This window comes from Schistocerca serialis, chromosome 6 (assembly GCF_023864345.2).
Source record: "Schistocerca serialis cubense isolate TAMUIC-IGC-003099 chromosome 6, iqSchSeri2.2, whole genome shotgun sequence".
NCBI lineage: Eukaryota > Metazoa > Arthropoda > Insecta > Orthoptera > Acrididae > Schistocerca > Schistocerca serialis.
The window spans coordinates 437240224-437384402 of record NC_064643.1 but is presented as its reverse complement, the minus strand read 5'-3'; the positions used below and the strand labels follow the sequence as shown (position 1 = coordinate 437384402).

Here is a 144179-nt window from a genome sequence, read left to right as displayed (position 1 = left end):
GAGCTGTAAACCGCCGTCCTTGCTGTTGCTGTTTCCAGATATTTTTATTTCTACCTCTTCTTTTTATGACACTATTCCAAAATCCCTTCGTCCTCATAATGACACATGTTTCGACGAACAGAATTGGGTGCCAATTTTCTAAAGAGTGTTCGGTCACGGCTGAGTTTAGGATAGCGTAGGCGTAAGCACTCTTGTGTTCCGGCCGGTGTTGCTCCACAGTACGTACTGCAACAACGCTGACGTGGCATTTTGTGCACTCCTAGCTTTCTAAGTCCTAGATCGTCCTTCACAGGGCTCATGAGATGTCGTATTTTTGCTGGAGGCCTGAACACTGATGAGATGTTGTAATCTTTCCCGATACTGTGCCACAGATCGATGGTGTTTTTCCCGCGTGTCTCACCAGAAATAGCTTGTGATACCTGGCGGTAATTGTAGCCATTTTCCCGGAAGACTTTTCGGGGATGACTTAGTTCTAGTGGCAGATTTTCAGTGTCTGAGACGGATTTAGAACGGCGAACGAGGCTGTCCAGGACGCCACGTTTTTGTGCCGGATGGTGGTGGCTGAGAGCGCGCAGATAACGATCTGTGTGTCTAAGTTTCCTTTACACACTGTGGCTGAGGTTTCCATTGGTTTTCCGGCAAAATACTGTTGTATTTCTTTTTGCGGTTGTTTATGAAAATATTCGAACCGGTACTAATGACAAGTAAGAAAGGTAAACAATTAACGGGGGTGATTGAATGCAAGAAGAATAAATAAGAAAGGCAGTAACGGCAGAAGTTGTATAGTACCCATCTTGATACAGATCAGAAATCATGTCTGAGGTGACGGAAGTGATTCATGTGGCTGGCAGTTAGATACACCTGCTTGTCTGAAATGAATCAGTGCTATCTGCAACTGTTGATTTTTAGTTTATGCCTCTCATTACACCTTTTATAAATCTCCCATCTGTAGAGAACTCTAATTTTATTCTCATCAGTTGCGTACTATGTATAATACACAGAGCCTAACACAAATTGAGCTTTCTAAACTTGTCAGTATTTTGTGGAATTTGTATTTATCGATCAATGCTTTCTTCCATCACTTTCTCCAGTACATTATTCAGTACACTAGTTCTGTTTCATGAACTTTTAATCTTTGCTTCCCCCCTTTTTTATTATAACAACTTTGCTGTTTTCCAACAGTAATGGAATCGTTTCTCCCCCAGGCAATTCATGGATCAATCTGCTCTTGTAAGGGACAAATAAAACCTTGTACGGTTTACCCTGGTGTTGCATGTGGACTTTTTCATTTCATTTTTGATATGACTCACCTCCACATCCACACACGGTTGTGAGGCTGCTGTGTTTCCACAAAGCTCGTCAAGTTGTCGGTGATATTATCAACTTTTTCATAATAATTTTGGAGAAGAACTTGCAGGAGAACCTCAACAGACTCCTAGCTCATCATTCGGTTCTGTAACGGCAGTGTGAGGCGATGAGAATATAATGCTGTTAGTAATACACTACTGGCCATTATAATTGATACACCACGAAGATGACGTGCTACAGACGCAAAATTTAACCGACAGGAAGAAGATGCTGTGATATGCAAATGATTAGCTTTTCAGACCATTCACACAAGGTTGGTGCCGGTGGCGACACCTGCAACGTGCTGACATGAGGAAAGTTTCCAGCCGATTGTTCATACACAAACAGCAGTTGACCAGCGTTGCCTGGTGAAACGTTGTTGTGATGTCTCGTGTAAGGAGGAGAAATGCGTACCATCACGTTTCCCACCTTGATAAAGGTCAAATTGTAGTCTATCGGGATTGCGGTTTATCGTGTCGCGACATTGCTGCTCGCGTTGGTCGAGATCCAATGACTGTTAGCAGAATATGGAATCGGTGGGTTCAGGAGGGTATACGGAATGCCGTGCTGGATCCCAACGGCCTCTTATCCCTAGCAGTCGAGATGACAGGCATCTTATCCACATAGCTGTAACGGATCGTGCAGCCACGTCTCGATCCCTGAGTCAACAGATGGGGACGTTTGCAAGACAACAATCATCTGCACGAACAGTTCGACGACGTTTGCAGCAGCATGGACAATCAGCTCGAAGACCATGGCTGCGGTTACCCTTGACGCTACATAACAGACAGGACCGCCTGCGATGGTGTACTCAACAACGAACGTGGGTGCACGAATGGCAAAACGTCATTTTTTAGGATGAATCCAGGTTCTGTTTACAGCATCATGATGGTCGCATCCGTGTTTGGCGACACATTGGAAGCGTGTATTCGTCATCGCCCGGCTTGACGGTATGGGGTGCCATTGGTTACACGTCTCGGTCACCTCTTGTTCGCATTGACGGCACTTTGAACAGTAGACGTTACATTTCAGATGTGTTACAACCCGTGGCTCTACCCTTCATTCGATCCCTGCGAAACCCTACATTTCAGCAAGATAATGCACGACCGCATGTTGCTGGTCCTGTACGGGTCTTTCTGTATACAGAAAATGTTCGACTGCTGCCCTGGCCAGCACATTCTCCAGATCTCTCACCAATTGAAAACGTCTGGTCAATGATGGCCGAGCAACTGGCTCGTCACAATACGCCGGTCACTACTCTTGATGAACTGTGGTATCGTGTTGAAGCTGCATGGGCAACTGTACCTATACACGCCATCCAAGCTCTGTTTGACTCAAATGCCCAGGCGTGTGAAGGCCGTTATTACGGTCAGAGATGGTTGTTCTGGGTACTGATTTCTCAGGATCTATGCAACGAAATTGCGTGAAAATGCCGCGCGGGATTAACCGAGCGATGTAAGGCGCTGCAGTCATGGACTGCGCGGCTGATCCCGGCGAAGGTTCGAGTCCTCCCTCGGATAATTTAGGTTAAGTAGTGTGTAAGCTTAGGGACTGATGACCTTAGCAGTTAAGTCTCATAAGATCTCACACACATCATCATCTGCGTGAAAATGTAATCACATGTCAGTTCTAGTATAATATATTTGTCTATGAATACCCGTTTATCATCTGCATTTCTTCTTGGTGTAGCAATTTTAATGGCCAGTGGTGTAATTTTATATGGTTTGTAACCCTTCCACTTCCTGTGGTACACGTTATACTCGACCGAGATTACATGTACGTAACTTATCGGAAATTCGTCTATTCGGAAATGAATTGACCGAAACGATGTGGAAAAGTGTGCAGCTGATTACCGAAATGGTAATACACAGTCTTAATAATGTCTGAATGCAAGGAAATGTAATTAAAAAATTGGCCGCGTATGTCATTGATATAAAATTACATTTTAGTGAAATTCTAGTCATAAAATGAAAAATCTCGTCGTCAGTCCTAATGGTGACAGTCTATGGGATATCAGCGTCACGTTCACGTAACAATCAATTTGTTTTCTTTATTCGTTGAGCGATTGCACACATTCGATCTTAGACCAATTTTCAAGTATTCTATTAAACGGAAGTGCCATCCATTCAGAGCATTAACAATGACTCTAAAATTATAGAGTATTCAGGTCAGACCATAAAATGAGCTAGGATGAATACAACTTACTAGATAAAAAATTCACGGGGTCTGCGGAAGAAAGTACTAACCCACAAGAGAGTATTTTGAGTTATTGCTTGTTATATGTTTGGTTAAACTGAAAGATAAGAATTAAGATACACTGAGACAAAGAAATTTAGACACCTCTGTCTAGCGGTACATGGAGAAATAATCGTTGTCAGGATGCAGCGCATTAGAAATCACAACAGTTTATGTGATCAGATGAAATATTATTAAACTGAGGGTTAGCATTAACTCCAGTTGCAAGTCTCTGCACCAATGTGTATCGTAGTTGTCATAACATTAATAACACGTGCACCGTTAGTACTTGCGCACGTCATAGTTCTTAGTATTATATAAACAGGGTGAGTTTTTTCCACCGAGTACAAACTCTAGGAATTGATCGATGAGTGGATATGGGACAAAAACGGTCTAATGAACTTATGTCCATGAGTGTATGGTTTCCACGCTAGAGACCATTTATTCAATCAATTACAAAGCCTGCGATCTAATACGCGGCGGCCGCGGTGGGCAATCGGTTCTAGGCGCTTCAGTCCGGAGCCGCGCGACTGCTACGGTCGCAGGTTCGAATCCTGCCTCGGGCATGGATGTGTGTGCTGTCCTTAGGTCAGTTAGGTTTAAGTAGTTTTATGTTCTAGGGGACTGATAACCTCAGATGTTAAGTCCCATAGTGCTCAGAGCCATTTGAACCATTTGATCTAATACACCATAGTTACAGAATGCGTTGAAAATGGATTCCATTTGCCTCAACACATGCGTGTACGTGCCATAGCATGTTCTGTCTCACACATTCACATCGATCAGGCTGCATCCGAACAGTGTCAAAGGCAGCACGAATACGCTGCTCCAGTGTCTCCACATCCGGAATGTCCTCTGCATACACGATACTTCTGAGATGGCCCCATAACCAGGGCATGCAACTGAAGCACGTCATCCGATCCATCGACCAGGGAAGACACGATTGAGATGCGACCGGACGTTAACGACGAAGTGGGCTGGAGCACGTCACCTCAAGAAACGTCGATAGTTCCAGCCTGTTAGGCGACGTGGAAGGGCCCACACATTCCGGCTGCACGATGGTGATGATTTGCCGTCACCATACCTTGGGGGTTATGCATACTATCCCACAGATGACTGTTATGAAAGTTGTAGATACCACTCAGCGTAAAGGTGGCCTCATCTGCGAATGGGATGGATGACACAAATCCCGGAATCGTGGATGCCTGGTGAAGAAACCAGAGACAGAACTGCTCCCACTGTGGAAAGTCTGTCGCTAGTAAGCCCTGCACAAGCTGTAAATGATAAATGATACGGGTAGTAACAATTGTCTTGGAGAGTGTGCCACAGTGTGGTCTGACTTACTCTGTACTGGCGGGCCAACTGCCTGGTACTGACACAGCGGTCGCCTTCCATGGTGTTAATCATATTTTCCTTAAAGTCTGGTGTCCGAACTTTTCGGGTACGTCCTTCATGATTTCCTGCTTCCTGAAACCACCCTGCCTCAGACAAACGGCGAGACATTGTTGCAAACACTGAATTCCATGGTTGTTGTCGACGGGGTAGGTCTCCTGATGCAACTTTGCTGCCTGCTGCGCGTTGCCATTTGCCTTTCCGTAAGCAAACACCATATCAGCAAGCTCTCGATTCGAATACGGAACCATTGCGTGCAACGCTGTATTATATGCACTACAAGGTGAGTCAGCAATAGAAGTGGATCCGACACAATATTACCAATTACTGTGGATGGAGAGCGCGCTAGGGCATGACGTTGGAGGAACAGTATGAACCTGTAGGAGGAAACCAAGCATGCTGCAAATGTGGCAAGCCCAATCGCTGCATGTGCGGCGAGGTACGTCATTTGGCGACGTCACATGTTCAACACTCGTCATTCTCGACATTTGGGGCCGCACATGTCTCATATTAAATTAGTTGGCTTAGTGTCATCTACTTCGCCTAGGGATTTTTTAAATGTTAATAAGAATCACCCCGCGTACAGGCGTTACTCCTAGCCAGCTCGTTCGGTTGTGCTGAAATGCTAACCATTTGTATTCCAAGGGTGCTGAAAAATTTCCGAGCTGAACCCAACCGATATTAAAGTTTGTCAGTTCAGCCACGCTTACGTAGGAAGTGGCACAGGTGACGTACAATATAACTGGCCATGCCTTCTAACCTGAAACGTGCTAGTTAAGTAAACCCTTTCATGGATTATCTTAATGAGTCAGCGTATAGGATTTCTTCCTGTCTATTTCCTGTGAATCTCTTGTACAAGTTGTCCCTTCGAAGCAGCTCTTGTAGTGCATTTGGTTTTCAGAAGGTACAGGCAGTCTACTTGTGATTATAAATGGACGTGCAGATAGCTAATTTTCCTGTCATAAACCCCGGGATGCCATTACGATGCCTTTATTTGCATATATCGTAAAAAAAAAATTTAATATTTTCAAACAATTCCTCTCACAAAGCTAATAAACCTCGGGAGCGTGGTAAGACCGATTGCCACATAAGAACGGGCTCAGAGTACGTGTAAACGCCGGCTGGCGAGATTGGCGTGCGGCTAGAATCTTTACCTTACATCGTAAATCTTCATAGCTCTTGGTGCATCTGTGGCAGTTTAGTAATATTCATTTGTCTACTGAATTACTTGGTTTACTGCAGTGCTGTATTAAAGTATTAAAGCTCTGATGACCCATAGGGTCCTCCTAGTATTTGCTATGTCAAAAGTGGACTTCAGTAACTAATATTTAGTAAAGAAAATTCTGAGTTTTGCGCCAGAACACTTGTGGCTTCCCTAGTGTTGACTGCGAAGCTAGATTCACTCTCAAGGCTCATGAACTTCTCCTCACTTCTACGATTCGCTCGCTCATCACTAAATGCGTGGGAACCAGTTTCCTACTCGCTCTCATCGTATTCTGTAGTGCTGCTTAATGCAGCAAATCATTTGTGCTATCTGCAGAGTTCTAGTAAACGTGAAATTTAGAAAATAAAAAACATTCCAAAAGCAGGTTCAAATGGTTCAAATGGCTCTGAGCACTATGCGACTTAACTTCTGTGGTCATCAGTCGCTTAGAACTTAGAACTAATTAAACCTAACTAACCTAAGGACATCACACACATCCATGCCCGAGGCAGGATTCGAACCTGCGACCGTAGCAGTCGCGCGGTTCCGAACTGAGCGCCTAGAACCGCTAGACCACCGCGGCCGGCTCCAAAAGCAGGAAGAACGTTACATTGCACTACAGTTCATGCTAGTTTGACGTTTTTTGACACTGTATTTCTGGTGTTCAGTTTTAATACGGCAGCTGTTTTGAAAATTGAGTAATAATTTCTACAAATAGGGCATATTCATGACACAACTCTGAGACTTTCGTTATAGATGTAATCTATAATGAAGGAAAATTAGGTTTTCTCGTCTCATAGAGGACGTTGTTGTTAGAGACGGAACACAACCTCGGATAGAATAAAATTGTAGATGGAAATCGCCCGTGTCCCTTTCAAACTAGACATTAACATCTACACTCTTAGTCCGCAAACACTGCATAGTGCGTTGTGGAATATGATTTGAGTGACTTAGAGAAATTACAGAAAACTTTAGTCTGGGCGATCGGGAATGGATCTGAGCCACTCACGTACCTCATACGAATTCAGTGCCTTAATTACTACGTTACCTCACTCGGCTGTAGTCGCTGTAAGACTGACTTCTATTATCGTAACTCCTACTCGCCCCGACACGAATTCGATTTCTTTCCAGATGCGAATACTTCGACTTTTTTCCTATTTGTGCAGAAGTACTTCGCTCGTTGAGCAAAGAAATGCTAGACTGCGAAGTGTCTCAGACTTTTGACAGCTCATATAACAGTCCGACCTTTGTAATCAGTAATCTTGATTGTGAGGCGGTGCTTCTGTCTGGTAGACACTAGATTAAAAAGGTTTAGCATCAGTTAGTATCGGCTCGACAGTCACGAAGTATTTATTTACGATCATCATGTTAGCAAATTTCGGTGGCTAATAAATGGCTAGAAGCCACAGATATTCAATGAGTTCACTCCTGTCAGTTGAATCTATAATGTCCGAGTATTACCCTTTGATTTAAAACGAGGAGTCTCTGACTCCTTGAGAGAGTTAGTTTAAATGGATAACCTGCTAGAAGGATCACATGCATGAAGAGTATTTGAAGTTATTACAAAAGATTTCATAAGTTATTAGATAATCTGGAGCGATGACAAATCTCGATAGGTCAAAATTTTTGGTCTCAAGTGTTTGAAATTTTTGGGGCACATCATTCCATAGTACAAAAGTAAACTACGTGCAGTAGCACATTTTCTCTAGGCACGTACAAAGCAATAATTGAGGCCATTCGTTGGTCTAAGAAGCTTTTTACCAGAGCTTCGTCGCTAATCAAGCGCTTAACATAGAATCCCCACTAAGAAATCACGTGGGCTCCCGAATGACTGCGAACATTTGAAGCTACCAATAAAGGATTAGTTAGTGCAAAACTGCTGATCATCCTGATATAAGCGAGGGTTTTGGGCTAATGCGAAGCACAAAAATGAACTATTTTTATGCTTGTTTGTATCAGACTAGAGCAACGGGCGGTAAACCAGTCGTGCGTACCGTACGGTTTGGTTGGTTGGTTGATTTGGGGGATTAAACAGCGAGATCATCGGTCCCATCGGATTAGGAAAGCATGGGGAAAGAAGTCGGCCGTGCCCTTTCAAAGGAACCATCCTGGCATTTGCCTGAAGCGATTTAGGGAAATCAAGGAAAACCTAAATCAGGATGGGCAGACGCGGGTTTGAACCGTCTCCTCCCAATGCGAGTCCAGTGTACCGTACGGTTTGCCAGTTGGGTTTTAACGATGTACGGAAGATCCCCCTCCACTGCAAAGGTCAAAGCTGTTGTTATGTATCTTCAAAAGGTGCTTTTAGTATTTGGCCGGACATTACGATTAGGCTTATAAAGCCTACAAAGTCTTAAATTTCATTTAGAGTTGTAAGTAACTGCATATTGTACTCTCCACTACCATTACGAAAACACCGTTTTTGAATATACAGGTTGTTTCAAAAAGAATACACGTATTTTGAATGCGTATATTTATTAAACTTGAAGACATACAAATATGAAACTTTACAGACATATTTACGAACCTCTCAAGTTAAGATTACAGATGTTCAACATGTCCTCCATCAGCGACACGAACAATACCACATCGATACTCAAAATCGTCTCATGCTGGGGCAAGCACGTCCTTCGTCACTGATGTTATGGAAATACGGATCCGGTTCTTCAACTCTTCCAGGTTTTGTGGGAGTGGTGGTACATAAACGTTGTCTTTAACGAAACCCCACAGGAAGAAGTCAGAGGATGTCAGATCCGGAGACCGTGGAGCCCAGCTGAGCCATGCTAAGTCGTCAGCTCCTTGACGCCCAATCTAAAGGTTCGGTAGAGTTTCATTCAGATATTCACGCACTTGGCGACTCCAGTGTGTGTGTGTGTGGGGGGGGGGGGGGGGGGGGGGGTGGCCCGCCTGGTTGAAAAATCAAGTTGTCTTCGTGCAGCCTCGGAAACAACCAGTTTTCATAACATAGCGAGATACTGCTGACAGTTAACCGTGTTTCCATCAAAGAAGAATGGACCGTAAACAAATGATCGGGATATTTCCTTTATATAGACATCCTGTATCTAGAAACTTTCTATACAATCTGCGAATGTTCCACCCATTCGAAGGATCAATTTGGTACCTCAACCAGAAACGTCTTTGCACTGTAATCACAGAATTGCACTTCGCAAACTCGAGAACACAAAATGATTTCTGTTGCGGAGTAGCCGTTTTAAACTTATGACCATTACCAAGAAAAATAGAGGACAACTGACATCTAGCGGCTATTAATATAAACTAGACTATGTATTCGTTTCTCCAATAGCCGAGCCGTCTCGCAACGATCGATAGTTTGGACAAAATACTTTGTAATACGTAATTCTTTTTGAAACACCCTGTACATGAATGGCACTCTGAGAGTAATGGTTCATGTGCTGTTAGAACCTCCATCCAAGTTCCATACCTATTAGAATTAGACTGTTTGGTTATGAATTCGAAAATAACTATGTGACAAATGTCTGCGATGTTCCTGGTACGAGTTTTCACGGTGATCCAGTTCAACAAACGGAATCAGCTGAGTCACTTATCGAAAAGCTTCGGTCAGATTATACTGCAAGCCTTTTTCACTAAAGAATCTGTCCTCTTCACTGAAAAAGATCTTGTGAGAACTTAGCCACGGAAGTGTGAGAAAATTTTACATACAATGAGAGCGATGACGCAAATAACTTATTACATTATCCGGTTTTCAGGGGAGAAATTCTACATCTGTCACTACTTTGTTTACCGCTCGTAGCTTGTAACCGAGCGACGTGGCGCAATGGTTAGCATACTGGACTCACTTTCTGGAGGACGACTGTTCAAACCCGCGTCCGGCCATCCTGATTTAGGTTTTCCGTGATTTCCCTAAATCGCTTCAGGCAAGGCCGGGATGCTTCCTTTGAAAGGAGAGGGCTAACTTGCTTCCCCACACTTCCCTAATCCGATGGGACTGATGACCTTGCTGTTTGGTCCCGTCCCCCAAATCAACCAACCAATCAACTAGATCTAGTGGCATTGGTGGCCAAGGAAGATGCAGCAACAATTCATCCTCGAGTTCACAAAACCAGTCCTGGACGATGGGAGCTGAGTGAGCAGGGGCGCTGTCGTCTTTGAAGACAGTATCAACATTGGCGAACAAACATTGTACTAAGGGGTGACCCTGTCCAGCCAAAATGGTCACATCATCCTTGGCATAATGCGACCTTGCAGAGTAACCATGGGGCTTATGGGACACAACGAAATGGCTTCCCACATCACAGCCTAACCCCGCCACGTTTCGCTCTTGTGACGTAAACTCGATCATATGTTAGAAACAATGCGAAACAAGCCACATTCAACCAAATGACCTACTTCCATTGCTGTATAGTGTAGATTTTGCGGCTTCGGACCTTGTTTTCCTGTTACGGGCATTTGTTTCACTGAGGAGTGGTTTTGGAATTTCAGCTCACCTATAATTCTCTGCTTCTGGAGCTCCCTTCGTGTTGTTTTGGTGCTGGCAGGGTTCTTTAGTGCGACATTCAAATCTGCAGCGACTTTTGAAGCAGTCGTTCTTTTATTTTTCGGTTGGCCGTTGTGGCCGAGCGGTTCTAGGCTCTTCTGTCCGGAACGGCGCTGCTGCTACGGTCGCAGATTCGTATCCTGGCTCGGGCATGGATGTGTGTGATGTCCTTAGGTTACTTAGGTGTAAGTAGTTTTAAGTCTAGGGGACTGATGAATGATAGGTGAAAGGTCGATTTCATATATGAGGAATAGGAGTTCATCCAAAATTGGACTCTATGGAATCCTCTTAGTGATTTCTCCCCGGACACTAAAATTTCTGTCCTTCCAAAATTTTTTGAGTTATACAGCACGACGATTTCCATTGCGTTTTTTCAATATGGTCCAGAACAGTTGTGTAACGTACATATTCCATAAAACTAAGAGAGTAACATGATTTACGCAATCCAACGGTTTAGGAAGATCACAAAAAAAAACAACTGGCGACGTTTTATTATGTAATGATTGTAATATTTTCTGAGTAAATATGTAAATAACGTTCACAGTGGAGCAAACTTTGCGGAATCTAAACAGCAATGCGCTAAGTAAACTGTTTCTACTTAAATGTAAATATTTCAGCAATAAAGTATTATGATAGTTATTTAATTATTTCTTGTCACATTTCTTATAAAGATATTTTAATCTCCATGTAAAAATTCCCTGTGCCAATGACGCATTACTATTATCGCTAAGAAGACCACTCATTAAGTTAGAATTCTTTCTGAAATTTCATAAATACCGTAGCAGCCTTTGCTTTTTGGAACTTTTGCCGTTTTTTATTTTCAGTGAAGGATGTTAGTGCTGCGTCTAGTTGCTTAAAGTTCCGTGGAGTGACAATTTTAATATATTCTCTTGCTTCTTCAAAATTTTAATCCTTTTTTTGCTGCTACTCTTAGAAACTTTATTTCAAAACTGCTCTCAATTTGTGATTTATCGGTCACAAAATTGGAATTCAATTTATCTGTGATAGTATCTTGTCCACTGACTGGTTTTCCTGTCTCCCGTTTCTCAATACCGCATACAGTTTTAATCTTATCGTCTGCAGTATTAATTTCTGCCATAATAAGCAGTAAGTCGGATATTGACTTTTACTGGTCTTTATATAAGTCTTGTTTGATTGAGCAGTTTTTTTGAACTTTTTAAAGTATTTTAATGGTTCGCTATTATAATAGCGCTATGAAAAGACGTAAAGTACTCATTTATGAACTGTATCGTCTTATTCTCTATTCATTACTAAGAAGTACAGTCATGTCACTCACTTAAGACGACTCAAATTCTCTCTGTAGTAAAAAGAAGATGACGAGGGAAAAAGCTTCGACCAGCGTTTGTGATGTGATACATTCTGCTTCCATTGTCGTGTCACTACATAAAGTGTGTTGAATGGCAATGCGATCAGAAGTAATAATGACAGCTATATATGAAGGTAGTATCTGTCCCCGAAGGAACAGATACCATTGATGACCGCGCAGCTTCTCTAGAATGAAATGAGAATTAAATCGACACCCTAACTGCAAACAGGCGTTGTTAACATCATTGGGGACATGTTGAAAATGTGTGCCCTGACTGGGACTTGAACCCTGGATCTCCTTCTGACATGGCAAACGCTCTATCCACCTCTTTCTTTCCTTTTTTTTTCGTTGTTGATCGTTGTGCTTGGCCGTTGCAGACACATGACATCCGTTCAAGTTCATTATTGATCCTTTCACTCAGTTTTTTATTACAGAGGCCAACCAGCTCTGTGACCGAACACGCGGAGCTACCGAGGGCACAGAGGACAGTGCGCATGCAGGGACTTATCCCTTGCACGCTCCCCGTGAGACCTACATTCCCAACATGTCCACACAACTACCTTCGTAGTGCGCCTAATAGACGTTTGCGCATCACACTCATTAATCGTGGCAAATTAATCTACAAAGTCCCGTACGAGTTGGGGCATAGTGTGTGCGTTCGTACAAGAAGGTCAATGGCCGGGTTGCCATATTTTAACTATATATGAAGATAGTATTTGTTCCCGAAAGAACAGATAATGAGTGTGATGGGCAAACATATATTAGGCGCAATAGGAATGTAGTGGTGTGGACATGTTGTGAATGTGAGTCTCACGGGGAGCGTGCAAGGGATAAGTACCAGCAGGCGCACGATCCTTTGTGCCCTCGGTGGCTCAGACGGATAGAGCGTCTGCCATATAAGCACGAGATACCGGGTTCGAGTCTCGGTCGGCGCACACATTTTCAACATGTCCCCAATGATGTTAACAACGCCTGTTTGCAGCTAGGGTGTCGATTTAATTATCATTTCAATAATGACAGCGTTAAAGATAGCTGTTTCCACAGGACATACGACGAACAGCCTCTCCGACGTCTACAAATAACTGGCCAAATCACATTAGTACCTAAAAATGTACCCGTTGTTGGTAGGGTATGGACGTCTCTGAATTTCATTCTAGAGATGGACAAATGTGCCTGAAGAGGGGTGGTATTGTGAACACGTTGCCGGTCCCTGTCACTTTGTATTTCCCCACAAAAGTGTGTTCGTATACGCATCGGCTACTTCGCAGATTGATATAAAGTTACTTTCACTTGCCAATCATAATTTAGTTGAGTACAGCAATGGATATTTACTCGGCTGGAGAGCCAGCTCTGTTTAAACCCTTAGTGGAAGTGAAACATCCTTTGAGCACCGAGTCAGGAACGTGGCAGACCACGCTCTATCATTAGCCTAGTTATTCCCCTTTACGCTGACGACCACCGTGGAACATCGCCGCTCTGTAATTATCCCTCCAGGTCTCCGTTCTCGGTGCGCGTCCGTGGTCACCATGAGCTTTTCAGAACTCTGGTGCAACGAAGGCCGTAATTTACCACATTGTCGTTGCAAATTTATATCGTACGTACTTTATGTTTCCGGTGATAAGCTAAAAATATTTTCTTCGCTGTGAGACTTGACTGTTACGCAAGAGAGTTAATATGTATTGCGGAACTGGTCGCTTCTCACACAGAGCTCTCTCACCAATAGCCTGCATCCTTGCTTGCGTCACTTCCCTCATAATTTCTGTAGAAGATGTTCTTCAGCAAAGTTGTGCTAAATGGAAGGCCATAGTTTGATGTGCACAGCGTAGCGTAGCGTTGATATCAATGGTATTTTGGTTTTGTTTTGTTGATACGTGTTGCGCAGTAAGGTAAGCTGTGTGAGTAGTTTCTTAAAACAGAAGCAACACGCGGCAACATCGAGAAAGTGCACGCTATAGTACGGTGACTAATAGTGTGTCAGATGCCCGACTCCCTAAGCATATCATAAAGAAGTGTATACTACATTTAAATCCAAGAATTACCTTTCAGAAAGCATGGGTAAGATATACACCGTCTCAGAAAAAGTACCCACATACGTTTTAGCGGACATTAATGTAGGGTGTCCCCACTCTTCGCCTTTATGACGGCTCGAGTTCTGCTGGCGACACTTTCAATGAGGTGTCTGAATGTCTGTGGAGGAATAACAGCCCATTCTTCCTCAAGAGCCCAAATTAGAGAGATAGTGATGATGGACGCTAGGATCTGGAGAGCAATCGACATTCTAACTCATCTGTGTTCCATTGGGTTCCGCTCGGGACTCTGGGCAGGTCAATTAATTTCAGGAATGTTATTCTCCTGAAACCATTGCTTCACAGATGCTGCTTTGTGGCAGGATGAATTGTGGTGCCGTTAGAATCAATCATCTCTCAGAATTGTTCCTCTACCGTGCAAAGTAAAAAATGCTGTAGAATGTGGTCGAGCAACATGTGCCTAATGAGGTGCTGCTCGGTCATTGTACTCCATTCTTTTTAAATTCCTACGCACAATCATTGTGCTAGCTGGACAACTGGTAGCACTTTTGGAACCCACGGCAGGTTCCTTTCGCTGATTTCGCACGATTTTTACCACCATCCTGTCCGTCATTAACTGAGGCCTGTCTGCCTGGTGGGCAACTTTAGAAGAATTGAAATGTCCCTGACGGTTGAATTAATCAGGTGACATCCAATAACTAGTCCACATCTGAAGTCACTCAGCTTTCATGACCGATCCATTCTGTCACTGCTTCTCTACTGAACATACAATACTGCCTGCCACATTTTATGTTCTCGGGTCCGCCTCAAGTCGCATCTAGTGGTCAGCTTCGAATATCATAGGAGTGGCGGGATACATTCGATCAGATAGAGTAATTCGCGTTTCTTGAACGTCACTCAACACATGCAAAAACGAAGTTCTCATCGACATTTGAATCGTTTTAAAGCTAATACAGCTCTTTTTGTGCATTTGCGCTTCGGTTGATTTCTATGGATGAGCCGTGGTTCCATCATGATGTTGTTGGTGTGGTCTTCAATCCGAAGACTGGTTTGATGCAACTTTCCATGCTACTCTATCCTGTGCAAGCCTCTTCATTTCCAAATAAATATTACTATCTGCTTACTGTATACATTTTTTGGGCTCTCTCTATTATTTTTAGCCCCCACATTCCCTCCAGTACTATTTGGTCATCCTTTGATGTCTCAGAATGTGTCCTATCAACCAATCCTTTCTTCTGGTCAGGTTGTTCCGCAAATTTCTTTTCTCCGCAATTCTATTCAGTACCACCTCATTAGTTACGTGATATACACAACCTATCTTCTACATTTTTCTGTTGCACCACAAGTGTCTATTCCCTTCTTTTCTAAGTTCTTTATCGTCCATATTCCACTTTCATACACGGCTACATTCCATACAAATATTCTCATAAAAGACTTCCGAAACTTAAATATACACTCGACGTTAACGACTTTACTTTCTTCAGAAAGGCTTTTCTTATCATTGCCAGTCAATATTTTATATCCTTTCTACCTTAGCCATCATCAGTTACTTTGTTGATCAAATAGCAAAACTCATCTACTACTTTAAGTGTCTCGTTTCCTAATCTAATTCCCTCAGCATCGCCTGATTTAATTCGACTACATTCAATTATCTTTGTTTTGATTTTCTTGATGTTCATCTTACATCAGCCTTTCGAGACACTGTCAATTCCGATCAACTGCATTTCCAAGTCCTTGTCTCTCTTTGACTCAATTACCTCCTTTCCCTGAACTTTAGTCTCTACTCCAGTGGTTTCCTTTACTCCTTTCTTAGTGTACAGATTGAATAACATCAGGGATAGGCTACACCCCTGTCACACTCCCTTCTCAATAATTGCATCTCTTTCATGCCCTCACCTCTTATAACTGCCGTCTGGTTTCTGTACAAGTCGTTAATAGTCTTCCTGTATTTTAACCCTGATACTTTCAAATTGTCAAATAGAGTGTTCCGGTCAACATTGTCAAAAGCTTTCTGTCACTCTACAAATTCGATGAACATAGGTTTGCCTTTCCTTAGCCTATCTTCTAAGATAAATCGTAGGGACAGTACTGCCCCACGTGTTCTTACATTTCTACGGAATCCAGACTGATCTTCCCCAAGGTCGGCTTTTGCATTCTTGTGCAAAGAATCGGTGTTAGTATTTTGGTACCATGACTTATTAAACTGATAGTTTGGTAATATTCACACCAGTCAGTTCCTGCTTTCTTTGAAATTGTAATTATTATATTCTTCTCGAAGTCTGAGGGTATTTCACCTGTTTCGTACATCTTGCACACGAGATGGAAGAGTTTTGTCCCAATGCCATCTATCAGAAATTCCAACTGAATGTCGTCTACTCCTTGGGGCCTTCTTTCATCTTAGCCCTTTCAGTGCTCTGTCAAATTCTTCTCGCAGTATCATAACTCCCATCTCATCTTAATCTATGTCCTCACCCATTTGCGTAACATTGCCCTCAAGTACCTCTCCGTCTTATAGACCCTCTATATACTCCTTCACCTTTCAGCTTTCCCTTCTTTGCTTAGGACTGGTTTTCCATCTGAGCTGTTGATATTCATACAGGTGGTTCTCTTTTTTCCAAATGCCTAATTTTCCTGTAGGCAGTATCTACCTTTCCCCTAGTCATATATGCTTCTAAATCCTTACATTTATCCTCTAGTCATTCCTGTTTAGCCATTTTGCACTTCCTCTCAGTCTCATTTCTTAGACGCTTGTTCTCCCTTTCGCCTGCTTCATTTATTGCATTTCTATACATTTTTTTCTTTCATCAGTAAAATTCAGTATATCCCATGATTTCTACGAGGCTTGCCTTCACCCTTCCATTTCTCAACGCTACCCATTCGTATTTACCGTATTCCTTTCCCCTCTTCACGTCAATTGTTCTCTAATGCTCTCTCTGAAACTCTCAATAACCTCTGGTTCTTTCAATTTATCCAGGTCCCATTTCCTTAATTTCTTATCTTTTTTACAGTTTCTTCAGTTTTATTGGTTTTTTGAATTTTTTCAGTTTCAATATACAGTTTATAACCAATGTGGTCAGAGTCCGCATCTGTCCCTGGAAATACCTTACAATTTGAAATCTGGTTCCGAAATCTCTGTATTACCATTATATAATCAATCTGAAATCTTCCGGTGTCTCTAGATCTCTTCCACGTAAACAACCTTGTTTTACGATTCTTAAACCAAATGATACAAATGACTAAATTATGCTCTGTGCACACTTCTACCAGGCGGCTTCTTCTTTCATTCCTTTCCCCTATTCAATATTCACCTACTATTTTCCTTCTCTTCCTTTTCCTACTATCCAATTCCAGTCCGCTATCAGTATTAAATTTTCGTCTCCCTTAAGTACCTGAATAATTTCTTTTATCTCATGATACATTTCCTCAATCTCCTCCTCATCTGAGGCTCTAGTTGGCATAAACGTGTCCCTGAGTCGTCAGTACACTCGGCGCCTTCCATGAAGTGACTAACACCTCTAGTTGCCGCTGTCCACTATCAGTGTTGTTTTCCCCACCGAAGATACGCAGTTACAAGAGCCGTTGTGAGCAATGGCTTTCTACGAGATATCCGACTCCAAATGTCCACTGTATGCTGTTCCTTTCACAATATTATTTCGAAAACTGATTAAGATGTACTTGGATTCATTGACATCAGCAATTCCGGGCAGTTTTGAAAGCAGCTGTCACTGACTCTTCTCCAGTAGCTGTAGATTAACATTTGGAACTCCATTCCTTACGCAGGGTGAACGACCTAAAATGTGAACAGCAGATATTTCGAAATGGACAATGCTACTGAAGCGCGGTTTTCGCAGAATGAATTGTTTATCCGGAGTTCGTTCTTAGCCAATAAACAGATTGTAATAAGACTTAGAAAATGTATCTTTTATGCAAACATACACTTTTTTAAATGGAACGACGTTTACGGACATTAATAGACTAAAAGTAGGGTAAATTAGAATGTCAGTGGTGTTTTTTGCAGGATTCTAGTTCGAGTCGTTTATGAGATATCGAATTTTGAAAAATGTACACACCGACACTTGTTTGTGACGTTCATACGGCGTGCGATGTTGTTATGTTTGCTTACAGTGTGCTCGTGTGTTCCTTGAGTGTATTAAGACTTGCTAGTCTACATCTGCATCTACATTTATACTCCGCAAGCCATCCAACGGTATGTGGCGGAGGGCACTTTACGTGCCACTGTCATTACCTTCCTTTCCTGTTCCAGTCACGTATGGTTCGCGGGAAGAACGACTGCAAGAAAGCCACCGTGCGCGCTCGAATCTCTCTAATTTTACATTCGTGATGTCCTCGGGAGGTATAAGTAGGGGGAAGCAATATATTCGATACCTCATCTAGAAACGCACCCTCTCGAAACCTGGACAGCAAGCTACACCGCGATGCAGAGCGCCTCTCTTGCAGAGTCTGCCACTTGAGTTTGCTAAACATCTCCGTAACGCTATCACGCTTACCAAATAACCCTGTGACGACTGCCAGAAAGCCACCGTGCGCGCTCGAATCTCTCTAATTTTACATTCGTCATCTCCTCTGGAGGTATAAGTAGGGGGAAGCAATATATTCGATACCTTATCCAGAAACGCACCCTCTCGAATCCTGGACAGCAAGCTCTTCTTTGGATCTTCTCTATCTCCTCCGTCAAGCCGACCTGGTACGGATGCCACACTGATGAGCAATACTCAACTACAGGTCGAACGAGTGTTTTATAAGCCACCTCCTTTGTTGATGGACTACATTTTCTAAGGACTCTCCCAATGAATCTCAACCTGGTACCCGCCTTACCAACAATTAATTTTATATGATCATTCCACTTCAAATCGTTCCGCACGCATACTCCCAGATATTTTACAGAAGTAACTGCTACCAGTGTTTGTTCCGCTATATAATCATACAGTAAAGGATCCTTCTTTCTATGTATTCATAATACATTACATTTGTCTATGTTAAGGGTCAGTTGCCACTCCCTGCACCAAGTGCCTATCCGCTGCAGATCTTCCTGCATTTCGCTACAATTTTCTAATGCTGCAACTTCTCTGTATACTACAGCATCATCCGCGAAAAGCCGCATGGAACTTCCGACACAATCTGCTAGGTCATTTATATATATTGTGAAAAGCAGTGGTCCCATAACACTCTCCTGTGGCACGCCAGAGGTTACTTTAACGTCTGTAGACATCTCTCCATTGAGAACAACATGCTGTGTTCTGTTTGCTAAAAATTCTTCAGTCCAGCCACACAGCTGGTCTGATATTCCTAGGCTCTTACTTTGTTTATCAGGCGACAGTGCGGAACTGTACCGAACGCCTTCCGGAAGTCAAGGAAAATGACATCTACCTGGGAGCCTGTATCTAATATTTTCTGGGTCTCATGAACAAATAAAGCGAAATGGGTCTCACACGATCGCTGTTTCCGGAATCCATGTTGATTCCTACAGAGTAGATTCTGGGTTTCCAGATACGACATGATACGCGAGCAAAAAACATGTTCTAAAATTCTACAACAGATCGAGTCAGTTAGTGTATGACAGTCCAAGCAGTAAATCAGATGAGCTGACCATGGGATTTACCAATGAAGAAGAATCCGACATGCTCATGTCGTATGGAGAATGGAGGAAGAACACAGTTCATTCTTGTATGGCGTATGCAGCAAGATATCCCAATAGATGCCAACTATCTCAGCAATTATTTATCACATTCAACCAGTCACGTCGAAGTGGTAGCGTAACACCTAGACAACGTAACAGGAAGAAGCAAGTGACGACAGAAGATGGGGGAAATTAATGTTCTTGCTGCTGTTACTGTTGCCCGCAATCGCACGAGGAAGTGGCATGATTCAGACAAGTGTCCTACGCGTTGTCCATGGACTAATTTCCATGCGTTTAACACATCTCTCCACCAAGAGCTGCATGGAGACGATTATGAGAATAGTGTACAACGGCGTTAAGGCAGGATACTCCAGATGTATCGTGTGTCTTGTTTATTGATGAAACCACATTTACCAATGGTGGTCAGGGAAAACGGTGAAACATGGACTATTGGCCTGTTGATAATCCCCGTTGACTTCGTCAAGTGGAACGTCAGCGTTCATGGAGTGTAAAAGTGTGTTGTGGGGTAGTGATCCATGACCTCATAGGCCAGATATTCATAGTCGGAACGTTGAACCTACACATGTATCGCAGCCTCCTAACAGGCCATTTTCCTCGGATGCTAGGAGATGTTCTTCTGCTGACTAGGAGGAACTATGGTACCAAAACGATGGCTGTCCAGCCCGTAATGCACGAAGTTCGACAGCATGTCTTCACGTATTGTTTCCAGATAGTTGTATTGGACGAAGAGGACCTGTACTTTTGCTGGCCCACTCCCCAGATTTGACGCCCGTAGACTTTTGCTTGTGTTTAAAGCGGAAAGACACTGTTTGCGAGGACATACCAAGTACATCCGGTTATATGCAACGACGTAATACTGCAGACTGCTCGGACATCTCTGTTGAAATTCTAGCACGTTTGCAGCAGTCGTTTCATACCAGACTGGAAGCGTATATTGCCGCTGTCGGTGGATCATTTTGAACGTAACCTTTGATGGTCAGTTGTCTCGTTTCTGGTCAGAATCTAAAGAAATGTCGACATTAGAACTTCACTGGAGCTTTTCAAAATACGATAACTCGTAAACTACCCGCGCTAGAATCCTGCAACAAACACCACTGACATTCTAATTTATCCTACTTTTAGTCTATTAATGTCAATAAACACTGTTCCATTTAAAAAAGTGTATGTTTACATAAAAATTACATTTTCTAAGTATTATTACAATCTGTTAACTGGCTAAAATTACGAGCCCTTGACTATCAATCAGTTCTGTGAAAACCACAGGTAAATAGCACTTTCCATTTCCGCAGTATTTGCAGTGCAAGTTTTATGTGATCCAACCTATATACAATTTGGACCGAACGCGTAGATACACCAACAAATCGGCTACTTCATTAACAAAAAAATGGTTCAAATGGCTCTGAGCACTATGAGACTTAACTTCTGAGGTCATCAGCCCCCTAGAACTTAGAACTACTTAAACTTAACTAACCTAAGTACATCACACACATCCATGCCCGTGGCAGGATTCGAACCTGCGACCGTAGCGGTCGCGCGGTTCCAGACTGTAGTGCCTAGAACCGCTCGTCCACCCCGGACGGCACTTTATTAACAGCGTGATCATGGACCCATTGAGATATGAGAGTTCCTTTGCGCCGTTCCGTCACGGATCCACGTCAGGCCATCTTACTATGTTGACTCCATACTTGTTCCATACATCAGATTCACGATAAAGGTTGTGATGTGGAAGGTGTCAACAGAACAGACACAGAACACTTATATGTAACTAAATAAAACACATAGAAATGATATTTATATGACCGCGTGCTGGCCATTTAAAGGCTGCTTTTATCTTTTAACGACTAATTACCTACAGTCAAGAATTTCTCTATGTTACAGAAAGACTTTGTGGTGTAGAAGAAGTTGTTAAGGGTAGAGCTCTTTAAACTACGTTTAAAAATCTTTCTACTGTATGTCGGAAGTTTTTTTCCGTGAGTAAATTGTCACAGAGTTTTACAGCTGCACATTTTATCCCTTTCTGTGCCGAAGTTAGATTCATTAAAGAGTAATACAGAACTTTTTTTCTTCTAGTAAACTTAGGTGCATTGCTGTCAACGAATTTCATCAGCCAATAAATGTCAGTATTCCAAGCTGCTGAAAGAGATACCTGCAAGCTGCACGAGTGTGAAGCCTGCAGATAATTCTGATTACTTTCTTTTGTGCAATGAATACTTTTTGCCCAAGCGAGGAGTTACTTCAGATTATAGTCCCTTAAGACAATGAAGCAACGAATGTTGGCTTACCGATTTCTACATCTCCAAATTTCGCCATTATTCCTATGGCAAAAGTTGCCGAACCTAAACGTGTTAGCATTACTACTATATGTTGTTTTCAGTTTAAGTTTTCGTCAACACCCACACACTGGCAGTTTTCTGCCCTGTTTATTATTTCATGTTGGCATACTGGGTTATTGGAAGGTGAGATATTTTCGACAGGAGAAAATATGATGAATCGCGTTTTTTCTTCAACGTTTGCGCACAATCATTCACTAACTTTCACAGTAATGTCGTTTACTATTTTCTCTGTTGATGTCTTGTCTTCTCGGCTTCTTCGTAATAATGCTTGTATTATCTGCAGACAGGACCAGTTCAGCCCCCTGATTCAAACAGAATGACAGATTATTCAAATAAAGCAGGAATGTTATTGGGCTAATAATCGAGTCTCGTGGGACGCACATTGTAATTTTTCCCGACACAGATGATGTGGTGTCCCTCTTTGTATATTCGAACAGCATAAGGTAATTGTCCGCAATGTCCTTCTTAAATAAGAACTAAACCAGGCATTCGCTGAACAATGTATTCCATAAAAATGTAGCTTCCCCAATGCAATATTATGATTGACACTATCAAATGCCTTCGATAAGCCACCGAAGATCCCAGCTGGAGGTATTTTATCATTGAGAGACTTCATAATGTTCTCAGTAAATGTATAAACAGATGGATTAGTAGAATCTCCCATTTAAAATAACTGTGGGCAACTAAGTATCTCATTACTACACAGTTGATGTACATTATCTTCTCAAACATTTTGTAAAATTGTATAACAAATGACACTGTGCAATAGTTACGGTCATATTTATATCTGTAGACACCCCCAAACTATGGCATATGTATTTCAGTTAACCTGAGAAAACACAAAATTAATGAAGCATTATATAAGTGTCTGTGCACATTATATATGATAGGAGCACAACTTTTTAGCGTCTTATAGGAGATATTGTCCACACCGTATGAACTTTTACTATTTTGAGTCTTGATGATTTTCCTTATTTGAGAAAGCGATGTGATGTGAGATCAGTTTTTAATTCACCGAATGTCCTCTGCATTTCTCTTCTGAACTATTTGCACCAATTTTCTCACCTATTTCTAAAAAGTATTGTAGTTATAAAAAATAAATCTTGTACATGAACTTTATTTTATAATGCTCTCAGTCTCTTTATCAGAAATAATGTCAATTCTTATGGCGTCTTTCCCTGTCTCTCTTTGAAAAAAATTTATATTGATTTTTTTTATCTGATGTCAATTTCTGACAAGAGCAAAATCCAGGATTTTATTTACTTTTCTCAATATATTACAGGACCATTTACATCAAGAAAGTGTTTTTGGGTCATTACTTGTTATGGCTATTTTAGACGAATCCTCCATATGTTGTGAAGAAACTCTGATATCTGTAGTGATCCATGGTTCCTTTCATGACTTGCCATTATTGTATTTAATCGTCTTTTTAGCGAAACTATTTTAAGATGGGTAAAGTTAGCATTATACTCACTTTTAAGCTTTCTTTAAAATCTTTAGTAGTTTAGGCATTATTCAGCCTTACCGTTTTCTTAGTTTTTCCGAACTGTACATGGAGCTAAGTTAGATAACGTGACCAACTGTCCATCGTGATCGGACATTCCGTTTACCACCAGAAAGGCATGTATCTCTTTTTTTCTGCGTGTTGAATGAATACATTACCTGTAAGAGTACTACTATCTTGAGTGACTGGGGTAGGGAAATTTATGACTGATAACAAATTATAAGTGGCTAAAAGCACCTCTGGATCACTTTCACTGTCAAATTGTTTCACTAAATTTACATTAAAATCACCAAAAATTTGAAGTCCCTGCCTTCCAACTGACAGAGAGTACAATAATCTATCAACATTTTTATGAAAATTTCCCAATTATCCATTGGAGACTTGCATACTGTAACAACCACAAATGTTATATTTCCCAGTAATAACTCACAAGTACATGTTCCTGTATCCTGAACTACACAGAATTTTCTTATTTCTACAGTTTTTTATTTATATTGTTCTTTTTATGAACAACACAACTCCTCGTTAATCCGCCTGGATCTACATAAATATGCAGCTAACGTATAATCACTTGCTTTAAACACTTTTAGATGTCTTCATCACAATTTTATTATTCCAGTACGCCTTGTGTGTTTATTATGTCATCATCAAAGGCTGATGCTTGGTTTGCAAATGGATACATAGTTTTCTGTCAACATTTCTTAACAAGCAAGTGCAAACTTACATTTTCTTTTGATAGTAATGACATAATATCAGGAAGCAAAAGACTTTTTGGAATAATAAAATTGTAGTCAAGACATCTCGAAGTGTTTAAGTGCATTCAATGACCGCTTTGTCTCACAGTGCTTTTATGCAAATTATAACTTACATTAAGATTTACTGTCTTCGTGGTGATATGGTGTTCAGACAGACAGATGACATCAATTTCTTTCCAACTACTAAGATCTTGAAAACAAATTAACAACTCATATATTTTATTTGTACCCCTCCCTCTAATATTGTAATGACGCAAGTTGATTTCACTTTTTTCCGTGTCAGTTTAAAGCCATTTAATCCTTTCTGTCTGAATCTAATATAATGTCAGTGTTCCACCTTAGCCCAATAACCGCAGCGATTTGTCTCTGTGTACTGGTGGCCCACCTTATGGTTTCTTCTAATGGATCTGCTTAGTCCTCATTGTCCCTCCGATTCAAATGTTGACCATGAGATATGTATCGCCATCTTCCTATAGCAACTACTGGAACAGTGTCTGTATGAGATTTTGCATCATCTATCTACACAGAAGAGTTAACGCACGACTGACCATGGCACCACAAAAGCTCCACAAAAGCCACAAATGTGTGCACAGTAGCTGCTCCTATTTTGTACAGGGTACGCCTAATAATGAGTTTTTCGTTTTTAGCCAGGCTATTTTTACTTCCCCCAAGTATGAATACCTGGTCTTCTTTGTCGAAATACTTATACATTTGTCCAAAGTTTTCTGTTACCTGACAAATACCATCACTTGATTTGTCAAAACTTTTGGCCTTGTACATTGCACCTAATTTCACTTCAGCTGTTGGCCTACAGCCTTCCACGATAGGTATCTAGCACCAGAACTCTTCTTTTCCTGCTCTGTGTTGCAGCTGACTTAACTCTAAGGTTGTTAGCATTGTCCTGCTGCATCCTACATTTTCCTACACATCTATGAGACTCTTCCTTCTGGTTGTAAGCGACATCTGTTGATCAACTGAATTTCAAATTTGCAAGCAAAACAGTTCGCCCTTTGCTTTCAGTCTTTTCACAGTACCACTTTTCTTTTTTCCCTTCCGCTGTGGTAATTGAAATATTGCTTTTTCTAACTCTTCTTGAAGGAGTCAAATCTTCACCTCCTTTTTCTCGATTTTCCTGTCTTTCTGGCATAATCTACGATTCCATGGCAGAGAGATCTACTTTCTGGGGCCTGACGATGGGCATAGCATGTTGATCTAGAGTGTGGCCATAGCAGCAAAGACATTTGTTTTTGACCTTCAGAACACAGTATTTCGCTGCCAAACAATGAATTGGTATCGTCGACCACGAATGAAAATGTATGCGAGACATTCACAATGCACAGAATGAACTTACCTTGCCTTCAGTGTTGAAGAGGATAAGAAATCAATACACCAACGAATCCAGGGAACAGCCTATTATCTTTACTTATGCCGCTGTATATCGTGTGAATTACTGTGACTGGCACGAATGCTTTGCAGTGCACTGTCGTCTTTATGTTGTTAATAAGAAGGAATACTCGAATATTATTTAACTGTATTAGAGATTTGTATAATATATCTAGAATATCTGTTATTTGAACACATCCAGTAGACGATCGTGAAAAGGATGTCATTTTAATCCCAGCGATTTCTTCCAGTTTCCTGAATACCTCCATAAGCCTGTGTTCAGCTGACAGACAACTTGCAAATTATTAGTGTACTTGACTCGAAATGGAAAGGATGAGAAAAGCACAAATGTCTTCAAACAAGGAACGACATTTTCACCTGAATTGATGGAGGTAAAAAAATGAAAAGCTAAATCAGAATCCATGAACGCGGATTTGAAACGTGTTCCTGACTAATAAAAGCCCATGGCGTTAGCCACTGTGCGAGTTCCTTCGGTATTTTCCTCTGTGATCAACAGGTTCTTGAAGTCCTCCAAATATATCGAAAGTTTTCATTGGCTCTCTCTAATGCGGAAACTATCGAGCAAGTGAGCGCAGAGCATATACAAAATGGACCTGTATTCTAAACCATCTAGGTTTAGATTTCCCGAAATCACCTTACGTAAGTGTGCGACGGTGCCTGAAGTACGACGAAAAATTTATTCTGAAGCCCCTGTCCTCCAGAGTCAGAGTTTTGTGTTGAATGACTGGCACCTAGTAGGGAGGCTGACCTATTTCAATTTCTTGCATTATACGTTGAAAAGTGGCTGTATCTACTGCAAATTTAAGTTATCATAAACTGCGCGATGTTTACGTACGAATAATCGCTGCTGATATAAACACATCTCTGCCTTTCTGCCTAGATATGACGGACTATTGTGCATCTGTATGCATATCTGCACGGCCTAAAAATGTTGAAGCACCGCGAAGACATTATCCCATGTCAATGCAGCTTCGTATACGTACACACCATAAGTGGTTGTGTAAATGGTTTGAGCTGCATTTCTCTGTAACACTTAGAACAGTTACCAGAGTACATTGGTGCTGTCGTGTTTGCGTCGGCGGCAGATGTCGAGTGATTACTGTGAAGAACAAGGAGATATCGCATATTCCTCTGAGACAGCGGTATCAGTACATGACAGAGTTTAAAAGCGATGTTATTGTGAGTCTCCATTTGGCCAGGTGGTCGAATCGTGCAATGTCCAGATTTGTGGGACATTCGGATGTGACAGTGGTCCGATATCGGTCTGCATGGAATCCTGAGGGCAAGCATACTCATTGTTGGTTCCGTTCGACAACGTCTGACCACCACAAGGGAGAATCGCAGTATCGTCCATCAAGCTCATATGCGCCTGCAATACGAGAACCTGCAATGCTGTATGTAATCCTGCATCACTGGTCGGAGATTAGCAGCAGCAAGCATAGATTGCCGCTAATACCGCAACATAAACGGCTGCGTTTGGAGAAGTGCTGCAACTGGTTAACATGGATGAGCCGTGCGCGGCCCGTGTTCATGTCATTTATTGTTTGTCATCTTCTTTTGCGGTAACTGCCGCCTCGTTTTCTTATTCCATTTACTGGCGTCACTAGCTTCAGCCTTACTTGCCCGTGAGTGGCAGCAGCAGCGCTTATCGATAAGTGCACTGTCGTACCATCTCTGGAACGACTGTGAGTATTTCCGGATCGTCGTGTGTTTGAAAGTAAAGTTGGAGACGGACCAGGAGGTCGGGACGCAGCAGCAGCGAAGTCGGGGACGGAGCGCCGGTGAGGTGCGGAAAGCCGGTACTCGCCCGATCGCTGGCGATACACATGCACTGTCCGATGGCCGCTGTGGCCGAGTGGATCTAGGCGCTTCAGTCCGGAACCGCGCTGCTGCTACGGTTGCAGGTTCGAATCCTGCCTCGGGTATGGGTGTGTGTGATGTTCTTAGGTTAGTTAGGTTTAAGTAGTTCCCGTGGCCGTTAATGTTTCGGTTACCTGCCGTGGGCGTTGACTTAGTTTTTGGCAGTGTATTTTCTTCGTCTTGTTGTTGCTGTCCAGCACGGCGTGTAGTTTGACAGCTGAGGTGTGTTGGTAGTTCTGGGCGTTTATTCTGACTTGACTGGATTGGGTACCAGTATCCAGAATGTTGTGCTATTTACATGTTGTAGTCGTTTTGCTAGTCAGGTGGAGCAGAACTGATTTGTTGGTTGGTTTGTCGGCTGGCCTTCGGTTGGATTGCCTTCCGATTAAGAGGTTGTCGGTCTGGCTGCCTGGCTCACCTAAACGTGCGTTAGTGTTACTTTCCAGGCCGATCCTTGGAACCTTCTGAGCGCCGCTCCTTGTATTTTAGGAAGTGATTTCCTTTTAGTCTTAAGTACTCTGTGTGGCCTTCAACCGAGTTTTAGCTTATTAAAATTGTAAGATTTTTTCTTTTTAGGCCTTAAGCAGTGATATTGTTTTCTCCATAGTGTGTGGCCTTCAGCCAAGTTGTAAACTCTCTTAAACTGAAAATTCAAAATCTTGCTCTTGCCGTTAAGTCATTACATTCTTATTGTTTTGGTATGAGGCCTTCAGCCGAATTTGCATGAAATGTTTTAAGCTAAAGCCCTCAGCCTGTTAAATTGAAAGCCCTTCTTCCTAGGCTTTAAGCCATTAAATTGTTAGGTTGATGCAGTTTCAGCCAGGTTTCAGCCTATTTAGAATTAACATTGAAAATATTTGTTTTGGCCTTAAGCCATAACACTGTTATTGCTTAATGTGTGGCCTTCAGCCTATTTTTATTGAAGTAAAAACAATTTTGAAAGAAGTAAAACTTCCAGAACAACTCCTGTACCTCAATTCCTTGCTTAGGCCTTGGGCCTTGGATTTTCGTATGTGGCTTTCAGCCAGTTTAAATCAAATCAAAGGAGCTCTTTCGTTAAAAACTTGAGAGTTTTAAATTCTTGCTTATGTTATTGTGTGTTTCAACTAATAAAATTTATACAGGGTGTTTCAAAAATGACCGGTATATTTGAAACGGCAATAAAAACTAAACGAGCAGCGATAGAAATACACCGTTTGTTGCAATATGCTTGGGACAACAGTACATTTTCAGGCAGACAAACTTTCGAAATTACAGTAGTTACAATTTTCAACAACAGATGGCGCTGCGGTCTGGGAAACTCTATAGTACGATATTTTCCACATATCCATCACGCGTAGCAATAATATGGCGTAGTCTCTGAATGAAATTACCCGAAACCTTTGACAACGTGTCTGGCGGAATGGCTTCATATGCAGATGAGATGTACTGCTTCAGCTGTTCAACTGTTTCTGGATTCTGGCGGTACACCTGGTCTTTCAAGTGTCCCCACAGAAAGAAGTCACAGGGGTTCATATCTGGCGAATAGGGAGACCAATCCACGCCGCCTCCTGTATGTTTCGGATAGCCCAAAGCAATCACACGATCATCGAAATATTCATTCAGGAAATTAAAGTCGTAGGCCGTGCGATGTGGCCGGGCACCATCTTGCATAAACCACGAGGTGTTCGCAGTGTCGTCTAAGGCAGTTTGTACCGCCACAAATTCACGAAGAATGTCCAGATAGCGTGATGCAGTAATCGTTTCGGATCTGAAAAATGGGCCAATGATTCCTTTGGAAGAAATGGCGGCCCAGACCAGAACTTTTTGAGGATGCAGGGACGATGGGACTGCAACATGGGGCTTTTCGGTTCCCCATATGCGCCAGTTCTGTTTATTGACGAAGCCGTCCAGGTAAAAATAAGCTTCGTCAGTAAACCAAATGCTGCCGACATGCATATCGCCGTCATCAATCCTGTGCACTATATCGTTAGCGAATGTCTCTCGTGCAGCAATGGTAGCAGCGCTGAGGGGTTGCCGCGTTTGAATTTTGTATGGATAGAGGTGTAAACTCTGGCGCATGAGACGATATGTGGACGTTGGCGTCATTTGGACTGCAGCTGCAACACGGCGAACGGAAACCCGAGGCTGCTGTTGGATCACCTGCTGCACTAGCTGCGCGTTGCCCTCTGTGGTTGCCGTACGTGGTCGCCCTACCTTTCCAGCACGTTCATCCGTCACGTTCCCAGTCCCTTGAAATTTTTCAAACAGATCCTTTATTGTATCACTTTTCGGTCCTTTGGTTACATTAAACCTCCGTTGAAAACTTCGTCTTGTTGCAACAACACTGTGTTCTAGGCGGTGGAATTCCAACACCAGAAAAATCCTCTGTTCTAGGGAATAAACCATGTTGTCTACAGCACACTTGCACGTTGTGAACAGCACACGCTTACAGCAGAAAGACGACGTACAGAATGGCGCACCCACAGACTGCGTTGTCTTCTATATCTTTCACATCACTTGCAGCGCCATCTGTTGTTGAAAATTGTAACTACTGTACTTTCGAAAGTTTGTCCGCCTGAAAATGTACTGTTGTCCCAAGCATATTGCAACAAACGGTGTATTTCTATCGCCGCTCGTTTAGTTTTTATTGCCGTTTCAAATATACCGGTCATTTTTGAAACACCCTGTATGTTGAGTGTAACTGACAGCAAATTATTTTGGCCCCTTTCCACAAATATAACCTCACCCACTCTGTCCTGCTAGTTCAGGGATTTCAATGGAATGCTGGTGAATGGTGTCGCATTATATCCATCAGTGAATCACGGTTCTGCGCTACCCCCGATGGCTATTGTCGATGTTTTGGAGAGGCTCAGCAGTATTACCCCTGTCGTCATGGCATGGGGAGTCATCGGGCATGACTTCAAGTCGCGACTGGTAGAGCTTGAGGTTACTCTGACATCACCCAGGTACGTCTTGGCCATCCTGTGTCCTCATGTGTTACGTCTCATGTAACAGTATAGTAAAGGCATTTTTCGCCAGAACAATACCCCTCCACACGTGGAACGCGTCACTATGAAGAGTCTGCGAGATGCTGATGTACCCCCATCTCTCCAGCAAGATCCATAGATCTGTTCACTGTGGAACAAGTGTGGCATCAGCCCGGGCACAAGTCCGTCCCAGTGCCAGCATTCGGGATGTTAATGTCCAGTTCATCAGCTGCGCCCCAGCTTGCTTCAGGAGAGGATACAATGACTTTACGACACCATTCCCAACTAAATCAGGTGCACGAGTTCACGCCAAAGAGGGTGGCTCGTACTGCTATGTTATTTGTAAATTTTACCTGTTTTTCCAATCACTGAAATAACATCACATATCCTCTCAACCCGTGAAGTTTAATTTTGTTTCATCCTCCCCTTCTGGTTACTTCACTTTTGGTCAGGCAGTGAGCCTCTATGGATCTCTCGCACTCTCTGACACTGCGAAGGTTGCTGCATCCTTCGACGGAGTCAAGAGGAGGTTGGTAACACCAGTCATTTGGGTAAGCATTTCCTTGCTCCGCTGTGCGTCACATGAAATGATGTCAGAGAAGTTACTCCTCGATTACAGCGTTGAACGCTCTGGCCAGAGACGTTCTGGCGTTTATTTCCGATTCAGCTGGTTGCATGGTGCAGGATGAAGTACCCCCTTAGCGGCCCCTGGAAAGGCTGTCGTGCTTATGCAAACTGAAATACTCAATTTTGCCAGGCCATTTTGCACTTGGGTCGCAGTGAATTCATTTGCAGAAATTTGATTGCCATTTATTTCATTTTAACTCACGCCATTTCATATCATGTGTACTTTCACTGAATTAGTTTCTCTACCGCGCTGCACTGCTTCAAAGTAATCCAGTTTTATTTAAAACCACCACCTATCCTCAAGTGCACGTTTCGTAACCTTTTGATTTCCAGGCACTTGTAATCATGATGTTACGAACCGCGCGTAAGTCTGAGGAGTTTCGTTCGATGTTTGTCTTGAAGTAGTCGTGTGTAAAAACTTATATGATACAGGGAGCTTTACTTGCTGTGGTAACATTTTCATTTTCATTCTTCCATCTGTAACACTTGTTTCATATTACTGTGTGTCTAGCTGTGCGTGCGGTCAGTTTAAATAATTGTTCAAATAGATAATTTTTTGAACGCGTGTGTGTCAGACTGATGTGAGCCATCAGTAACAGACCACACGTATTTGTTTTGTGATTCCCATCTTAGTTGGGTTCCCAGTACAACCATGCTTTTATTGAATACTCATTTATGAAAAGAAGGTGCTACTTCTTGATATAGCTTTCCCCAAAGATCACTGTCTTTTCAAATTTCTGCCACTTCTAGTTCCGTAATCTCGTCATCTTTCTAAAATTTAGTATAGTATTTGCGATACGTACGTATGGATTTCATCTAACGTTACGGTTTTTGAAGCAGAACGATGTAGCTGTCACAGAACAGTGACGCAGTTGAATCCATTGCATAACGCTTTGGTTTAAATTGAGTCGGTCTCATTCACATAACTTTTCTGTTCGGTTTCACCATATAGCGGAAATGTTGAGTCGCAGATAGCTACATTACTGGCCATTAAAATTGCTACACCAAGAAGAAATGCTGATGATAAACGGGTATTAACTGGACAAATATATTATACTAGAACTGACATGTGATTACATTTTCACGCAATTTGGGTGCATAGATCCTGAGAAACCAGTACCCAGAACAACCACCTCTGGCCGTAATAACGGCGTTGATAAGCCTGGGCATTGAGTCAAACAGAGCTTGGATGGCGTGTACAGGTACAACTGCCCATGCAGCTTCAACACGATACCACAGTTCATCAAGAGTAGTTACTGGCGTATTGTGACGAGCCAGTTGCTCGGCCACCATTGACCAGACGTTTTCAGTTGGTGAGAGATCTGGAGAATGTGCTGGCCAGGACAGCAGTCGAACATTTTCTATATCCAGAAACACCCGTATAGGACCTGCAACATGCGGTCGCGCATTATCCTGCTGAAAAGGTAGGGTTTCGCAGGGATCGAATGAAGGGTAGAGTCACGGGTCGTAACACATCTGAAATGTAACGTCCACTGTTCAAAGTGCCGTCAATGCGAACAAGAGGTGACCGAGATGTGTAACCAATGGCACCCCATACCATCACGCCGCGTGATACGCCAGTATGGCGATGACGAATACACGCTTCCAATGTGCGTTCACCGCGATGTCGCCAAACACGGATGCGACCATCATGATGCTGTAAACAGAACCTGGATTCATCAGAAAAAATGACGTTTTGTCATTCGTGCACCCTGGTTCGTCGTTGAGTACACCATCGCAGGTGCTCCTGTCTCTGACGCAGCGTCAAGGGTAACCGCAGCCATGGTCTCCGAGTTGATAGTCCATGCTACTGCAAACGTCGTCGAACTGTTCGTGCAGACTAGCGATACGAGGCCGTTGGGATCCAGCACGGCGTTCCGTATTACCCTCCTGAACCCACCGATTCCATATGCTGCTAACAGTAATTGGATCTCGACCAACGCGAGCACCAATGTCGCAATACGATAAACCGCAATCGCGATAGGCTACAATCCGACCTTTATCAAAGTCGGAAACGTGATGGTACGCATTTCTCCTCGTTACACGAGGCATCACAACAACGTTTAACCAGGCAACGCCGGTCAACTGCTGTTTGTGTATGAGAAATCGGTTGGAAACTTTCCTCATGTCAGCACGTTGTAGGTGTCGCCACCGGCGCCAACCTTGTGTGAATGCTCTGAAAAGCTAATCATTTGCATATCACAGCATCTTCTTCCTGTCGGTTAATTTTCGCGTCTGTAGCACGTCATCTTTGTGGTTTAGCAATTTTAATGGCCAGTAGTGTTCAACAAATGTCTGGAAGTGAGCTTCCGTCCAACAAGACCTTTGTCGAAAATAAAATACAGAAAACACACACACACACACACACACACACACACACACACACACACACACACACATACATACATACATACATACAAAAGTAACACACACACACACACACACACACACACACACACACAGATGACCACAGCCTCTGGCAGCTGGAGCAAGATTGGCAGCTGCCGGAGACTGTGGTCATTTGTGTGTGTGTGCGTGTGTGTGTCAGTGTGACTGTGTGTGTTTGTATGTGTGGAAATTTGGAAATTTGTGGTCAGAGCCTATGAGACCAAACTGCTGAGGTCATCGATCCCTAAGCTTACACACTACTTAATCTAACTTACACTAACTTACGCTAAGGACAACACACACACACCCATGCCCGAGGAAGGACTCGAACCTCCGTCGGGGGGAGCCACGCGTACCGTGACAAGGCAACCTAGACCACGCGGCTACCCCGCGAGGCTATGTGTGTGTGTGTGTTTGTGTGTGTGTGTGTGTTTTGTCTATTTCGGAGAAAGGCCTTCTTGCCCGAAAGCTCACTTCCAGACATTTGTTGTGCCTGTCTGCGACACAGCATCTCCGCTATATTGTGAATATCAACTATCCTTTTCATAATATTGTTAGATTTCATCCTGGATTTTTCATTGTTTGATTTTTTTCCTTTGGAGAGTTAGGCAGAATAGAAATTCCTGTTGGTCAAAAACGTACAGAATCCGCTTTTTGATTCTGTGAATATAGTTCTACAGTCTGTTTTATTGTATCTGTATGTTTTTACGATTTTGTACTGCTGACGTTTTCCTTTTGTTCCATTTCAAGTCACATTTCACAGCACATTCTATTTTATCGATATAATTGAACACAACGTATATTACAAATGAATACTTTTGGCTTTTTTTTTTGTATGTACGAGAACTTCTACATAAAGTGTGGCGTAAATTCAAGGACTTCAGAATTCCCTAACAGTAATTCAACCATGATACCTCTCTACAAGTAACACCGATATAAGTGATCAGTCTGGGAACGATGTCTGGTGTTAGTCATATTCTGCATAAACTGTGAACTTTAGTCTGTTCGCAATACCACTGAAGTACAGTCGCTTGCACGTTTATTTCTGATTTACATAAACTGTGCTGAGCTATGTACCATTACGTAATAAGCAAAGATGGGAATGACATAGTACTTGACTACGTTTATCGTAAGCTAATGCATCGTGAGCGAACAATTTTAAATAAGCTCCTTTGATTGACCCCATTAACAAGGAATCCTTCTAGTTCTGTAGAATTAGCTGCAGTAATTCACTGAGTACAAACATGTTCTCTTATTATCATGATTTTCATTTTCCTTTTCTTCCAAGATTGCTGGTTTGGTTATGGTGGGACAGAAGGAGGGAAGGAGCAACGAGGAAATGGAGAAAAAATCTTCTACTGAAGAACACAGTTATTGTAAATAGGAATTTTATTGATCACAACTTGTATAAGAGATATGCAAACATTATCAGTTGTCGCTGTACTTCATTTTGTAAGGAATGATGAATAAAAATTCTACTGTACACAAAAATTTTCCAAAAACAAGTAAATCCGAATTCCACAACTAAATACAAAGATTCTTTGGTTGCTAGCTGTTATGAAAGTCTTAGCAATGACTTGGTTTTCCTTAAACATAAGAACATGGTAAATTTTTTTGTAGGACGGTACATTAGTCATGAGACAGGTTTTATTTATGAAAAAAGATAACTGAATTACGATTGCCGTATGGCATCTGTGTTGCTGCAACCTGTGTTTAAACGCTGAGCTATGGAAGTGCCCGAAATTCCCATCAAGCTTGTGTAGTATTCTATCAGAACTGCAGGTCTTCAAGCGAGATGGGAACTTCAGCCCGAATCCTACATCAGAGGTATGCTGAAGGTACTCATCCTACAATTAAAGGTGCTTGTGTAGTATTATATACAGTGCATCTGTACATTATTCGAACAAAACGCTGTTTACATAAAATATATTTTGCACTCGCTCAGTAAAGACAAAGAAGAGAGTCAACTTGGGTATGTCATTCCCAGATAGAATAATTGTTTTGCGGGCATCGTATACATGATATATAAACCTGGCAGGCACATAGCAGTCCGGCCAGACAACCATTTGAAACATTTTAAATGTTTTACGTCGGTATGACTAAGCACTTTTGCGTTTATCAACAATTCACAATTTAAAGACTAGAATTAGGAAGAATATTTCACTCTGACAAACTGCCTTCCTAAGAGCACCACGTTTAATTACAAACCCCATCAGTTAGTAACTTTCATCAACCTCTTTCTTTTATAACATTCCTATATAGCAGTCAATTATATAGGACCCAAACTAGCAAACTGTGACGAAGATACATTGTCATTCGTCGAATTAGAAAACCAACATAAAGCAAACAAATAAAATGTATGTAACTAGAACAATAAAGAACAGTTCTTGGAATGAGCAACTGCTTTAGTTTGAAACAGTGTTCTAAAAGACACACAATATTAAAATAATTGTGTGTACATCGAATGACAATTCTGATCTGAGGGGAAATATACGAAATATATTTTAGAATAGCATTTTTATGCTATGTTATTGCTTCAGCTGAATGATATCCGGCTACAACGCTTTAAGAAGCTATGCCTACACTAATCAACGTCGCATATTTTTATTTTTGGTCCCAGTAGAGTGGCCCAGATACTTTGGTATTGTTTACACTTTTTTTTATAGGACGGAAGTCATACAGTGGACGGATGCCATCATCACAAACGATGAATCTAACCTAATTAAGTATAAAACATCAAAAAATCTTTGGGTTGAGTTGCAGTATAGAATAAGGCCACAAAAACAACCGACTCTTTCAGCTAACTAGGAAAGAGACAGCAACAAGAGACATCTTTGGCGATTTTTCCTCTTTCTTCACCGAACTATTTACCAACCATCCCTAAGTAGCATTATTGTTGAGGTCGTACTATCATTTCAGCGAATAACATTGTTTAGTAGTAGTGTTCCATTCCGTACTTACTTCTCGGAGCCCATAAAATATTTTTCGGATACCTGCTGTTAGTTTTATACGTTGGAAGAACATTATTTTATTAACCTACAACCACTTCAGAGAACTTCTTGTCATTTTGACTTAAATTCTATCGTTATGTATATAGTTTTAATTTTATGAGTTGTTCTACGTTTATCGTGGTTTACATGTTAATTTTGTTCTATATGCATCTAATGAAAATCACGGAAGCAGTACAAGAATAAATATCCATTGACCCAATGAAGCAATGTTAGAAAGTGGCCAGGTTGTTGTAGAGATACTGTCTCCACGTAGAAATGACTGTGCCATATAATGTTTTCACCTTACTGTAATGTAATGCTGTTTTGATGAAACATCCTTTCGCGTTGATAATTGATGTATAAATTACGGAAACATATCATCTCAATACAGAATGACGTTGTAGATGGCCAGTATTCTTTTAACGCCTACTGTGTTGTTTTTGGGCTATTTTAGAGGTGGAACTCTGTACCATGTGGGACTACATCGTTGGACGTAATATTGCAATATTATTTACATGGTTCTTGAAAATGTGAAAGGTGGCAAAGTGATAAATTTAATTTTTTCCTTGAATAATTAGAAATTTCTTTTTCATGACAGTTATATGAAAAAAAAAAGAAAAACTAACTGCAGCTCGAATACTACAGAGACATAATACAATGTGTGTGAAGCTGTGCTGCTATCTTTTTTTTAGAAGAATTTGTTTCCAGCCTGGACATTATTTTTAGAGTAGGGTAAATCACGCTGAAGTACGTTGTAGGAGCAGATGATTCGCCCAACATCCCAATGGAGGTGTCTCTGAAGCTTATCTGTGGTTGAGTTTTCAACGTACGCTTTCGGTTTTAGTGAACATATACATCAGCGTATGCACTTTAAATTGATAAGGGTTGTGCACTAAAAAACAGAAAAAGAAGTAGCTGCTGTAAAGAAAGACATTTCCACATTTCAAGACTTTTCAGTTGCAGATCCAGCAGCCCATCCTCAACGGAATCGGGAAAATTAAGAGAGATTTGTTCCCGTGAACGTGTAGTTTAGTGACGTATGTGCTGTAACATTATCGTCACACTCAGAGCACTTTTATAAAGCACTGCACAGATTACGTCACAAGTGAAGAAAAATATTCCGTACTCAGTCGCACACAGAGCTATTAACAGCAGTCTTTTTCTAGTGCTCCTATGTCGTTAAATGATAATGCTTCTCAACACACGATATACGATGGGAATTTTTAAATTTTTTTGTGTTTCAACACTTGATTGTAATGTAGTCTGCCGCTCTTTCCGTTTACAGCAGAAACTTCAAGCGACACGAGACAATAGTTATTGCCACTGCTGGCAACGCATGGTTCACAGGTTTTCACATGTCTGATCGTACTGTACGACGAAACGAGTTTTTTTCCCCTCATCTTCCTAACGTTGGATGATATAGATCAGAACCTCGGTGCGTGATGTGACACATCGTGAGAGAATAATTTGTTCATATCTTGAGGGTGTGGAGAATTTTCTTAAATGGTTAACTTCTTTCTTTGTTATGTAAACAGTAACTCTTAGAGAAACAAAAATAAGATTCTGTGCTTGTTGTTCTTAGCAGCATGCTGTCCATGCAATATTTTTCCTCATTCACGACTCGCTCTGTATAATGTCGTTTCCTTGTGTAATGACATACTCTCGAAACCTCATATTATAAATTTATTAAGTCTTCAACGTATTATGTCGCTGATTTCCGGTGACTAAAAGCCCGACGGGAAGTCTGACTCAATGCCTGACATGTGTGGCTCGAATGACGACCACTTCTTATCTTAACATTTCTGTAGAACATACACTAATAGTGACGAGTGTTCAACAATTCTGACACAGACCAAACACTTCAAGAGCAAAAGCTCATAAACATATGAGATAACACAAAATTAGTTGTCTTTACAGACTAGTTCTGGTAATATGAAATTAAAGGAAAGGAAATGCCCACTGTTGTCACTCATGATGGCTACACCACAAAATTCCTTCTCCTTCTTTGCACCAGCTGCCTATACAGCTCTTGCAACATAGTTATTTGGTATGATAGTCAGCTTGTGCATTATCACAGGATGTCTCTGATGTGACCGAGCCGTCTGTCACGGGTGTGTTCACCTCTGAATTGTTATCGGTGTAGCTGCGGAGTCAAGTGGGAGTACGGGCTCAAATTTTGGAAGGTGAGCTCCATCCTGTTCGATAAGAGTTCTGCACTTGGACGTGTGACCGAGGACAGCACCGGAAGCTCGAGCTGAGGCTGGCAGCCGCCGCGGCTTCAGGTGAGCGGCGCGCTGGGGTGCTGGCTCTCGCGGTGCCGGCGTAGGTCGACCTTGCGCTGGAACGCCTTCTCGCACAGGCCGCACGAGAAGGGCTTGTAGCCGGTGTGCTTGCGCATGTGCGTGATGAGGTTCGACGATTGGCTGAACGCCTTGCCGCACACGACGCACTTGTGCGGCTTCTCCCCTGCAACAGAGGCGGGCGAGCACCATGAGAAACAGCAGTGGCGGGGCTTCTTCAGCCGGCAGCGCAGAGAAAGCAGGAAAGAGCAAGTAACAGAACTCGAGGACATGGCGCCACCTCAAGAGGTTGTGGGCAGCCGGATATCTGATTTGCAAGAAATAGTGAAATTTGAATATACACTGAAGCGCCAAAGAAACTGGTACAGGCATGCGTAATCAAATACAGAGATACGTAAAAAGGCAGAACACGGCGCTGCGGTCGGCAACGCCTATAAAAGACAACAAGCGTCTGGCGCACTTTATTTATCTATTATTTATTTATTTATTTTATTATTTTATAAAAAATGGTGAATGAATGAGTGTGAGAATGTGTTAACTGTAATATGTATGAGTGAGTACAATGTATATATCGTGTGAAAGTGTGAGCGAACGGGAAAAAAATTTAAAAAAATAATAAAATAAAATAAATAAAATAAAAAAAATTAAAAAAATAAAAATTATTGTCATCCAGCCAATGTCTTTCTAAGTCATTTAAAAGAAGAAAAAAACAAGACAACCAAAAAGCTATTGTTTTAATGTCAATTTTTATTATTGAAGGCGTAGCCGCATGGCTTGAACTTCTATCCTCAGACATGCAGTCCTAGATGCCCCAATATATTCTGCAGCGGCGCAGTTGTTAGATTGGTTACTGCTGCTTCAATGGCAGGTTACCAAGGCTTGAGTGAGTTTGGTGTTGTAGTAGGCGCAAGGAGGATTGGACACAGCATCTCCGGGGTAGCGACGAAGAGGGGATTTTCCCGTTCGATCATTTCGCACGTGGACCGTGAATATTAGGTATCCGGTAAAATGTGAAATCTCCGACATCGCTGCGGCCGGAAAGAGATCCTGCAAGAACGAGACCAGCGACGACTAAAGACAATCGTTCAACGTGACAGAAGTGCAACGAAGATTTATGCCTGGCCTGGGCCCGTCAACACTGACATTGGACTGTTGATGACTGGAAACATGTTGCCTGGTCAGACGAGTCTCGTTTCAGATTGTATCGAACGGATGGCGTGTACTGGTATGGAGACAACCTCACGAGTCCGTGTAACCTGCAGGGGACTGTTCAAGATGGTGGAGGCCTATAACGGAGTGGGCAGTGTGTAGTTGGAGTAATTTGGGACCCCTGATACGTCTAGAGACGACTCGGACACGTGATACGTACGTAAGCATCCTGTCTGATAACCTGTATCCAATCATGAAACTTCCTGGCAGATTAAAACTGTGTGCCCGACCGAGACTCGAACTCGGGACCTTTGCGTTTCGCGGGCAAGTGCTCTACCATCTGAGCTACCGAAGCACTTCTCACGCCCGGTACTCACAGCTTTACTTCCGCCAGTACCTCGTCTCCTACCTTCCAAACTTTACAGAAGCTCTCCTGCGAACCTTGCAGAACTAGCACTCCTGAAAGAAAGGATATGGCGGAGACATGGCTTAGCCACAGCCTGGGGGATGTTTCCAGAATGAGATTTTCACTCTGCAGTGGAGTGTGCGCTGATATGAAACTTCCTGGCAGATTAAAACTGTGTGCCCGACCGAGACTCGAACTCGGGACCTTTGCCTTTCGCGGGAAAGTGCTCTACCAACTGAGCTACCGAAGCACGACTCACGCCCGGTACTCACAGCTTTACTTCTGCCAGTACCTCGTCTCCTACCTTCCAAACTTTACAGAAGCTCTCCTGCGAACCTTGCAGAACTAGCACTCCTGAAAGAAAGGAGCACTTGCCCGCGAAAGGCGAAGGTCCCGAGTTCGAGTCTCGGTCGGGCACACAGTTTTAATCTGCCAGGAAGTTTCATATCAGCGCACACTCCGCTGCAGAGTGAAAATCTCATTCTGGAAACATCCCCCAGGCTGTGGCTAAGCCATGTCTCCTCAATATCCTTTCTTTCAGGAGTGCTAGTTCTGCAAGGTTCGCAGGAGAGCTTCTGTAAAGTTTGGAAGGTAGGAGACGAGGTACTGGCAGAAGTAAAGCTGTGAGTACCGGGCGTGAGTCGTGCTTCGGTAGCTCAGTTGACCGCGAAAGGCAAAGGTCCCGAGTTCGAGTCTCGGTCGGGCACACAGTTTTAATCTGCCAGGAAGTTTCAAATCAGCGCACACTCCGCTGCAGAGTGAAAATCTCATTCTGTATCCAATCATGTCCATTGTGCATTCAGACGGAGTCGGACAATTCCAGCAGGACAGTGCGACACCCCATACGTTTACAGCAGGACAATGTGACACCCCACACGTCCATAATTGCTACAGAGTGGTGCCAGGAACATTGTTATGAGTTGGAATACATCCGCTGGTCACCAGACTCCCCAGACATGAACATTATTGAGCGTATCTGGGATGCCTTGTAGCGTGCTGTTCAGAAGAGATCTCCACCCCCTAGCACTTTTACAGATTTATAGACAGCCGTGCAGAACTCATGGTGTCAGTTCCCTCCAACACTACTTCAGACATTAGTCGAGTTCCTGCCACGTCGTATTGCAGCACTTCTGAGTGCTCACGCGGACCCTATACGATATTAGGCAGGTGTAACACTTCCTTTGGCCCTTCACTGTAACAAATTGTCTCCACATGCTATCTAGTTGTCGTAGAACTTGTAACACCGACCCATTGTGCCGTTAATATTACTGTTTTATTATTAACGTCTTATCAAATTTGTATGTATTTTTTTGCATTGTTCACAGTAGTGACAAATACTTTTGTGTGTGTTGTACATACCGACATGTACATATACAGATGGCGGTAGAATCGTGTACACTAAGGCAATGTATTGGCGGAGCTGTCAATTGTACTCAGGTAATTCATGTGAAAAGCTATCCGATGTGATTATGGTGGCACGACGGGAATTACCAGCAGAATGGTAGTTGGAGCTAGACGCATAGGACATTCCAATTCGGAAATCATGAGGGAATCCAATATTTCGTTATCCACAGTGTAAAGAGTGCGCCGAGAATACAAAATTTCGGTCATTACCTCTTACCACCGACAGCGCAGTGGCCAAAGACCGAGAGTAGCGGCTTTTGGTAGCGTTGTCAATGCTAACAGACAGGCAACACTGAGTGCAATAACGACAGAAGTAAATGTGGGACGAAATTTGGCTTTAATGGGCTATGGCAGCAGACGACCGACACGAATGCCCTTGCTAGCAGCATCGCCTGTAGCGCCTCTCGTGTCCTTGTGACCATATCGGTTAGGCCATAGACGACTGAGAAACCGTGGCCTACAGGAATGAGTTCCGATTGCTGTTGGTAAGAGCTGATGGTAGGATTCGAGTGTGACGCAGACCCCAAGAAGCCATAGACCGAAGTTTTCAACAAAGCACAATACAGGCTGACGGTGGCTCCATATGGGCTGTGTCTATTTGGAATGTACTGAGTCCTTTTGTCCGAATTAATCGATCATTGACTGGAAATGGTTATGTTCGGCCACTTGGACACCATTTGCAGCCGTTCAGGAACTTGATGTCCCCAAACAACGATGGAATTTTTATGGATGACAATGCGCGATGTCACCGGGCAAGAATTGTTCGTGATTGGTTTGAAGAACATTCTGGACAGTTCGAACGAATGATTTGTCCAGCCAGATCGCCTAACGTGAACCCCATCGAAATTTTACGGGATATAATCAAGAAGTGAATTCGTGCACAAAATACTGCACCAACCACACTTTCGCAATTATGGGCAGCTGCTATAGAGGCAGCGTGGCTCATTGTTCCTGCAGGTGACTTCTAACGACTTGTTGAGTCCATGCTATGTCCAGTTGCTGCACTACGCAGGGCAAAAAGAGGTCCGACAAGACTTTTGTCGCCTCAGCATATGTATGAGAAAATGTTGGTTCTAATTATTGAGTCATGCATAGGATGATGATGATGATGATGATGATGATGATGACGATGATGAGGATCATGATCATTACAGTCTGATAGCACTAAAAGTGCGGGCTATTAGCGCTCTTAAATGAAATAAGTAGAGACGAGGGTTCTGAAAAATAATAAACTTTAAAACCAAGCTGTGTCAACAAACAACAATTTAAGGTACAACACTGACGTTTTAAGATTCATAAAAAGGCACCTACAAAATTTATGCGTAAGGATTGATAGGAAATAATGTACTGTTAGGAAGTGAAAAACTGGTGGAAAGTCCCTCTCTGTATAGGAGGTGGTTATGGAGGCTGAGTAAAAGTTATAAGAGCGTATAGTGAGGGCGCCACTAAAGAGACGGCCTCCCGTCTGTCGCTAGCCTTTAGACCGTCTGTGTGGAAGGAAGCACGTTTGCTGCGTAGTAACAGCGACGAGCTACAGGGAGGGAGAGGGACTTACCCTACTCTGTCCTCCAAGTCTCAAAAGTCTAACAGAGAGCTCCATAAGCATTTCGCAAACTGCGTAAAATAGAATTTAAATAGTGTTACAATTTTTGTAATTGGTTCATGGAATAGTGGAGAATGATGTAGACGTATGAAATACAGTGTGAGTAAAAATCTATAGGCCTAAGTAGTTCCCACAATTCCTGCTATTATTCATAATTTTGACAGGCCGCAAGAGAAATAGATAAGGAGCTGGAATTTGGAGAATATATGTGTGTTTATGTAAAACTAAGATGTAGAATTTATAGCGGACTTAATTGCAAACACTTTTTGAGATTTTGAAAGAAATGTGAATTCTGAACTAAAAAAACAGAAAACCTTAGTAGACACACTTTATTCTCCATAGAAAGTAATGACGGTGTATCAAATCACACTGCGTTTACTGAATTTTACTAACGTACAGTAGAAGGAAACGAGACAGTTCAGCGCAGACAAGACTCCATTGAAAGCATAATTAATGCTATAAAAGTAAAATCATAGGTAAAACTTCTTCAAGTGTAGAAATTACAAAGGCGATACGACCGCAGCAGAAGAGAATATTAATAATCTAATATGCAGAGAGGGTACTTCTTTAACACTGACGTAGCAGCTCCAGGGTATACAAGGGTATACAAGGAACCCCGAAGCTGCCTTGTATTTCATTCACTCAAAGTCTTCCGCCAATAATGTGTGCCGCCATCAGCAATCGGGAACGTGAGCCGTCGGGTAGCTGTGGACGGATAGCTCTGAGTGATGCTGAGAAACTTTAAGATCTCGGGTTTAGAGAATTGGTGGAAGTAAACTTTCGTATGAACTGCAACATTCGAAAAGCCTTTTTTTCGTTTCCACCTAACGTGGTTTGTGCGCTGTCTGCCGTATCATCAATCAGCTTGGCAAGTGGAGTAAAGATTTACCATCTTTAGACGAGGAGTAAACAGTACTCTGAATAATGTAGTTTCTGAAAATTAACATGAAATGAAATTTTGAGAGAATTTAGGCTAAAACTGTGCCAACTAGTGGTCAGAAAAAATACATATCGATGTGCACTGTAAAACATTTTGTACAACAATAAACAACGCCTTCATGTAATGTGCTGTTTCTTTGACTTGTAAAAGTACATTAACTTGTATCTTATTTACTGTGATCAAACACAAATGAGAAATCTATCCTGCGTGTGCTGCGAGGCAGTTATTGGCGTTAGTCACTTACCTTGTGCTAGGATCCCAGTCACAATTCCTAAAATTAACTCAGTGCCATACTATTTAATCTGTTGATAAAAGGACTGAATGATTTTGTTAATTATAACAATAAATGAAGCGCTAAAAATACGAGTAAAACAACTTGCACAGATTCGAGAAAGACTGCAGTTCTTAGTTGCATAAGCTCAACAGAAAATTTGCTTGTTGAAGAAAATAACTAGCTGCTTCTTCCATTTCGTTTTGTTGCCATCCTTAAATGAGTAATGAATACAAATACTATGGAACCCAATATCGGATTCTTCAGACCTTGATACTATACAACTTGGTGTTATGGTGGAGCACTTCCGTAAGGAAACACACAAAGAAAAGAACAGTAGATGGCGCAGAAAAATTTTATTTGCCAAACACCGGTAAGGTTTTGACACCAATGAACGTGAAAGATGTCCCATAGGTTCGACGGCTGACAAAAACATAGAGAAAGAGTAAAAAATGGTCACGGACGAGCGGCAGTTTAAGGTTTATGAAATAAGCGATATCAAATTCACATCAGAAGAAAGACTACACAATAATATTACACGAAAATTTGACTGCGTAAGTACTTTCCTCAAGATGCGATCCATGCTCTATGGAAAGTGATCAAAAGTAGATATGAATACAAGCCTATAAGCAAAATGCAGACCATTCTGAAAAGAACCCATATGATTTTGTGTGTCCACTCATTACTATGTACGAGGCACTAGCCCACTATTTCACTGCAGGCACAAAACAGCAGGAAAAGCAGTCTCTGGAGGTCTGTGGGCCTGTACCAGAGAAAGCGAGGTCTAATCGTCTGCCAAAAACGCGGTGCACAATCTTTTCTGAGATGTAGATGGGATTAGTCTTGTTAATTACCTTAAAAATGTTAAAACACTACTTGGATGGCGAAACAGATGTAATTCCTCAGGACTGACTAGACGAAAACATAAGAATAAAAGCTTTTAAGGAGATAGTTTTTTTAAGTATAATGCACCTACTATTCCTAGAATATGGAGCTCCTCTATTATCTCACTGTTCTTGCTGCTATCATGTAATCTGTATCCTGCAAAAGCTCTTAACAGTATCATTTCTGCAGCTTTAGTTCTCTGTAAGTGTATCTTCGCTGACGTCCATTCTTCGGATCCATGGAGCAGTAAAGGTACGGTCATTGTATTATAAAATTTAAGCGCTGTCTCTTTCCTGGTTTTATTCAGGTGCGTCCTCTTAATCGTACGTAACATATGTAAGTACCTTTGTAGTTTCTTTTCAGGATTAGTATCGTAAGCCTAAGAAATATATCAACCCAGGCAGTTGAATACGTAAAACTGTTCCAATGTGTTATTCTCCATTAAGATGTTAGCTCTAAGATGTTCTTTTCAACAATTTTCTTACCGGATATGGTTAGATTATATTGTTTTGCCAGTATGTGTAAGGACCAAAATGCTCCTTAACGGTTGTCTTCCGTATCCGCGGATATAGCCTTGTCATCTGTGAAAAGGAGTGAACTGAAAACTGTTCGTCTCGGTTGCGGCACCCTTACAGCATAGCGACGATATTATATGCCACGTTCTCTTGCCCTTCGTGGCAGACCATTCTGGGCTTACATTTCAATAAGATAATGCATGCCCGTCTGCACATGGGGAGAGTTTGTGCTGCTTGTCTTAGAGCTCGCCACACCCTACCTTGCCCAGAAAGGTAGCCGGAACTCTCCCCAATTGAAAACGTTTGGAGCATTATGGACAGGGCCCTCCAACCAGATCAGGATTTGACTGGCTAATGCGCCAGTTGTACAGAATGTGGCACGATATCCCTCAGAGGGACATCCCACAACTCCATCGATCAATGCCAACCCGACCAGAATAATTGGTTTCATAAGGGCCAGAGGAGGGCAAACGCATTATTTTAGAATCAAATTACAATTAAATCATTAAGCTTAGCTACATACAGGAGTCGATATACGTCAACGGGACAGGTGAAAATGTGTGCCCCGACCTGGACTCGAACCCGGGATTTTCTGCTTACATGGCAGACGCTCTATCAATTTTAGCCATTTGACCGTCTTCTTCTGTGTGGAAGCACAAACAGTGGTTGAACTCTAACGGTAATCGGCAAAAAGCCGTGACTAATGAGTATAATCGGCAGGGGCACTATGAATATAGTGAGGGACAGTAAGTTGAGAATTTGGGTCTCACGGGAGGCGTGCCAGAGATAGGTCCCTGCAGCCGCGCTATTCTCCTTGTCCTCGGTGGCTCAGATGGAAGCCGGCACGATAGCTCAGCGTGTTCGGTCAGAGGACTGCGTGCTCTCTGTAATAAAAGAACTGAGTCAAGGAATCAACGATCAGCTTGAACACATGTCTTGCGACGTCCGCCCAGACCAAACGCAACGAATTATATCGAAGAAAATGAAAAAGAAAACATTGATAGAGCGTCTGCCATGTAAGCAGGAGATCCCGGGTTCGAGTCCCGGTCGGGGCACACGTTTTCAACTGTCCCCGTTCACGTATATCGACGCCTGTATGCTGCTAAGCGTAGTCATTTAATTGTGATTTCATTCTAATACAATGCGCTGTCCGAAAGAACAGATACCATCTTCATATCTAAACGCATTATTAACGTGCTCAGTTTTGTCAAGTTCTTTTCTTGAGCAAATCATCCAGTTTTTCTGACATTGGAATGTTTTTTTTTTCTGTCTCCACATGTACACCGCATCTATCGTTTTCGTCCCATTCGGATAATTTACTCGTGGCGCCTCAATTTTATTTATTTACTTTGAGTTCATAAGTTGTGCGGCTATAAAGGACAACCCTTGTTGATTTCTTGTGTCATTCTTCTGGTTGCTGTACCATCGCGTGTCTCGGTGCTGTTATCAGCGTACAGACTATGAATTACCTTCTTAAATGCTGAGGGATGCCGTAGTCTCCTAAAGTATGGAGGGTAAAAATTGTGGAGGGAGACGCAGAGGTGAACGCAGAAAGCAGGTTCAAAAGGATGTGGGTTGTAGTAGTTATTTGTAGATGAAGAGGCGTGCACATGATAGATTAGCGTGGACAGATGCATCGAATCAGCCTTCGGACTGAAGACCACCACGACAACAACAACAGTTAGACAGTAATGCTCGTATAAGAAAAGCAGCTGGCGTGTTGTGACAACCTAAGCGCAGCCACAAGCCATGAGCCGGGAGTGTGCGGCGAGGGAGTGGCAGGGATTGCAGTTGCTGCGGCGGCGGCGGCGGCAGGTGGTAAGGTCGAGGTCCCTGGTGGCGCGGCAGCTGGCCCGTCTGTCCGCGGCCCTCGCCCTGCCATGCGGGCGCCGCGCCGCGCGAGCCTCAAGGTCCGCGCCCAGGCCAGGCCAGCTCTGCCGCCGGCCCCAGGTGTCGGCGCCTACGCTCGCGCCTCATTACCCACCCGCATCGCGCGTTCCAAACCAGATTCGCTGCCTGTCCGAGATTACGCGAGGGCAACGACGCCGGCGGGACTCGAGGGTCACCTACTGCCGCACTCTCGCTTTTCGACAAAGGATCTCATAGTTTCAACAGCACAAGAGTGTGGGTGTTCCAAAAAATCAGTTTATTTAGCTTAGTGACAAGTCTGTTAGCGTAGCCACCCGCGCACCAAGCACGGAAATATTAGTATTGTAAGTAACAACCACATTTTCTGGCTGTAATGTATTTTATTTTTTTCCAGAAGCGTTTCGCCGCGTTACTCGTCTTCAGTTGAATCTAGAATCATACAGATTTGTTTTGGTATGCGGTATTTGTTCATGTCTCTTTTTTTACGTAAACAAGTGCTATTTGAGTTAGGTCGCACTGTAGTTTCACTTACGAAACGTAAGCACATATTCACATTACGAGCTCTCTTCCTCATAACTTTAATGTTCTTTGCGCTAATTGCAGTGGAGTACTATTATTTGTCTGTCGCTAATTATAGAGATCTAACCGAAAATTGATTTGAAGTCCTAGCTAATGTTTTTTACTTTATGATCTTTCCTATGTGCTTATGTTTTGTAGGTGAAATGGTAGCATGTGACCAGATGAGAGGAAGCACAGATGCCAGCCAAAACTCGAATAACAGTAAGTAATCACTTATTTCCGTAGAAACAAGCATGAAATATTTCGCAATCTACAAATATCGCATACCAAAACAAATCTGTATCATTTTAGATTCCGTTGAAGATGCCTCAAAGTAAAAAGGCGAAACGCGTCTGGAAAAAAGAAAACGAAAAAAAAACATTGCAACAAGAAAAACGCGGTTTTTATTTACAAAACGAATATTAGTTTAGTGAGGTGCAAACACCGACTAAATATTGTCCTTGACGCAACATAATTGAAAATATACGAGTATATGCTAAACAGTAAGAAAATGCAACGTAAACATAAAAGAACTGTGTGTGTGTGTGTGTGTGTGTGTGTGTGTGCGTGTGTGCACGTTCGAGGATGAGGCGGACAAGGAGAACGACAACTTGAGCAAAGAATTCTACTCAGTAGAAGTGATGTGAAAGCAACGGTAGTTCTTAATATTCAAAACGTTTGCAACATCAGTGGCTTGCAAGATAACTGTTTCCCTTGTAGGCTACGTAGTAAATTAAAATAAATTTCATGTGGCATTGTTGCTCGAAAATCCCATCCTAAGGGGAGGATTCAGCCGCCTAAAGGAAACTGTGTTCTTCCTCTGCCCCTTTTCTTGCGGATTTGCGAAAGTTATGTTGTATGTTTAATTGTAGAGTGTATGTGAGTGTAATGAATGCGCGAGTAATGTAATGTTATGTTTATGGTATATGATGATGAGATAACGGGGAGGGTCAGACCTTCTGCCTATTTCTCTCGAAAGACACTTGGTTGCTGCCGAGCTCAACATCCCCAGCCGACGGACGTATCACCATTAATAGTGCTACATGCCCACACTTCATGAGACACTCCAGACCGGTTTGGTTTTTAACCCAGGACGCTGGAGTAAAGAATGATCATCAGGAACTTTACACCACCCCCTCTCCTCCCCTTGTCGGCCAAACTCTGGCAGTGAAATTTTCATCCATCATCAGGACTCGAACTGGCGTAACTCCGACATAAGCGACACCGCACAGGCGTGCGCTATAATCTCGGCTATGGTGGCGAGTATGTAATACGAGATCATAATTCTCGCTTAAGTACAAAAGTATAGCGAATTATTGTTCTCAAATGTGAAATAATATTTCCTACATGAATAAAAAAAAGCACTCCGTCTCCAGGCCACAAGTGGCCCATCGGGACCATCCGACCGCCGTGTCATCCTCGGGTGAGGATGCGGATAGGAGGGGCGTGTGGTCACACACCGCTCTCCCGGTCGTTATGGTGGTTTTCTTTGACCGGAGCCGCTACTATTCGGTCTAGTAGCTCCTCAATTGGCATCACGAGGTTGAGTGCACCCCGAAAAATGGCAACAGCGCATGGCGGCTGGATGGTCACCCATCCAAGCGCCGGCCACGCCCGACAGTGCTTAACTTCGGTGATCTCACGGGAACCGGTGTATCCACTGTGGCAAGGCCTTTGCCCCTGCATGAATACAGTATTCCTAATATATAATAAATCTTAAATAAATAATAATTCAAAATGGTATTTTGTTGTTGTTGTATTCTTTAATTTGAAGATTGTTTTGATGCAGCTTTTCACGCTAATCTGTTAGTACAAGTAATATCATCTGTGCATAACTACCGCAGCTTACCTCACTTGTAGCTGCTCACTGTACTCAGCCTGTTCTCACTCTACAATCTCCCTCCCTCCCTCCCTCCCCCCCCCCAAAAAAACCTTCCTTTCATTACTTAAATGATGATTTCTTAATGTCCAGAATGTGCCCCATCAGCTTATTTCTTCTTTTAGTCAAGTTCAACCACAATTTTTTTTCCTCAGTTCGATTCAGTGCCTCCTAATTCGATCGATCTATTTAAACTTCAGCATTATTTTTTAACAGCACATTCATAAGCTTCCATTTCCTTCTTTCCTGATATGCCTATCATCCATATTACACTTCCCGACAAGACTACTGTGACAAATACATCCAAAAAAGATTTTTAACACAAATTTATATTCGATGTTAGCAAATTTATCCTCATTTAGAAATAATTTTTCTGCTATTGCCAACCAGATTTTTATATCCTCTCTATTTCGGCCATCATCATTATCTTATTGCCCAAATACTAAAACTCACCTGGTACTACTTTTGCTGCCTCATTTTATAATGCAACTCCCTCAGCTACTCCTTATTTAATGCAACTGCAATCCTTTTCGCTTATTTTATTATTGTTGTTGTTCAGAGTATAACCTCTTACTTCGACAGTGTCTATTCCAAGCCCTTTGGCATTTCTGACAGATATAAAGTGTCAGTGGGCAACGTCAAAAAATTTAGTTCCTCTCCCTGTTCATTAACTCCTTTCCTTGTTACTGTTTCCTCAATTTACAGATTGACCAACGTGGGCGATAAGCTTCAAACCTGTCTCATTCGCAACTACTGCCTGTGTATTACGTTCTTCGACTTCCATGTCTGCAGTCTGGTTTGGTTCAAATGGCTCTGAGCACTATGGGACTTAACATCTTAGGTCATCAGTCCCCTAGAACTTAGAACTACTTAAACCTAACTAACCTAAGGACATCACACACATCCATGCCCGAGGCAGGATTCGAACCTGCGACCGTAGCAGTCCCGCGGTTCCGGACTCCAGCGCCTAGAACCGCACGGCCACAGCGACCGGCTGCAGTCTGGTTTGTGTACAAGTTGTAAATAAGCTTTCGCTAGTTGTACTATATCCGTAGTACCTTTAGAAATTTGAAGGGTGCCGTCCAGTCAACAGTGTCAAAAGCTTCCTCTCAATGTACAAATACTGTAGTTTGTAGCGTAGGTTTGTCTTTCTTCGACCTGTCGTCCAAGATAAGTAGTAGGGTCAATGTCATATTACATTTCTCCGGAACGCAAACTGATTTCTTCAACCACATAAAATTTTTGGAAAATGTTGCTACAGTTATGCGAAGCATGTGGCTAGTTTCAATGTTCTTTACAGCTCGCGCGAAACCTGTTAAGTAATTCGTAGTTTTCTGGTAGCTGTTATCTGGTTGGAACTATGGTAACCTTTTACTCGTATTTAATAATTTAGGCCGTCCATGGCAGCACCGTATTAAGTACAGTATGGATTCATATAACTTAGTGCAAACCTTGTAGTTGAAAAATGTTCCGTTGTTCCCCCAGGCAAACACCTCGCTTCGCCGAGGTACAGCTTGTTTACTGGGAGACATAAAATATACACGAATTCGGTTCCTCCGAGTCATTTTAGTAGCTGCGACAAATCTCTCGAGGGACACGAGAAACCCTGCAGCCCCGTGCAGGAAACAAGTTGTTAATTCGCCGGCGCGAGCAATTGCGTGAGTACTGATTACTTCGATAAGAGGACGCAATAAACGTAATGGGGCGAGCCAAGCCGTCATTGGCCGCCCGGCGGGGCCCAAATATTTACCCGCCGCCAGCGCGGCGGCTTCGGGGCGCCGTGTTGACGCTGCGCGGGCTGCCTGTTTTGCCGCGCCTCAGCTGTCAGGGCGGCTACCAAGCACGGGGCCCGTGATACCTTTGGCAGAATTACTGCTCTCCCTAGATGGCCCCTTCCGGGCCGTAAAGAAAGCCGGTGTGTATGTGTGTGTGGCGGGTTCTGCGGCACAACGCAGTAGTGCAAGGTTTTGTTGGCGCCGGCACTCTTGAACAACACGGAAAGCTACGTTGTGCGATGTTTGCAGAGAAAACAAATTATCCAAGATTGCTTTGTGACGCAGACTTTGGTTGTGAGGGCAGCACGCGGGCGCAAACGCGAGCGGCGCGCTACTGCCAGACCGTGAAAGTGAGAACCCGTCTACGGCGGGGTGTGCGTCGCTCTTGTCAGGTCCCGTTACTCGGAAACGAGATCGTAATCATCAACAAAATTGAAGTAAAATGGAATCTTCCTTTACTTAAACCCTTTTTCTTCATTACGCAGCACTCACTCGAATCTGTTTCAGGCGGCCTCGAATGAAATTATCGACCGAGACGGCAGAGTCGTTTAAGGTACAAGACGCGCATTTGAAAGCAACACGGTTCGAATCTCCGTGTGAGATTTAGCTTTTCAGCTTTTTCCTTAAACCGATTTAGGTGCAGGCTGCAATGATATCTTTGACAGGAAATTGGAGGTTTTTCTTCATATCGAAGGACCTCGCCGTCTTAGAATGGAATTACGTACAGACTTAATCGAAAAGTTTCATTTAAAATACATTTGCACAAACTAGGACAATGTTTCACAGAGCAGTCAGTGGAGACACGTAACCACATATAGGCAATTTCTTTGCAAACAGCTCTTTTACTAACCAATGTTACCTGAATGTTTTTGCTTCTTTTAATGTATACTTTTACCTGTTTCAGTTTTCAGTATTAATTATGATACACCGAGTGTTTTCAGCAAGGAAAGGAAGGAAAAGGAAAAGCATCTGGCGAAACGAGATTATTTTTTCTCCTCACGCGTAACACGAGGGGCGTTTCATATTGATTTGTGCTTTAAATTTTCCCATCACTTACGGTGCGCCATTTGACCCAACATTAGGAGTTGCAAGTAACGGGTGTTTCAAATGGCTCTGAGCACTATGGGAGTTAACATCTGAGGTCATCAGTCCCCTAGAACTTTGAACTACTTAAACCTAACTAACCTAAGGACATCACACACATCCATGCCTCAGGAGGATTCGAACCTGCGACCGTAGCGGTCGCGTGGTTCCAGACTGTAGCGCCTCAAACCGCTCGGCCACACCGGCCGGCGGTAACGGGTGGTTGTAATTAAAATGCAGCTACTCAGGCAGGGCCAGTATGGGCTACAATTATCATATAGCTGCGAAACTTAGGTGGTGTTCCAATGCGTTAATACGGAACCGATTTGTGCTGGAAGAAAATTACCTCCAATTCTGTAAATCTGGCGCTATACACTGTTTGTATGACGGTACGACATCCACGCTGTTATTTGACAAGCTATAAAGTGAGTGAACAGTATAGCTATCGAGGAGAGAGACCGTGCACCGTGAGAGAAACTATTGTGTGTGAACTGCAGCAATTACGGTGCTATATTCTCGCCGACTGAAAGGTCTGAGGTGGAGACCCGTCATCATTAAATGGTTCAAAGAACATATAATGAAATGAGAAAATATGGGTGAGCGCGCTGCGACCCCTGGAAGAGGAAGGCGTCGTATTCCAGTGGAAGTTATTGGCGAGGTTGCTGTTGCTGCAACTGACAGCGCAGCACGTGCCCCAGGCAGTGCTAATGCTCGTGTAGTGGTACGAGAACTGTCCACCCCATGGTCAACAGTACGGAAAGTTTCGCGTTCTATATTATACTGGTACCCCTACAAGATCCAGACGGTAGAGCAACTGAAACTTCATGACCTGCACTAACGTCCTGAATTTGCTCTTCGATTTCTGGCTCGGATCGAAGTTGATGACAAATGACCAGGCAATATTCTATGGAGTGACGTGGCACATTTTACTCTACAGGGTGCAGTGAATACACAGAACTGGCGAACTGGGGCGCTGTTAAACCGCGTGTATGCGCACGAAGAGCCATTGCGCTCTTTATATGTGACTGTGTAGTGCGGATTCACAAGCACCTTCATTCTCGGTCCGTTCTTCTCTGAAGAGAATATACCCAGAGGGTCTATCAGGTATGCTGTGACGTCTGCACGTTATCGAGACCTTCTAGTAGTAATATGCGTTTCCTGGAAGAGCACAACTGTGTGGAAACCACTGTTTTCATGCAAGATGGGGCAACACTTCATGTCGCTCGCCCAATGAAAGACCTGCTTAACAACCTTCCACGAGCGTCTTATCTCCAGAGGTTTTCCAGATGCATGGCCTGCGCCGGCCGCTGTGGCCGAGCGGTTCTAGGCGCTGCTGCTTCGGTCGCAGGTTCGAACCCTGCCTCGGGCATGGATGTGTGTGATGTGCTTAGGTTAGTTAGGTTTAAGTAGTTCTAAGTCTACGGAACAGCTGACCTCAGATGTTGCTTAGAGCCACTTAAATTTTGCATGGCCTGCAAGATCACTTGATTTGAATCCATGTGATTTTTACTCTGGGGATTTACCAGGGATACGTTCGATGTCTTCTTGGTCTGAAGGCGAATGTACAGGAATCCGTTGCTCAGTTCCACCGGAACAACTGTTGATTGCGTTGTCTTACAGATGTAGCAACTCGTCGACGTCTCCGATGCTCATATTGAACTAATTGTGTAAGCGGTAGTTAATAATAAAATCAAAATTTTGCCTTTCTCATTTTTTACCGCCCACGTCCCGTTCCTAATCCATTACGTATGGAAAAATTCTAACCGTTTTTCTTGCATTTACAGCGCCAGATTTACACCCGGTGTCCAAATTTAAAACTAATTTTTTTCGAGGTTAAGTAAGTTCCGCATTAACGCATTGGAATATCTACCACGTTTCTTTGCCATACTATAATTACAGCCCACACTGGATCTCTGTGAGCAGCTGTACTTTAATTCTAACCACCCAGTAAGTAATGCTTTGGTCTAACCACTGGTGGCTGGGCAGTCACTAGAAGCGTAATCACTGTGTAGTACAGCCCATTTTACCGACTGGTTTCATTACGTGAGTGGACAACATGGAGTGTGATCACCAAGGTCAGCGCTGAACGACGTGATTTCTGTGGAAGAAGGATGTAAACAATGCGGATATCCACAGGTGATTGGTGGGAGCGTGTGGCGAGTGTGTACCGTCACGAAAATGTGCTCTTGTGGCATGAAAACGCTCCTTCCCACAAGAGTCGGAAACCATCACTGAAATGGAGTTCGAGGTACTGCAAAGCCGTCCTATTCTCCTGACTTGGCCCACTTTGGAGTTGTCGCCCCCACCGCAGGGCAGCTGCTCGCAGTTCCTGGAAGTCTGCGAAATGATGTCCACACAGAGGTCTCTTCATACCCTGAATACTCAGAAGGGGCCAAATCAGGAGAATACGGTGGATGTGGCACTACTGGGAAACCCATTTCAGTGATGGCAGCCGTGGTTTTTCGTTTCATATGGAGACGAGCACTGTTGTGTTGCAAGACTACGTTTTCGTAACGGTGCACACTCTCTACAGACTGCCACCAATTGACTGTGAGTATCCGCATTGTTTACACCTTCCCATATTACGATTTATTTGGGATCGTTTTTTAGAGAGAAGGGGAATGGAATGAAGGGCTGTTAAACATCCTATCTACGCCGAGATCCTTACAGGCTGAACGTATGTCGGATTTGAAAATGATTCTGTAATACTGAAGAAATCGCTGTGCTTGCTATCCTATACAGGGATCCTATACAGGGATGGGATGGTTGTGTTTAACGGTCAACAACGCAGGTAAGGCACGTGTCGCGCTGGACTGTGCGTGTTCACTGCGGATTAGGCAACAGTGCAGGTTGTTTACGAGTAGTGCACACTTCGTATTTGCATTCAGAGACCGAGGTCGACGTGCAATGAAACACTTCACAGAGTTCTAAAGGAGGCAGATTGTGGGGGCCCGATCAGCTGGAGCATCAGTAACCAAGACAGACAACTTACTGAATGTTTCAAGAGCAACTGTTTCAATAGTCATGACACCCTATACAAAACATGGAAAGACATCATCTTGTAAGCGTAATAGTGGGCGCAAATCAAAACTAAATGACAGAGATCGTCGTACGCTGACACACAACAACGACGGTTAAAGTGACTGTAGAGCTCAATAGATGTCTTTGAAACCCCGTAGCTATCGACACTGCCCGCCGAGAACTTCATAAAGCGAATATTCGTGAACGAGCTGCTACACCGAACCATTAGTGACGACAACCAAGACAAAGAAGTGTAAAACATGCTGTCAGGAGCATAAATCCCGGACGGCTGATCAGTGGAAACACGTCATATGATCCGACGAGTAAACGTTTTCGTTATTTCCAACATCACACTGGGTTAACGTCTGGAAAACGGCCAATAGAAGCCTACAATCCTGACTACTTAATTCCAACGGTTAAGCATGGAATTCTGCTGGTTTCATTATTACTCTCAAAGGCCGTTTTACAGTCAACGATTATTTGAATATTTTAGGTGATAAGGTGCACTCCATGATTCAAATGTTGTTCCCCAACCATGATGCCATATTTCAGGACGATAACGAACACATTCACACAGCCAGGACAGTTCAATCGTGGTAGGAGGAGCATGCAACTGAAGTGCAGCGTCTTCCCTGGCCAGCACAGTCCCCAGACTTTAACATTATCGAGCCTCTGTGGGCAGTAATGGAGCACAGACTCCGGAGCGGATTTCCGCCTCCCTCGTCACTACAGAAGTTAGAAGAGGATCTTATCGAAGAGTGGCATAACATTCTACTGGAGAATATACAATCGTTATATGCCAGTATTCCAAGAATTATCGCAGCTGTATTACAGGCAAATGTGGGTCCAAACCCTTATTAATAAACCATTCCCAAGTAAGTACAGGTGTTCACATTATTTTGCCTATCACCTGTATATGTGTTAGATGTAGTTTACTTTCGATTACATTTGTTTTACCACGGGTGTCACGCTGGTAAACACGTTGCACTCATACTCGGAAACAGAGCTCATATACCCATCCTCAGTTATGATTTCTGTAATGCTCGCAGATTAATGCAGCCATATACCAAGATCACTCCCACTCCATCAGAGATTACTTCTACACCATTAGAGATTGCTTCCACACTATCAATGATTTCTGATAACCTTCAAGTCAATTGGACATTAAGGAGCAACCATTCTTTATTACTTTATTCTTATCTTTTGAGGATGACGCAAAACTTGTTTCACGTTGGCCTGACAAAGGATTCTTTGGCCTTGTTAGGAAATCCCTTGAAGCGAATTCCTGGCTGCGTTCTACGTCGACGGGACGTTAAACACTAATCTCCTCCTCCTCCTCCTCGTTCTACGTAAATCGTCAGGCTGATATCCTACTCCGTCTTAATCGAGAAGGTGTTAGGCTTTCACGCAAAGCGATTAGGGAAATCACGTAAATCTTAAAACAGAGGCCATACGGAGATGTGAAGACCACTCCGCGAATATGAGTCGGATGTTTTAACCACTCGCTCTTCGAGGCGGTTAGGCGAGGAAGCTCGCATAATGATTAATCTGATATCGGTCAGGTAACATATCTTAAGATGAAAAACTACAACCAGAAGCTTCAGCTGCGTAGTTCATGCGTTTAGGTGTTCGCATCATGCAAATGGCCTTTGAGTACATGCCCGGAGTGGCTTCCAGGTGTCCGCTACTGACTGCGTGTCGTCCTATGCAGTACGCTGATGGTCGCTTCTGGCCCGTGGCGCAGATGTAATTACTGACTCTTAAATAGCCCCTTATAGATTGAGATTATTTCATGAACGCTCGAAATCCTACGTACTCCATAAAGGACAGCTCATTGACTATTAATGGCGCTTAAAACGCCTTTCTTTCCCAACAGGCGTTGAACGCTCTTCACTGTTAAACGTACTGGGAGAATTATCTCGAGGACAGGTGGCGAACAAACGCGTTTTGGTGACGCTGTTGGAGAACATTACCATTACACTTGATAATTACCGGCCCTGTCCGAAGGCCATGGCTGCCCTGCTCACGTAATAGCTGTAGCTGTAGGCAGGCGGCCGACGATGCGCCGTAATCGGGAGCAAGTTTGTAATTACTGCGCCCTTAACGACACCTCCAAATGTACCTCGCTTCTGTTTTTCTTGATCAGACTTTCGCTTAACTATTTTTCTTGGCGCTTTTATTCTGTGATGCAAATGGAACATTCTGTGGAAGAATAAAGCTCGTTATCTCATTACGGATGATTCAAGTGCTCTTATGGCAATATTTGTCGAGCATTGCAAACGCCCGAATGGCCAATTAGAGATTATTTTTAATTCAGATACAACAAGAATTGTGCCTTAAATATCAAAGATGTGTAAGTCTCTCCTAAAACAGAATTTAGTCTGGTTAACTTTCTTCAAACTTCTTCGATAAAAATAGAAGGTTAAGTACTGAATTAAAATGTGTGGCTAGGCCGGGACTTGAACCCGGGTCTCCTGCCCACTACAACACTGTGATATTGTAGCCCAGACATCTGCACAGGCTACCTTAGGCCGTCAGCCGAGTTTCCCCTACTTAAATCGTCAGTATTGCTGAGGTTCTCTGATATTGGAATAGCACCTCAACTTTGTACGTAATGGGGGAATTCTCTGCGTATATCAACCATAGGTGATCTATTCATCTGATAGAATCAGATTTTCCTGAAGACATACTGAGTCTCAACCTTATCTTCGATGAGAATAGAAGCTGAGGTGTGAACTGAAGTTTGTGTTAGGGACGGCATTGGACTAGGGTATTCCGCGCAGGTGCATACGCCACAACACCTCACTGGTGTAGTGATTAGCACATCTGTCTAATAAGTGCAGGCGCGGTAGCTCAGCGTTTTCGGTCAGAGGGTTAACTACCCTCTGTAACAAAAAACTGAGTGAACAGATCAACGGAGAACTTAAATTGAATGAACAATAGAGAACAAAATGAGACGTCGGTTCAAGTCCCAGCTGTGGTGTCACCGCCAGACACCACACTTGCTAGGTGGTAGCTTAAATCGGCCGCGGTCCATTTAGTACATGTCGGACCCGCGTGTCGCCACTGTGTGATCGCAGACCGAGCGCCACCACAAGGCAGGTCTCGAGATACGGAAGAGCACTCGCCCCAGTTGTACGACGACTTTGCTAGCGACTACACTGACGAAGCCTTCTCTCATTTGCCGAGAGACAGTTAGAATAGCCTTCAGCTAAGTCCATGTCTACGACCTAGCAAGGCGCCATTAGCCTTACATAGTTTGATAGTTATCGTATGAAATGTCTCATCAAGAATGCTGTATTCACAACAAGGATAAATAAAAGTTAAGTATTCGAGGAGCTGCATACTTTTCTTATTAGCATTCAATACTTATCCTGTTCCAGAATTCACGCCCGTCTGCGTTAGATAGCGTGCATTTCGGCCTCCTCTATCTACAAGGTGTTGGCACATTTGCCAACACATCACCAGCCTTACCCCAATTTTTAATTCGTTACTTCAGCTTCTATCCTTATCGAGGATTAAGTTAAGATCATCTGTCTCCAGGAAAATGTAATTTATGGGAACAGTTTACTACTGTTGGAATTTTCGCCTAGGGATACGAGCGACTTGCACGAGGCAGACGTCGGAGGAGGTGATGGTGTTGCTCAGAAACCCGGCATACAACATTACTGGTAAAAGCATTAACTGAACAGAACATCGTCTTAGGTCTCCATCAGTGCTGCTCAGTGCGGCTGCTGAGAAAATTTTATATACAGTACTTGAGCTGGCTATTCGGTTTTCAGTACATATGTCCGCTAGTGGCTAAACACGTAGTCCACAAGCTCGTGTTTACTGTATAGTGGAGCTTATTCTGTACCAGTCTTAGCCACTCAGTATCCTACTTCATTCGCGTATAGAGTCTACTTCGAATATCCATTGTCTAGGTTTGTCATAAGGTTTCGTTGTAAAAACGGCTCGAATCTCTGCTGGACTTCTGTATGAGCTGTGCTTACCCTTGTGAACTGTAACATCTCGTCTGCGCTTAGGTCTGCTTCATAAAGACTCTGAACACGGGAGAAGTAAATAGAATTTGTTAGACTAGTGATTCCTTCACGAATGCACTTCTTTTTCCTGGAATTCTCCTCACAACTTTCCCTTAAGATCGCCTCCTTCTTTCAGTGTTTCATTTCCAGTCATTGCAAAGCCACAAGGAACAGAAACCAGAAACACAAAAAATTCTCATTATTTTGAGGAATCGGTGACTCAAAGTACGTAAAACTTGTCGAGAAAGCGTGGTTGCACACCGCTGTATTACTTTTTACCAGTTTGAATATTAAGAGACCATCTTCCAGAGTATTCTGAAATCGTAATCAGATGGGTGACATCTCACAAGCACTGTTAACCATTACTATCAAACGTGGTAAACGGAACGTGAACAAAAGCGCGAACAGCTGTTAATTGATGATTTGTTCACACGACCAGTTTCGCTGCGCTAAAGCATCATCTTCAGACGGTAAGTATTGTTAGATAGATTAGCAGACAAAGACGCCGCCCAACGATCATAGACACATAATCGAACCCCATGAAGACAGGAAGTAACAAATAACCGGACGAGCATTGGGGCGAATTTTACAGGGGATGAAGCACAAAAACAAACTTGTCGGAACCGAGAGTGAACATAGCAAATAGTAAGGCAACAATGTAGCTGGTAAAGCTGACCGCCTCCAGTGTTTTACCCTCACGACAATCAACTATAGGATTCCAGAATGAGATTTTCACTCTGCAGCGGATTGTGCGCTGATATGAGAGTTCCTGACAGATTAAAACTGTGTGCCAGACCGAGACTCGAACTCGGGACCTTTGCCTTTCGCGGGCAAGTGCTCTACCAACTGAGATACCCAAGCACGACTCACGCCCCGTCCTCACAGCCTTACTTCTGCTTGGGTAGCTCAGTTGGTAGAGCACTTGCCCGCGAAAGGCAAAGATCCCGAGTTTGAGTCTCGGTCCGGCACACAGTTTAAATCTGCCAGGAAGTTTCAACTATAGGGTTGTCATTTCAAATGGGGTCTCCAACTACCTGATACGTTCATTTTCGGTTTCCGACTGTTGTTTCTCATCCCCACCATTCACCCCAAATGCTCTTCCGGTCATTGGGCTCTGAGCACTATGCGACTTAACTTCTGAGGTCATCAGTCACCTAGAACTTAGAACTAATTAAACCTAACTAACCTAAGGACATGACACACATCCATGCCCGAGACAGGATTCGAACCTGCGACCGGAGCGGTCGCTCGGCTCCAGACTGTAAGCGCCTAGAACCGCACGGCCACTCCGGCCGGCTTTCCGGTCATTATTTTTTACTATTTCCCCTCTTCATGGGGTTGGATTCTGTGACTACGATCTTTGGGGACGTCTCCGTCTGTTAATCTGATACTGCTTATCACCTGAAATTGCTACTCTAACGTTGCGAAAAGGGCCGTTTTAATACAACTTCAATTAACAGCGTTTGCGGTTAAGTTAAGCTTACCATGAATTTCAGTGGCTGTGGCTGCCCACGTTATAAAGTTGTATGTACCAAACACGAGCACATGTACCGCCCAGTAATGGCACGGAGAAGTGCTTGACTGCGTTTCCAGCCATCCCCTGCCCACTGACGTCGCTCTTTGGACCAGCTCAAGCTTCGGTTAGCACTGTCTACAGAAATGTGTGGCTTGTGAGAAGCTGCTGGAGCTCTGTACCACATTCTTCTTAACATCCTACGCACAGTCACTGAGCTAGCTAGACCACTGGTAGCATTTGGAACTCACGAGTGATTACTTCCGCTGATTTGATGCGGTTTTTTACAACCACCCTCCGCAATGATCAGCGGTCCCCGTCCGTCAGGACAAGATGTCTGCCTTGTCTTGGTGAGTTGTGGTCGTTCTTTCGCTTTGCCACTTTACTATCACACCGCCAGCAGTCGATTTTGGCAGCTTTAGAAGGTTTGAAATGTTCGTGATGGGTTTGTTAATCAGGTGACATCAGCTGACTAGTCCGTGGTCGAAGTCACTGAGCTTTCCTGATCGATCGATTCTGGTGTTACTGCTTCTCTACTGAAAACACAACACTCCCCGCTTCAAATAACATTGGCAGGTGGACCTCTTGTGACATCTAGTGGTCATATCCCCACTGCATACGGGTGTCCGAATACTTATGACCAGATTGCATACAATGTCGAAAAGCAACTGTGTTTTTTGTGTGTCTGGCCAACAATATGTCTCCCTTGCAACACGTTCGAGACTTATATTTTCAGTTATGGGTATTTCTGCGTCATCGTGAATTACGGAAGCCAGTGGAACATTCTGTACAGCAGAAGTCACGTCAACCTAGGCTGCTGTCCGGAAGTTCTACTGAGACGCGACGCGATCAGAGCGGACCCCCGTACACGCAGCCACACACGCGCGTGTCACCGCGCGCTGGCGTAGATTTTTCTCACGCGCGCTGCTCGCTGGCCATTAGGGCTCAATTTAATGGCTCGGCTGCCATAAAGAATTCATCGCGGCTGGCGTCCCCAGCTCATCAGCGCGGCCTGCGCGTTTCCCGAGTGTCCGGCACTGCGGAAGAGGGGGAGGGATGGGGAGGGGGGGGTGGAGGTTGGGGCAGACTTGTAGGCGCCGGCTTACAGCGGGCAATTACCGCCGCTGCTACTCTGCCGCGGCCGATAGCAAGCGGGGCACCTGCCGAACGCACAGATTGAGGGAACCACAACAATGACTTAATTGTACGACCGCAAATTGCACTCTGTCGCTGGACACTGTTGCCGCTCCACGAGGCCTTTCTCGCATTTCATATTTGTTACCGTTGTCATCTGATTATCATAATACTGGTCGATATACATGAAAAGCAGTTGGAACAGGAGAATCATTGTAAGTACCACGCATTGAGGACATTTACTTAAATGTGAGACAAGACACAAGTTAGCATCTCTGCTGTTTAACCGGAATGTTGAACTGTGTACGGACACCGAATGTTTTATGGGGTCAATGCATACGGCGGCTGTGTCAGGGCAAATTGAGAGGCATAAATACAAATAAGTCCGTGTTTGCAGCGGTGGTGTGGCTTAGAGTGGAACTATCCAGGAAAGATGGAATAACACTAGAGTCAGTCTCATAGGCAACTAGGTGGGCGGCAGAAGTCAAAATATGTTCAAAAGCAGCAGTGAAACTACGAATAATGCGGAACAATACACAGAGCAGACGCTCTCGGGGCACTTGTCGCCAAATATAAAATTTCGAAAGGTTAATGTAAAGCAACCTTTGCGAAATCCTAAGAAGGTAAAAATAAAGTGTAAAGAGACCGTTGCCGCTAGTGCAAAGAGCGTTAGACAGGGTTGTTACCTCCCACCTTATTTGATCAACTTATACCTTGAATCGATTATTACGAAAGGCTCAGATGGGAAAAGAGAGGTATGTTTTGGTAGGAAGGGAATAGAACATATAAAATTTGCTGAAGATGTGGTACCCGTAGTAGAAAGTGGAAGAACTGTAAACATAATGCTAAAAAATCTGGATGAATCTCGTGTGGAATTGGTATAGGAATCAATACAGCAAAGACAAAGAACATGATGATCGGCGCAGGAAGGAGAATGGCAAATATTAAGATAGGACAAGTTACTGTTAGCCACATAAAAGCATTTAAATATCTTGGAAGTGCCATCACTGAAGACTTGAGATGTCATCAGGAGCCGCAACGGTCGCAGGTTCGAATCCTGCCTCGGGCATGGATGTGTGTGATGTCCTTAGGTTAGTTAGGCTCACTATTCGAACGGTATCGAAAGTGAGTGATACTTCGACGCGTAAATTAGTCTACTTTGCTTATTTTCATTCACTTATGTCGTATGGTATTATGTTTTGGGGTAACTCTTCCCATTCTAGAAGGAACTTTTTGGCTCAGAAACGGACGGTTCGGGCAATAAGTGGTGTAGTTCACGAACCTCTTGTCGACCTCTGTTCACGAGTCTGGGTATTTTGACATTGGCCTCTCAATATGTATATTCCTTATTGTCGTTTCTTGTTACCAATATTAGTTTATTTCCAACAATAAGCAGCTTTCACTCGGTTAATATTCGACAGAAATCAAACCTCCATTTGGATCGGACTTCCTTAACTCTTGTGCAAAATGGTGTGCAGTATACTGCTGCATCCATTTTCAACAAGCTGCCACTCGAATTCAAAAATCTTAGCAGTACTACACGCGCTTTCAAATCGAAACTGAAGAGTTTCCTCATGGGTCACTCCTTCTATTCCGTCGAGGAGTTCCTTGAAAAATTAATATGATTCTCATTGTATTTCTGATAGCGTTTGCTTAAACTTACGGGCTGATTTTCTTTCAGGTTCATGAACATTTATTTTTATCTGTTATTACTTTCATGTTGTAAGTTCATGTACTGACACGTTCCATGATCTTGGAGATTTGCTCCTCAATTTGGTTCTACGGAACTTGACATGTAAATAAATAAATAGTTCTAAGTTCTAGGGGACTGATGACCTCAGATGTTAAGTCCCATAGTGCTCAGAGCCATTTGAACCATCATCAGGAGCTAAAGACTCGCAATACTGTAACGAAGGAGGCGTTCAACATAAAGAGGAGTTTATGTGACAGACTAGAGACAGATCTGAGGAGAAGGTTTGACAACTCTTTATCCTGAGTATTGCACTCTATGGATCAGGAACAAGAACAATTATAAGAGAGCGTGAAAAAAGGCTAGCATGTGAGATGTGGATGAGGTGGAGAATGGAGAGGATAAGCTAGCTGAAAAGAGTAAATACGATTGGGGTTTCGGAATGTTAGGTGATAGGAGAAGACTGTTGCAGTTTATAAAGAGAAAGGAAGAAGAAACAGATGGGACACTCGTTGAGACGGGAGTGCTCGCTAGCAGATGCTCTGGAAGAACTAGTTTGTGGGAGAAGATTGAGACGAAAGAGGAGATACGAGATGACAGGACACCCTCTGGGTACAACACTGATGATGGTGTTGAACGCCCAATTGACTTTGACGTTGCAAGAGATGTGGAATGATCTCGCTGAAGGAAAGATTACAGGAAATCTAATTCAGGGTGACCCATAGGGGATTTAAATGCCGCTCTTTCCGAATATGAGTCCGGTATAATTCCCACACACCACCGATCAGGAAACACGTGGGTAACCGCAATTGTAATTTAGCTGTCACATATACACTCCTGGAAATTGAAATAAGAACACCGTGAATTCATTGTCCCAGGAAGGGGAAAATTTATTGACACATTCCTGGGGTCAGATACATCACATGATCACACTGACAGAACCACAGGCACATAGACACAGGCAACAGAGCATGCACAATGTCGGCACTAGTACAGAGTATATCCACCTTTCGCAGCAATGCAGGCTGCTACTCTCCCATGGAGACGATCGTAGAGATGCTGGATGTAGTCCTGTGGAACGGCTTGCCATGCCATTTCCATCTGGCGCCTCAGTTGGACCAGCGTTCGTGCTGGACGTGCAGACCGCGTGAGACGACGCTTGATCCAGTCCCAAACATGCTCAATGGGGGACAGATCCAGAGATCTTGCTGGCCAGGGTAGTTGACTTACACCTTCTAGAGCACGTTGGGTGGCACGGGATACATGCGGACGTGCATTGTCCTGTTGGAACAGCAAGTTCCCTTGCCGGTCTAGGAATGGTAGAACGATGGGTTCGATGACGGTTTGGATGTACCGTGCACTATTCAGTGTCCCCTCGACGATCACCAGTGGTGTACGGCCAGTGTAGGAGATCGCTCCCCACACCATGATGCCGGGTGTTGGCCCTGTGTGCCTCAGTCGTATGCAGTCCTGATTGTGGCGCTCACCTGCACGGCGCCAAACACGCATACGACCATCATTGGCACCAAGGCAGAAGCGACTCTCATCGCTGAAGACGACACGTCTCCATTCGTCCCTCCATTCACGCCTGTCGCGACACCACTGGAGGCGGGCTGCACGATGTTGGGGCGTGAGCGGAAGACGGCCTAACGGTGTGCGGGACCGTAGCCCAGCTTCATGGAGACGGTTGCGAATGGTCCTCGCCGATACCTCAGGAGCAACAGTGTCCCTAATTTGCTGGGAAGTGGCGGTGCGGTCCCCTACGGCACTGCGTAGGATCCTACGGTCTTGGCGTGCATCCGTGCGTCGCTGCGGTCCGGTCCCAGGTCGACGGGCACGTGCACCTTCCGCCGACCACTGGCGACAACATCGATGTACTGTGGAGACCTCACGCCCCACGTGTTGAGCAATTCGGCGGTACGTCCACCCGGCCTCCCGCATGCCCACTATACGCCCTCGCTCAAAGTCCGTCAACTGCACATACGGTTCACGTCCACGCTGTCGCGGCATGCTACCAGTGTTAAAGACTGCGATGGAGCTCCGTATGCCACGCCAAACTGGCTGACACTGACGGCGGCGGTGCATAAATGCTGCGCAGCTAGCGCCATTCGACGGCCAACACCGCGGTTCCTGGTGTGTCCGCTGTGCCGTACGTGTGATCATTGCTTGTACAGCCCTCTCGGAGTGTCCGGAGCAAGTATGGTGGGTCTGACACACCGGTGTCAATGTGTTCTTTTTTCCATTTCCAGGAGTGTACATTATTGCACGGCTGTAGATTTCCTCATTAATGAACTGTGTGAGGCAGCACACAATCATCCACCGACAATAACAGATACTAACATATCTTTAAAGCATTTGTGAACTTAAAAGACCTTTTCATTTAATCGTATGGCTAGGGCCTCCAGTCGGGCAGGCCGTTTGCTGGGTGCCGGTCTTTCAATTTGACACCACTTAGGCCACCTGCAGTCGATGAAGATGATAGGATGATGATAAGGAGAGCACAAAACCCAGTCCCTGGGCGAAGGAAATTCCCCGACCCGGCCGGGAATCAAACCCGGGCCCAGAGGATTGACAATCCGTCACGCTGGCCATTCAGCTACCGGTGGCGGACGTTAAAGGACCTGACAATATGCGACAGAGGAAAGTGTTAAACATGCTGCGGAGAATGATAATAAATAACAGAGCTAGGCGGGTAATTTACGATATATTGTTTAGACGAACAAGGGGGAGTAACACAGAAAATCTGGAAAAGCAGGCTCATGTTAAAATATGTGCAGGAAAATTCACATCGACTTTCGCTTAGCATGTATGCTGAAAAATCAATAGGAATATTGAAGCAAACTTTCATAACAAGAGTAAAGAGCAGCTGTCGAAATGCAACAAACTTGTAACTTTCGCTTGTAACTGAACTGACTGAAATTGAGGAAGACTTGATAAAGCTACAAGTGGAGCAGGTAGGCTGCTTTCTCACCAGTTATACTCAATGAAAACATAAAGAACGTATGGCGTAAGTAACAAGCGAAAAAGACAATACGGAACTTTGTACAGTTAATTAGTAGAAGAGAGTGTGGCAGCTTGTGTAGAAGCGAAATTGTGCAAGACGTGATCTTTGTGTATTCAAAACATTTGCCTAGCCGGTCGTTCGAAACTGAAGATTTTCTCCTGATTTCCTGGGTGTTCGTAGGATGTACTGAAGTATTGAGATGAAGCTCTGATTTTTTTAGACAGTTTTGTGCGTGATGTATGTGAAGACGATGTAGGATTGACTATGATGAGCGCTCTTGCTGTGTATTATTGTATTTATATTATTGCTGGTAAGTATGGAAACAAAAAAGAAAGGAAGGGTGACAATCCGTGCCAATAAACTGCCTACTCCTACCAAACAGCATCAAGATGGTATCTGAGCTTAAAACTCATATTCTAACGACAGTTCATTATTAAGAAGCCACATAACCTCACTAGTCGAGACACAGTGTACAGGTTTAAATTTCATCGCATGATATTTGCGGATAATCTGATGATGCGAAATATATATATTATCATCTTTCCTCATTTTCGGCTCTAAACTGGTGATGAAAATCACAGTAATGACCAGTATCTGAATTGAATACGCAATGATCTGAGTTAGCACACTGGCTTGCCTCAGCGTTTTGGCCTCGGAAATGGGTTGTAAATACATTATCTACGCACTATTTACAAGGACGGCCAATCGTGGTGGGGATAGAATTAAGCCATTCATCACAATGTATTTAAGCATAACGAATGAACCCTTTTCAGGATATTACCAGAAGTATTCGAAAAAAGCTGCGCTCAAACTTCGGCAGGCGTTTGCAACTTTGTCAGCCTGATCTTCACGTACGAGAGACACGCGCTGCTCACATTGTCACCGCCTGCCCTCATGCATTATGCCCGTGAGAAGGCAGCCAGCCGGCAATCTGTTGCACAGGGCATCAGATGGCGGGGGTCGCAGTCGATTGTCTGCGGTCGACTCTGAGCACAGTGCTCGCCTTGCGTTTCTCGCTGAACACAGAACTCACATTTGTCTAATTACTCGACCACTGACGTAGTATCGATTGTGACAGTGGCCTGATGATAGTGTTACGCTACTGCTGTGATCGATCTCAGCCCCCGCGTGTAATACCTGTCATCGCCGACATGTCTACAGGAGAAAATAGGAGCGAGAAATGCGCGGTACGGAACTGAAGACTTCCAATCCACCGCGTCCGCCAGTGGCGAAATGCTGAAATCGCTGGCGGAGTTATTACAAATCAGGTATCAAGGTTTTTACTGAATTTTCTGTAACGTTGTGTTCAAATACTGGCGATACCGAGCGAGGTGGCGCAGTGATCAGCACACTGGACTCGCATTAGGGAGGACGACGGTTCGAACCCGCGTCCGGTCATCCTGATTTAGGTTTTCGGGAGTTCCCTAAATCGCTTCAGGAAAATGCAGGGATATTTCCTTTGATAGAGCACTGCCGACTTCCTTCCGCATCCTTCTCCAATCTGATGGGACCGATGAGCTCTGTGTTTGGTCCCCTCCCCCGACTCAACGCAATTTCAGAAAATGCGAATGGTTTATTTAAGAGAAGCTTCACAAATTGCGCAAGTCAATAACACGTTGGTCCATCTCTGCCCCTTATACAAACAGTTCTTCCGCTTGGCATTCATTGACTGAGCTGTTGGATGTTCTCCTGAGGGTATCGTGCCACATTCGCCCAAATGGCGCGTTAGATGGTCAAACTCCCGACGTGGTTGGAGGCCACACGGCTATTTCCATCAAGGAATTTCTGAACCCAAAAGGCATTTCTGATGTTCTACAGCCCGCCCCCCCCCCCCCCCCCCAATTCACCTAATCTGTGCCCCTGTGTCATTTTTTTCCCGAGATTGAAAAATGTCTTAAAAAGACTTCATTCTGGGACTCTAGAGAACATTCAAAAGAACGGGACCGAGATGTTAAGGGACCAACCTGCCTTTCAGCGCTGCTCCCAAGACTGGAAACGACTCCGCCCGTATGTAGCTGCCGAAGAGGATAATATTGCTGTTTAAGAAAAACATAAAAACTTTTATAGATATAAAGCTTTTCTCACATAGCTTAGACATTTTACAGCACTGAGTGCTGCATACAGTACGATGATTGTATCAACATGATAATGCACGATGTCATAAAGCAGCACCTGACAGACAGTGGTCTGTGAATAATAAAATTCCTGAAATGGATTGGCCTGGCCACAGTCCCAACCTGAACCCAATGGAACACTTCTGGAATGAGTTAGAACATAGACTTCACTCCAGACCCCAGCGTCCAACATCACAGTCTTCTGTGATTTCTGTTCTTGAGGAAGAATGGTCTGCCATTCTTCCATGACATTCTGACGCCTCATTGAAAGTGTTACCAGCAGAGTTCAAGCCGTCATAAAGGCGAAGAGTGTAGTTTTGGTCGTATAGCGTATACACTACTGGCCATTAAAATTGCTCCACCACGAAGATGACATGCTACAGACGCGAAATTTAACCGAAAGGAAGAAGATGCTGCGATATGTAAATGGTTAGCTTTTCAGAGCATTTACACAATGTTGGCGCCGGTGGAGACACCTACAATGTGCTGACATGAGGAATGTTTCCAACCGATTTCTCATACACAAACAGCAGTTGATCGGCGTTGCCTGGTCAAACGTTGTTGTGATGCCTCTTGTAAGGAGAAGAAATGCGTACCATCGCGTTTCCGACTTTGATTAAGGTCGGATTGTAGCCTATCGCGATTGCGGTTTATCGTATCGCGACATTGGTGCTCGCGTTGGTCGAGATCCAATGACTGTTAGCAGAATATGGAATGGGTGGGTTAAGGAGGGTAATACGGAACGCCGTGCTGGATCCCAACGGCCTCGTATCACTAGCAGTCGAGATGACAGGCATCTTATCCGCATAGCTGTAACGAATCGTGTAGCCACGTCTCGATTCCCGAGTGAACAGATGGGGACTTTTGCAAGACAACAACCATCTGCACGAACAGTTCGACGACGCTTGCAGCAGCATGGACTATCAGCTCGGAGACCATGGCTGCGGTTACCCTTGACGCTGCATCACAGACAGAAGCGCCTGCGATGGTACACTCAACAACGAACCTGGGTGCACGATTGGCAAAACATTTTTTCAGATGAATCCAGGTTCTGTTTACAGCATCATGATGGTCGCATCCGTGTTTGGCGACATCGCGGTGAATGCACATTGGAAGCGTGCATTCGTCATCGCCATACTGGCGTATCACACAGCGTGATGGTAAGGGGTGCCTTTGGTTATACGTCTCGGTCACCTCTTGTTCACATTGACGGGACTTTGAACAATGGACGCTACATTTCAGGTGTTTTACGACCCGTGGCTCTACCCTTCATTCGATCCCTGCGAAACCCTACATTTCGGCAGGATAATGCACGACCTCATGTTGCAGGTCCTATACGGGTGTTTCTGGATATAGAAAATGTTCGACTGCTGTCCTGGCCAGCACATTCTCCAGATCTCTCACCAACTGAAAACGTCTGGTCAATGGAGGCCGAGCAACTGGCTCGTCACAATACGCCAGTCACTACTGTGGTATCGTGTTGAAGCTGCATGGGCAGCTGTACCTGTACACGCCATCCAAGCTCTGTTTGACTCAATGCCTAGGCGTATCAAGGCCGTCTATGCACCCAAATTGCGTGAAAATGTAATCACATGTCAGTTCTAGTATAATATATTGGTCCAATGAATACCCGTTTATCATCTGCATTTCTTCTTGATGTAGCAATTTTAATGGGCAGTAGTGTATGTAAGAGGAGGAAGTGTCACAGATTTGTGTTTGTTGGGCAGAAGACATTACGAGTGTATAAGGTTGCTGGGTATTTTACTGACATGTGCGAATCATAACATCAAGTAGTGAAACTAAAGGCGGAATTGTATCGAATCACTGGCTACAAGACTCCGAGATATTGCTCGGGTGTCTACTCAAAAAGGGTTTGTTTCCTCAGCTCACAGCGGCACCTTTTCATGTGTTGTACGGTGATTTTGTCTCTGGTATATCTGTCGAGTGTAGGTGACTGTAATGGGCGTAATATCTTGTTAGTTTTATATAGTGATAAACAGGAAAGGGTATTGATGCCGCTACATAGCCTATTCCTCTCGAATAGCACCAAGGCTTAATTACTCTTTCAACAGACGGTTAGTCATCAACAGTATGTCGTGCCCTCACTTGATGACGCACTGTAGAGATGGAACTTAATCCAGGAGGAGATTGGCGCAAAGTACGGTAGGTCTAAAGTTAGAAGGCTTAACACCAAAGTGCAAATAATTGTGATTACGTGATCGAAAATTTAGACTGAGTTCTTCACCAGAAAATAGACCAGTATGGTATATACGTGAAGTATTAATGTTTTGGCATGATACGATAATCATCAATGCGTAGGATATACGAATACTTTTTGGCGACTGTATGGTGATGGCGATCTTGACGCAAAGGAAATACGGCAAAGAAGAGTATAATGGTCCATGAAACGAAGATCAGCGAGACAGAATGCATTAGTTAAACGCTGAAATATCGGCTCGAAGACTAACGGCAGACGGTGAAGTTAGGGTAATGACGGTCGTTTTGCGTATGAGAATCGCCGGGTTCGCGAGCGGCTACGCAGCAGCTGCCGTACTCTATCTGATGGCTGCGCTTGCTCAGTTATTCTAAAGTAATAATCATATGTATATGAAGCGGCGCGTGTGTCGTAGATAATGGCCCATAACATTAAGCGATGGCCGAGATAAGGGAAGAGAAACGCGCGTAGGGAGAAAGTCATGAGAGGCGAGGCGAGCTGCACCTGCCAATCCGCCCAGCCGACACGGCGGACCGGTCTGCTCTGGGCAGACACGTGTCTCCGAGACACACACACACGTGAGTTGCTCCTGCACAGGGGAAAACAGCCGAGAAATGCGACAGAGAGGGGAGGAAACAAATGCGGTAGAAAAAGATTGGAATGTCTCTGCGCGAAGAACGTTCAGACAAACGTCAATGGGCAGTGGCTGAGAGGTGGAGGCTCCTGTGAGAGATACGACTTCGATAACTCATTCCGAAGCTGTCCGCGTGCCTTCCGCTCAGAAACAAGTAGTCGTTGAGTAAGACGCGACAAGTGATCAGTTGCTGAATTACATTCAACTACCTGGCTAAACGAGTTCCGCCTGAATTTTTTTAAATTTTATTTTTTTCCAAGCTGCATTATGACTAGTAGCGCCTGCCATCTCAGAGCTCCATGCACACGGCAGTGCTCCACACAGACCTCTTAGCCAGTACCCATGGCTCCCACGGCGCAGCAGAGCTGTCCTACGCAGTTGACTCTGCGTGCACTGTCGCCCATGCAGCACCATGTGAAGGTGGGGCTGTGCGGAGGTCTTTTGTCTGCTGTTTGATATTGTATTGTATGGTATGGTAGCTGTGGGACTAGAAACGAACGGAGAGGCTCCGTTCCCGCCGCAGCCGCAGTGGTCCACAACACCACGACGACTACCGCAGTCCTCTTCACCCCTCTGCCTTCGCACACCGGACTCAGGGTTATGGTGCGTTTCGGTTTGCGCAGCAATCGCCGGCGTAGTGTAGCTTAGGCGGGATAAGGGGAACCAGCCCGCATTCCCCGAGGCAGATGGAAAACCGACTAAAAACCATCCAAGTACTGGCCGGCTCACCGGACCTCGACACGAGTCCGCCTGGCGGATTCGTGCCGGCCGGCCGCGGTGGCCGAGCGGTTCTAGGCGGTTCAGTCCGGAACCGCGCGTCTGCTACGGTCGCAGGTTCGAATCCTGCCTCGGGCATGGATGTGTGTGATGTCCTTAGGTTAGTTAGGTTTAAGTAGTTCTAAGTTCTAGGGGACTGATGACCTCCGATGTTAAGTCCCATAGGGCTCAGAGCCTTTGAACCATTTTGATTCGTGCCGGGGACCAGGCGCTCCTTCCCGCCCGGAAAGCCGTGCCCTAGACCGCACGGCCAACCGGGCTGGCGATGCTCTTTGATATTGCTTTTTATTTACTTACAGCAATTATACTTGAGCAATGGCCGTGTCCCAGTTGAAATACCGGTTGCCGTCAGTTCACCGAAGTTAATTACTGTCGGTCTTGGCTACTACTTGGATGGGTGACTTCCGGGTAAGCCGAACGCTGCTGGCAAGCGGGCTACACTCAGCGCTGGGGAGGCCATTTGAGGAGGTACTTGACTGAGGAGCAGCGGCTCCGGTCACGGAAACAGCGGCCAGGAGAGTGGTGTGCTGACCCCATTCCCCTCCTCATCCGCATCTAGTGACGCCTATAGGCTGAGGATGCCACGGTGGTCCATTGGATCTTCCGAGGCCTCTTCGGAAGGATTTTTAAGGAAAAACACATTAGTTTGGAAAAAGGAAATGATAAATTTATGGCAGATTTTAAGAAGAGAACAAAAAGAAGATAGAATGGAGTATATATGGATGCCCTTCACCAGCACCACCCGGAAAGAGGTCCTGGTGTTAAATATGAAGTCCAGCGTCCCCTTATGGTGTTACCCATGTAAGTTTACCCGCATGGACGTCACTCCTCCGGAAAACTCGATTTATGCTAATGTAATTAAAATGGTGTCGTTTCTTAGCGTGATATGTGTTAATGTTTGTTAGCTTGCATAACAAAAATTATTACTACTCGGTTAGTATGTAAACAAATTTCGCATAGCTTTGGAGCCATATCCCGCCACAGTCTAATCTAATTAAGTTTTATACAGATGTCGTATGGCTGCAGAAAAAAAACAACAAGCCTGAGTAACCTAATTATTAATCTTGAAAATACGTATTTGTACAACAAAATTCGTTCCTTTGAGTAGTGTTCTTATCGCTTGATGTGCTCATTTACGTTACTACTTTACAATAATGTCTACAGATACACCAGTCCGGATAGATGTGCGCTGTAGCGTGCCGTTTCCGCAATTCGGGAAATAACGAGAGACGCTGGTGTGTGGGCAAAAACGTTTTTAGGCTGTTTCCCGCATCCACCTAGGTGAACACTGGGCTGATTCCCACCACGTCCCGCCTCAGTTAGACAATACGCAAACACACTGCGGCGTCGATAGTTACGATGCCTCGTCGTAGGTGCACGCTCTCGTAAGTTGGCACTACGAGAAGAAGACTAACTACGCCGACCAAAACGCCCTCTGGCCGACGCTGTGGAGCTCAGGGAGTGCCGTCTTGATTTCGGCCATTTCATCAAGAGCAGACGGCCTGGAAATATCGCTTCTACTACCGAGTGGGCTAGCTTGCTATTGAGACTTTGTGTTAGTTACGATCACTTAAAGTTTGGACAGCAACGAGTATTTTTTAGTTTTGAGATTATGCAGAACAGTCATCCTAACGTCACAGGATTAGACATGGACTACGGCTTCACACCTACGTGCTCGTCCTAGCCGAAGTTATGTATGCATTTGACATTTACTTGTGTTTATGACTCTATTAAAAGTGTTAAAGTTACATGCAGTACCGAAGTGCTTCACCTCTCCTGCTCCTACTCGCTTCCTTCACTCTCGTCCTATATTACAGAAGCTGTTCACAGGAGCAACCCACGCACCGCCTATCCAGGCGGGATACAAAACATACAGTAAACAGTCGCACGGGATAACACTAGACGCATACTCTTGAGTTATACAAATTTCATCCCAGGAGAGGGGGCGGGGGGTTCTGCGAAGGCGCCAAATCCGTAAAATTAAAATGCCGAGGCCATTTAGATACTGCATAGAAATCAGGAAAAAGAAGAAAAGGAAAAGAACAGTGCTGAAGAAGATGTAAGCAATTAATGTCTGAATACTGATGCATGTACCAATTGCTCAGATGCAAATGAAGCAAAACAATTACATAAAGAAGTCGTAAGCCTAAGAATAGCTTTGTTGTATAAACTTCTACTCGTCACGCACCAAATAGCGGCAGGTGTCAAACCATTTGTGGTAAATCGCAAAGAATTAATACGTGCCGGCCGGGGTGGCCGAGCGGTTCTAGGCGCTACAGTCTGGAACCGCGCGACCGCTACGGTCGCAGGTTCGAATCCTGCCTCAGGCATGGATGTGTGTGATGTCCTTAGGTTAGTTAGGTTTAAGTAGTTCTAAGTTCTAGGGGACTGATGACCTCAGAAGTTAAGTCCCATAGAGCTAAGAGCCATTTGAACCATTTTTTGAATTTATACGTAAGGTATCTAACAACATAAGATATCTACCAAATGCGACCAGAAATGACAGTTTTTTCTTACATGCCACCTCCAGGTGCATGGCTTTCAGTCAGAGATACCCTCCGCCACACAACGGAAGGTCACTTGCGGAGTAGCAGATGTAAAATTAATAGTATAAAATACATACAAATTAAAATTTTGTTTTCCTGAGACTGAAGACCGTAACTAAAAACTAAACTTTGATCGACTGCTATGTCACCCGTCCCGCATATCGCTCGCTCGACCGTTAATGCAGCTTTTCCGAAGCGGAACAACGGGTTTTTGTTCAAATAGCTCTTACAACTGGTCGCACAAGGTTGAGTTTACCCTTGCGCTGACGTAGTAGTCAGATATAATTACCACTCAACTATAGAGACGGACAAAGAGAGAGGCGAAGTAAAATGTTAATTATTTCTGCAATTAAAAGTTTATGCAATGCAAATAGCAGAAAAACAACACGTACCAACAAAGAGACAAGCGAAGCAAAATATTAATTATTTCTGCAACTAAAAGTTTATGCAATGCAAATGGTTCAAATGGCTCTGAGCACTATGGGACTCAACTGCTGAGGTCATTAGTCCCCTAGAACTTAGAACTAGTTAAACCTAACTAACCTAAGGACATCACAAACATCCATGCCCGAGGCAGGATTCGAACCTGCGACCGTAGCGGTCTTGCGGTTCCAGACTGCAGCGCCTTTAACCGCACGGCCACTTCGGCCGGCTGCAATGCAAATAGCAGAAAAAAAAACGTACCAACAGCTATTAGTATTAGAACACATATCATAATCACACTTGTAGTCTCTATTGTCTACAGCAAGTGTCGGTTGTAAATGGTAGATTTCAAAAGATGCAAGAGAGAAACGTCGAGGTGACTTGGACCGAAAAAAAAGAAGAAAAAAAAGAGCACTATGGGACTTAACTTCTGAGGTCACCAATCCCCTAGAACTCAGAACTACTTAAACCTAACTACCCTAAGGACATCACACACATCCCTTACCGAGGCAGGACTCGAACCTGCGACCGTAGTGGTCACGCGGTTCCAGACTGAAGCGCCTAGAACCGCTCGGCCACAGCACTTAGACAGCATTTTCATGGTATTCTGTTGGTTGTACCGCTGCTCTCCGCGGGTGAATCCTTCTTAAGACCTTTGCGCAAAATTTAAGTGATCTGGCATATTATCTGAAGGTACGTATTACCCTAATGAGGAGGCACTCTTCCAAGATTAAAATGAGTTAATATAAAAAGTTCTGCTTCAGTTTAGGTTCCCACTGAAAAAAAAATTACAATCAGCTGTTAGTTCGTAAAACCGAGTGCACACTTCCATCCTATCATTGCTGACTGTGCTAGATTCTGAACGAAGTAATGTAACTTAAAACAGTCCCCTGGAAGTGTCTCACATGTTGTATATTTACTGCGACACGAATCATAATTTTAAGTAGCTGTAACGTCATTTTATTTCTTTTCGTTCGACTATTTCAATTGTGTGCGAGGGCTGTCCAGAAAGTAAGTTCCTGTCGATCGCAAAATGAAAACCACAGTGAAAATCAGAAATGTTTTATTCGTAACATTTACCGACACCATCCAACTACTTCTCTACATAGTCGCTGCTTCGACTTAGACATCTGTTGTAACGTTGTACAAACTTTCCAAGACCCTCTTCATAGAAGGCACCGCCTGTGCTTTCCGCCAATTCTTTAGCCTGGTCTGCAGCCCTTTGGCTGTGCCACAGTGTTGTCTTCATAGCCAGCGGTTTATGGGAACAGAGAACAAAAATTAGGGGGAACCAAGTTTGGGCTGTATAGTGGGTGATCAAACACTATCGATCGACAACGCTGCAGGAGTATCTTCATTTCACCTGCAGTGTGTGGCCGAGAACTGTCATGAAAAAGGAAATGTATGACAGCTACGTTATACGGCGTTGCATAAAATCAGACGAAATCTCTCGGCAGGCACCCATGCTTGGCGGAAAGCACTATTTTCTAGTCATCTCACTGTGCGCTCAGAACTGCCAATACGCGATCGACGTGCGTACTAGAGGCGCTACCCAACACATCTGTGCAAAGCTTCGTCGGATTTTCACTGTAGTTTCCGTTTCGCGACCGATCGGAACTTACATACTGGACAACTTTCGTATATCGAAGAATAAATATTATGATTAGATGGAGTACAATAATCTGGCCTCTGGATCTTACAGGGAGATCGCTAGATCTGACGTAAGTTCCATTCAAACTTTTGTTATTCGAAATGGGAATCCTTCGAAGAAAGACGCCACGCTTCACATGGTTTCTAACCAAAGACAGAAGCAAATAAGAAAAAGTTGCTCCATTGTATTTTAACAGCGGCACAGCTCTTATCTGTGCCTGCCAAGGAATTTTCCTGTCAGCCGCTTAAGTTGTTTTGCTTAATTATCCTTTGCAGCGCAGAAGCGTCCGGTAGGGCTCCTCGCCGCCGAGGCGACAAAGACAAATTGACCGACGTGGCGTGGACGTACTCGTGCGCCATATCCGGACCTCCGTGTCCGAAACGGCGCGATGCGCAACTCGCACTCGGGCGCCATTAATAAGGCAGCCTCGTACTTCAGAACAAGACGATTCGTCACAGGAACTCAGGCAATGAACGGCAAAAGCGAAGTCAGGGACATGAAAAATTCATCCCAGACAGGCGCGACGTCGGTAATTTCTCTCTCTGACTGCGGAAGCGATTGATTAGATTCCGGTAAGACGCTTGGAGGTAGCGGACGAAGCGGGAGAAGGCTGGCAGGATGAGGAGAAGAGGGCATCGAGCAAAGGGAACGAGCCCGCGGCTATAGAGGCGTCCAAATATACTCCTTTCGCGGGCGGTAGGTCCGAATCAATTTAGTAGGAGAGCAAGAAGGCTACCGCTCAGTCGCATAAATTAATCGTAGCATCGCAGAGAACTGAGACGGCCTATAATAAATGAACTACCACGGCTGCCCAGCGATTGCAAAGGCCGCTATTAGAGAAGCGAGCGCTGCTTTCCACTCCGCCATGTGAGTGCACTTCCTGAGTGTGTATTAGCCTTCGCAAGCTGCGTGCTGTTCTCCAACTTGGGGGGAGAGCATTCTGAACACGATAAAGGTCGCCGACTGCTGAGTTCCACGACTACTCCCACCCATACAAAAGGCTCGTCGAGCCACCTAATCACCAATGACAAGTGCTGGGAGTACGATCCGAAGACGAAGGAGCAAAACAAGCTGTGGAAATACTACGTGAGTTCAATAAGTAATGCAACACATTTTCTTTCTCCGACAATTCCGCGTGAAAATGAGAAATGTTTTGTGGGATATCGTAGAATATTCCCGCTTCAGCCCCTATGTCTTCATGAAGTTCCGATAGGTGGCAGCGCTTCAAAATGGCGTCTGTAACGGAGGTGCGACCCAATTAAAGAGCTGTCATAGAGTTTCTTTTGACCCAAAACCATAGCGTCGCAGACGTCCGTAGGCGCTTGTAGAATGTCTTCGGAGACCTGGCAGTGAACAAACGCACGGTGACTCGCTGGGCGAGGCGTCTGTATCATTGCAATAACGTCACGCAAACCTGTTCGATCTGCTGCATGGCGGCCGGCCGCACGCAACTGAGACTCCTGTAATTTTGGAACGTGCGGACACTCTCATTCGATATGACTGACGGATCCCATTCAAACACCTCGCTGCACAACAACGAGGGTTGCCCAGAATGCGAGGCACCCCATTTTCTTTTCTCAGCGGAAAACAATGCTACGAATTCGAAACGTTACGTATGTATTATTTGAAGTCTCCTGAGGAAGTGCGCCAAGTATCCGTCACTTCCGACAGATAGCGTAGCTGCAGCACAGTTTCAAAATGGCGTCTGTAGGTGATGTAAGTTACAAGAAACGTGCCGTCAATGAAATTCTCACTGCAGAGAAAGAAACTGTGGGGAATATTCAGAAAAGCTTGTGCAAAGTCTATGGACATCTGCTGTTGACAGAGGTAATTTGCAGCGGTCGGAGAGACCATCCACGGCTGTCACACCTGACACATCTGATCTAGCCCCCTCGGACTTCTACTTCTTTAGGCCATTAAAGAATGCCATTCGCGCAAGACATTGTGAGGACGATGAGGAGGTAATTCACACAGTGAAGCACTGGCTTCGCCACCAGGACAAGGTTTGGTACCGACAGAGCTTACGCGCCCTTGTTTCGCGCTGGAGGAAGGCCAAAGAAAGACAATGGTTCAAATGGCTCTGAGCACTATGGGACTTAACATCTGAGGTCATCACTCCACTACACTTAGAACTACTTAAACCTAACTAACCTAAGGACATCATACATATCCATGCCTGAGGCAGGATTCGAACCTGCGACCGTAGCAGTAACGCGGTTCCGGACTGAAGCGCCTAGAACCGCTCGGCCACAACGGCCGGCTCAAAGAAAGGGATGGAGATTACGTGGAAAAATAGGGTGTGTAGGTAAAACACCATTCTTTCGTTTGAGTAATTCTCATTATGTTCAATAAAGAATTGTTGAAGAAAATAATGCACCGTAGATGTCCCTGTTAGTAGTGCTGAGACTGGTTCACGAGTTGAGGTACTCAAATGTGTGTACCCGCTTTCATCCTCACCGCCTAACACAAGACCGTAAAGAGCAACGTAGGACTATCTGTGTGGAACTGCTTGCACTTTACGAGGCTGGTCGTGACAATTTTTTGTCGAACATTGCCACAGGCGATGAAACATTGGTTCATCACTTGGGACTGCGAAGAAAACGGCAATCCATTGAGTGGCGCCACACAGCGGCTCCTCCGAAGAAAAAGTTCAAAGCCGCAACATCAACCTGTTGTCATGGCGACGTTCTTCTAGGACTGCGAGGCGGTTGTTCTTTTTGATTTTCTCCCTCGTGGTGCAACGATCAGTTCTGAGGAATACTGCACTAAACTCACGAAATTGAAGAAACGATTTCAGCGTGTTCGTCGCCAGAAAATTACAAACTAACTTCGCCTTCTCCACGACAAAGCAAGACCTCACACAAGTTTGTGCGCACGAGAGGAGCTCACAAAAGTCCTCATCCACCCTGCAGCAGGGATCTCGCTCCTTCCAGCTTCTGTCTGTTTGGCCGAATGAGAATGCACTGCGTGGGAAGCAGCACGTGGGTGACGGGGATGTAATTGACGCAGTAAGACGTTGCCTCCGACGTCGACCGGTAGAGTCGTACCATACTAGCATACAGGCCCTCTCAGTAAGGTGGGGAAAGGCCGTCGAACTGAACGGAGATTATGTTGAGAAACATGGTTTTGTAGTCAAAAGAGTGGGGAATAATATAGTGTATTTCAATCCTGAATAAAACTTACCTGCTATCATAAAGAAATGTGTTGCATTGAATGTCCCTCGTACACTATATGATCAAAAGTATCCCGACATCTACTAGTTGACATGAATATGGGGTGTATTCATCCTTCGCCTTCATAACTGCTTGAACTCGGCTGCGAATGCTTTCAATGAGATAGCTAAATGCCTGTGGGTGAATGGTAGCCCGTTCTGTCTCAAGAGCAGATGTTGGAAGCTGGGGTCTGGAGCAACTCGACATTCTGATTCATCCTAAAAGTGTTGAGTGAGGTACAGATCGGGATTCTGGGCAGGCCAAAAACCTTTGTTGACAGGTGGTGCTTTACGACAGGATGCATTGTCCTGCTGACAGAATCATCGTCTCTGAACTATTCCTCTACTGTGCGCAGTATAGGACGCTGTAAAATTTGCTCACACCCGTCAGCAATGAAAGACCGTACCACAAACACTTAAGAACAGTCTAATGCCGTCACACCACCTTCTCTGTACTTCACTGTTGGCACTACACATGACGACAGGTATCATCCACTGATAAGTGGCGTCACTCCTACATCACCTGAAGCGTAGATTAGAGTTGACTAGAAAATATGTGGCTTATAAGGAGCTGTTAGACTATTGTAATCCATTCTTTGTAACTCCGTACGCTGGGCTCCTCGTTGCACTGTGGAACTCACCAGGGACCCCTTCCGCTGATTTCATCCGATTTTTTGAGACCAACCTCCGGAATGCTCGACGTTCCCTGTCCGCCAGTACATGAGGAGTGCCTGGTCTTGGTTTAGTTGTTATTGCTTTGCGTTTCTACTTCACATTACGAGCGGTCGATTTGAGAGGGCATACAAAGTTTGAAACGCTCCTGACTCACTCGGGTGACTTCTACTGACTGGTCCATGTTCGTAGTCGCTGGGCTCTCCTGACCTATCTACTCTGGTGTTAACTGCTTCTCTACTGACAACAGCCGACCGCGGTGGTCTAGCGGTTCTAGGCGCGCAGTCCGGAACCGCGCGACTACTACGGTCGCAGGTTAGAATCCTGCCTCGGGCATGGATGTGTGTGATGTCCTTAGGTTAGTTAGGTTTAACTAGTTCTAAGTTCTGGGGGACTGATGACCATAGCTGTTAAGTCCCATAGTGCTCAGAGCCATTTTGAACTGACAACACAGTATTCGCCCAGCCTCCTTTCGTACTGGCCGATCAGACTCTCGTCACATCTAGGAGACAATTCCGTATTACATAAGAGTGTCAAGATATTATTGATGGATTTTGATGTATTATATGGATCCACCAGCGCCGAAAAGAAGCGAAGACCCCACCATCATCGTGCAAGATGACGCTCGGTGTTTTTTGGAACAGACATGGTGTGATGCTGTGCTGCTAAAAGATTATCTACTTAAGGGGAATCCGTCGGAGGAGCATCCCCCCGCAATCTCCTAGAGACATTATCGGAGGCTACCGAGAAGAATTTCGGGGGAAACTTTCGAAGAGGTCGGTTTTGTTCCTGTACAATTCATTCTGCACGAGTCAGTCACTCAGGGTGCTTCATTGGGTTATCAAAATTTGCCTATCCACGTGTTATTCTGACATGGCAGCAGAAACTCCTTCCACTTCCCACGGATGAAGAAACCATTACGCGGCAGGCATTTACAGAATGACAAGGTAAGTTTCGTGGTGGAACGTTTTCTGAATTGTCAAATCGCGGATTTCTACAACCAATGTCTCCCATAAATCATCGATCGTTGCGTATTGAAGGGTGAATACGTAGTATATTACTACCGTGTTGTTCCTAAAACGAGCCGCACTTGTTATCCAGATTTCATCGTGGAAAAGTGTCTTATATCCGCTACCTTTTCTTTTTACAAAGAATAGCTGTACAAAATTTAAGCAAATTTCGAACAATGTAAATAACGTCACTAGCCTAAACTGGCGACAAGCAAACTTTTACCGGTGTTTTATTGATGTTAACATTTTCTAGATCTTCCAGTATTGTTTCGTTAGCATATAATTCATTTCAGTACTGGTAAGAAAGCCTGATTGATGACGATATGAACGACCATTTAGAGCGAAAGAGTCATCAAGCCAAGGAATTTGGCGTAGTTACGATGCAAACTTCAGACTTACAATGGTGCGTTCTACGAAACCACAACGAACAAAGAGGCCGGAAGAAAATGTGGATTGGACGAATCTATCGTGCGACGTTGGGTTGCTTCATAAGAAAAAAATGGATGAAGCGAGTTTCAACGAGAAAATCGTTCAGGCAACTGAAATGTGGCAAGTATCCGGAACTTGAAGCTAGGGTTCCTTCCTGTGTTCAAGATAAGACGACAGCTGGGATGCCTACCTCAGCAGAAATTATTATCCAAATAAAGGGACTGGAAATCGCAAGAGTCTTAAACGAGAGCTGCGTGGCATCGTCGGTTTATACGGAGATATGGCTTTGCTCTCCGAAGTACTACACCAGCACAGAGGATGGCAGCGGATTTCGAGGAGAAGCTGGTCAACTTCCAGCGAAACGTCATGCATATGCGAAAGTGCCACTCATACCAGATAGTCAAAGCTGACGAAACGCCAATGTTTTTAATAAGCCGACCAATACGACAGCAGACATGAAAGGACCACAAAGCATCTCATTAAGAGGAATCAGAAATGAAAAAATTGAGTAACTGTGATGTTAGATGTTACAGCCGATGGGGGAAAGTTATCTCCTTATGTGATTCTGAAGCGAAGAATCATACAAAAAAAAAAAAAAAAAAAACTTTTCTATGCACTTACTGATTCGTTGCCAAGAAGATGGTTGGGAGACAACGCAATTGACGGTTGACTGGTTGTCTTCTGTCTGTCTGGAATCGCAGACCTGGGGCACTTTTTGCTAAGAGAGCCATGTTAGTTTTCGATGCTTTTAAGGGGCATATAACTGCTGAAGTAAAACATAAACTTGCTGCACAGAAGACATATCTTATCATAATACCTGGAGGAATGACTTCGAAACTACAGGTACTAGATATGGCGATAAACAAATAGTTCAAGCACAACCCCCTAAAAATGTATTCAGATTGATTCTGGAAGAAGAACATGTCCTTATACCAGTCTGGTAATACTAGGAAGGCACCAGTAACATTTTTTGTACGAGTCGATTCTTGCTCCATGGACCTCAGCATTATCAGAGACTGTCAATGAGCGGTCTACCCGACGAGAGGCCCTCGTCACACGCCATTATTATTATTAATGAGAGGTTCAAGAAATTCTGCATATCGAATGAGCTGGATGGCAGTGAGGACGACGTGCTGTGGGAAGGGAATGAAGAAAGTGATAGGAGTCATGAACCAAATACGGGTACTGATAGTGTTGAGAGTAAATAACACAAAATATGTTGCCAATGTCTCATATCAAATGTTACAACAAATGTTTACGTACATAACTCCGTCTTACATATTAGTACCATAACATTTTTGGTAATTTTTCTTCTCTGAACCAGTGAGCGGCTTATATTTGTGCTACATCCTATTTGGTTTTCCTCGAAATTTAGGGGTGTTGCTTTTATGGGGTGGCAGTTTATTTTCGGGCCAATACGGTAAAACCATGTTTCGTGGTCGCAGTTAATGTTTTCTAGGTGACAAGTAAAACATTGTAAGTAGCCCACACGCTTAGCTACAGCAACGCTCGTTTCAGTCCGAGCGTATCTGAGAATGCTGTGGCGCTGAACACTAAAGCTATTATCAGTTGTGTCTGCGAAGTCGACGGAGGCATAGCGCACTTCACCTCTACGACGGCAAAGCGCAGCGCATGCGCAGTATTGCGAGCGGGCCCTGAGTGTCCGGTACCCCATCAGGGCAGGGTCGTTATTAAATCGTCATACCCGCGCCGCTCGCTGGAGTCCGCGCACCGGAGCAAAAGTTTTTGTGACGCGAGTAGGGGGCGGGGGTGGCGGCTGAATAATTCCTCGCGGTCGTGGGAGGCGCTGCAGCCGGCGGCCGTAATTCCGGCCACGCCCACCGCGACCATGTATAATATAGAGCGCCGCGGCGGCGAGCCTCGCCCTCTGGGACCGCCTGCTGACGAGCTGATTCCACCTTTCTGGGGTACTTGTTTTACCGCCGCCGGCAGGGTTAAAAAGAATATAGCGTTTGCCGCCAAATCCCGGTATTAATCCGATCGTTTTGTCAGTTTCGAGGGGAAAGTTAATGCCGCCACGCGGCACGCTCCGGCCGCCGGAGTATTGCTTGACTTACAAATCGAAATCGTGGAAAGTAAATAATCGGAGAAGCTGGTCCACGTGTTTTATTCAGGATGTTGTTCCTACTGCGGCCTGTTACGGAGATGCCAAATTACAGGTTCCCTCTAATATTTGAAAACCTTTTTTAATGTTCTGTACTGTAAACTGCTCCCCGTGTTTCGGTAATAGCCAACAAATAACGTGCACAAAACATAGCCCTGAAGGGCGTGTTGCATGTATTGTTATTACAGTCGATAACAAACACCATGCAGCACATTAAACGTAATTTGCTTGAAGGTTTAAAGAGGTGCCGTAGGTCGATTGTGTCTTATCATTGTATCTAAGGAACATGCAAGCATATCGGATGGAAACCCCAAAAAAATAACTTAACGCCTGAACAGTTTAATATCAGGCAAATTTATATGAGAAAAAAGCGTATAAAATTTTAAGAAACATATAAAAATAAACCACTGTCGTTGCTGTTTTTATTTCAAAATTATCGTTAGTATATGACACTGCGCTGACAATTCCATTACGACAGGTTACTCTGTGACTACAACATACAGTCTGAAGATCTGCGACATTGCCCGAAACCGGTAACTTCGAAATAAAAAGCTTCCTCCGTCAGCTAGTTGTCCCTAACCTGTTTGTTTAATTATATTCTTTCAAATGGTTCAAATGGTTCTAGGCACTATGGGACTTAACGTCTGAGGTCATCAGTCCCCTAGAACTTAGAACTACTTAAACCTAACTAACCTAAGGTCATCACACACATCCATTCGGAGACAGGATTCGAACCTACGACCGTAGCAGCAGCACGGTTCCGGACTGAAGCGACTAGAACCGCTCGGCCACAACAGCCAGCAATTATATTCTTTCCCATTGTCTTTTTACTTAAATGTCTTGTTTTAGCGTATTCGTTAACGCAGGCCAATCTTGATTTCGCTCTTCTGTCAAATGAAAATAATGTATCAGTCACGTATTAGGAGTGAATTGTCTTCTGAAGACCGTCTGGTTTTCCTTATTTTCATATTTTCGGAAATAACTTTAGATGAACCAGGGGATTAGTTTTGTAACACGGGTACTGCAATTTATCCCCTAATTTTCTCTGACTTTGCTCTTGCTAGCTTACCACTGCACTCGACAGTGAATGGCTGTCATCTCTATTCTCCATTCCTGGTGCTAATCCTTTAAGTGAAACTGAACACGCTACATTCTGTTAATCGTTGTTGTGCTTTAATCTCCCTTCTTTTTCACTGAAGGGCGTTTGCGTACCGAACTGATAAACGGAAGGAGAAGTTTCATTCAAGGAAATGTTATTGTTAACTAGGTGAATATTCTCCGAATGACATTTTCTCCTTAATGTTTCTGAGCCTAGTAACATGAAGGTGTTCTTCACCAATGTAACAAATAACACGATTCATATGCAGAGTTATAAATTCGGAAGTTGTTTATAGTGTGCCCTTCTTTGCTTCCTTCCCCTTTGCTTTTTCTTGACAAAAATGTCATCAGAAATTCTACGGCTACTAAGTTCCATACAGGAGATTTTTACACCCTTGTCACCACAAATGAAATTCATGAACATTTTCTCAAATTTTTCAGTTAATAATTTGATGCTAAAACTAAATGAAATCTAATACACAAATTAATCTACGTTTTCTCTTTAAGATTAAAACGGAGCTGCAGTACATTCATCTGGTTCTAATAGGCTTACTATCGAAATAGTACATGAAGCCATTCAGTCGAAATAATGAACGCAGCTCACATAAAATGAAGAAAACATTCAAACAAATGACCACAATCCATTACATATACACAACGCATCACAGATAAAACCAGAGGTAAATTTTTAAATTCATGGCTTTCCCGCCAAATGTGGTAAATCTGTCATCATAAATAAAGTATGAAGTCAAAATGATCTTTAGCCTTCCAGAGAAAACAATAGCAGGCCTGCCATGTTCGCCGAGAGTGCTAATGCGCCACCCGGCGGATTAACGACGTGGGTCGGTGTGCTGGCCAGAGTGGATGTAGTTTTTAGGCTGTTTTACACACACTTCTAGGTGAAAACTGGGCTGGTCCCCACGTCCCGCCTCAGTCACACGCCTCGCAGACATCTGAACATGTTCACACTATTCCATGTATTACACTAGACGGAGACAACTGGGATACACTAATTCCGTCCTGGGTGGTACGGGGTGGCGGCAGGAAGGGCATCCTGCCACTCCTCAACATTAACCTTGCCAAATCCGATTGTAACATTGCCAACCCTGCCAAACCGCGGGATAAAGGCAGAAGAATAAGACAATAGAACTTTTATATCCCGTCAAGGGTGACTTGATGCTTTGCACGCGCTAGATTTACAAAATTACTGCGAATTTGGCCTTTCGTACATCTGACACAGAACACTGGAAAATCTTGACATATGCCAAATATACAGAAAACTTTGGCAACATGCGAAGACGAAGAAGATGACAATCAACTCCTGGTACTGACTATGCTTCATCTACAGCCTATAAAAGAAAGAAATGCTAATTATTGTAAAAAAGCCTGAAACTTTTTTATGCGTCGGATAACAAAGACATTTTTGTGCAACATGATATGATTACGTTTGTATTATGGTGATAAATTGTTCAGTTGTAGAGATGCGTGCAAGGCGAAGGCACATTCGATTATTACAGCCCAGTAAATCGGGTGTGACAGTGCTCTGTGATGAAGGAAGCAATGGAAGTTCGTTTATCGAAGGATTTAATTGATAGAGATAGTGGTTTTAGCCTGGACGAAGCATGGAATCCGGCGCTTTCATCAACTCGCAACTATGTCGCTACATTGCAGCTCCTACTCATGTATGTATCGAGAACTCACTTTGCACTGACCGCGTAACCATAGATTCAGCTCATACGTGTACATAGCTATTCGCTGCCGAATAACATTTCTGCCGGTTGAGTATTCTGTGGGCGCAAGCGCAGTAACGCGGTTCTCGTGTTTAAAATAATGGATGCGACTGCTGTAACCTCTGTCTCTCAGCGTACACGGAAGATGACCGAAATATGTTGAAGGGATGAAATTTCTGTGGCTGCATGCCAGAAATGTAATGAAATATTAACTGAAACACCAGAAACCGTGTTTTTTAAGAAGGGAACTGATCGCACGCCGAGAAGCGACACTGATCGATGTGCTTCGCGCATGAAGGTGCCGTTCTCCTTGTAGCGAGACAGCAATTGCTTCCAGCTGTTTTAAAGCCGCAAAGACGGTCGTGAAATTTTAACTTTCTCCACAACGAACGACAGTATTTTGCTGTGTCCCGCTTTCTTGAATTGATTTATTAAAAAAGAATAAATGCCGCATTTAATAATCTTTTTCATTTCGTATTAAAAATTTCTAACGAGTGCCTCGATTTATCACAAACGCGCAGATCAATCGACTTGCATGCATAAAAAGCGCTTCATTTGTTTCACTATTTTCCTCCCTTGTAATTTGTACCGTTTTTGTAGAAGAATTAAATTCTGCATCAGCATTCAGTTCACGTGCTCTCGGGTTTCACATTCTACTTTTTAATATTATAGCTAGAATTTAAATACTGCGCTAAAACTTATGAAAGACTTGTCGCTTTAAGATATTCATTTCAAAGAGACTCGTATATGCAAACCCCCTCGTGCGTACTCGCAATGTTAGGGCGACTGCAGAGCTGCTAAATATTTCCGAGAAAATATAAAATCCCCCTTTGGAAAACAGTTGCAGTCGTTTATCGACATTGTTAATGTAACTTTATGTGCTCCGTGCACCCCAGATTACTCAAGCGTAGAAGTTGTTTAACACAATAGAATGGGAAATGGTACGGTAAGATAATTACGCCGGTGCCGTTCCATTGCTACTAGAAGACACAAAAGAAACTAATTCAAGAAATTTGTATTTCGTAATTGCAAGATAAGGTCTAGAGTATAAATGAATGTAATCGGTATATGATGACAGATCGTAAGAGAGACGTCATCACTAATTCAGCTTCCATACTGAACATCCAGTTCCCCTCTCCGGTGGAGACCTGAGCGAAAGGGCCCAGATATAGCTGTGTACCAACCTTAGTGCTTGATTTAGCGTGCGATACTATTTTTGTATTGCTAATGCTGCATGCAGACGACGAACAGCGAGGGATTTTGTTGGAATGTGGCACACATTTAGTCTGTATGATTGTGTGGTCTGCACATTCTCAGTGGAGTGATAGTGCTGACTGCATGGTATGTAAGTGTAATATACATGTTTTTACGAATACGAATGGAAATGAAAATAGAGATGTGTTACCGCATTTTTGGAAATAACAATAGAAGCTTATTCATCAAATAGACAACAAATATTATGTACGAGTTTCTGAAATACTTCATCTGGATCACAGAAGATTTTTATAGAGTGCGACAACGATTAAAACCATTCTCACACGTAAGCGAGGCTCGAATGAGCTACGGTAGATCTTCAGGGTACAGCCTACCTATACAACGAAGTAGGTGAGAGAACTATTTAGGAAGATTTCACAGTGTGACATCACGTTATTTACATGGAGCATAGAAGGACTACGATTCATACACTGCTACAGTGCAACGAAAACCTAAGATTCTTATCGCTATACCATAGATAAGGCATTAGATTCCATAAAAGATTATAGTGAAACGCATTCCTTCCAGAACACCACTCTATTTCTACGTAACGCAACATCACGTTAGGGATAGTTTTTGGTATTGAAATGGTAGTTGTTTTCACTGCTGGGAGGTGGTAAACAAACTGTTCAAAGCGTGTCTGAGTTAAGTTATGCATCTCGATTTGTCGTCACAGAGAGTCTAGCTATTCCACAAGATTACTGGAAATAAAAAAAAAAAAATGGTTCAAATGGCTCTGAGCACTATGGGACTTAACATCTGTGGTCATCAGTCCCCTAGAACGTAGAACTACTTAAACCTAACTAACCTAAGGACATCACACACATCCATGCCCGAGGCAGGATTCGAACCTGCGACCGTAGCAGTCGCGCGGTTCCGGACCGAGCGCCTAGAACCGTTAGACCACCTCGGCCGGCTACTGGAAATCAGCAGAAATGAAATGAAACGGAAATACGATCACTTCACTAAACTGTCATTACCCATTTTGGTTTCCTTCTCCACCATCGAGAAGCTGAAATGAGAGAAAAAGCTCTTACAATCACACATGTGTAGAACGAGAGTTTCTGGAAGGAAAGATAATTTTCGTTCGACACCTCACCGAGTCTGATCCTTCTTACTTAAGAGACGAATTCTCTCCCGAAAGCACTTATAAATAAAACTGAAATTTCGACCATAGCAGCAACGACGCCGAGTTTACGCCAGAAAAAGCATGGCATGTGATCGCTAAAACTTGACCGACGCGTTTGTTTGGCAGTACACATCTGGTGCCGTAACTTTGACACTATTTATTCTCAGCGTGGTGTGTTCGAATTATCATCTAATCTAAGTGAATGACTTACTTTTTAAATTATGAGGAGTTTTTCGTAAAACATGTAAAGTTGTTCCCCCGTTCATGACAATTATTTATCATTCACAGTCTTGAAACTTTTAAAACTGAATCTGCTAAGCATTCGAATACAGGTGGTTGATGAAAATTGCTTTATCAATATTTGTTCTTGTCCGGCAAGAGGAGAGAGTTAGTTGCGTTCTGTTCTTGGTCACCATACTTGGTGCCCATGCCTTGAATGCAGATCCAAGCCTTTCATCGTTCTCATGAGTGAGATCTACACTCCTGGAAATGGAAAAAAGAACACATTGACACCGGTGTGTCACACCCACCATACTTGCTCCGGACACTGCGAGAGGGCTGTACAAGCAATGATCACACGCACGGCACAGCGGACACACCAGGAACCGCGGTGTTGGCCGTCGAATGGCGCTAGCTGCGCAGCATTTGTGCACCGCCGCCGTCAGTGTCAGCCAGTTTGCCGTGGCATACGGAGCTCCATTGCAGTCTTTAACACTGGTAGCATGCCGCGACAGCGTGGACGTGAACCGTATGTGCAGTTGACGGCGGACTTTGAGCGAGGGCGTATAGTGGGCATGCGGGAGGCCGGGTGGACGTACCGCCGAATTGCTCAACACGTGGGGCGTGAGGTCTCCACAGTACATCGATGTTGTCGCCAGTGGTCGGCGGAAGGTGCACGTGCCCGTCGACCTGGGACCGGACCGCAGCGACGCACGGATGCACGCCAAGACCGTAGGATCCTACGCAGTGCCGTAGGGGACCGCACCGCCACTTCCCAGCAAATTAGGGACACTGTTGCTCCTGGGGTATCGGCGAGGACCATTCGCAACCGTCTCCATGAAGCTGGGCTACGGTCCCGCACACCGTTAGGCCGTCTTCCGCTCACGCCCCAACATCGTGCAGCCCGCCTCCAGTGATGTCGCGACAGGCGTGAATGGAGGGACGAATGGAGACGTGTCGTCTTCAGCGATGAGAGTCGCTTCTGCCTTGGTGCCAATGATGGTCGTATGCGTGATTGGCGCCGTGCAGGTGAGCGCCACAATCAGGACTGCATACGACCGAGGCACACAGGGCCAACACCCGGCATCATGGTGTGGGGAGCGATCTCCTACACTGGCCGTACACCACTGATGATCGTCGAGGGGACACTGAATAGTGCACGGTACATCCAAACCGTCATCGAACCCATCGTTCTACCATTCCTAGACCGGCAAGGGAACTTGCTGTTCCAACAGGACAATGCACATCCGCATGTATCCCGTGCCACCGAACGTGCTCTAGAAGGTGTAAGTCAACTACCCTGGCCATCAAGATCTCCGGATCTGTCCCCCATTGAGCATGTTTGGGACTGGATGAAGCGTCGTCTCACGCGGTCTGCACGTCCAGCACGAACGCTGGTCCAACTGAGGCGCCAGGTGGAAATGGCATGGCAAACCGTTCCACAGGACTACATCCAGTATCTCTACGATCGTCTCCATGGGAGAATAGCAGCCTGCATTGTTGCGAAAGGTGGATATACACTGTACTAGTGCCGACATTGTGCATGCTCTGTTGCCTGTGTCTATGTGCCTGTGGTTCTGTCAGTGTGATCATGTGATGTATCTGACCCCAGGAATGTGTCAATAAAGTTTCCCCTTCCTGGGACAATGAATTCACGGTGTTCTTATTTCAATTTCCAGGAGTGTATAACAGCAGATTATGTGCTGACTCTATCCTTATCCCTCTCCCTTCCTTTCAACCATAACAATATTACAATGTTTAAGCACTCATCGCAATGATGTGCATGACACACATATACACCGTCAGCCAGAACATTACGACCACTGACCTTCTATCGATATAAACTGTCCAACCGATAGCAACATCACTCGGCGAGGAATGACCGCTAGTCACACACACGTACGGTGCGTGTAATATCAGTGATTGTGGGGTCCGTATGAAGAATGAGGAAGGCACGTGATCTATCTGAGTTTGACCGGGGGCAGATTGTGATGGCCCGGAGGCTGGGCGTGAGAATTTCGGAAACTGCACAACATATCGGGTGTTCGAGGAGTCCTGCGGTGAGCGTCCTCGACACGTGGTTAAATCAAGTGAAACCATGTACAGATGTGGGGTTGGGAGGCCACCCCTCATCACAGATGTCGGAAGTTGTAGGCTGGGCAGACTGGTAAAACAGGACTGGCGGCGAAAGATGGCGAAACTAACATCGCACTTTAATGTTGAGCAGAGTACAAGAGTGTCTGAACACGCAGTGAACCAAACATTCCCAACGATGGGCCTTTCCAACAGACGACCGATGCATGTATCAACGTTAACACCATGACGTCGGCTACAACAACTGAAATGGGCACGTGACCATCGGCCTTGGATGTCGGTGCAGTGGCAGAGCGTTGCATTGTCTGATGAATCCCGATACGTTCTTCATCATGCTGATGGGAGGGCGCGAATCCGTGGTCTTCCAGGAGAACAGCTCTTTGACAACTGTACTGCGGGACGGATACAGTCTGGCGGCTGCGGCTCTGGGAAACATCCACGTAAGTATCCATGGATCCACTGCAACTCGTGCAAGGCACCATGACGGTCAAGGAGTGTCGTACACTGGTTGCAAACCACGTACACCCATTCACGATGATCATGCTTCCCGACGGCAGTGACATTTTTCACCAACATAAAGCAGCATGCCGCAAGGCGAGGAGTGTGATGGAATGATTCGAGGAACACAGTCTCGAGTTCCAGTTGGTGTGCTGGCCGCCAACTCGCCAGATCTGAACCCGATCGATCACGTCTGGGATGTGATTGAACGTGGTGTCAGAACTCGTCGCCTCCTCCCGGAATTTACGGGAATTAGGTGACCTCTGCGTGCAGATGTGGTGACACGTCCCTCTAACGACCTACCAAGGCACTGCTTCCAAGCCACGACACCTCGCCGCTGTTATACGTGCCAAAAGTGGACATCCTGGCTGATCAGTTGACTGGGATTCCCTCATCCGCTGTCAACTGTCATTTCCTGAGTAAGGGCCTTACTTTGACTTCATTGTCTAACCTAGACTTATAGTTACGTGCGGCAAAAATTAAGTAATTGTAGGGCTAGTACGTTGCTGTAAGCACATTTACGCATATCGTCTGCGAAATATTGTGAGTATGTCACCACTTCTTATTTGCAGAAGATATTAGTGTCTTACTCACTTCTACACAGTGTCCTAAAATGGTTTCTTTTCACACAAGTGACGTGTTCAGTTTTAATACTTCACAATCACGTTCCATAACTGCTCTGTCACTGTGGCTACTTCGCCCTGTTCATCGATTTACATTTGCTTTTTTTTAGCCACTCCTTAAGATTGTTACGGCAGACACTATGCGGTAAGAATATACATTACTTTGAAGTGAATCGTTACTACATCAAGTAGATTTCTGCTGCGGTCGGCCGTCTCGTAACACTTGACATAGATTGTGTACATATTTCCGCGCAGTCAGCGCGTGAACAACTTTCCCACTAGAGCGCGCCCCGCTAAGCACAACAGCGCAGGCGCAACGCTCGGACTACGAGATGGCGCTGTCTTAGAGATGGACCAAATTCTGCTTCCGCCGATCCGCGTATTAATATGTCTCGCAGCCAATGAGATTGCTGCTAACGTAGAATCTTTTCTCCTCGCGGATCACACTCGCGCAGTGATACCTGAACGCTCGAGGTATTATAACGAGTGTACAGACCTCCGATTACTCAGTCTGCATTCGTCTGCATTTATCTGCACCTGTCTGTACCAGTCTGCATTTGTCTGTACCAGTCTACAGTCAAGTTTCAGTCTGCGCCTAATAAGATTACCATATTCCTGTACATAGCCATGAAGATAAATGAATAGACACTTTGTCAAGTATCAGAGATATGTGAGAATAAGATTAACCTACCAAGACCAAAGGAACTTCTCAGATTGTCAATTGTAAATAGCATCCAGAATCAAGTTAAGTAAGGTTTATGCTTGTTACAATTTTAATAAATGTGTGTGAAAATTAATCAAGTTCTGTTTAAAGTTGGTCACCGTCAATCTGCTACTCTAAGCGTGCAAGTGGCATTTCTATCGTCTGACCTAACGGCAGAAGATAAACACGCCACGATAAGACCACGAGACATATTGCTGACACTCGCCTACTTCGTTAGAGCGACAAGTCAAATAATCTGATGGTGTGTGTACCGAAGGTCTTACAGTACGCACACCACAACATATCTGTATTTGCTAGGAGAAGAGTCTTGCAGAAGTCGCGTGCGCAGCAGCTTGCAGAGGAGACTCACCTGTGTGTATGTAGGTGTGCTTCTTCATGTCGGACTTCTGGTGGAAACGCTTCCCGCAGAACTGGCAGGGGTAGGGCCGCGTGTCCGAGTGGATCAGCAGGTGCGTCGACAGCGTCGACGACCGTTTGAACGACTTCCCGCACTGCTTGCACTGTCGGCAAAAAGACGGACGCACCCAAAGTTAGCGACACACATTGCGTCTAATATAGTGTACAAACATCAAGGCCGATATTTGTTACTGTAATATCTTTGGTCATTGATTGTCACCGAAAGCTTCACTGCGAACGTTCTGAGCAACGTATATGCTCTCTTTTCTCCGAAATACTATTACAACACTTTTGGTTCAAATGGTTCAAATGGCTCTAAGTCCGCCCCAGTAGCTGAGTGGTCAGCGTGACGGATTGCCGTCCTCTGGGCCCGGGTTCGATTCCCGGCTGGGTCGGAGATTTTCTCCGCTCGGGGACTGGGTGTTGTGTTGTGCTCATCATCATTTCATCCCCATCCGGCGTGCAGGTCGCCCAATGTGGCGCCGAATGTAATAAGACCTGCGATATGGCGGCCGGACCTGCCCCGCGAGGGGCCTCCCGGCCAATGACGCCAAACGCTCATCATCATCATCATCAATGGCTCTAAGCACTATGGGACTTAACTTCTGAGGTCATCAGTCCCCTAGAACTTAGACCAACCTGAACCTAACTAACATCAGGACATCACACACATCCATGCCCGAGGCAAGATTCGAACCTGCGACCGTAGCGGTCGCGCGGTTCCAGACTTTAGCGCCTAGAACCGCTCGGCCACTCCGCCCGGCTCACTGCCGAGAGTGTTCTACGCAGTCCTTGAGGGAGAGGATTCTTTGCAAAAGATTTCGGAGACAATGAAACTGACGACTATGAACTGAAGTATCTCGTTAGCTGTTATAATACAATTATACACATGTCTGGCTAGCATTTCAGATTTGTATACATTCGTCGACAATGTCAATATAAGGTTTTTAAGAACACTAAAATTAGTCCTGTGGCACAATTAGTTTTATGGATTCTGTTTCATAATACTGCGTTCATGTTTCAAGCCCCATAAAACTCTTTGTCCCCAATATGTTATCAAGGTAAGGTACAAGTACACATTGCTGTTAATACACACATCAATACAGTGTCCATGCCCAAATGCATGTCATTGTGAACCGGCCGAGGAAAATGGAAGATAGAAATTAGGGGTACCGGAAGGAAGTTACTGTAAATAAAGGCTTTCTTTGGATTATTGAATATATCGGAATCCACAATAATTCTAGCAGACGCATCTCATTTATTTCCCGAAAACGGATGTGAATTCGTTGATGTAGGCACCAAGAAAACTCAGTGTTACCCATGAGTATATTTCCATTGTTCACGAAGAAGTTCTGTGATGAGGCATTGACGTCCAACACCTGGTCGCCTACTTGTGGCTTCACCGTCCTTGAAACACTTTCCGTAGATGCTCAGGACAGTAGCACGCCAACAGGCGACCAACTTCGCCGATTTTGAGATGCTTGTTCCCAGATTCCGGACCATAACAACCTGCCGTTTGTCAGAGTCTCTTAAGTCACTGGATTTCCTCATTTTCAACCCTTATGTTTCCGACTTTCCGACTACATCTACAGGTTGCATGCAGTCTTGCGTTGGGTACTGTTCATAATGTTTTCACTTATAATTTGTATAACAGATGATACTTACAAGTCGCAGAGAGGATGGGGGCACTGAGACGCAACAGGCGCGTATGAGGCGCAGGGGGAGGGCTGGTACGGGGACAGTGGGTCGAATGCAAGGGCACTCGTCACCGAGGCGTCTGGTTGGTCCCATGGTGGATTTTCCATAGATCTTCAAATTACGTAATCTAAGTCCGTGTCGTTCCAGGGGCTTTCTGCTCTTTGTTTACAAGGGATGCCATCAAGTACAAGCAGTCAATAATTTGCCTCTAACGACGATGTAAGTCATTGATTGCTGAAGCTCATAACCGAACTGATAGGAAGATTTTAGCGAAATAATAGGCAAATTTAAACCGATGCATTTGGGAGACTCGAAAGGACTAGCATGGCAGACATTAAGGGATTTAGTCAACCGCTTACGTCCATAGATTATTACCAGTAGGTCTTTTTGTTTTAGAAAATTTCGTTCTCCTCAGAGGGTGCTGTTTGCAGCCAATTTTTTTGTTTTCTTTCGTATCTTCTTTGTTATTTTGTACTGTGAAACTGAGAAAGTGTGGTGACGGAGCAGAATAAGGGAATATCTCCCAGACGGAAGTAAGTTTAGAGAGATTTTGGGAGATAGCTCCTGTATTTGCCTCACTGCCAGGGGAAATTCCAGAAACCCTAGCTGAAACCCGATGCCAGAAGGCTGGACAGAGAGAAAGAGTAGAATCTAACGACCTGTCGATAATAAGATCATTACAGACCGAGCACAAGCTCAGATTGCGGAAGGATGGGGAAGGAAATCGACCGTGCCGTATGCAATGAACGATCCCGGCGATTGCCTTAAATGATTTAGGGAAATCACAGAGGACCTAAATTTGGATGTGCTGGCAGGGACTTGTGCCGTCGTTCTCCTGAATGCGAGTTCAGTGTGCTAATCACTGCGCCACCTCGCTCGACAGGAGACTGCAGCGGTCTCTCATTGAATATGTACCGATTAGCTGACGAATGGCGGTCCATGTTCTCTTTCCTAAGTTCGATACCATGCTTGCTCTTCGCTTGGCTCCTGTCACTCCGTCCAGTATCCCTAGTCTTCGTGCAGTACATCTCGCTGCGTGAGCTTACGTATTGTCAGCGAGAGGTTGGGGGGAAGGAGGTGGGAACTGAGGCCTTCATGAGTTGGTATCTAGAGCCGCGGCTATTGAGGTAATAGGTAACAATGTTTATGAAAGGAAGCGTATATTCTCTTGTGAGTGTGACTCTAGCTGGTGCCACTGTTTTTCGAGATGAAGAGTGGCAGCAGACGCAGGATGACCGGCAGTTCGTTTGTTTGGTGTCGTGCCGGCGCGCAGGTGCGCGGGAGGTTCCGCTCTTGTGTGCTGCGGGTCTGGTTTGCACAACACTGCTTGCACAGCGGCGCAAGTGTTCCCCCTTCAGGTGCGGCGTGATGGAGCACATTTCCTGCCGCCCGGCCCGCCTCTTGTCATCTGCGATACCCTGCCTGCTACTGTACATCAAGCTGCCGTAATCAGCGCACCGCCGATATCCGCCACGTTAGCACTGACATGAGAATACTTCACTCTTACTGAAGGCCTAAATTTTCTTAAATTTACGCTGAGATTTCAATGTTTATAGAATAATAGCGATTTTCCGAGAATGATTTTGCCCCTTTTTGACAGTTAAAAATGTCAGTAATGATATACGTGACGGTGTAACTAAGCAGGACGAGACAGGGAGATGAGACAGACCTGGATCGAATTCGCGTGGTGGTTTGACGACTACTGCTCTGTTAATATGGTACACCGTCCACACTTTGTGTCCTTTCTAGGCGCTTTTCCACTTTCCTTTAGGCAAATACTTGCGCTCCCCAATCTCGACTTCAGAAAACACGATACTCAAAGAGTTAAAAAAAGATAGCACACAGAACAAAGCTTACACAGTTCACATACATATGACTCACAATGCTGCCCATTCCGCCCCCCCCCCCCCCCTTTCCCAAACTCCCAGATTCGCTGACGACTGTGACGACAGGAAGAACATCCGGCCGCAAGATTAAAATAAAATAAATTTTCTAGATCACTCCGTAAGAAGGGACAAACGATACTAAAGAGAGGGGGGGGGGGGGGGGGCGGAGAGACAGAGACGGAGAATGGTCGGTTGATTTGGGGGAGGGGACCAAATAGAAGGTCATCGGTCCCATCAGATTAGGGAAGGATGGGGAAGGAAGTAGGCCGTGCCCTTTCAAAGGAAACATCCCGGAATTTGCCTAAAGCGATTTAGAAAAATCACGGAAAATCTAATTCAGGATGGCCGGAGGCGGGTTTGAACCGTCGTCCTCCGGAATGCGAGTCCAGTATGCCAACCACTGCGTCACCTCGCTCTATAGAGACAAACAGAGAGAGAGAGAGACAGACAAAGAGAGAGAGAGAGAGAGAGAGAGAGAGAGAGAAAGAGGGAGAGGGAGAGAAAGTAGCGAATGACACAGTAATTAAAGTTACAATATCTGAGCGGCCAGTTGTAATCTTTCTGTCATCTCCGTCGCCTACAATGCTATCACACGCTATAGATATTTTGTCTCGGAGGTAGCCGGTTCAGATTCCGAAGGTCGAAGAAATTTACATCACAATGTGGCGTAGAGGGAAAGGGGAGGCAATGCTTTGCTGTTCTTCTTCACCTGACATTACAGCCGTGTTGTGGCCCTAAATCCACATCTTCCCACAGATTATTACGTATTGGCGCCTGGTAACACTGTTAATAAGGACTTTAAGGTTGCTGGAGACCGTTGATAATGGAAGCAAGACTCAAGAAAAATCAAGACACGTACTTAGAATTTGTCGACCTGGAAAAAGTGTTCGGCGGTTTATAACAGTGCAAGATGTTCGAAACAAACAAGAGTGAATTAGAGGGAAAGATGGGTAATATACAATATGTACAGGAACCAAAAGGTATCAATATGACTGGAAGACCAAGAACGAAGTGCACGGATTAAAAATAGTGTAAGACGGGTTCAAAATGGTTCAAATGGCTGTTAGCACTATGGGACTTAACATCTATGGTCATCAGTCCCCTAGAACTTAGAACTACTTAAACCTAACTAACCTAAGAACATCACACACACATCCATGCCCTAGGTAGGATTCGAACCTGCGGCCGTAGCGGTCGTGCGGTTCCAGACTGAAGCGCCTAGAACCGCTCGGCCACTGCGGCCGGCTGTAAGACGGGGGTGCACTCTGTCACACCTACTGTTTAATCAATACATCGAAGAAGCAATGATGGAAACAGAAGAAACATTCCAGAGTGGGATTAAAATTCAAGATGAAAGATTTGCTGATGACACTGCTATCCTCAGTTAAAGTGATAAAGATTTACGGGATGTATTTCATAGAATGAACAGTGTAATGAGTACGGAATATAGATTGAGAGTAAATATAGGAAAGCAGCAGAAACGAGAATACCGATAAACGTAACATCAGAATTGCTGATCACGAAGTAGATGAAGTTAAGGAATACTGCTACTGACGCATCAAAATAATCCATGACGAAGGAACAAGGACATAAAAAGCAGACCAGCACTGGCACAAAGGCTAGCACTGGCAAAAAGGATATTCCTGGCCAAGAGAAGTCTACTAATATCTAATATAGTCTTTAATTTGAGGAAGAAATTTCTGAGAGTGTACGTGAAAAATGGCTCAAATGGCTCTGAGCACTATGCGACTTCACTTCTGAGGTCATCAGTCGCCTAGAACTTAGAACTAATTAAACCTAACTAACCTAAGAACATCACACACATCCACGCTCGAGGCAGGATTCGAACCTGCGGTCGTAGCGATCGCTCGGCTCCAGACTGTAGCGCCTAGAACCGCACGACAACTCCGGCCGGCAGTGTACGTGAAACATGGACTGTGGGAAAAAGGGAACAGAAAAGAACAGCAGCATTTGAGATGTGCTGCTATAGAAGAATGTTGAATATTAGGTGGACTCATAAGGTGAAGAATGAGGAGGTTCTCCGCAGAATCGACGAGGAAAGGAATATGTGGAAAACACTGACAAGAACGGACAGGATAATAGGACATGGGGGAATAACTTGACGCCAAGGGGAGCCTTAGAAGATAAAATCTGTAGAGGAAGACAGAGATTTGAATATATCCAGCAGATAATTGAGGATGTAGGGAGCAAGAAATCTTGGAAATCTACTCTGAGAGGAAAAGATTAGCACAGGAGAGGAATTCGTGGCTAGGTGCGTCAAACCTGTCAGAAGACTGATGATAAAAAAAAGAACTTGCCAGTCGCCTGGAAAGTATTCGGGAGGAGTAGCTTCTGTAATGAAATCAACAGTCGCCTCGACGGGGCTTTTTTCCGTTTTCTTTAAGAAAGAAGCTCCGCTTTCTGTTCCAGACGGAATAATCAGGATAGACCGACCGCCGTGTCATCCTCTGCCAATGACGTAATTATGATGCAGTATGGATGGACATGAGGTGATTCCGCACACCGCTCTTCCGACCGTTGTAGGGTTTCTTGACTCTGGAGCCGCTATTTCTCACTCATGTAATTCCTCAGTTGGCATCGGGTGGATGAGTTCACCTCATTCCAGTCCCTGAATCATGAAAAAATACCTAGTAGTATCGGAAATCCTCGTAGCAGCCAGACAAGCTGACCACTGAGCCACGAAGGTGGACTTCTTGATAAAGAGGTGTAGCCAGCATACCGACTCGTGATTTCACTTTCCACCGTTTGCCGTTGACAACGCAAATATAGCGTCACACAAGACATGAGGATAACTGTATCAGCTACTACAGAGATACATTTAAGGACACGACACATAAATCGCGAAGAAAAATTTCGACGTCTTTAGGCATCCACATTAATTTCACTTTCACATTTAAGATATCTCGCTTTGTGTTAGATTTGATAATCATGTAACGTTAGCAAATGGCATGCTTTAGTCAGTAAGGCAGTTCCGAACTTCATTAGATACAACCAACCTCCATAAGTAGACTTACTTCCAAAATGAACGTAACTAGAGGAAGCAGGAGTATGGACTATGGTAGAAGATGTTGGTCGATAGCATATCGTACCGTACTTGTAATTACTTTGTGATGCCGAAGCCTCAGTTATGTAACAATAGTGTTGGCCGAGTATTTTCAGCTGCAAATAGATACGTGAGAAGACGGTTAGCAAGAAGTAGTAGATCACATCAGCAATATTTTAATGTGTTTTCCCTGTTACTGTGACGACAGAGAAATGGTGTTGACGACATGTGAACCTATGTTATAAAATGTCAGAAGCAGTTTTCTTCATGGAGAAGTAACAAAAGACGAAAGTCTCAAGCATCCATTTCATAAAACCAAACGAAGTGTCACACTGGGGATGATTAATTACAATGGAACTGAATACCACATCTATTGATTCTTATGCAGTGGTTTACTGATTTTCTGAATACTTCCAGACTAGTTCCTCCGAAAATTCCACGACAGAATTATTGCGTTATTCTTTTAGCTACCTTCTTCCCTCATCACTTGTCATTAAGTGTGTGATGCCGAACGTTGTGGCCAATCGTTTCTAGGCGCGTCAGTCCGGAACCGCGTTGCTGCTACGGTCGCAGGTTCGAACCTGCCTCGGGCATTGATGTGTGTGATGTCTTTAGGTTAGTTAGGTTTAAGTAGTTCCAAGTCTAGGGGACTGATGACCTCAGATGCTAAGTCCATAGTGCTTAGAGCCATTTGAACCATTTGAAGTGTGTGATTCCATTTCCGCAGCGGTGGTTAGTGCCTGTGGAACCAAACTGCTGAGGTCATCGGTCCCTAGACTTACACACTACTTAATCTATCTTAAACTAACTTACGCTAAGGAAAACAGTCACACCTATGTTCAAGGGAGAATCGAACCTCCGACGGAGGGAGCCGCGCGAACCGTGGCAAGCCCCCTAGACCTCACGGCTGCCCCGCATTTAGGCGGCAGGTGAGAGTGTGTACCTCGGTAAGCTTCTCAAACCTTCGCATATAGTGGAAGCTTAATATATTTTCTTATTCCATTTGTAGATGATTGCATTCATGTTGTATGTGCTGCATTCTTTTTCCAAGATTACAAAAATTGCTACTGAGAATTTAGGTTTTTCCAAATGTGAAAACATATTACAAGGTACAACATGGTCATGTCTCTAGGTACAAATATTCGACTGGAATTTTACAAAACGTTGTAATCGAGAAAAATCTTGTCAATACCGCATTTGACAGTCTAAGTGTTAAATAATTATTCTAGTAGACATCAATAATCGGTAAGTGAAATCTAATTAAGTAGAAGTATTATCAAACACAAGTTACAATTAAATACAAGGACTTCCTGAAAAGTAATGCTTCCGAAATTTTTATGTGGGAACTCTTAAAAATTTTTAAATAAAACAACACTCAGCGGGAGACCAATTTGATGACACCATCAGAAAGGTACGTTCGAGTTTGTTGGCGGAGCCACACCCTCACCTCTGCTTGCACCGCTTCAGCACTATCAAAGTGAAGTCCTCGTAGGTGTTCTTGAAGTTTTGGAAACAAACTGAAATCGGATGAGAGCAAGTCAGGACTGTAAGGTGGACGATCTATGACAGTGGACGCATGGCGTCGGATTGTTGCACAGGTCACAGCGCTTGTGTGTTGTCTGTCGTTATCATGGTGAAGGAGAGGGTGCTCCGTGTGCGGATGAACTGTTCCAATGTGTACTTTCAAATTTCGGAGGGTCTCTAAGAACCTTGCAGAGTTTATGGTCGTGCCTTTAGGCCTTTCAAGTGCGACACACCTTGGACATCCCAGAATACAGTTTTGAAGTTTCTCGGTGTCGGAGATTCTTTGCGGCGGACCTCCATTCATTGTCTCAGGGGTCAAAATGGTGGAACCCACCCTTCATCAGCTGCACAGTGTTGTTAAGCAACCCATCATCCTCACGCTCAAAACTCAAGAGAAACTGTTGACAGATATCCAAGGTGCTCTGTTTCATGTGTCACGCTGTATCTCAAGCACCGACATTGTTACATCACACACCGCTATCTTACATGCTACAATTCGGAGCCCTCTTGCGGCAGGGTGTTGCAACTTGAGTCAGTGAAGCGAGAAAGCCGACCGAGTATTGTGCATGACATGTAATACCTCGACCAGTACTCAGAACAGAATAAAAAATTCGGAAGCGTTACTTTTCAGCAAGACCTCATATTTTTTGAAATAGAAGCTGTTTATAACTGTTAAGACAAAAAAAAAGGAAATTCAATTCATTTTTTGGTATCATATGTCCCACGGGAAAAGATTTTTTGTTTCAGGACAGAAGATGGTGGACGACCGACGAAATATGGCTTAACTGTCCATGTGATTGATAAATAGTTCCAAAAATATATAGAATTTTTCGCAACACGAAATTCCGGACCTGAAGAATTAGCAATGTTTCTAAATAGCCTTAATAAATTCTACAGCACTTGGATGTGTGGAACGCGAAATATTTATAAATGCCTCGAAAAACGAAGCCTCATGTCTGACAATAACAAAAAGTTTAGATTGCTTATGTCGGCCTTAGCGCGCATTCCTTTCCGTTATTCTAAAATTAAAATCAGTTACTAGACTGAACTACCGGAAAAACAGGTACAACACTCTATCCCGCATATACGACGCTATATGCAGCACTGTGACTTAAAAATCAAATCTAGACCGCAAGTAATACAACACTTTGTAGGTGATAAAGCCTGAAAATGATTTTCTGTGTTGTTGGTTTAGAGAGAAATGTTCTACATGCATTATTATCTCGTATTTTATTCGTGTTTCTATTATGGCCATTAGTACATACAGAATAAATATTGATCTTGTTCAGGCAGCTTGAGTTATAAATTCCCCAATCCGTTCTGGGACTTTTCCATCAAGCAGCAACTGTGTACACTGCCTTCGTGTGCGAACGGGGAGGGGCTAGGGACACAGTCTTCCGGCCGTCGGCGGTGCGTGCGCTAATGAGCGCCTATTGTGGGCTGGCCTCTTTGGTTTACGCACTGTGCACCTGCGTCTCAAGGAATTCACAACACCCTGCGTAAATACCGGCAGCTGGAGTCTGCCGCCGACCTGGTAGACACACACACACATTTCACGCTGCCGGAAGGAAGTGGCGGCGCTATAATCTGGACACCGCCAGTCTCTGGCAGAGTGACGGCTCTGTAGGGGATCAACACGTCTGAGAAAGCCATAACAGTTACTAGTTTGCTACACACTTTTTGTGCGGGTCCAGCTCACATACTTCATTGACAAACTTGTAAAAGCGATTATCGCAATTCGATACAAATGCTAAAACCGTATCTGAAATATCCCGTCCACGTTTCATTCGAGTTGGAGAACATTTTTGGGTATAGACAGAGATGAGGAAAAACATGGCACACGACCTTTGAAGGAAGTCTTCATTTGAAATGAAATAAAGCATGGATTCGGCGTGCCAGGTGTTCGACAAGTACAGGGTGGTCATAATTAAAGTGCAGCTACACAGATGAAGTGTGAGCTGTAATTATCGTATGGCAGCGAAACTTGGTAGATATGGTAATGCGTTAATGCGGAACCGATTTGTGCTGGAAAAAAATTAGTTCCCATTTTAGCCACCAGGTGCCAATCTGGCGCTCTACAGCATCTCGTCGACGTCTACGGTGCTCATGTTCAACACACAAAGCGGTGGTTTATAATAAACTGAACATTATGCCTTTCTCATTTGTTTGACCTTCTCTACCCACGTCCAGCTTCTAATCCGTAACATATGCAAACGTTTCTATACGTCTTTCTCGTATTCAAAGCGCCATATTTACACCTAATGGCCCAAACTGGAATTAATAACTGTTTTCGACCTCTGCGAGTAGCTCCACTTTAATTATATCCACCTGGTACTTGATAGGTTTTTATAGGTGTGCAAAAGCAGATGTCTAGCACAGGTCACACAGTTGCCGTAAGGTGGAGTGTGGGCGTGGTGTTAGCCCCTGTTAGAGTCCCAGACATGCACCATCGGATTCGAATTTGGTGGCGTATGTTAACTACCACGCTCCTCAAATCACTGTAGCACATTCGTGATTCATAATATCTTCATACAGCTGTATTAAATTTTAGTTTCCAATAAAAGGAGAGTACAACGAGCTTCAAGGAGAACAGTCACATCTTCAGGTGCAATGAATATCTATACGAATCACCTAGGATAATATAGTGATTCTTAGGCATAAGGCACATGAACGGAAAATTCATATTCTTGACCACGTTGAGCACTGTAGACGACGTTTAAATGTAATACGTGAGGGCATATTAGTGGCGAGCTTATGTCTCGACCTTTGACCCATTCTGCGAGTGGTTTTTCCAAGCGGCCTTGGAATATATGAGACGAATTTTGAGATGATTAATGAAAACCACATCAACTGTAAAATTACATTTTTTACAGTTCTACGACCGGTTTCCTTCTTAGAAAATCTCCAGGTTGCCGAGTTGTGCTAAAGCAATCCGAAGACATTGTAAGAGCGAAACTGGTCGTATCACAGTAAATGTCTAATTACACAGCTGTAAATGTTTCCATTAATCAGTTAGATTTGTCAGCTGTAATACTCAACATGCTCAAAAATACAAGTTTTCTGCTTACATGCCATGTACTTGGTAATTTCTGTATTACTCCTGCTGACTCACAAGAATATTCTAAGCGCCTGAAGATGTGATTGTTAATCTGAAACCTGGTTTGCCCTCCTTTTATTGGAAAATAAAATGTAATACGGCTGTGTGCAGACGTTGTTAGTCGGGAATGATATATACAACATGTCAACTGAACATATAAAGTCTGAAAATGAGTCCTTGATCATATTTTCTTGGCATTTTATTTTACAGGCCCATCTTGATCACACAAAGTTTTACACTTCACTATTACCGGTTTCGGTTACTGCCATCTCAAGATCATAAACTATTCTGATGCAGTATCAAAGTCAAACTAAACATGTAGGTACATATTAAGTGCGCACTTACTATGTACCTGTATGTTTAGTTTGACGTTGATACTACATCAGAATATTTTATAATCTGAAGATGGCAGTAGCCGAAACCGGTAATAGTGAAGTGTAAAACTTTGTGTGATCAAGACGGACCTGTGAAATAAAGTATACAACAAGTGTTGATGTCCTATCAGGAGAGACTATGTAGCATGATTCTGGTCTGTGACACGAGCAGTAAACTCTCTCGCAGTCGCCGAAGTGGTGTCAATTAAAATTGCACCAAGTGATCGGTCTACAATACATGATCGAAGGCCCTAGCCACTCGCACATTTTATCTTACTGGAAGATTCCATCACCGTCAGGGAAGACATCTAATACGAAAGGACGAAGGTGGTCCGCAATAATGGTCACGTAGTCCACAACTGACATGGAGCCTTCGTTTATAACCACCACAGATTCCATGGAAACCCAGATAAGTGGCCCGCATAGCATAATACTGTCCTCAACCCGTTTTGTGTCATGGCGCGATGAATGTTTCGATCAATTGTTGGCATCGATGATAGCCTGAAACTTAGTGTGAGTCAATTCAAGTTCAGGTGAAAGTTGCAGTTTCCCTTCCAGGGCGCCATTTCCGTTGTTAGTACCAAAAAGTAAAATTATATCTGCTCACAGTAATCACAACGATGTCTACTGTTAGCGAGGGAAATAGCGAAGTGCTTAAAGCTTTGCAAACCACGTACTGGGGGAGCAAGGTTCTAATCTCGGTCTAGCCATCCAGATTCAGATAGCTGCCGCGGTAGTTCTACAGGCAAGGCCACTGCTGACTTTCTGTTCCATTCTTGTCTAATAGGAGCTCTGTCATTAACTTTAATGACCTTGTCGCCCAACGGGCGTTAAACCTTAATCTTCCTTCGTCTGGCTTAACAACAGGCAATTTGCCCGCAGTGAGCCTCATCGAGGATGACATAAGTCAAACCATAACCGCTGTGTTTGTTCAAGTGCGAAATGTGGCCGTCTGGATTATAAGCCTTCATTCATCAGTGTCGGTTGGTTTCCTTTGTTCTCACACCTACAGTAATTTCGTTTCTTCTCTACCATCGTCAACATACCAGCCGTGGAAAAGGCGTTTCGGGCAAGAGCTGCGCCTGCATATTGGATCTTCTTATAAAACATGGTGCCAGAATTCATTTCCCTTTTACTTTTCGATGTCGGCACGACTGCACTGCTAGCTACAGTACGACATACGGTACAAGGGAGTACGTGCACTGTTTCTCCAGTTTCCTCTTCCATTCGGGAATGGCACGCGCAAAGAACGATTTTCGCTAAGTCTTTGTACGAACTTTTACCCCCATGATAGGTTCAGGGCAAGTAGTGTTTAACGTCGAGACTTGTGTGTCGTATTGAACATTAATAAACCGTTAAAACTTGCAGTGTGTCCATTTCAACGTGCTATGCGTTAATTATATTTTTCTAAAGTATTTGTGTCGGCTTTCATTGCCTGGTTACAGAGGCATGATGATAGCATAAAGGGGAGTTACCGAGAGGATCGCTGGTGCCAAAGCCTCAGGTATGTATTTCTGCATCGAGACACAGAAGCTCTTTGGGCACCGTGTGTTTGAACACGTCGACAGTCTTTGGCGAGATGGAGACTGGTTTTAGGTGACAACACGGTATGAAATTTTGATGGCCTTGTCCCACTTGTTTAAATTTTTTATTTTATTTTTACATCATCATGCTTCAATTTTATACGAATTTTTAGAGAAATATTATGGCTCAGTAGCTTGTATATACTTTGATGCCATCTCCATGTCAATACCCGCCTAGGCATAGACCGGCATTGGTGGAGACCCGTCAATCAAGACACGAGGTCAATTCACTTCCGAATAATGTCCTAAGTGATACAGAGTTTCTGCAGGACAATGAACAGCTCGCAACGAACAGTCTGGCATTCATCGCGTGTCATAATTGCAACTTTCAAAGTTATCCTTTTTTTGCATAATCTGAATCGCAAGCATACTGCAAGGATGTTTTGTACGCCAAATGATAGCTTAGTCTTTGATTAGTTGAGTAAAGATACGTTCGCCGAGAAGTTCTTTGGCGAGTGGCGCTGCGATCGAATAGTGAGCCAGCGCTGCTACATGGCGTCGGCGTTCTGCCCCGTTTGAAGTGCACAGAACACTCTATTCCTGTGGGCGTTTTCTACGAACGACTCAGTTACTTCCACGTTTCTGCTATGGACGACTGATGTAGTAGCCTCCCTTGAAGTTGCTTTCTAATTGTCATTCTCGTGTAACGAGTGAGGAAAGTGTGATGAGATTTGGTAGCTTGGCGTAATATTTGTTTAAGCCCGGGCGGCTATCCGTGCGGTCTTACGCAGTACTTCCCGAGCGGGAAGGCGTGCCAGTCCCCTATAGTTGAGGTCCCGTGAGCCGGCCAGTCAGTGGATGGTTTTTAAGGCAGTTTTCCATTTGCCTCGGCAAATGCAAGCTGATTCCCCTTATTCCGCCTCAGTTACATTATGTCGGCGATTGCTGCTCAAACACTGTCTCCACGTACGCGTACACAATAAGTACTGTGTCACGCAAACATTGGGGCTCCACTCGTCTGGAATGAGACGTTCCTGAGAGGGCCCACTAGGGGCCGAAAGGCACAGTAACCCTGGGTTCGGTGTGGGGTGGCGGTGGGATGAGTGGACTGCTGTAGCCTGATGTCGGTTTGTGTAGCACTGAGGAACACGCACGGAAAACTACAATCTTCTCTATATCCATGACTATGATTCGTGATATACATTCAATTGAAGCATATATAGTTTATTTACCTTCCTTTGTCACTGATAAATTCAAGTTTAGGGAATAACTATTTACTTGGCATTGAACGGATTTTTTCTATGCGCAGGAGTTGAGTATGAATTCTCATACACCCTCTGCCTTCAGCAGGAATGTTTATTAATGCAAGGCACAACTGCAATCAATACACAGTTTTTTTCGGAACTACAAACAGCGGAAACCTCTGAGTACTCTTTGCATGTTTTTCAGGTTACAAAGTAAGTGACGGCATTGAGACCCCGAGTCTCAAACTTTCATTTATGCGCATAATTCTTTCCGTTGTGCAAAGTAAGCAATAAGTACTCTTGAATGTCTTTAAAAATGGTCAGATTGCGTTATAAATCCTTTCTTTGTTCAAAGCATCGTGTAAAGGGGAGCATCTATTCAGGGTATATTAGTAAACACATACACTGCTGGCCATTAAAATTGCTACACCACGAAGATGACGTTCTACAGACGCGAAATTTATCTGACAGGAAGAAGATGCTGTCATATGCAAATGATTAGGTTTTCAGAGCATTCACACAAGATTGGCGCCGGTGGCGACACCTACAACGTGCTGACGTGAGGAAAGTTTCCAACCGATTTCTCATACACAGTTGACCGGTGTTGCCTGGTGAAACGTTGTTGTGATGCCTCGTGTAACGAGGAGAAATGCGTACCATCACGTTTCCGACTTTGATAAAGGTCGGATTGTAGCCTATCGCGATTGCGGTTTATCGTATTGCGACATTGGTGCTCGCGTTGGTCGAGATACAACTACTGTTAGCAGCATATGGAATCGGTGGGTTCAGGAGGGTAATACGGAACGCCGTGCTGGATCCCAACGGCCTCCTATCACTAGCAGTCGAGATGACAGGCATCTTATCCGCATGGCTGTAACGGATCGTGCAGCCACGTCTCGATCCGTGAGTCAACAGATGGGGACGTTTGCAAGACAACAACCATCTGCACGAACAGTTCGACAACGTTTGCAGCAGCATGGACTATCAGCTCGGAGACCATGGCTGCGGTTACCCTTGACGCTGCATCACAGACAGGAGCGCCTGCGATGGTGTACTCGACGACGAACATGGGTGCACGAATGGCAAAACGTCATTTTTTCAGATGAATCCAGGTTCTCTTTACAGCATCATGATCGTCGCATGCGTGTTTGGCGACATCGCGGTGAAGGCACATTGGAAGCTTGTATTCGTCATCGCCATACTGGCGCGTCACCCGGCGTGATGGTGTGGGGTGCCATTGGTTACACATCTCGGTCATGTCTTGTTCGCATTGACGGCACATTGAACAGTGGACGTTACATTTCAGATGTGTTACGACCCGTGGCTCTACCCTTCATTCGATCCCTGCGAAACCCTACATTTCAGCAGGATAATGCACGACCGCATGTTGCAGGTCGTGTACGGGCCTTTCTGGATACAGAAAATGTTCGACTGCTGCCCTGGCCAGCACATTCTCCAGATCTCTCGCCAATTGAAAACGTCTGGTCAATGGTGGCCGAGCAACTGGCTCGTCACAATACGCCAGTAACTACTCTTGATGACCTGTGGTATCGTGTTGAAGCTGCATGGGCAGCTGTACCTGTACACGACATCCAAGCTCTGTTTGACTCAACGCCGAAACGTATCAAGGCCGTTATTACGGCCAGAGGTGGTTGTTCTGGGTACTGATTTCTCAGGATCTATGCACCCAAATTGCATGAAAATGTTATCATATGTCACTTCTAGTATAATATATCTGTCCAATGAATACCCGTTTATCATTTGCATTTCTTCTTGGTGTAGCGATTTTAATGGACAGTAGTGTACTTTCATATACTCACACAGAGTAGTTGGCTTACAATCGACACACGTGCAGCAGCTAATTCGCTTTAACAAACTCTTCTTGCTGAGAGCAATAAGATCTGTGATAGTAGCTTTGCAAGAACGAGTGGGTAATTTATTGTGCAAAGTTACAGAAGAGCAGATCCGTCCACTGCAGTGGCGAACTATCTCATGGTTTAAGCGCTCCTACGTACACAGCTACGTGTATTGGGAGTATTTTTGACGACGGCCTCTGTGCACTGTACTGATGCCTCCCCGCCCGCCGCCGCTTTGCTGTCTCTGGAGCCGTGCTGCGGCTGCTGCGCTGGCCGTCCCAGTTACGGCCGGCCGGCTCCCGCCGCCGTGTCGCGTGCCGCCGCCCACGCGGCCGCCGTCGATGACAGGACGGGACGCGGCGCGAATACCCGATGAGGCACGCCGGCGGGATAACAGGCTGCGTTCCTCTTCAATAAGTCAGCGCTTCCTTTTTCTGCATAATTAATTCCGTTGTCGGTTTATCGTGGTGACACCGGTTTTCAAAACAGAGCAAGGTGTTTGCCATAAATTTCTACCGTGAATACTTTGCCTCCAGTGGCTTTCATCCGTTCTAACTCCACACGATATAATGTCTGCTGTTTTCGTCGAATGAAAAATGATTCCTTGACCCACGTTCTGATTTCCTTTCCTCCTTGCCGACCTTCGTAATCGGCTCATTAAGTGTACATCCGACAACTGAAGAAGAAGAAGTAGAGTAAAATCTGGGAAACTTGGATCATAACCACAGACAGAAGAAAACCGTTCCATACACTTTTCCCATTTCCGGCAGCAGTTTACTAAAATAGACTGCCGGTACTCACGGTGTGTTAGTTTCATTGCTTTTCTTTTTCTTTTACTTCCGTTAGCGATACGTATCTAATAATGGGGTACCTCACTGTATATCCGTGCCTGCAGTCCTATGGAAGGACTAAATAAGCAAACAGAAAACGCTATTCCGGCGAACCCCTGTATTACAGCAAATCTGAATAGCACTGGGAGCTGTTCTGAGACAGTCAACTAATTGACACAAGCAGGGAATGTTGAAAAAAAAAAAAACCACTGCTGCTGCTGTAAATTCTTTATTAAAGGCACGACCGGTTTCGTAATTTTAAATTACGAGGGCTATTCGTAAGGTAATGAACGATAGGTCGCGAAATGGAAACCACAGTGAAAATCAAAACTGTTTTATTTGCGGCAGTTAGCTACAACTTTCAGCTACTTATCTCCATAGTCACCGATCCGGCTTAGACGTTTGTCGTATCATTGTACCAACTTTCCAATACCCTCGTTATAGAAGGCAGCCGCCAGTGCTTTCCGCCAGTTCTCAACGCTGGCCTACACCTCGTTGTCTGTGCCAAAATGTTGTCTTCATAGCCAGCGGTCCATGTGAGCAGAGATGAAACTCAGAGGGAGACAATAACGAGCTCTATTGTGGGTAATCAAACATTTCCAATTGAAAACGATGCATTGCTCCTGAAGAATGCGGCTGAAAATTGTCTTGATGAAGAAAACGCACGACACTTATGTAATGTTGGCTGCATAGCTCCAGGCGAAATTTCTCACGAGGTCCACGTACTTGGCGGGAGACACTATTGTTCTAAGTATCTTTATGTGCTCCCTGTGCACTCAGAACCAAAAAGAACGAAGTAACGAGATCGACGGGCATAGTAGACACACTGCCCAACACACCTGTGCAAAATTCATTTTCACTCTGGTTTCCATTTCGCGACCGATCGTTCCTTACTTTCCGAATTACCCTCGTACATCATCAGGTGCAAGAGACCGTAAACACTTTTTTCGCAGACCGTATGACACTGACAAAAAGTGTCTGGAAGAGCGAGTACTTACATTAAGTGGTTAGGCCATGTTTACAGTCCGATCCCAACCCTTCCTTTAAAATACGGGAAATTTTGGAAAGAGTGAGATCATGGATTAAAATACGCGGGATGAAACTGGAACCTATGAACAAATCGGATGAAGGATAAGATTATAAAACGCTCATCAAAGAGGAAAGCGGGGGGGGGGGGGGGGGGGAGGAGGAGAGGGGAGGAACAAAGTACAGAGTAAACAGTGCCTCACATAAAGCCGCGCCGGGGCGGAACGCTGCCACTGCCATACATGGACGGATTGGATTTCAAAACATAGCTGCCCTCAGATTACCACGTGATGATGTAATTTAAAATTCCGAAACGAGTCGGGCCTTTAATAAAGGATTTACAACAGGTGTAGCGGTTTTTATTCAACATGCAAAAGGTTGGCTGTGGTTGCCCATCCAGTAAACTGTTATGTTCAAGACAAGCAGGGAAGCCGAACACACAAGTCACAAACAAATCCCTAAGCGACCATACACAAAGAGAAGCCTTTTTGTAGTCAAACTGAGCCTAGTATGACGACTCGGTACGTTACAGGTAGGCTGACGCTGCAGCAGAACCAGGTGACTCCATCAGAGACCAGTTACAATGGTAATACCTCTCTACCAACGCTCAAGCATCAACTATCGCTACTGGCACAAATCCGCCAGTAGCCCTACTACCCGCCCACATTACCGCAGAAGTTTTTCCCCAGCGGCGCTATCCGTGTCACTTTTCTCCCTCTTTGGCCTTAAAACCACTACCCTTCAATCGCTTTCTGTCAACTATCCCCTCGATGGGACCGTATTATTGGGCGATCGCACCCACACGTACGGACAGGACAATACCACAGGCCCGCATCCTGTGACTCCTAGATTCGAATACTAACCCTTTTGCTGAGTTGGTAATAGAAGAACATTTTGTGATGGTCGCTATACTAGTGCGAGTGAGGAAGGGCTCCAGTGCTATAGATCCGGCAACAGTCTATGACGCCGAACACTCTCTTACTCAAGCACACACACACACATAGACTGCATCAGATATATGTGTGTGTGGGAAGAGATATACTCGACAATCCAATTCCTTCTTCACGTTCAGGGCACCTATTATAAGATATGTTTCGCTAAAGGAAGTAAAAGAAAACGAAAAGCAATGAAACCAACATACCGCGAGTACCGGTGGTCTGTTTGAGTAAACTGCTGCCGGAAATGGGAACAACTTGTGCACATCAGGGACAGGCATCGACTTTTGCGGATTGTTAACAGCATATAAACTGATGCGAGGAAACATTATGATCGTGTGGCTACGAAGCCTTTCGCGACGGAGTCCTTGGATAAAAAGTTCTCGGTAAAAGTGATGCATCACATCTCCATAAAATCCCAAGCTTTCGGTGATTATCTCCATCATCGTCATTAGAGGCATCGTCTGATTGTAGCGAAACTGACGCCTCAGAGGCGCAGGTGATTGGCTGCATTACGTCGTGATGACATCAAGGAAATAGCGCTTACTCAGATGACACCCTCTATGTCCATGGATTATGTTGGCATACTCTATCCAGCGTCGCTTGCCACGCCATCACTCGTATTGGGTAGAAAACTACGAGAAGTTCTCCTGTGACGTCTTTATTAAGTGCACGATTACATATATTTCAAAGTACATGATTGTTGTATCCATTGAAGATTTTATCACAGCGGCTAATCTCCACTGCTTATTTAACCGCAGAGTCCAATAGCTCGAAGCGTGGAACAGAATTCTTGTATGCTCAGACATACAAACTGTCCCTAGTCACCGATATTTTTTAGAATTCTTGCACTTTAAGTGACGCTGTCCAGCGCGGCTATCGGCAACAGTCCGTGCAGACTGAATCACGTATCATCTCCTTCACTCACAAGGAATATTATAAATCCCTGGCACTCGGCCGGAACTGACTTTAAGGGGTCGCGACATTTCCTCATTTTTCCTAAGAGGACGAAACACCAGTCTGATTCCTTGCCCGTTTAGGATTACGCATACCTTGCTGGTTATTGCATAGCAGAATAGAACTTCCCTTGTGTTGGTCCTCGTGGCTTTGCTGAACGATATCACGTTTTGGTTTTCTCGAGCGGAATGACTTAATGTCATGCATTGAATACTGGTTCCTTCTGAACAATTTCGTCCGAAGATTCGTCTCCGAGCCGAGATGGCCATTGTCCGAAATAGTCCTGGCTCTCTGCATTACGTTGTTCTGCATTGATCTCTTCTGTGCTGGATAATGAAAGCTGCACCCATTGAGATTACGTCTGTGTGAGTCGGTTCTCGGTACACAGAATGGCCAAGTCGACCATCTGCTCTTCGTTCAAGCAACGCATCTGAGAGTTACATCTTTTCATCCTTCTCAACCGTAAATCTTATGTTTGGATGCGTACTGTCCATGTGGTTAGTGAACTGCTGCAGCGCCTTTCTGTCATACAGCTAGATTGTATCGCCGTTGTATATGAAGAGCCTGGATGGATGGAGGAAGTGGCATTCGATGCTTCCTCAAACTCCTCCATCAAAAATTTAGCTGATGATAGTCGTGACCCCATGGCTTTTCCTGCAGTCGTTTCATAATACGTAGCCATCAGGGTGCATCCGAATAATTTTATGATTTCAACACAGAAATGAGTGGCCAATGGAGTTAACGTTTCTTATACGGGTCGATGACATCGAGGCTAAGCGTGATTTTATTGGGGCTGTCCTCATCTCCGTGATCAGACACTCAAACCTTTGACGGTTTTTAATATGTAACCTGTAGTGGCCAACTATAGGCGCCAATAATTTAGATAAATACTTTGCCCAGTGTATGTAGGAAAGCTGATAACACATCGCTCTTAGTGGTATGCCATCCTTTCTTGTTTTAGGAAGATCATATATGCTGAGTGAGCCAGGTGTTCTTGGCCTCAAATTATACAAAAGTTCGTTATAAAGACCAGAGATCTTTAACAGTTTTCCTGTCTTCCGATGTCCAACCTCGTTTAAGAACCTGGTGACTAAAATCCTCCAATAATAGACGCACTTTGTTTCGATAATTATTTGTTTTGAGGATAACCATAGCACTCCCCCTGTCACCCTCTAAAACAACCAATTCTTCATCTTTCTCCAACAGTATAAGTCCTTTCACCATGCAGCTCAGAAGTGGACTATGTTGAACACCGCGAGTCATAAAACCAGGACCATTTAGCACAAGGAACACCTCGGCTCCAAGAAGAAACGTAAGATGATGGTATTCAAAAGGAACGAGTCTTCAGTGTGATACATTAGGCCAACGCTGTCGAGAAAACCAAGACGCGATATCGTCCAACAAAGTCAGGAGGACCAGCACACAGCGCAGTTCCGTTACTCGGTGCAACAACCGGTAAGATAAGTGTAATCCCAAATAAGCAAGGAATCAGAACGGTATTTTGCCCTCCAAGGAAAATTAAGGACTTGTCAGGACCTGCTAAAGACAGTTTCGGCCGAGTGCCAGGGATTTGTAACGCGCCTTGTGAGTGTAGCAGCAGTTACGTGGGTCAGTCTACAGGGACTGTTGCCGATAACCGTACTGGACATAAGCGTCACTTACAGTACAGGAGTTTTGAAAAATATGCGGTGGCTAAGCACAGTTTGTATGTCTCACAATATAAGTATTCTGGCCCATGCTTCGACTTCTGCTGGGACTCTATAATTAGAGAAGTAGTTGAAATTAGACTCTGTGATAAGAACTTCAGAAGAGACATCTGGTATTCACTTAGAAATACATGAAAGCGTGCACTTAATAACGAGCACAGAGGAGAACTTCTCGTAGTTTACTACCCAATGCCAGTGATGGCGCTGCAAGCGACGCTGGATAGTGTGTGGAAAATTTGTCTATGGACTTAGAGGGTGTCACCCCAGTACGCGCCATTTCCGTGATGTCATAATGATGCAATTTTACTAATCGGATGTCGTCCTTTGAGCATAAAGTGGAGGCCTAGCCAGTTTTGTGACAGTCAGACAGAGCCCCTGATGACGATGGTGGAGCGAATCATCGAAAGTTTGGGATTCTATCTGCCTGTAGCGCGGAAAGTTTACCACGAATTACATTACCTGATTAACAGCGCATTGGTCCATGTTAGGAAGGCAAAACAGCACCGATTCTTCGCAACATGGATTGGAGAAGTCCTTAGTAGGTTTTCGGAAGTATGTGGCATCAGATTTCTCTGCACTGGTCCCACAGTTCCCGCAAATTACGGACCGATGTTTATGGATGCTGAGCTGGCGCCCTATAACGTCCCAGTGTGTTCCATCGGGTTGAGCTCAAGCGAATTTGGAGGCCAAGATATCAACGTGACTTCACTACGATGCTCCTAAAATAACTGTTGCACGATTCTGGTCTTTTGAGACGGGTAGTTATCCTTTTGGAGGATGCTATCGTAATCGGGGAAGACATCAAGCATTAAACGACTCATGAGATAAATAATGTTCATGTGATCCACAGCTATCATGGTGCCTTCGATTACTAACATAGAGCCCATGGGAACTCAGTTGAATGTCGTGGGATAATAGAGCTCTAACCTGGCTGTGTCCATGGTGGAGTACGTATTTCTAGTAGCTAATCGTCTAGATGACGTATTTATCCGACCAGACGTCACGTTTCTTTTAGTTCACGGTTCACATGTGTCCGTTATAATCGAAACTGACGATGTTGTTGGGTCAACGTGGGAACACATACAGGAGACCCATGTCGAACAATTTGCAGTGAACAGCATTGCGCTATACCACAAATCGTTGCCTGTCCTACTTTACTGAGCGATCAATCTCCGGTCTCCACATGTTGTAATGAGGCGGAACGTCCAACACATCATGCACTCATGAATTCACTGTGCTTTCGATGGATGCGCACGACAGTAACACGCGAGCAGCTAATGAGCTTCGCTGTTTGCGAGATGCTCTTTCCCAAGGACCGTGCTATAACAATCAGCCCTTTGTCGAAGTCGCTTGTATCACCTTTTTCGGCCTATGTCGTCATTAGAATGATTCCGCATTCGTTTATGCTCCCCTTATAAAGGGTGCTCTAAAATTTCCCTTACAAACTTATTTGTAGAGGGGACTGAGTAGATAATACACTCCTGGAAATTGAAATAAGAACACCGTGAATTCATTGTCCCAGGAAGGGGAAACTTTATTGACACATTCCTGGAGTCAGATACATCACATGATCACACTGACAGAACCACAGGCACATAGACACAGGCAACAGAGCATGCACAATGTCGGCACTAGTACAGTGTATATCCACCTTTCGCAGCAATGCAGGCTGCTATTCTCCATGGAGACGATCGTAGAGATGCTGGATGTAGTCCTGTGGAACGGCTTGCCATGCCATTTCCACCTGGCGCCTCAGTTGGACCAGCGTTCGTGCTGGACGTGCAGACCGCGTGAGACGACGCTTCATCCAGTCCCAAACATGCTCAATGGGGGACAGATCCGGAGATCTTGCTGGCCAGGGTAGTTGACTTACACCTTCTAGAGCACGTTGGGTGGCACGGGATACATGCGGACGTGCATTGTCCTGTTGGAACAGCAAGTTCCCTTGCCGGTCTAGGAATGGTAGAACGATGGGTTCGATGACGGTTTGGATGTACCGTGCACTATTCAGTGTCCCCTCGACGATCACCAGTGGTGTACGGCCAGTGTAGGAGATCGCTCCCCACACCATGATGCCGGGTGTCGGCCCTGTGTGCCTCGGTCGTATGCAGTCCTGATTGTGGCGCTCACCTGCACGGCGCCAAACACGCATACGACCATCATTGGCACCAAGGCAGAAGCGACTCTCATCGCTGAAGACGACACGTCTCCATTCGTCCCTCCATTCACGCCTGTCGCGACACCACTGGAGGCGGGCTGCACGATGTTGGGGCGTGAGCGGAAGACGGCCTAACGGTGTGCGGGACCGTAGCCCAGCTTCATGGAGACGGTTGCGAATGGTCCTCGCCGATACCCCAGGAGCAACAGTGTCCCTAATTTGCTGGGAAGTGGCGGTGCGGTCCCCTACGGCACTGCGTAGGATCCTACGGTCTTGGCGTGCATCCGTGCGTCGCTGCGGTCCGGTCCCAGGTCGACGGGCACGTGTACCTTCCGCCGACCACTGGCGACAACATCGATGTACTGTGGAGACCTCACGCCCCACGTGTTGAGCAATTCGGCGGTACGTCCACCCGGCCTCCCGCATGCCCACTATACGCCCTCGCTCAAAGTCCGTCAACTGCACATACGGTTCACGTCCACGCTGTCGCGGCATGCTACCAGTGTTAAAGACTGCAATGGAGCTCCGTATGCCACGGCAAACTGGCTGACACTGACGGCGGCGGTGCACAAATGCTGCGCAGCTAGCGCCATTCGACGGCCAACACCGCGGTTCCTGGTGTGTCCGCTGTGCCGTGCGTGTGATCATTGCTTGTACAGCCCTCTCGCAGTGTCCGGAGCAAGTATGGTGGGTCTGACACACCGGTGTCAATGTGTTCTTTTTTCCATTTCCAGGAGTGTATTTTGACCTGGTTCAAATGGCTCTGAGCACTATGGGACTCAACTTCTGAGGTCATTAGTCCCCTAGAACTTAGAACTAGTTAAACCTAACTAACCTAAGGACATCACAAACATCCATGCCCGAGGCAGGATTCGAAACTGCGACCGTAGCGGTCTTGCGGTTCCAGACTGCAGCGCCTTTAACCGCACGGCCACTTCGGCCGGCTATTTTGACCTGGAATCTGTGTCTAGGAACGTACCGTTTCCGTGCTACAGCGTTCTGAAAACAAGTTTGCTAGGTTGGTATGCAACAGGGTGGTCATGGTGGGAGGTGCTTAAATCAGTTCGGTTGATCTCATTTTAAGTATGTCCTACCTGCCTGACCTGGCTCGAGCCTCATTCATGTGTCCTGAGTATTAGAGCAACATGACTGAGAACACGTTTACAGAATTAAACGACAGTATCCTTCCTTATGGTGAAGCTCACGGTAACGGAAGAGCTTCTCGTAGCCTCCGTCAGGATCGTAATCCACGACGTCCGACTCCATCGCGTATCCTTTTCGCCGCAGTTAACGCAGCGGCCTCGAGAAAGGGGTAACTCCACCGTCAGCACGTTTGGCTATGGTGCTCCGAAGATACCCCGAACACCCGAAGTGTAAGAGGCCGTAGTGCATCACGTTAAAGAGAACATCATTCGTAAGTACAATGTGTGCTTCGAAGTTGGTGGTTCCGCTACAAGTGTAGCGGATCAGAATGCTAACCCTCCTCTGAAAAGGTGTTTGTGAAAACTGATTACGTTTCCTTTTTATTTGTCTGGTTATTAACGAGACCTCACATCTCCGAACCTCTTTCTTTGGGTGAAGATATTTGCTATCGTGATAAACCGACAACGCCTGAAAACATGCACCAGCGCATTGTCAATGCATGTGCGACAATTACTCAAGGCGATCTACTCGCTATCGAGAGGAATTTCGTTAGGCGTATTGACAAATGCTTTGAAGTTGAAGGACATCATTTTGAGCATTTATTACATTAATGAGGTTATTACGATTGCTCACGCCGCAACAGCATGCGTTCCCATAATTTATGATAATGTCACAAAAGTAAATGTATCACATTGGAACAACATAAATAAAGTCCAAACTAACTACTTTTGTGTTTTAATTTAAAAAAAAACTACATCGTCACCAACTGTTCATCTAAATGGGTGAGGCATATTGTAAGTGTTGGAATATTACAGCACCATCCATCACAAAGCGAAACAAATGTTCCAGATCAAGCATTCCTATTCATTTACTTACTATACGAATATGTAATAAAAAATGGGAGCACCTATTCCAAAAATGCAGTTACTACCACTTTTACCTAAGGCAGAGCCATCTCATGGGCCATCCATAGCGCCATCTGTTTTCCCCCGTCACGACCGACCGCACATCGGGAAAACTGTTATACACAGAGAAATCCCGACAACTAAGAGGCTGAAGTATGTACATATTAAGGTACGAATTATCATAATAACTGCACTTATACCCTTAACACCCTTATATATACATGGGTGGTTTCGTAAAATCTGATTGACCCTATCTGAGATCAGAACTAGAGCAGAAAACTGTTTCGTGTGAGAAATCGCGTGGGCAGCCAGAAGCCACGGAGAAGTGATTACCTGGCAGGATTTCGTAAACGCCGCTACGTGTGACGTCGTGAGGTACAAAATAACCTGTACTTTTGCTGCCACCGCGTAATGGGAGCCGTGTCGCAAGGCCGCCGCCTTGATTTCATACCCGGCGGCCAGCAGGTGTCGTCGCTCCCACGACTCGGTTACCTCACGCCCAATCATGTGTCACCCTGGCCGCTGGGCTGGACAGCCGAACTCACTTCCGCTCTCACGGCCTGCGTGCCGACTCTCGCTAACGATAAGTAAACCCCGGAAATATCGGCTTTGCCGACGGAGGAGTTTTCAATTCAAAGCTAACGAGATGCCGGCGAGAGATCGTTGTCGAGCCACGACACGGGAAGCCGAGGCGAGCGCGGTATTGTCGGCGGCGTCGCTTTGCGGAAAGCAGAGCTATCGCCGGCGCAGATCGGCGCTTCCGTCTGCAGACAATGCCCGAGGATCGCGACCTCCGCCACCGCTGATAGTTCTGCCACACACGGGTGAATGGACGCCAGCCAGGCGCTGTTTCGTAAACATTGCTCTCACTGTTGTCAAAGTTTACAGACCACCTCAAATCTATAGATTTTCTAAAAAATCCATATCAATAGCATAAAGTGTTTTATCTGTCTGCTGCACGTGTCTGCTGCTGTCAGATGTCTCGATCATCTGTCTTCCACGCTCCTGATAAACAATGGCTTTCCTTTTCAATCTCCTACTGAGTATACCATCTCAGTGATAAAACAAAGCATTAGGCTTTTACCAGGAATATTGACCCTTAGACAATGTGTCTAAAAGTGTATTTTAAATAAGACAGTATGCCATCTTAGGCACTGTATAACATTAAAACACTTGATAATGACACTTTAAAGCCGAAATCATGATCGTGTAAATGTAACACTGCAAATAAAAAACAGTCTAATGGCGGTACTGACTTTAAAGAAATATATTATGACTGTGGCCCACATTATGAAAAAATTATTAAATACAAGAATGCTGATGCAACTACTTTAGAAAATCAGACAGTAACATTAGTGGACGAGTTTTGCTGTTTCGGGAGAAAAATAATTGGCGTTAGAATGTGATAGAAAGGATAAGAAACGAAAATGTCGATAAGCCAGAAAACCATTTTTGAAAAAGGGAAGGTATTTTCAGTGTTAGGCAGTCTTTTCTGAAAGTGTTTATCTGGTACGTTGCTTCGTACGGAAACGAAATGTGGACGATACACAGTTGAGATAAGGAGAATATAAACACTTTTGAAATGTGGTGCTGTAGAAGAGAGCTGAAGAGTAGATGGGTCGGATAATTAATGAAGTACTGAATAGAATTGAGAAGAAAAGAAATTTATTGCACAACTCGACTAAAAGAGGAGTTCGTTGATAGGACACACACTATAGCGTCAGGGAAACGTCAGTTTGTATATGTGAGGGGGGGGGGGGGGTGGAGAGGGGGGGAAGTTTTAGAGGGACACCAAGAATCGACTACAGAAAGCAGGTTCAATTGGACGTAGGGTGCGGTAGCTATACAGAGATGAAAGCGCTCGTACAGGCTAGAGTGGTGTGTATTGGATCTCATCTCTTCCCACAAATTTTGTCCATCTGTTCCTCTACTGCCGATTTTGTTACTCCTGGATTCCTTCGTTAATGTCCTCCAACATGACATTCCCCTCAGAAGGATTATCCACACATTTCTGTTCTCGCATTTTCGATTTAGCATCCAGATATGTATTTCGCTGTCCCGCTGTCCGTCATAAAGCAAATAGCAGGAAGCTACACTCGCTTCCAGTATCACCTTTTTTTGAAACTTCTTGGAAATTCCTCTCTCGTTTTTAGAGCGGAATTTTGGGGTCTGATTATCATTTTTGTGACATTCTTTCTGTACCTCAACAGACTCGCGACGAGTGACACTATTGTTCTCCTTCTCTTCCGTTATTTCAGTTTATAAGAATTCCGACCAACGATGAATAATTAATAATTTTTGTATAAAATTTCCTTCTTTGCTAAATTAAACGGCCTTACGACTTTTCGGCGTGGCTCAGTGACTGAGTCGATAAGTGTGAGACTATAAATCATATGGGTTGGGGTCCAGTTGTAAGTCCCAAGATTTTTTTTTTGGTCACTTATCGCTTCCTCCATCTCTTGCAGTGAGTTACGTGTGTGATAAATGCAAAGATGCCCAGTTATTTGGAGTCCACATTAAAATGTAGGTCACCTTTAACGGGGGGAGGGGGGGGGGGGAGGGGGGGGAGCCATTAAATACTTCAAATGTCGGAATAAGGCAAGTGAATTCCCCTATTGAGAGGAGAATGTCTAGTAAATCACAGATGGCTGCAAATCAACTGTATCTCAGCCTAGCAACGGCCTGACTTAAGGTAAATTTACGCGAACGTTCCACTACTAAATACTTGGCAGGGATGGTCGCTTAAATTTGTCGTTAGAAAGTCATTCTAGTGTTCAGTCGACAAAGAGGAATATCACTGCATATTCTCATCAATACCATTTTCAAAATACCCAGAAAACTTCCTCTTCATTGTCCTCGGTTTTATAGTTGTACCACGTTTAACCTCAATGCAACTTTTCACCCCAAAATTAGAAATGTTGATATTATTTAAGTTTTTTAAAAAACCATGAACTAGTGCTTCAAACTAGAAACAAATTTTAGCTGAAGAAATCCTTTAGAACTTACGCTTGAGCTTCATAGGCGTATTATCGATTTACTGTATTCTGCGTCCCACGTAACAGAATTATTTCCTACGTTACTTTTGCCGATCTGTGCCAGATGGAAATAAAAAATTTCTGTCACAGTTTGAGAGTAATGTATTCCTTCTTTTTCACTATTGGATCACCTCAGTGACATACTGAAAGTTTTAAATTATTCTCAGACTGACAAGGTGAACTATCGCATTACGACCAGCTCATTGTTGAGAGTTAAAGAAAGTAATGAAGTGCTTACATTCTGGCAGATAAAAATCATTGTTGACAATCTATGAGTGACACTGTGGACTGCTGGAGAGTGCTTTACTTATTACGAAGTGAATAAGAACGCAGGGATGGCGGAGAAGAGAATTGAAAATGGCTCTGAGCACTATGGGACTTAACAGCTATGGTCATCAGTCCCCTACAACTTAGAACTACTTAAACCGAACTAACCTAAGGACATCACACAACACCCAGTCATCACGAGGCAGAGAAAATCCCTGACCCCGCCGGGAATCGAACTCGGGAACCCGGGCGCGGGATGCGAGAACGCTACCGCACGACCACGAGCTGCGGACTGAAGAGAATATATGTGCCGTAATGTTATAGGCAAGCAACTTTAAGAGGTTGTAGTATGGGCCAAAATAAGGCCGGCCGCAGTGGCAGAGCCGTTCTAGACGCTTCAGTCTGGCACCGCGCGACCTCTACGGTCGCAGGTTCGAATCCTGCCTCAGGCATGGATGTGTGTGATGTCCTTAGGTTAGTTAGGTTTAAGGAGTTCTAAGTTCTAGGGGACTGATGACCTCAGATGTTGAATCCCATAGTGCTCACAGCCATTTTTTGAATTTGCCAAAACAAGAACAAAATATCTGTTAAACGTAGGCGCTAAAATGCAGACATTAAGAGTTCTGGGCACTTGTTCATGGCCGCTACAGTGAAACACAATACTTCTACTGAACAAGTGCTCATAGTTCCTCTGGTACGCATTTTAAAACCTACGTTTCCTTGACACTTTTTTCTTGTATTAGTCGATGCTACCTCCTCCAAAAATTTGAAAACCAAATAGCTTGCAAGAGGTGTGTTTCATAGTATCGAATATGATAAGTGCTCAGCTGTTATCGTGTGTATTTTAGAGCCCATATTTATTAGAGATTTTTTTTCTTACTTTGGTCCATATTACCCGCTCTGAAAGTTGCATGCTCTAAAATTTTAGAAACAACCGTCGCGGTAGCTGTTTTCCATTGTCGGAAGTATCAGAGCGATTTTCGCATACAACTTTCGACTCGTCCGTTTCTGGACCAGAATCCCTCACCTCAAGTTGATACATTTACCCTTCACCTTCATCTCTGGCAGTCTGTAACATCACCACAGAATCACGCTGTATTTTATTTCGGTGTAATGTACGTAGGTGCACCAACAAAAACGTGTTAAAAATTATCGCTACTTGCAGGTACGAGCATAAGGGGCGACCACAAAATTCCCCTTCGAAGGCCTTACATTCCAGGCGGAATCGCCATGAACACTGAAGAAATCATCCTAGAGATGCACCAAGTGGAAGATACCAGTTTGGTAAAACACTGTGCCCCACAGGGTGACGATGTCCGTAACCGCCTGCTGCACATCCTTGTCTGACAGGAATCGTCCACCCTTAAGGGCCTTTTTTAAGGGACCAAAGGAGTGATAATCGCATGGGAAGCGTGTATAAGGCAGGTGCCCGAGCGCCTTCCGCTTGTTACTGTCTGTAATGGATGAGGCCAACCTCCCAGATCGATCGGCGTCTGGTGTCGAATCGCGACCAACACAGAACTTGTCGCACCGTCCCACAACGATGGTTTTCGACAGTTATGTTGTCCCATACACAATCTTCATTATTCTATGGATGCCTGCTGCCGTTCCATCTTCAGCAGCCTAGAAAATAATAAGAGAACGTTGGTCCTGTTTCGACGCATTTAGTAATAATGGCGCGGTAATTCACCTTTCCGCATTTACCTCACACGCGTCGGAAAGACACGAACGTCACATTGTTCCCCTACCTATACGTCGGTACTTATATACCCCACAAGAGGAGACTTTTTGATCGGCTCTTGTACTTTAGCATTAACGGATATGGGTTTCTGCCAACGCTATTTACCTAGGGGCAGATTTAATTTCCATTTACTTTCCAGGCAGCACACGTGCGTTAACGCGCTTTCACTTATGATAACGCAACTCCTCTTTATGCTGTTGAGACGCCTATTGTTTAATGTAATGGTAATTAAACGTACTGTCGCAGCCATTGATATGAAGACAAACGGTGTTGCTCAAAACAAATCTGTTATGTAGCTGTATCTCACTTAGTCGGTAATTTATGGATCGAATGACGAATCTTTTAGCATAACAATCAACTGTACCTCTCCCAAGTAAGAGAAATCGGGTTAACTCTTGCATATTTCTTCATTGTTTGTTTCTTATCACGCCTGGTGCATGTGCAACACTTTTCCCACGCGAACTGAACGTTTTGACGTGTATCAATAGAATGTCCGCCATTATTTGGCACACTATATCGACGGCAGTGGACAACCGTTAAAGTCACTTCTTTGGTGTTTTTAATCAGTCCTGAAGTTTCAAATGGACGCGAGGCCCAGCACCGGTAGGGAGTATCATCTGGAGTGGCTTGCGTGCATTTGGAACCTCAGTACTGATTAAAAACACCAAAGAAGTGACATTAACAGCTGTCCACTGCAGTGGACAACTGCACCACAAGATTAAATTACCACGAGATAAATGAAAAAGTGCGAAGTTTTCTGTTGCTCTCTATACCTTAGTTATGGGATTCAACCGGAAAGTAAGTGTTTAATACGATTTAAAAAAACGCAGCAATGACATAAAAAGTAATAAAATATCAACATCGCTCCTCGAAGTGTATTTATGTTTCAGAACAAATAATACTTCCCTTGTCTGTTTTAAATTAATTTGCAGACCTTAATAAACATTATCCATTTTATGTAGATGGAGGTGCTCATCGCGCAAGATTCTATGTGTTGTTTGTGGAATGATATGAGGCGCGTACGGAAATCAAGTGCCGTTTCGTTCTAATGCAACCGCAGCACTAGCGTCGCAGTTTCGCACATTCACGCTCGTCGCTTTGGTTCACTGTCTTTCCTCTGACACCATTATAACTGTTTTGTGTTGTATAACTGATGTGGGGCCATCACATAACTATTATTCAAACAATATTGAGGATATTCAGCCCATTTGTCAATTGTGTGATTATTACCACTACATGTTTCGGGACAACATTATCCCAGAATGAGATTTTCACTCTGCAGCGGAGTGTGCACTGATATGAAACTTCCTGGCAGGTTAAAACTGTTTTAATCTGCCAGGAAGTTTCATATCAGCACACACTCCGCTGCAGAGTGAAAATCTCATTCTGGAAACATCCCCCAGGCTGTGGCTAAGCCATGTCTCCGCAGTATCCTTTCTTTCAGAAGTGCTAGTTCTGCAAGGTTCGCAGGAGAGCTCCTGTAAAGTTTGGAAGGTAGGAGACGAGATACTGGCAGAAGTAAAGTTGTGAGGACCGGGCGTGAGTCGTGCTTCGGTAGCACAGATGGTAGAGCACTTGCCCGCGAATGGCTAAGGTCCCGAGTTCGAGTCTCGGTCGGACACACAGTTTTAATCTGCCAGGAAGTTTCAACATTATCTCATTTTCAAGAATTTTGACCGTTCATGAAACTCAAGAATCAAAACAACAGTCGATAGAACGAATTCTCTCACAATCCCCCAAAAAACGAAGATTCAAAACAGCATTGTCAATAGAAAAAATCATATGCATTGTACTTTGGGACAAGCAGGGCATTCTGCTTGATGAGTCCCTTGCCAAAGGTGAAACCGCCAATGTAATACGATTCTGTGAAACACTGTGGAAACTTCAACGTGCAATTTAAAACAAAAGTCGTGGAATGTTCGGCAAGGTGCTGTTTTACTTCATGACAAGGCAAGTCTCCGTGTTTCTAATGTCACTCAAAACATTATTCAGCAATTCGGCTGGGAGCCGTTCGATGACACATGATACAGGCCTGATCTCGCACCTTCTGACTGCTATTGGTTCCTGAACTTAAGAGTGGTTTTGGAGGAAGGCATTTTGACAGCGATGACGACGCAAAAACTAATATTCAGCAGTGGCTATCTTCACAGGCGGCATCTTTATATGAACAGGACATAGAGAAGTTGGTTTCCCGCTGTGACAAATGTCTGAACAAAGGTGCCAATTATGAAGCAGAAAAATATTTAAGAAATCTTTTTCTTGAAAAAAAATGGTTTTTGTTGGAAAAAATGGTTTTATGAATGTTTTATTTTCTTTTTTTCCAAAACGGTACTTACTTTCCGAGCGTACTTCGAATTTGAGAACTATTTAGCTCTTATAGAACCAACCACTGGTTCTTGATCCACTCAAAAACATATGTTTCAAATCTGCTTAGTTTCGAGGATCACACTACACGATGTAATAAATGGAACGTTGTTCTACGAGCTGTTAATTAGCTAGCTTTCACAGATGAAGAGCTAAAAACGTATTTTTCATAAATCTGTTTAGCATCTGTTATAATATATGCTGACTTTAACACAATTAATTTGGCATACGATACCATCTTGATGCTTACGCTGTTAGTAGCCATTGTTTTTACAGTATGTGTTTGGAAGGACAATATTACGACAGACACGTTTTGTTCCTTGCTGAAATATGTTTCAAATCTTCGTATAATAACATACAAGTCTCGTCTTACTAATGGAGACCGTCATGTTACTGGCAAAATTATGGTCTCCGGTTATTAAAGTTAGGAAACATTTTTATAAGAATAATTAAAAACCAGGATAAAATTTCCTTTGTATTGTGACACTGCATCGTTTAAAGCAAACACGGACTATCAAGATCCATTGCTAATGCTCTTCTTAGTCCTCCTACTATGATGTGCCAAATGTTAACGTTAGTAGCTTCCTTTCTTTATTTTAGATATGTATGGGGAAGGAACACAATAAAAGTTAGTGGTGCTTGCAGATCGTCTGCCTGTTACTTCTAGTCTGAAATAACACTGTTAAAATTTCTAAAACAACACAAGCAGTCACATCAACGTAACGCTACAGAACGCTTTATTTAATAAGATATTACCTTATTTATGGTATATTATGCATGGTTTTTTCAGCAGCATCTGTACGTCATTTTACAAATTAGTTTGCTAAGAACAAATGATGGTATGACATGCATCGCTTACAAAATGTAGACTGTTTCATTCGGCTGGACAGTGAACTACCACTGGTTCGAAGTTTTCTTTGAACACTTTGAAGTTCTGCTACACCTGATTAGGCTTTGCCTCACTTTGATCTGACCGCCAGATCTGCAAGACGATTTTCGGAAAAATTGTGTTTGTTGCAAAAGAACTATAAATTTTGAAGATTGCTTGATAGTATAAACCTGGATCAAGGCAACAGACTGTGATGCCCAGGGAAATGTATTTGTTGTCGGTGCTCCCTGTAGTTACTTCATTCAGGCGACACGCGGATGTTTAACGCGTAGCAGTGGTGTTACACGGCGTGGCCTAAGCGGTAGGGGCGACAAAGAGAGGAACCTGCAGAACATCACAGCACTCTACTACAGAGATATGGAAACACCGCGAGAAACGCATGTGTGAACAGAAATGGAGATGCATGCCAAGCCTGCAAATGGAGCAGTTGCATCTGATCACGAACGGTACCTCATCAAAGATTTATACATTATACAGGGAAAACGGAGAAACATCATCCGCTAAATCAAAACGCAGACAAAAGTGTGTGTTGAGTGATCGTGACAGACGGACATTGAAGAGGATTATGATGAAAAATAAGCGGACGACAGCAGCCAAAGTCACTGCAGAAGTGAGTGTCGGACTCAAAAATCCTGTCAGTACCAAAACAACACAAGAGGAGCAGGAACTGCAGGGCGAGCTGAAATTCCAAAACCCTCGTCAGTTAGGCAGAAGCTCGTAACAAAAAAAAGTCGAGCCAAATCCATAAAACATGGAAGAATGCCATTAGGTCCAATGCGTCTTGTTTCGCATTGCTTCCAGCTTATGGCCGAGTTTAAGTCCCAAGTGTGGAACATGGAGGGGGTGATGATTTGGGCAGCCATATCGTGGTATGCCATGGACCGCTTGATCACTCTGCAAGGTCAGTTTGCTGCCAAGGATCATGTGACCATTCTGGTTGATGAGGTCCATCGCAATAGTGATGCTGTGTTTCAAGACGCAGAATCCCTATTCACACTTCTCGCGTCGTCCACGACTGGATTTGTGAGCACGATCATAAACTGTCGCTTTTTCCCCGGCCACCACAGTCACCAGATCTCAAGATCATTGAGCCTTTGTCGTCTGCTTTGGAGAGCAGAGCACGTGATCGCTATGCACCTCCATCATCGTTACCTGAACTTGTTACTATTTTGCAGGAAGAACTGTATAAAATTCCACAGAAAACCAAACAAGACTTGTATTTTTCTATTTCAACAGGAGCGGAAGCTGATCTGAGTGCCAACGGTTTTCCTGCATCGCTCTGGGTATGGTAAGGTATTGTGTTTGTGGTATTTCCATATTTTTGTTGACGCCCTGTACGTCAGTATTTAGAGACACTCTTTTGTGCGAGATGTATATAACTACTCTCCGTACTTGATCCCTAGGATTGTAATTGTGTCTCTCGAAAGGGTTGCCACCAATAGCCTTTTGCCAACCACTGCTGAATCAGGCGTGCTGCAGACTCCTGTGTACGATCGGGCTTAAGTATATACGTATGCACGTTTGTTCAGACGTTTGTCTAATATTTCCTATCCGCTTCCATTAGGTCGTTTCCTCCGTCTTTTCATATGTCTTGGAAACCACCAAGAAAGTTCTTCATCCATCTGAAAACTGTTCTGGCTACATGTGCCGCATCCAGCTCTACTTCATTTTTATTGTTGTTCGAAAAGGGACAGCTTGTATTGACAATAAAATTGCTGTGAAAGAGCTGGTAAAGAAATTAAGGCAATACAATTTGCCCACGTATGTGGCGTTTGTAGATCTAGAGAAGGCCTTTAATAAGGTAGCCAGACAGGAACTATGGAATATAGAGTCTAAACGTGGCTAACCTCAACACATAATAATTTGTGTAAAACGTTTATGATGGCACTTGCTTCAGACTCAGTTTATTTAATTACAGTGGGGGAAATGTAGCTATTAACCAGGGACTAAGACAAGAGTGCCGGCATATGCTAATGACGGAGTGATTATGCAAAGCATTAAAGATAATCCTCAAAGAGCTACATAAGATCTTAAAGAACGTAACTTTAAAATCTCTAACTCAGAATCAGTACCCATGACATTCCAGGGCAAACACCCAGTAAGACCAAAGATTGTTTTGGACGACATAATTTTAGAACCAGTCGGCCATTTTAATTATTTAGGCTGCCGTCTTCGGAACAAGATCACGCAGACACATCCGGTCTCCTGTATGCCAGCTGGCCACACACAGCTGTGACTTCTACAGTTTTGGAACGTGCGGACACTCTCGTTCGAGGTGATCGACGGACCACAATCAGACATATTGCTGATCAACTGGACGTCTCTGTTGGTAGTATTGACAAGCTCGTTCACCAGTTGGGGGTACTCAAAAGTATGTGCCCGCTGGGTTTATCGGTGCCTAACTGAAGACCATAAAGAGCATCGAAGAACCATCTGTCCGTAATTGCTTTCCTCGCGATGCAGTACGTGGATGATTGGGAGGTTACTGCTGCAGCTAGACGTTGGCTTCAACGTCGATCAGTAGAGTGGTACCATGTGGGCATATAGGCCCTCCCAGTAAGGTGGCGAAAGGCCGTCACATCCAACGGAGGTTATGTTGAAAATAGGGTTTTGTAGCAAATATAGTCGGCAATAATATGGTGTATTGAAATTCTGAGTGAAATCAACCTGTTTTCAGAAAAAAAGTGCTGCATTGCTTTTTGAATGCCCCTCGCTGCAAGATGATGTTGCCTGATGTTATAAGGACAGACCATACAGTTAGCCTGCAACTACTGAAAAGGCTGCTGTTCCTTTACGGGAACCACACGTTTGTCTGATATCTCCTCAGATACCCCTCCAATGTGGTTGCACTAGGGTACGGCTGTCTGTATCGGTGGGCGCTCAGGTCACTATCTCGGCAAGGTCCACCTTCCCTCATAATTAGATCTTCCGCTGTTATCTACTTCATTTCATTATTTTCCTGCCTCTACAAGTAATTCGTAACATCTGTCTTCCCATTACTCGTGGGGCAGCCCTTTGCTTTTGAATGATTTTACCACATAGTCCACATCTCACTGCCATAATCCAGTTTGGTAATACATACGGACTGTAGACTGTGTAAGACTAACAAGGAAACTTAGCTAATTTCTTCTATTTATTGTTGAAATTTATCTGCACTAGATATAAACAGTTCAATAACTTCAGCTGAACGAAGGTGTTGGTTGGAATCCTTATACTGCAGATTACGTGGTGTATTAATTAGGACCTGTGGCTGATTTCTGTTGGCAGTCATAGGCTGCACATCATCCAGAAAAAAAGTATAGTATGAGAGCGTGCTGGAAAGTAATGCCTCCGAATTCTGTATGTGAAAACTCTTAAAGATTTTTAAATAGGACTAATATTATTAACATTCTGCATCTGTGTTTTTCATGTCTACAAATTTATTTCTCAACACAGTCACCCTGGTGAAGCACACATTTTTCACAACGAGAGACCTGTTTCTCGGTAGCATCATTGTAGAATGGCTAAAATGGCTCTGAGCAATATGGGACATAACATCTGTGGTCATCAGTCTCCTAGAACTTAGAACTACTTAAACCTAACTAACCTAAGGACAGCACACACATCCATGCCCGAGGCAGGATTCGAACCTGTGACCGTAGCGGTCACGCTGTTCCAGACTGAAGCGCCTAGAACCGCACGGCCACACCGGCCGGCTCAGATTTGTTAATAGCTTTCTTAGCTTTTTTCGCTAACTTATTATTTTAAATATTTTCTAAACAGTTTTTCAGTTTCACTCTGAACATTAATGCATATTATACTATTGCAGACTTTTTTTCAAGATGTAGGTCTATAAAATTTCGTTGTAGGTGCCTCGTTACATTAAAAAAATAAAAATAAAAAAATAAAATAAAAAAAATAAAAAAAGATGTGGATTTTCTAAATATGACGGTTGATACACGTGCCGTCTTCGCTTATTGTCATTGAACGATGACCTCACACAGCTGTCTCGAAAAGATTCTCGATTGTCTACAGTTTCCAAGGGGAAGATCAAGTTCTGCCTGAACGACGCAGACTATTGACGAGATGCAGTGATATTGATACAGAAAAAGGTGTGTTCGGAGGTAGTATTCAGTGAGAGAGTTGTCAAGAAGGAGAGGCAAAGGCAATTAATGAAGTAGACTTACCTGGAACGTCCTCTCGTGGGGCGGCGGCCTCTGCGGCGGCACAGCGGCGGTGTCCGCGGCGGTGGTGGGGGCGGCGGGGGTGACGCCGGCGGGTGCGGCGGTGGGCGGCGGGGCGGTCCTAGCGCCGCCCTCGCTCTCGCGTTCACACTGGCTGCCCGGCGACCAGATGGTGAGCGCGCGCGGCTTGGTGCACAGGTTCAGCGGCGCCTCCTCCGGCTCGCCGCTCACCTCCGTCACCGCCAGCGTGACGTCACCTGGTCGCGGCACTCTGCCCAGGGCGCAGCCTGCCGCAGACAACAAAACACACCGCTGCTGCAGCACGCGCCGAGAGTATAAGCACACTTCCATCTCTACTAGCCGGTGAAGCTTGGATCTTCATTGGGATTGGTGTATTTCAATTTCGAATGGCAATGATTAGGGTCCTACCCCTATTCCTGTCCCATACACAAATGGCACGTGGCAAGACCTACACATAAGCTCTGTACTTGCAGCAGAATGAGAAAATGAATTAAGACACAAAGAAGTTACAGACAATAGCTGCGAGTGAGCATTGGTTTAAGTCCACTAAGCCAACCCGACACAGTGGTCATTACTCCTGCACATACACATATATAAACAAAATGAATGACAGCTAGACGAGGAATGGGGCAATGTTAGCGGTTCACCTACACTAGCAAAATAATATATATCACTGTAAAAGCAACAGTTGTGCATTTCAGTACCGAATTCCTCCGTACGTCTGTCATTAATCTACATACTAAGTTCGCCTTGCAACCACATAGTGGTCTTATCGTTTTCCAGAGATTGTTTTGGGTGTTATAAACAAATTGGTGGTACCAAGCTCGTGCTCCGGTTGATTGTTGCTGTGGAAACTCTTCTGGTATAATTTCTTTGGTTTTCTTATCGTGGCGAGACTGCGACTGTGCTGGGAAGCAATGTTGCCGTCTCTTTCCGGAACGTAAACAATCGTAAGTTCTGCAGTAAACTTCTCAGTGATGCACAACGCTTCTCTTGTAGCGTATGACACAGTAAGTCGTAGAGCACCTGTAAAACAACTCTCCCGCTTGCTGACGACCCTGTAACGAATCGTGCCGCTCTTTGTTGGATCTTCTCTATTTTTTTAAATTCAGTTTGCTGGGCTCCCAAACAGATGTAAAATACTCAAGAATCTGTGAACAAGCATTTTGTAAGACACCTCTTTCGTGAATGAAGTATATTTCCTTACTACTTTCCCAGTATATCTCAGTCTGGCATCGTATTTTCTACAGTTAGCTCTATGTGGTCGTTTTCGGATAATTTCTCCTAAATTTTTCATGATAACTAACCCGCATCTCGTGGTCGTGCGGTAGCGTTCTCGCTTCCCACGCCCGGGTTCCCGGGTTCGATTCCCGGCGGGGTCAGGGATTTTCTCTGCCTCGTGATGGCTGGGTGTTGTGTGATGTCCTTAGGTTAGTTAGGTTTAAGTAGTTCTAAGTTCTAGGGGACTGATGACCATAGATGTTAAGTCCCATAGTGCTCAGAGCCATTTGAACCATTTGAACCATCATGATAACTACTGTTACCAACTCTTTGTAGCCAATAACGTAATCGAAAAGTATCGGATTTCTTCTGCTGTTTATGGACTGTACGTAATATTTATTTACGTTTAGGGTCAGCTACCACTCACTCGACCAATTGTTGACTACTGCAGTTCTTCCTGTATTGGGCTACAGTCTTCTATATTTGCAGTCTTCCTACAGAAAACAGCATCGTATGCAAGTAGCCACACAGTGTCTCCACCCTTATCCAGTAAATAAATAATACAAATTTTAAACTGTAACAGCCAAATACCATTCCATTGAGATTTTCCTAAAATTTACTTTAAAATTATGCTATACTGAATGCCTTTAGGCAGTCCTGGAACACGGTGTCAGCCTGGGAGCCTTTGCCTCTGGCGCTCTGGTTTTCCCGGGCGAACAGTGCGACCTCTGTTCCGAACTTTCTGTCAGCCTCCTGAGAGTTACTGGACATCGCCAGTTGCAAAATTTGACTGTTAATTTCTCACTACAACGAATCTACAATATACAGATGAAGTGCGTTGCATGGAGAGGACATACAGTGGTGAGTCAAGACATTATGACCACCTACTTGAAAGCTTGTTTGTCTGTCCTTGGAACGAAATACATCACTTATTTTGCATAACAGACACCGACAGTTTTGGTAGGTTTTTTAAGGCATGTAGCATTACATATCTACGCACAAGTCGTGTAATTCGGGTAAATAACGGGCCGCTGGTTTTCGTACGCGGTGATGGCGCCCGATAGCGACCCAGATGGGTTCCAAACGATTTACATCAGCCGCATTTGGTGACCGAGACATCAACGTCAGCTGACTATAATGCCCCTCAAACTACTGTAGCACGGTTCTGGCTCCGAGACAGGTACAGTTATAATGCTGAAAGATGACATAGCCATCGGGACAGACATCAAGATGAAGGGATGCAGTTGATTCGAAGCTATCAGCATGTCTTCGGCTATTACCACAGGTCCCATGCAAAAGCAGAAAAATGTCTTCCGTTACAGAATGCTGCTCCCACCAGCCTGCGTCCGTAGCGTGCTGCTCGTTTGATGACGGCGTTTATGCAGACGGCCTAATGTAGCAAAAACGTGGTTCACCCGAAGAGCCGAAACGTTTCCATTGATCAACTGCCGAATCCCGATGGTAACGTGTCCACTGTAATCGTAATTGACGATTTTGTAGGTTCAACACGTTATCATGTAGGGGTGTTCTGCTGCGGAGCTCCATGTTCAACAGTGTACGACGAACGGTGTGCTCTGAAACACCTACGCGTGCACCAGCAATGTACCCTTTCGGCAGAAAGACCACAGATCACCATCTATCCTACTTTAAAGTACAGACAAGCCTTCGAACCCCACGTTCCGTGAAGAGGCGTGGACGTTCAATTATTAACGGCCTAGTGAGAGACGACAGTAGCAGGTGCACAGTCCACCAACTTCCCGTTTGCAAAATTCTCGGTGACAGGCTCTGCTTAGTAATAATCTGCCCTTTCTAAAATTGGTTATCTCAATGGATTTCCCCATTTGCGACCCATATTTTCGCTAGCGTGGTGCCCTGTCCATGTCTGCTCCGCTTACGTACTTTTGTTACCACGTCACTTGCCCTCAACGCCACCAGGTGGCAACAACGTTGCAGTGGTCAGTCGTCATAATGTTTTGGATGATCAGTGTACAGCAGGCAGCAACATGCAAACTTTTTACTACTCTACTGCCCCTCTAAGTAAAATTCACTGTCAGAAGACGCAGTTGCTTACAGTTGGTCTGTTACCGTGAAAAGACATCCGTACTCTTCTGCGTCACAAGATGTATAAATAAACAATTCTTCACCTGAAGATGATGTTGTGAACCACCGAAACGCATAGTACCTGGTTTGCTTTCATACGTACAGAGAAGATTGTACAAAAAACTTTGCTAAATCTTGAGCACGATGACGGTAGTTCTTGTTGCTCCGCTTCTGCACATATTGTTGTGCAACTTGGCGAAACTCTACCATGTTTTCTTCTGGCAACAAATTTAATTACCTAAAATGCCGAAAAAGTAGTATCAGAGAAATCATTTCTGATATTTGTGGGCTAATAGACGGTAGTCCAAATAAAAATACTTGAGTATTTTCTTATTGCGTAAGAGCAAATTTTCGACGGTGCGATCACACTTGTGTTTACAATGAGCTCTAGCAGCGTGCTGTCTTTCACACAAAGAGACTAATGTTCAGTTACAAACTTTGGTGGTAAAACCTTATAGCGCAAAGGACGACTAGGTGTTCCCCCGTGTAAGATGTGGGCCTTAAGCTTGTAGAGTGAGGGGATCGTCGCTTCTAGCTGGTTATGCAGATTCGGGGTGGGAGGTGCCGTGAGACAGAAGCCTGGAAACGTCGACAGACCCGCCTGAGGCGAAGCCGTAACAGTGCTGCGCAGTCAGCAAATCTGCGCCTTCGGAATCCTTAACAGCTATGCCGTCCACTCAGAGAATGGCAGGCGCCGGGGGCAAAGGAACCCCAAGAAGAGAACTGAGATGTGGCCACTCTGTACATGTAAATTCTGAGACTTACTAACGAACCAAAACAGATATGTATCCCAAAAAAACAGAAAAGAAATAAATGCATTGATATGTCTTCCTCCTCACTGTGATTTGCAGCCACGGTCAGTAGAAAAATCTATAATATAGCTATACCGGCAGGAATATAACCTACGAAGTACAACTTCAAAATGATGCATTCATCACACATAAGTGTAGATTCAATGAAGAGAAATGCTCATTCATTTACAAAGGAATGAAGTTTGTGAATTAGATCTTCATAAAAGGATACTTAAATATGAAAGCCATACTGAGCGCTGAATAGCATCAAAAGTGTAATCGTTTATTTTGTGCAATTCCAACACTCTCTTCCAGAGAAACTTTTTTCAAGCTTGATTCGTGGAGAATTAAATCGTAGTGATTCATGTATTATGTATTTTCCCCGCAGTTATATCGATGAGTTCTGGAACTGTTTCTTAAATAAAATTGCAACCGATTTCTCAACTTCTCTTTCAGTTGAAGGTCAAATGGTAGTTTACTGTGGTCGAATTAAGTCATGTAATAGTGCAATTAGACTAGAAAACGTTCATTCTTGAAGAAGCAGATAATTTTTGGTATTTGGGAATTTCGGTAACTAATGATGACAGAAGTAAAGGTGATACCAAATGTAGACTGACTGCACCAAGAAAATATTACCTGAAAAACAAAAAATAAAAAAAATAAAAAGTATTGTGGCAGCGACTATAAATTTAAGGGCTACGAAAATATTTGGCTGGGGTTTGCGATAAACAGTGCCGCTATGAACAGAACAGAAGATTTTAAAATGTATAATTTGAAGATCGCTAAATGGCGTGTCTGACGGACTGCAGTACTGAACAGAATCGAAGATACCCTAGAATTTGGCTAAAAGAAGGGATTAAGGTACAGAGGCTGGACAGAAATACGAGAACAGCTAAACCACAACACATTAGCATGCCGAATACGGTGTCGGAAAACCGTAGGCATTCTGAACAGCTCCCGCGTCATGGGTAAATACTGGTCCCGTATGGTTTTCAGACGAATCTTCTACTATTGTTCTAGCAAAATTCTGGCAAGGACAGGTAATGGTGATGAAAATTGCTCTGAGCACTATGGGACTCAACATCTGAGGTCAGTAGTCCCCTAGACTTAGAACTACTTAAACCTAAGGACATCACACATATCCATGCCCGAGGCAGGATTTGAACCTGCGACCGTAGCAGCAGCGCGGTTCCGAACTGGGGCGCTTAGAACCGCACGGCCACTGCGGCCGGCGTAATGTTGGTGAAGATGGATAGAGATCACTCACTCTTCTCTCCAAAGTAGAGCACAGTGGCTCAGTAATATTGGGATCTGATGACTGTGGTAGCCACTAGCTAGTAATTCATCTCTGCGTTCACGCTGGCTGATGAACAGGAATTCTACCGTATTGGATCACAGCATCTTCATCAGGGAGCAAATGTACCAAAGGAAGGACCCGATCAACCAGAATGGACACATAAACCTTGGCAGAATTGCGTCCTAGCACAGTAACCAAAGAGTTCATGGAATGCCGCGATATGACTGATGAAATCATCACCGAATTCCCGCCATGTTTTACTCTTGGGACGCAAACTCGATTACAAATTGGAAAACGTGTACAACAGGACTCGTCCAACTAGATGGCATTGGAACAATGTCATTTGGTTGGATGAGTCTTCGTTAGATTTTATGGCTTTGGCACCACGTTTTCCAGTTGCTGGAATTTGCGTCATTGATAAGTGGTTTTGGAATTCCAGCTCACCCTGCGTTCCCTTCGTGTTTTTTGGTTGTAGCAGCTGTACAGTGACTTTGCAGCTGGCCTCTTATTTTTCATCATATCTTTCTTTAACGACCTCCTGTCACGATCACTCAACACATAGTTTCGCCTACGTTGGGACTTAGTGGGTGATGCTATTTTTTCGTTTACCCCGTACCCGGTATAAATCTTTGATGTAGTGCGTTTTCAGACACCAAACACTTCGGCTCCATTGGTTACGGAAGTACTCACCATACGAGTATCAACAATTCGCTATGTTCGAATTCACTTAGTTCCGACCTAGTACACACTCACACACACACACACACACACACACACACACACGAGTACCAGGAAACTATTATGACCACTCAGTTCGGGCGTAGTACACACACACACACACACACACACACACACACACACACACACACACACACACACACACACCAACGCAAGAGTACCAGTAAAGTATTGTGACCACGACTGATACATGCAACGTATTGAGGACATTGCACAGGTGCCGTTGGTTGTTAAATACAACAGCGCGACCTGCAGTCTCGGCTAGCGTCTGCGTTTACGTTCAGGTTTGCAGTTCTCGCGGTATTTCCATATTTTTGTCCAGCCCTTGAATATTTAATTCGTTACTGGAGGGAAGTGCGGGAAATCATACTTGTATATTGAGACCAAGCAGTAGAAATGTTGAAATGGATGTACGTTTCAGTAGTTATGCAGATACAAAAGGCTCGCTCGGAGTAGCCTAGCGTAGACAGGTGCTTCAGACCAGTCTTCGGACTGTAGACCAGAAGACCAACAAACGAAAAGAGGACAGAGAGAAACTATCTTCCCTTTGACAAAATGAGAAGCACGTGTATTTCAATGCGAGTGAGTAGACAGTAAAGGGGAACTAGTATGTTTGGAAAAAAGTTGCCATTAGCAACAATTAAATTTTGTAACCCCAGAAAAGGCATTCCAGTTAGTTTAGATATATTGAAGCAAACATGATTAATACTCCCTTGGGCGCACTTATCCATCAACAAATTCTCGAGTTCGTCCCAAAGTTCTTTGCGATTTTAAGTCTGAACCTTAGAAAACCCCAGTTAACATGTTTTCAGAACATGTAGCAGCATTTTCTTCGTTCTGTACGTTACTGGAACATGAACAACCAATGTTTTTTTGGGAGGGGGGGGGGGGGTGACGTACGAGGGATAAGTTAAGTTACTCGGCCTGATAATAATTAAAATTTTCGTCGGTTCATGTTGGCTTTTAACGCAAAGGAAGTGCCTACTTTATCTGCTGAATTGTTTATGGCTTTTTAAAGCAGTGATGTGTATTTTGTTTTAACTGATATACGGAATAGTGTGTCGTTATAAAGTTCTTTGTTCTGGACTGGTTAGTGCCATGAAAATTCATCGAGAGTTGATGGTCTATAATGACTCAGCTCCGGTGCAGAAATGTTGATGACAGACCCAAGAGTGCCGCACTTTTATTTACTATAGTCCCCGTGAAGGATGTTCGAAAAAGTAAACACAGGGGAAGTGCACATTATGGTATTGCAAGCTCGGCCGATTATGGGTGTATCAGATATGTCAGACTACAAGCCCGCCAACAGAAAGTGTATGGTACATGTTACACTAGTAAGTGGCTGAAGTGTCTTCATGGAATATGGGGGCGGGGTTTATTGAATATTTACCGAAAGTAAATGGGAAAATAAGTTTCTTTAGACCGGCGCAAAAGCACTGATTGGGTACTGCGGAAGCGACAGTGATTCACCACTCTAGACCTGAAACTAATCAGTATTCAAAGCAATGTATAAATCAAGTCGGTATGCGTTCATTACAAAATCTGGTGCCTTATTCATATGTAGGGAATACTGTGGTTAGCAATATCTTGGAATTTAAAGAAATTGCTCTTACTGATGAAAAGAAAAACTGGATATCAATACGCAAGTCTGTTGCCTGACTGGTTGAAAAATAAATGGGAAAAGCTGACTTCATATAAAGAGAAAAGCAAATAATCTTATATGAATGGAATGTCCTTTCCAACAAACCCTTCTTCGGTAATGTAAAAAGCGGAGAGATTTTAGAATATCCGCTGTTGGCACATGATTTTGTACCTTCTAACTACCACGAATTGACACATTTGTGTAACAACAGGTTCTGACATATCTTTCAGAGAACATTTCTCATATATAATAGAAGAAAACACGGACATGGAAACATAAATGTTTCATTTCTACAGCAACAGAATGTACCCGTAAAATCCATGATCCTTGTTCTCGAATGAAAATGTTCAGCACACATTCATGGTTACCTTTGGTTAACTATTAGAGATGGATAGCAACAGATCTCCATGTTCTCCGATCCCAAACACACTAGACTTTCTCTTTTCTTTCCTAGTACACATTTCGTCGGACACGGGCCGATCTCTTCAAGATTTCACAATTTTATTTTACCTTTTGTAGCCAACCGCTCTTTCTGCCGCCATTATCATGTATTAACCTAAGCGAAGAATCGTGATAACTTTGTTCTGTGCGCGATCGTATTTTCGCTGTTTGTGTATCGTATTTTCTGAATTCGGACTAGAGGCTAGCAATCATTGTCAGCGTTGCCGGTGTACCAGCCAAGAGAAACTGCGGAGAGGTTTGGAATTGAACCGAGGACCTTGACGCAATGGCTTGTAGTGGCAAACGTTACGCCACCAGGTCTCGTGTTCTTTACCGGAAAGGTACAGGAAAGCACCCAACATCAGGTGGCGTACCTGGACGGGTAGCCACAGAAGTACCAGTCACGTTCGACGTTGCTTAATCACCAGGAAACAGATAGCCAACAACTGTAAATTTATGGAATAACTTTATTACGCTACCAGTTTTGGTGTCTCATTGCCACCATCTTCAGGTCCCTACACTCGAAACTACGTAGGCCATCCAGTCGTTTGTGCTTACTAATGAACCACAATATCAAACTCGCTTCTGTAGATATCTTCACAACAGATGTGGACACTTCACACATCTTTTCATTAGATGACGCATCGAAACGTCGTTTGTGCTTACTAAGGAACCACAATATCAAACTGGCTTCCGTAGATATCTTCACAATAGAAGTGGACACTTCACACATCTTTTCATTAGATGACGCATCGAAACGTGTAGTATAATAAAATGATTCCATGTGTTTCCTGGAAGTCGAGCAATGTCAGGGGTGGCTGGTACATGGATGGCTAACCGTCCGGGTACGCCACCTGCTGTTGGGTAATTTGCGGTGCCTTTCCGGGAAAGAAAATTCATCGACCAGCTGCAGTCCCATTCTTCCGTTTATACAGCATGGAATTAGAGAAAGTTGCTTAACTTCGCTGATGTGACGGAAATCAGTGTATTCAATGAGGCAAGGCCGTTGGCATATGGTAGATCACTCTTAATTGACGAGAATAGAGGTTTGTGTCTGAAAAACGTTTTGAGTACAATGAAGAGATAATGTTAGCCGTAGAGTTGCTGAAAAAATCTAAGGACACTTTCGACTGATCTATTAGTAGTTACACCGAAAATTAGTGGAGGTTTGTCCAGAATAAGTAGTGTACCAAGCGCAAGCCGATAGTGTTATACGTTACAACGGTAACGAGTTTAGGTTGTTGGTACGTCAGCACTATCGGTTCAAAAGATAACGCACGAATGACGACAAGTAAACGTTAGTAGAGATTCGTGCGTCTGTGAAAAGATCTATGCATATTATTAGCATCAAACGTTAGTAAAATATCTGCCAGAGAGCAAGAGAAAATTCTGGTTATAGGTAAAGCTGCTCAGCGGCTCTAAGGCTTCCATTCAGTCCCTTGTTGACCAGACTGGTGCGGCAGTTGAAGATAGTAAAACGAAATCCGAAGTTTTATATTTAGCGTTCAAGAAATCGGTCACGCAGGAGGATCGTAGAAACATACCGTCATCTGACCATCGAACAGACTCCGTATGGACGACATAGTAATAAGCATCCCGGCATAGCGAAACAACTGAAAGATTTGAAAGCAAATAAATCACCAGGTCCGGATGGAATCCCGGTTCGGTTTTACAAAGAGTGCTCTACGTCCCCTTACCTTGCTCGTATTTATCGGGAATCTCTCGCTCAGCAGGTGACTCCTGTATAGGGCATATAAAAAAGATCAGTACTACTAACTTCGGTTTCTCGCAGACTTCTTGAACATATTCTCAGTCCCAATATGGTAAATTTTCTTGTGACTACGAAGCTTATGTCGACTAATCACCTTGCTTTTAGAAGGCATCGCTCGTGCGAAACTAAGCTTGCCCTTTTCTCACATGATATCCTGCGAACTATGGATGAAGGACAACAGGCAGGTGCCATATTTATAGATTTCCAGAAAGCATTTGACACGGTGCCTCATTGCAGGGTGTTAACGAAGGTACGAGAATATGGGATAAGTTCACAGATACATAAGTGGTTTGAGGACTTCTGAAGTAATAGACCGCGAGTGTTCGTCAGAGACGAGGGTATCGTCAGGAGAGCCTCATGGAAATGTGATAGGACGACTGTTGTTCTATTCATACATACGCAATTTGGCGGACGGGATTGGCAGCAGTCGGCGGTTGTTTACCGATGATGCTGCGGTTTACAGTAAGGTGTCAAAGTTGAGCGACTTTAGGAAGGTACAAGATGATTTACACAAAATTTCTAGTTGGTGTGATGAATGACAACTAGCTCTAAATGTGGGAAAATGATGTTAATGCGGATGAGTAGAAAATCTGTAGTGTACGAATACAGCATTAGTGGTGTATCCCTGACACAGCCACTCGT

The 144179-nt window shown here is 44.2% G+C and overlaps 1 protein-coding gene across 1 annotated transcript; it reads right to left on the bottom strand.

The window, feature by feature from the left end:
* Positions 1-34987: 34987 nt before the first annotated feature.
* On the bottom strand, positions 34988-133866 carry LOC126484907 (zinc finger protein sens-like). Its single transcript, XM_050108506.1, has 3 exons — positions 133519-133866; positions 95084-95234; positions 34988-39003 (listed from the first exon to the last, which is right to left on the bottom strand). The coding sequence occupies exons 1-3, from the start codon at positions 133864-133866 to the stop codon at positions 38816-38818; spliced, it is 687 nt and encodes a 228-aa protein (XP_049964463.1). The 3' UTR covers positions 34988-38815.
* Positions 133867-144179: the final 10313 nt, after the last annotated feature.

Bases quoted from the DNA above. Each gene is read 5' to 3' on its own strand.
- LOC126484907 (XM_050108506.1), bottom strand. From the start codon at position 133,866: ATGGAAGTGTGCTTATACTCTCGGCGCGTGCTGCAGCAGCGGTGTGTT. The intron at 95,235-133,518 runs GTAAGTCTACTT...TTTTGCCGACAG, and splicing joins CCCACGAGAGGACGTTCCAG to TGCAAGCAGTGCGGGAAGTC. The intron at 39,004-95,083 runs GTGAGTCTCCTC...CCTCTGTTGCAG, and splicing joins GCACACCTACATACACACAG to GGGAGAAGCCGCACAAGTGC.